Source organism: Natator depressus, chromosome 9 (assembly GCF_965152275.1).
Source record: "Natator depressus isolate rNatDep1 chromosome 9, rNatDep2.hap1, whole genome shotgun sequence".
In the NCBI taxonomy this organism is placed as follows: Eukaryota; Metazoa; Chordata; order Testudines; family Cheloniidae; genus Natator; species Natator depressus.
The window spans coordinates 29596189-29731788 of NC_134242.1; the positions used below are offsets into that span (position 1 = coordinate 29596189).

General features: G+C 41.6%; 2 protein-coding genes across 2 annotated transcripts; both read left to right on the plus strand.

Annotated features, from left to right (window-relative positions):
- The first annotated feature begins 11419 nt into the window (after positions 1–11419).
- Positions 11420–29072, plus strand: PLSCR5 (phospholipid scramblase family member 5). Its single transcript, XM_074962963.1, has 9 exons — positions 11420–11486; positions 12107–12264; positions 15274–15425; positions 19672–19714; positions 20725–20945; positions 22375–22536; positions 25778–25939; positions 27125–27207; positions 28917–29072. Exons 2-8 carry the CDS (start codon positions 12252–12254, stop codon positions 27161–27163), a joined length of 792 nt encoding a protein of 263 aa, XP_074819064.1. The 5' UTR covers positions 11420–11486; positions 12107–12251; the 3' UTR covers positions 27164–27207; positions 28917–29072.
- A 26460-nt stretch (positions 29073–55532) lies between these two features.
- On the plus strand, positions 55533–102890 carry LOC141993421 (phospholipid scramblase 1-like). The gene is made up of 9 exons (XM_074962964.1): positions 55533–55617; positions 74967–74996; positions 75831–75932; positions 80487–80656; positions 81585–81627; positions 83094–83314; positions 90088–90249; positions 91478–91639; positions 102390–102890. Exons 2-9 carry the CDS (start codon positions 74987–74989, stop codon positions 102447–102449), a joined length of 930 nt encoding a protein of 309 aa, XP_074819065.1. The 5' UTR covers positions 55533–55617; positions 74967–74986; the 3' UTR covers positions 102450–102890.
- Positions 102891–135600: the final 32710 nt, after the last annotated feature.

Below are 135600 nucleotides of genomic sequence, written 5' to 3' on the forward strand. Positions count from 1 at the left end.
TTAATTGTTACTTTAAAGGTTTTCTTCCTCTTTATTTAAACAAATGCACAGCATTTAGCTTCAAAGAATAGCAGTGCTAAACTAGAGGCACCAGGGCCAAAGGCTGACTCCTGAAAACTGCTGCACAGTGCAGAGGGACATGGGTTTGCTGTCAGTTTATTGAAGAGAGCTGCTCCTCTGGTGCTGCAGATGCAGGTGTGGTTGTTGCAGTATGTCAGCATGACTGCAGGCATGTTCAGTGGGGTGGAGTTGCTGTAGACCCACGCAGAAGCTAGACCCCTCAGAAACCAATGTCCAAGGTGAGACCCATCTGAGATGATCACAGATTTAAGCAATTGATTTTTCCAGTTCAGAAAACCAAGACTGATAGGGATAGAAAGGGTGAAAATCTGGAACTTGAAAATGAAGCTCTTCATTACACAGCCACAGTCTGAGTCTTACTTTAGTGCTCATCGGCTTTCCCTATCCTTGGAAAGGGAGAGAAGTTACATAGGATCCTATGAACAAGAGAGGAGAACGTTGTGAAATGCTCCTAAGGATGGTGATGGTAATAACTAGACTGATATGTTAAGAAAATAGAACATAAAATGGCAATGAGGCTTATTTGATCATCCTCCTCTAGCTGCATGTTATCCAGGGTACTGCTGCTCTCCTCTGCTTCTTACAGTTAGGCTTGGCAGAATTCAATTTTTATTTGTTTATAATTTTGATTAATAATATCAATATTTATTTTAAGCATCTTTAAACATTTTTATTGATTTAAATGTTCATAGTTGTAGGAAATTATGGGGGGTCAGACAATAGGAGCATCAGACAATCATTATTCAATGACAGTAGGCATTGAGATTCAAAAAGTTAAAGCTTTAAAATAGTTTAAACCAAAATTGTCAACATTGTGTCAAAATATACAAAGTATATAGCTTTAAACCTAACTCTAGTAAGTTTGAAGACAGTATTTCTTTCTTTGCCTAGCTGTAAATTTTGATTATTATTGGTAGAAATATTTTTGTTGGTTTATGTGTGTACCAGTGAAATCAACATTTACCAGTAAAAATCTAATCCTTGCAAACCTGATTATAATCTGCTTGGTGAGGATCCAGTTGTGTTTCACAGCACTTACTTGAAATAACCTACTGTTTTCAAGGGTCCTTTGGCTGGCACATCACAACATGTCATGTGTGAGCCACTGTATGGGCCTGTGCAGGGGAATACAGGGGCAACAGCATACTCCCTTACATCAGGTACTCTTATTACAGATCACAGGGTAAAGGGGAGAGCAGCTTCTGTGGGGCTGCTACCTTCCACTCTCATGCATGTAGTCAGTCAGTGGGCAATCAGGGGTGGGGAAAATCAGGAGCCTTGACTCTCCCCCGTGAATCCAGCACAGAGGGGCAAAATACCCTGCACCAGGTATGGGATGGTGCATATTACTCCCCTTCCCCTCCACAGAACAAGGGGGGAGACCCAAAAAACAGACTTTGGCTCTCACAATTACAGTCTAGTCCCTACTCTTCTGCTAGGTCAGGGCAGCTAAGTACAGGGCAGGCACAAAGGCACCATCTAGCCCTTAGGGTCCAGGTCTTTAAGGCATTGAGTTTCTTCAGCTCCTGTTGACTTGAACGGTAACTAAGGGCACCCAAAACATCACAGGTTTGATCCCTTACTTTGTGGTTTGTAGGTACATTAGGTTGTGGGAGGAGAGATGGTAGCAGAAAAGTCACAGTTTTTGTTTTGTTTCTCTAACATTTCTTTCTTTGACTTTTAAATAATATTGAGATCAGTAGGCCAGATGAGTAGCTCTCTGCAGTTACATGAGCCACCAGGGGCAGCAGAACTGGTGAGGGGCCAATGGTCATGTTATGGGGGCTGCTATATGTTTTCACCCTTGGGTGGCATTTTTAAGCAAGTTGTTTCAGATGGCTCAGGCCAGGCAGGGCTCCATGGATCCTGGGAGCAGACGCGAGAGCAGGACCTGGATGGGCTGGAGTGGCCACTGAGGTACTTTGGGTCAGGCTGGGGAGCTAATAGGAACTGGGGTGATTGGGCCAAGTCACCCCATGCAAAGCATCCATCCTGATTCCCCTTCCTATCCCTGACACTACAATCTCCCCCACTGGCCTTGACTCCCTCCACTCCCCAAGCAGAGCACTCACCCCACCTTCCTCCCACTTCCCCTGACTCCCTGCTCCCCACACTTAGTGTAGTGCTTAGCATGTTTGGGTTTCACTGTGCACCTCTGTCTTCTCCCCCATCCACCCATTCAAAGTGAGCTTCTGTTGCCTCTGCTAGCCAGTACAAAAATGATAAAGGTTGTTGGACTTCATGCTTCAGTTCATACACTGATTAACAGATTGGATCAGGAAAAACTCTACCTCTTTGAAACCAAATTGGGTAATTGACCAAATGCATTATGGATGGGTGGCTGGTCTCTAATTAATGTGTGTAAGGACATTAATAGTACTCAGCCTTTCTGACAGGGCCCATTGAGCCCTTCCATTCTTGTGTACCTGTGCTGAGACAGGGCCCAACCTGGCCTTATAAACTGAACCACAAACCTTTTGAAGTTCATCCATCATTAACAGTGTAGAAAATATGCTGCATACATATCCTGGTTTTGTATGCATTAGATCAGCTAAACCTCTTGTCCTCCATTTGATATAGCTGGATTTGTTTTCCTCATTCACTTAGCTATAAAAGAGTCTGTGATGTTTTCTTATTTCATGTAAGATGGCTAATGGTAAGCTTATCACTGCCAAAGATTTCTTCAAGCAATACTGCATGTACTGTGTAATAGTACATGGGGTTAGTCAGTGTGATCATGTCTCCCTCAAGTGCCTGGCCGCAGCAATGGTAATAGTTTACTACTTTTCTCATATCTAAAGGAGTTACTCCTTTATCTCAGTTGGAAAAACTTGTGCTTTTGGGATGCTTTCTTTGACAGGGTAACAAGCCTTGTAGATAGGGGGGAAGTGGTAGATTTGATCTTGACTTTAGTAAGGCTTTTGATACTGTCTCGCATGACCTTCTCATAAACAAACTAGGAAAATACAACCTAGATGGAGCTACTATAAGCTGGGTGCATAACTGGTTGGAAAAGCACTCCCAGAGAGTTGTTATCAGTCATGCTGGAAGGGCGTAATGAGTGGGGTCCCACAGGGATCAATTCTGGGTCCAGTTCTGTTCAATATCTTCATCAATGATTTAGATAATGGCATAGAGAGTACACTTATAAAGTTTGCGGACAATACCAAGCTGGGCGGGGTTGCCAGTGCTTTGGAGGATAGGATTAAAATTCAAAATGATCTGGACAAACTGGAGAAATGGTCTGAAGTAAATAGGATGAAATTCAATAAGGACAAATGCAAAGTACTTAAGTACTCCACTTAGGAAAGAACAATCAGTTGCATACATACAAAATGGGAAATGACTGCCTAGGAAGGAGTACTGCGGAAAGAGATCTGGGGATCATAGTGGATCACAAGCTAAATATGAGTCAACAGTGTAATGTTATTGCAAATAAAGCAAACATAATTCTGGGATGTATTAGCAGGAGTATTGTAAGCAAGACACAAGAAGTAATTCTTCCACTCTACTCCGCTCTGATTAGGCCTCAACTGGAGTATTGTGTCGAGTTCTGGGTGCCACGTTTCAGGAAAGATGTGAACAAATTGGAGAAAGTCCAGAGAAGAGCAACAAAAATGATTAAAGGTCTAGAAAATATGACCTATGAGGGAAGATTGAAAAAAATTGGGTTTGTTTAGTCTGGAGAAGAGAAGACTGAGTGGGGACATGATAACAGTTTTCAAGTACATATAAGGTGGTTACAAGGAGGAAGGAGAAAAATTGTTCTCCTTAACCTCTAAGGACAGGACAAGAAGCAATGGGCTTAAATTGCAGCAAGGGCAGTTTAGGCTGGACCTTAGGAAAAACTTCCTAACTGTCAGAGTGGTTAAGCACTGGAATAAATTGCCTAGGGAAGTTGTGTAATCTCCATCATTGGGGATTTTTAAGAGCAGGTTGGACAAACACCTGTCAGGGATGGTCTAGATAATACTTAGTCCTGCCTTGAGTGCAGGGCACTGGACTAGATGACCTCTCAAGATCTCTTCCAGTTCTATGATTCTATGCTTTTTTCCAGCATCCATAATCCCTTCGTCCCTCAACTTCAACAAATAAGGAGATCAGCTAGTTTCTTATAGGGTCATATAAGCTTTTTATAGCTCATGTTTTAATGTGTATTACTGTGGATTTTTTAAATTTAGGTTTGATTTGTTATTGACATCTTGGGGATTAGAGCAGGACAGGGTGTCACAATAAACAAACACAAGATATAATTCCTTACAGAATTAATAATTTTAAAAAATCTTTTCTGTAGATTTTAACATATTAACATGGTTGTACTTTGAACATGAGTAATTCCAGGCAGGAATGTGGTAAGAAGACATGGCTGTGATTCTAAACGATACTGTGGACTGTGTTGGTGTTTCTAAGCAAGGGAATTTCGTCATAGCTGTCTACAATTTACCCAGACCTGCACTTGCTAGTCAGATAAACTCCCTGTGTGGTTAATGAGACTTGTGCTTACATCAGGAGTGTGGGATCATGTTCAGAGACCATAATTTTTCAAACAAAGCCTGTGTATCAGCTGATCTGATCTATACAAGCTGTGTATATTTGTCATGGTTTTATCATTATTGTATTCCCTTGAAGGGGAGCAATGTAAGGTGGAGCACAGAAAGTGACTGCTCTAAGTTCTTGTTAAATGTCTGATGCCAAAACATTCTTCCTTCATAGAAAACAACAACAACAAAGAAGTCCTAGCTCCACAAAGCTGCTTCTGGCCTGCAGCTTCAAACCTTCATATCCCACTGATAACAGGGCCTGATTTTTCAAAAGAAACAATTTTTTCAGACATTTAGTCTAAGCAAAATTTCACTTTGTAAGTAAAATTACAATTAGGACAGTGAGAGACACTGAAACAAATCAGTTTTATGTTTTACTTTCCTATAAACAGCATCCCCCTGTATCAGAGAATATGAATCTGCCAGAATTCCACCACAGGCTTCTGTTGCAGAACCTTTGCATGTTCACATGTAATCTACTGGTGAATGCAGTACGAGTTCCCTTCTGTGACCGATTCTCAGAGGACATGAGTTAGGTACAGCCTCAGTTAGGAAGCCTTGGCATTTTAGCTCAAGTTGTAGCAACTCATGCTTTTAGCTCTGAAGGTGCCTGGTTGAATCCCTGGTGTGTCAGCCAACAAGGCAGCCATCACATGTGCACAATGAAGATCTGGATCTTTTAATGCACTGTCTAGCTGTAGGTGAAGACTGTGACAAGTAGTTAGTAGAAGACTTTGTCTTTGCACGTTGGAGATAGTTGTACAGTGAGTTGTACAGTTTTTGATTAGAATACAGATAATCAGTGCCCTTGGACAAAGAAAACTGGGTGAAATTTAGTAGAAATATTCAAGCTATAAGTAGGCTCTCATGGGGAGATTTTTTGTAGCCATAATGCCCTTTGCTGTTCAAACCATATAACATTATAGTCACTCTTTTCCCATGCTCCAGCCAAAAATATGCGTCACTGAGGCATGTGGATGTGGAACAGAAAAATGATGATGTAGAAAGAATAGATATGTGACTCTGACACCTTCCTCCATAAAAATGAGTACAAAACAATCAAAGGTTAAAAAAGTGAAAAAAATTAAGTACTTTAAAATCTGCTTAGCTTCCAGCCTAGATTTCAATTTTACATTATTTTCCATTTTAAAAGGAAAAGCGAGTGACAGTTCTAAACAATTAACTTATCTGATCAAGCACTAACCACCATGATAGCAAATTATATTGACACTGTAGCAAATACTTCAATAGCAAATCACTCTAATGGCAAAATATTTCAACTGCAAAGCCCTCAAATATCAAAATGCTCTGTCAGCAAAACTCTTCGATAACCGAACTGCTGCAATACAAGAAATACCCCAACAGCAAAGCTTACCAATCTCAGTGACAGTCTGCAAAATATAATCAGGGCCAGAGCCTTATGAACTTGACTCAAAGCTCATCTAAGTTAAAGTAGAGTAGACCCCTGTTGACTTCAGTAGGCTTTGGATCAGGGCCCTAGTATAAATTAGCCTAGCTTCACTGATTTAAATTGAAACTGTGGTGATTGATACCACTTGAGGATCTGGTCCTCAATTTTTATAAACTCTACAGTATGGGGAGCTAGCAGTATAAAATATACTTTGCATAGAGTACCTGAAATGTGCTAGCCACTTTCCAGAGGGCAAAATTCACCCCCTGCAGAGGACCAGCAGAAACCTTTTGCACCACTTGAGAACTTACGTGGAACTTAAACGGTGCACAGGCTTCATGCTGGCTGTTTGAACAATGGTGAGTTTGACCCACAGTTAGTAATAGATTCATCCTCTTCCCAAAATATCTTGTGGTCTAAGAACAGAAAAGAGGGAATGAGCCCAGGAGAGTAGGAAGAAGAGACAGCAAGGATGGCATCAATTCTTTTGAGATTGTAATAATAATTTATATAATACCTGCCATCCAGAAGGATTTCAAAATGTAGAGGGATGAAAAGTGTACTTCGTAGGGACCACTTGCCCACAACTGAAATACAGCCACCTCTAGTATGAAACATAGTGGTCATTATGCACCAGCAGCATGAAATATTAGCCGGTTGAGCTTTGGGATAAGGGAATGGGAAGAGTAATTTCTCTAATCTACACTGCAAGGAGATTGTAGGTAGGCAGAAAGTGGTATTGGAGATATTATCTTTTTAGGTGAGATATAAAACCAAACACCTGACCTGCTATGTCCACTAAAGATTCAATGGCAGCTTCCACAAAATGTAGAGGTATTAACTTTAGTGTCCTGGCAAAATTCCATTTTGGATTATTACATTCTGATTGCCTAAATTCCCCTATAAATTAAATTTAAATGCTGGTGTGACAGGTTTGGTCACAGAGGCCCCCTTGGGACTGTCACCTGATGTGCTGAAACTACCTCTGAGCCCATTTTCCCTGGCAGCTTGGGACTTCAGAACCCTGCCTTGTTGAGCCAGACATGCTAGCCTGCAGCAAACACAGACCCAGGTCTGAACCACGTCCCGCAAACCTGCAGGCTTTAACTGAAAACCACTTAGCAGGTATTCCTGTCTCCAGCACCCAGATACCCAGTTCCCAATGGGATCCAAACCCCAAATAAATCCGTTTTACTCTGTATAAAACTTATACAGGGTAAACTCAAATTGTTTGCCCTCTATAGCACTGACAGAGATATGCACAGCTGTTTGCTCCCCCAGGTACTAATTACTTACTCTGGGCTCAATTATAAACAAAAGTGATTTTATTAAGTATTAAAAGTAGGATTTAAGTGGTTTGAAGTAATAAGAGACAGAACAAAGTAAGTTACCATGCAAAATAAAGCAAAATGCGCAAGTCTAAGCCTAAAACATTAAGAAACTGATTTCAGATAAAATCCCACCCTCAGAGATGTTCCAGTAAGCTTCTTTCACAGACTGGACTCCTTCCTAGTCTGGATCCAGCAATCACTCACACCCCCATAGTTACTGTCCTTTGTTTCAGTTTCTTTCAGGCATCTATTGGGGATGGAGAGGCCATCTCTCAAACCAGCTGAAGACAAAATGGAGAGGCTTCGAGGGCCTTTTATATTCTCTCTCTTGTGGGCAGAAACCCCTTTGTTCATTTGTGCAAAGTCACAGCAACAAGATGGAGTTTGTAGCCACCTGGGCAAGTCACATGTCTATGAATGATTCAGCTTTTTGCAGGCCGATACCATTATTTACATATTAGTTTGAACATTCCCAGGAAAGCTCAGATGTGGATTGGCATCTCCCAAAGTCCATTGTCAGTTAAGTGTTTCTTGATTGGGCACTTATTGAGAATAGTCCCTTCTCAAGAAGCTGACCAAATACTTCACTGAGGCTACTTAGAATCAAACACATTGAGATACAAGTACATAGCCAATATTCATAACTTCAGATACAAAAATGATACGCACATACAGACAGCATAATCATAATCAGCAAACTACAACCTTTCCATAGACAACCCACTTGACCTCCACTGTACAAGACCTGATGCAACCATAGGACCTGGGTTGCAACAATGATCTATACGGTCACAGTTCATGTCAATAATGTCACAGCTGGTATTTGTCACTCTTTGTCCTACATTCTTGAGTAGTTCTGCTGTGAGCTGTTAAATAGTTGCCTCGTTCCACCCAGAAATGGCTGCATTTCATGGCTGGGTAAAACAGCTCCTATATACATATGGAAGGGGGTTTCAAAAGCACTTAGCATTGCCTTCAGTTTGCTGCTACTGAAGTTAATAGTAAAAATCTTATTATCTTCAGTAGGAGCAGATTCAGACCAATACCTGAGTGCTTTTGAAAATCCCACCTAGCGTCTGGAAAAAAATTAACATTCTTTGGGATGAAAGGAACTATGTAAACAAAAAAAACCCTATGTGAATGCAAGATTTTTCAGAAAATAAGTAGCCAAATTTACTAGAATGCTGGCAGCAGAATAAAACAACAGGAAACAAAACAGGACAAAGGGTGGGCATAGAAAATGGGTAAATCTGTGAAAGAAAAGAGCAAACAAATAAGATCTACTTTAAACCAACAAAGCACCCAGTTTTTGAACTTTTAGAAAATGCTAAGAGGTAAATATTTAGGAATTATGCCAGAAGCAGAAGTGTGGATTGCAAGCTCTTTGTGGCAAGGACATATCATTTTATGACTCTTTAAGGCACCATCCACACCACCAGTACTTTAGAAACAACAGTAATGAAAACAACTCCTCCCTTATGATGTCTGTAGATTGTATGCGTGCAACTGAACCATTTTTAATGCAAGTCAAGACCATTATTGCCTGATAGTGTCTATACTTCTTATTTCTTGGCTCCACTTCTGGAAGAGATGCAGAACAGATAAAGACTATTGGTTCCATAAATAACCATTGAGGAGGGCACTAGTTTAGCTAATCCTCATTCAAAATGATTGAAAGAGAAATAAATACATAGTGATCCAGAGACCTGTTGCTATAAACACAGGAGTAAATCATTGCACTTGGAGTTAATGAGCTGGATTCTGGGCTCCACCTGCACAAAACTTGAAGTACCAGGCAGAGTGGGGAATACAGGCAAAGGTGACTTTACACCACCTTTGTGCTGGTTGGATTTTGGGCTGCCTCAGGTGTTGAAACAGCCTTCAGCACAAGTTAGAGGAACTCCTGGGGAGCTCCAACTAATGACAGCCTTCACAGTTCTGCCTGTGGGCTGCACAGCAGCCCAGACTCTCCGGAGAATCTAGCAGAGAACTACAAGCATGTCCCCTAGTCTTCTGCCCCCAGCTTCCTCCTGGCATGTCTCCTTCAAGGCCTTGCAGAGGAGGAGGTGGTGGGGAGAATCTAGGAAACATACATTGGCTCCAGGATGCTCCTGCACCAAGTAATTCTCTCACAGACCCTCAGAGCTCCTGAATGGCCGCCTATACACTGCCACAATGTCATATGGATGATTGGGCAGGGAGTAAAATTGGCCCAGTTGGACTATTTGTGCACACTACAGAGTTTCACTGTGACATGCCCATGTGTTGTATGTCGTTGTAGGCACGTCTGTCCCAGAATATTAGAGAGACAAACTGGGCGAGGTAGTATCTTTTATTGGACCAACTTCTGTTCATGAGAGAGAGAAACTTTCAAGTCACACACAGCTTAGAATATGTGCTAAAAACTTATGCTAAACAATTGTTCCACCTTGCATTTAACTGGGACGTTCAGAATTCCTTTTCCAGATCTGAAGAAGAGCTCTCTGTAGCGCAAAAACTTGCCTCTCTCACCAACAGAAGTTGGTCCAATAAAAGATATTACATCACCCACCCATCACCGTCTTTCTGATGTCCATGTGTTGCAGACAGAAACAATCACTGCAAAAAGCACATATGGAGAGCTGATCCTCAAGCTCTTAAAACACTGGTCTCAAGCTGAAAAGTTTCTTTAGCTAGTAGTGCTAACAGTCCCATATCCACTCTGGGAGCCAGCCGCTGGAGAGCATCATCACTCACTCATACACCCAAGCAGATAAGTTACAGTGAGATTCCAGAGCACATTACAGGCATGCTGTACCTGGGTTAGGTACTGCTGTGGCTGCAAAGTGAGCTGTTCTGACAGCTCATGTTTCTTCATTGTAGTTCTAGCTGCTACTTCAGTTCCCAGTCAGCTTTCCCTTTGACCACATTGTGGATTACATTTTAATAGAGACTGTTTTGTTAACATTTTAATCCAAAAACATTGGATATTTTTACTTCTTCTTAAATGCATTTTAGCTGCTTGAAACAAATGTCCATGCCATTTCTTTCCTCTTGCTTTAGATTCAAGGTTTTTGTTTTTTCATTTGGGGTGGGAGGAGGGAGTTTAAGGAAATCTTCTCTTTCTTTACTAGGTGAGTTTCCAAAAGCTTTTGTAGAAAAAAAAATCCTAATAGATTTATGCACATTTGGTTCATGAAATAAATCTGGTTTTGCATACAGGCAAAAGCGATTTTTATTGGGTGTGAATTAACCCTTTTTAACCATTTTTAAAGGTGTCAGTGGGAGTTGGGCAGCCAACTCCTTGAAGTGAGGTTGCCCATCTCTGTTTATTTCAGGTTGTTTCCTAAGTTTTATTTGTGTTTTACTCCTTGGGTCAGATCCTTGGGCCTCTACATTCTGCACTGGACCAACTTGGGTGGGAGGGGGAAAGGGACGGAAGTCATAATGTGGCTTTAAGCAATGTTTGTCTCCTATCCAACCCCTGATTCTGGATGGGCAAGGCTTTGAGCCATTTTCAAGGCAGAATTTATATAGCCTTGTCAGTCTCAGCAACCCAGAATTTCTGGGGTGCAGGAATGCCCTGGCCACACCCTCTTCTCCCCTACTTCCCACCATAGTTAGAGGGAGGCTGGGGGGGGCATCATAGGAGCCCCTACAATAACTCTGTGTTATAGAGATTCCCCCACACTGGGTAAGTAAGCTCCAAGACAGTTTCACAAAGCCCAGATCTGCCACATTACAGTGGAGGATTGGGGTCTTTGTGTGTAGTACTCTGATTAGAATTCCTGCCAGTAAAAATCAGCTTGAGCTTATTAATTTTTTAAAAGAGGCTTCTCAGAAACTTGCATGAATTGTAAACAGTGGACCAAATTCTGCTTATTTACACCTGAGCAAACCCTCTCAAATCAGTGGGATTTGAATGAGTGTATATGAGAGTAGAATTTGGCCCAAAATACTTTACTCTAATTCTTCTGACACTACGTATAGTCTCCACCATTTCAGCAGTCATGAATCGTATCTGTCTACAGATCACATGGGTATGATCTCCATGGTGACTTGGTCACTAGAGGTAGAAATATGAGCTGGCAAGTCAAGGTTACTGTGTCTCCCTCTCTCCCTTTCTCTGTCAGTGCAATGCAGGTAATTATTAGCATGACATTCTGACTTAAAGTAGGCTTCATCTGGAGCAAAATTTGCCATTTTTTAACTGCATAAATGTAGTTTGAACAATGCACTGTGAACTACAGATCCTAGATCCAGACACGGAGAGCAGGTGGTATCCTTTTCTGGACCTCATTTAGTAGAAAAGCCAGCATCCTTGGTTAGAGGAAGTTGATGCTACAAGAAAAATAAATAAAATGAAAAATCCTATGTAGGTCTTCCTTCTCTGAACTGTAGAAACTTTCATTGTGAGGAAACGACCAGCTCCTTTGTCCTTAGTAGATGTCCTGGGAAAATGGAAACATTAATACAGAATTACAAAGACAGAATTTGCCGAGTCTTAGAATACAAATACCTAAACAGACACAGTACAGTATAAGAGAGAATCTTAGGTCTTATCCATGTGTTTAAATTAACCAGCAGGCACTTAAAGTTTACTTCTTTGTACTGGTGATGCCCCTTTCCTGTTTTCATTGATGCAAAATGACTTTAAAATGAGTAATATTTTTTCTTGTTTGCTAGCACCATCTCCCCCTGTTGTCCATCCACATAAAATGCATAGTCCTGGAACATAAGAAAGGTGATATGTTTCCTTCCAGCTCTTTTGTAAGCTGACATGAAGTAGACAGGCCCTTCTGAAGTTTTGTGCATGCTGTGCTTCTTCCCCCACACCTCCCTTGCTGCAGCAAGAAAAGCCTTTTCTTTTAACCGGGCTTCCTTTGAAGAAGTGACTCAGGCAGCCTCATGGCCTCTCAAGGTAAATGCATATATAGCCTGTATTTTTATATCATGTTTACAGAAAACTACAGTCTTTTCAATTTCCAGCAATTTAATTAAATGTGACTAAAGCCACATCATCCACAGCATGGTTATTTGACCTTTTTTGTTTTTCAGAATATGAGATGCTCCTAAGGAGAGTAAATCGATAATAAAATGTTAATTGCATAAAATATATTAAATAAAAAGTAGCATTTGCATTTAACCTGCGAGGTGTTTGTTCATATTTCTATGTGTACCATTGCCTGTATAGTTGGCACTGAATATGTGGAAAGGGTATGCACTGATCCAAGGTTAATGTATTTTGCTCACACTTCTTCCATAGTCTACTGTGAAAATAGTGTGTCAGCAGATGATGCTCATTTTCAAGATGTGTCACAATCCTGCTACCAAGTAACAAAGGAAATCTTTGAAGATTACTTGCATTTAGTCAGATTAGCTATATTTGGGTTCATTCTTGACATGTATTGTCTTTAGCTGGAGCCAGCTGTCTCCTCAGAACTGCAAGTGAAAGTTGCAGTCAGTCAATCGTTAAATCCTTCTAAGTTCATTGGCACATGCTATCAAATGATATAACTGAACAGAAAGAGCCAAGATTCAGATTTCCTTTATGTAGATACAACTCCACTGACAATACCCCATTGAGTTGTACAGGTGCAGTGGGAGCAGAATTTGGGGGTCTAGCAGCGTTCCAACAGTTTGCTATATAGGATTGCTAGTTGACATCTCTCTTTTTGCTAGAACTTTGTAAATGCAATGCTGCTTGACACTAAGGATGTTCTTGAGTACCAGGTAGTTTTTATAGCATTATTGCTGCATGCTTTGAAATATCCTTCTTTTGGAGTATGAAGACTTGCCTATTTCTATTGACGTTATCATGGGGAATTTGTCATGTATATTTTTACTGTACAGTAGTTAGCAGAAACAGCTGAATAATGTAGCCTTCTAGCATAGAGTTTCCACAGTAAAGAAACATGGTAATACACGTCTAGACAGTGGCTCATAATTCTACAAATTATGATTATACTGTCCAATCTATTTGTTTATCTTAAATGTTCACTTACCATAAGTGAAATAGAAAAACACCTTCACAAAATATGCACAAAAATAGACAAAGCTTCAAAGTGTCTTAGATTGCCATCAATATTTAGTGTATTTGCTGTTTGATTTTTTGATAAATGCGATGGACAAAACTGCAGTTTGTCATTTTATTTCTTATTACTATTCAAGAATGACACTAGCACTTGGCCAGTAAGACTTCATGGCATTTCATGTAATGAGTTAGAGCGACAACAGTATCCTGCGAGGTGAAATGATGCAGAAGCACCTATAAAATATTCATAACCCAGTTATACATTTTTAAAAGCCAGATAGTAATTCAAAGGGCTTTCTTCTTTTTCCTGTGGTCTCAGAGTTTGAAAGAAAGCAGTAGCTGCAAAGATAAATTAAAATCAAAATATGATTAAATGATGAATGAGCCACACTATGTTCAAATAATGCTAAAGGATCTCATTTAAACCCATAACACCAAAGGAAAACTTTAAAGCCACAGCTCCTTCTGGTGCTAAAACCCCATTCTGCCTAAGTATTGTAGCACACTTGATAGAAACAATCTGTTTGGGGACACTCACAGTATCTAAGTGTGGAGGCTCAGTTTAATAAAACACTTTGTTATTTAAACACAATGCGCCTAGCGTTGCTTTCATTTATGCCAGTATAATTAATTTAGCTGCACTGAAATCAGTGGTGAAATCAGTGGTAAAACCAGTGTGAGATCAGAATTGGGCTCATAAGATGATTTTTCTTTCTGTTATCTACATGCACCCATATTGACTTTGGTGGTGTTTGGTGGTGTAAGATAGGGCCCAATCGTACAACCACTTACAAGTATAAGCAGTCTCATTACCTTAAATAGGACTACCCAAGGTAACAAACACTGTGTCTAATAGTGAGTGTTTTCAGGATCAAGCCCTAAGTACACAGACTGATAAAGCCTGATCTTCTAATACCCTAATTTCACGCTGGTGTAACACCATTTAAATCAATGGCATTACATTGGTTAAAACCATTTTGTCAGTGTGGAGAATCAGGCCCAATCATGGTAGCCGGATTGCAGCCATTGATATCCTTTCACAAAAAGCCAGCTTTGGGAACCTCAGATCCCAGAAAAGTCATTTACTTTCTAGAGAAGGTTTCTCTCAGATTAAGCCTATCATGCACTAATGAAACCGTAAAGAGGATCTGCACAGGCACTCTCAGTATATAAACGGCTACCCCATTTGACCCAAGCAGTCTTGTGCGGTTGTTTCCATTAGGAGGAGAAATTAATGCTAGAGTTAGGTATTTCTTTGATGCAATCCTGTTTGTTTACAGAAAAAATGACTATGAAGTTCAGATTCCCTGCACACAGGAATCAAAGATCAGGAGACAGTTTCTCTGCTCACAGTTCCAAGCCCCTTTCCAACCAGCACTATACCCAAAAGTGCTCTCTCATATCTTTCTCACAATGTCACATGACAAGCACTTCTCAGACTGTCTCTGATGCTGTCTTCTTTGGCTTTGGTGTTTCTGCTCCTCTCTCTGACACACAGCTCTCTCAAACAGTAGCCATCTCCCTGTCTTTGCATTCAGCCCTCAGTGAAACTCTTCTGCCCACATAGCTCAGATTTCTGACCAGTTGTGTGTGTGTGTTACATTTATCCAGAATGAGGGGCAGCTATTGCCCCACCAGTGAGGTATCACTCCACTCCCAGCATAATACAATGTACATGCGCATGTTCTTGCTCTCTTTGTGTCTCTGTGTACGGTGTCCACATTCTACCACAAAGTTGATAGAAATCCCATTCCTGCAAAATTCTGACACACTCATTGATAGATACAGCTACATAAAAATGATAGAAAAAGTAAGCAGTTAAGTTACCTAGGCAACAATATCATATCCTAATTGTATAAGCTAAATCTTAATTAAGTCTTTTTTTCCTTGCTGCAGATACTCAAGGACAAATAAACAAAATCTTTCAGGATTATCTCCCGGGTTCTCCAGATCTTCCCAGTCAAAGTAAACCTGTTGAACCTACAAAAGCCTGGAAACATGCACCACCTCCTCACAGCTTGCCTCCTGGTCTGGAATACCTGAGCCAGGTCCTGTTGTCTCTCAACTTTAATAGCATTTTGTTTCCTCAATAGCTTATGTTTGTGTTGAAATGAAACAAAACTTTGAAATTAATTTAGACTTGCATGAGGGACAGGATGATTACTTCTGCCTTCGCTTTCATTCCTCCATGACTCAATAAAGTGGGTCTCTTTCCCGTCCCCTTGTCATGCCTTACCTCTCTTTTCTTTTCCCCAATCTCCCTCCAGCTCATTAGGAGCTCGGGCCCACTCCCATGGAAATATGGAGCCCACATTTTGAGGAGCATGAAGGTCTTTTAGCCAGATGACTTCTGCCCATAGTTGTACTTCTCTCAGGACCATAGGTATCCCTGTATCATGCCATCTTAGATGGCCACCTATACAGACTGTGTCCAAAGCCATCCTTGCCTCTAGCAAATTGTGGTTTGTAAAATGATTGGTATAATAGACTTCAATGAATTGTTTTTTATCTTTTAAGCTTCATAACCAAGAGGCAACTTCAAACTAAAGAGTCTATATGACAAAAAAACATTCTCAGCTGTGTTCCCATGAACACTTGAAACTATTCAGAATGAAAACATTTTAAAGTCTGATCACCTTGCCACATATGCTGTTGAGTCCTGTCTGCACTTCACTTAACGCCTGCTTTTGCCACCATTATTCAAACTGTGTAGTACTTTACTTCACAGTTACTCCCACTGATCAGCATGTGGGAGGGGGAAAGAACCAGGCCCTCTGTTTTGACACTGAAACTTGTCTGATAGTTTAGAATGTGTAGCTCTGATTCTCATGCACTAGACAGATGTTGAGTTTGGCTCCCAACATTCTAACACGGTTAAGGAATGTTTCAATCCATAAAGGCTTTAGCTGAAATAAATACATGAGAATATTTCTATCCACATTAGGATTTGATAGGAAAAATGATGTATTTTACATTTGCAGCCTAAATTACCATGTTGTGTCTATTTGTTACTGAAAACACTGTCAGTATTAGATAGCTAATGAAACTGGGCTCTTAAAGGGAATAGTAATTTTTTCTCACCCCATTCAGAAACTGTTCTTTACTTCAGAGCCATGATGGTGAGTCCATGGTACACATGCCTGAAATGACATACACTGCCAATTCCATGAGCATTAGTTCAGGGATGGTGGAGCAAGCAGTTTCAGTCAAGGACTAAAAGTGATGGTAATAATAAATACTTAGCATATTACGTGTTTAGATTTCTGTACAAACATTAACTAATTATTCCTTAACTTACCCAGTGAGGTAAGACAGTAAATTATATGATCCCCATTTTAAAGAAATTTTCAATCTGACACATGGCCAAACAGCAAATCACTGTTAGAACCATTATTAGAGCTCTGAGCTTCCTGGACTTCATGCCCAGGCTTAGTCCAATAATCAGGCTGCATCTCTGACTGATGACCATCATGGCCTCCTCAGATAATGGGTATATCACCTCTCTGATTATTCTTAAGTTTCTCCCCAGTCTAGAGAAATAAAAGAGAAGACCTTCTCTACCTCTCTGGAACAATTGTGCACCTGCCACTGAACAACTGTAGGTTTTCTATTAGCCACTTTCACTGTACATTTGGAAGCATTTGATCAGATCTGATGTTCTAAGGCAGAACCCTTAGATCCAAGTGCGCTGAAGGTGTGCAGGAGTTTTAAGGAGTCATCATTTAGGTTTGATTTCACCAGTATTAGGTCCAGCTATAAATCAAAGTTTTGCTTTTGAGAGCATCTCAAAGCTTGTTTCTTTAAATCTTCAAATCTGTTCCAGTAGCAGGAAATTAAATGAAGTAGCTGCTTCTATTAAAGGATAACAAAGAAATACCTATTAACTTTTGTTCTGTTAAATTAAGGATCCCTGCTCCCCAGAACACTTGCTTGCCATTGAAGAGAATCAAACTGAACCCAGTGACTGAAATAAGAGAGGTTCTAGAATGACCCCCAGATCCTCTACAGTCTTCACTGCATTCCTTACCTGTGGTGTTGTGTTCATGGAAAGAGGCTGGCAGACTTTTACCCAGTGCAACCTTTCCCATTCAGGGGAACTGCTGAGGAGCTGCTGCCTCCAAAATCCTTGTAGTCTTCTATTAAGAGATACCTCTGTTCTAGTGGTTGGTTTCTTCTAGCACTTTACTTTCCTACAATGTAGTTGGGTAATCACCTTTTGGGAGTAGCTCAATTCCCTGCATTGATACCATGGGATCTATTTACATATCCACTTAATCCATCTGATTTGCAGATTAGAATTACTGGAGTTTACACACCACAGTGTTCTGCAATGATTTGAAATCCCTGCTTCCCCCACTTCTTGCAAGATTAACAACACAAACATGATAAGTGGTGGAGCAAGTGGAATTCAGAATGTGACCTAATTGGATGTGGGAGAGCTATCTTCCCAGAAGAAGAGGCCCTCACGTCTGCAGAGAGAGTAGGCCCTATATCTTTTCCTGATGTACAAGATTTGTAGCAAGCTGACATTTTCTCCTGGGAGGTAGGCAAAATATAGAGTTCACTGGGGGTATTGAATAGAGATAGCTATTCAGCATATTGAGTGGGGGGGTGGTTTGTGGGAGAAGGTGGAAGGCTACAAGGGCAGGTTTGGCATGCCAGTTTCGCAGGTTATTTGGATAAACTTCAGAGAGGTGTCCAAACATTGCATTGCTTATTCTGACCATGCTGAGTCTTTCAGATGTCTCCTCTCATCAGTGTATTTATCACCTGCTTCTATTCTTTTGTACAATGAGGACATGTGACTTCAGGAAGCCAATGCAATGTAGAATATGAACTATGCTGGATCACTTCAGGTTACAGTCTGTCCAATGGCATATTTGTGGTGAGGGCAACCCAGCCTTCTTTAAGGGAGTCCCAAATCCCAAGCCATGTGCCTGAGAAAACCCCACTTGCGTCTGACTAGGCCCCAATCCTTTGGTTCACTCCCAGACCTTCTGAGGATCAGGAACTAACTCCAGAAACAAGTGCTGCATTCAGCAACAAAATCATACTTTTCTATGAGCAGAGACAAATCCTCCATCAGTTCCAGGGACAATTCAGGGAAGACCCTTTGAGGAGTCACACATATTAGCTATTGTACATTGTATGCAATCCTGATGCCGAGCTATACAAGCTAATACTCTATAAGGCAATTGAATCCAAACAGCACCCAGTTCCATCACCTCAGACCCAAACAGGGCATCTTCTGCCCCATATGCTGGTCACTGGTGCTTGGCCTGGTGCGAGCTCAGAATGCTGAGCCCTGATTTCTTCTTCATTGCTTGTCATCCATCCCCATGGTGGTCATACTAATCAGAACTCCTCTGCCATGCCCTAGGCTTGCTCCCTCGGCTGATCCCCTAGCTCTAGGTTTGGCCTGCAATTGGGCCTGCTCCTTCCAGCTTCAGCAGCAGTAGCAGCAAATGGCAATGTGTGCTCAGGCCTCTGTATGTGTTCCTTTTCTAGCCACAGCCCTGTGCCAGCCAGTTGGCCCAGAGCCAATCAGATGCCCTGCACCCAATCACTGGGTTTATAATCTATCAATCATATGATAATTTCTCCTTGGTCAACAAGTTGGCTTTATAGAGAAGTCTATTTTTTTATTTTTATTTTGTGTGTGTGCTCATTTTGGCATCCTAGAATGCCATGTGATGGCCACCATTTCTGAATCTCCAGATTTTTTACAGCATAACCTTAAACCCAGTGTGCACTGGCCATGCCTCCTCCCTGTCACCAACAAGTCCTTGTCTGTGCCTTCTGGGGACTCTCTCATATCAGGTGAATCTTCAACAGGGGAGAAAGGGCCAGATACCTTTTCATAATCAGAACAGCACAAAGGAGACAGAGTGGGAGAGAGAATCAGGTTCTGCATCTTTTGTACATTTCCCTCAATTACACCTGGCCTCATCATGATCCCAGTGGAACTCATTTGGTCACTGCTTTCAAATGGATGTATACAATACATAACCATCACACCTTATATCATGTCCCTCCAGCTGGCATAGAGTAGAACCAGCTCCTTCTTGAGCAGGTCAGGACCCTTCTCAATTAACAAGAAGATGACTACTGTGACACAGGATGCTCCCCAGTGTATCCAGCCCCTGCTGGCCTGGGAGCAAAGAAATGTAGGTCTGCTGGAACATATGGTATCCTTGACAGGTATATGAGAATAATTACTGTGGCAACTCCAAATCTCTTTAAAATTATTAGAGTGCCACCATGTACTTTCATTTATTTTCATTTTTTTAACAGCTGGACCAGATAATCATTCACCAGCAGGTGGAGCTTCTTGAAGGTACCATATGTATGAGTTTCATCTTTACAATGCCAGCATGTAGATATCTTTGTAAATGTAACATAAATTATGCCCTAACCTTCGCCTGTTGAAGTCCATGAAAACACTTCCATTGACCTTAATGGGCATTTGATGAGGTCCTCCATGCACTGATAGGTTTAATGCTGAAAGTTCATTTTGTTTACGGCAGTTCTATCGCAATAAAAGGAGAGGAAAAAGTCAATAATGAGTCTCTACTCCAACCGTAAACATTTCTTCATCAATGAGTTCAGTGGGATTGCTCATATGCCTAAAGCTACTTATGTTTATAAGTGTTTCCAGAATTGGGAAAATGTTGTTTTCTTTAGCAATTATTCACATGCTACTAAATAATGTAATGCTCTCTGATCAGATGAGTTAAAGAAACAAAAGGTATCTGTAAGTGATACAATAATGCATAATAGTTTGCATGTATATAGTGCTTTAATATTGCAAAGCACTCTAGAAACATTACCTGCTGCAAATGAAATGTCATGTTTCTTGATTTTTTTTTTCACTGCAGATTGGCATAGAGCCTGATCCTGCTTCATTGATATGAATAGGAGTTTTGCCACTGAGCAAAACTGAACAGGATCATGTCATTACTTTTCACCTATTTAAGTTAGTGATGAGTCCAAACCACAACTCTGGATATCAAGTCGGGATCCAGATCTGAACTTCATAATTCTATAGTGGGTCAAACCAAAGTCTGATCTGAGCACTCTCTAATTTGGTTTAAAATATAGATCTGAATTTTTCCAGATTCCATGGTGTTCAGATTCAATCCAATGTCTGATTATTGTTGCATAATTGCATAGTTTCATTACATTAAAGGAATTTTAAATGGTCCCTGTTCCAAAGAGCTTATAATATATATTAGCGAGAGAGGTTGGACTGTGAACTTGGATCCAAACTTGGATCAGGTGTTTTTGGACCACCTTTAATTCTAATTTATTATACTAAATAACTTGCTAACTGTTTTACTTTATTAGTCATACTTGGTACGGAGACCCGCAGCAAATATGAGATAAAAAACCATTTGGGACAAAGAGTTTACTTTGCAATGGAAGAAAATGGTTGCTTTGATCGTAACTTCTGTTCACCTATACGGTCTTTCACCATAAGGATAACTGATAACACTGGTCAAGAGGTGATCACAGTGAATAGACCCTTGAGATGTAACAGCTGCTGGTTCCCTTGCTACATGCAAGAGGTCAGTGAATAATAACAACAGCACCTTTCATTTATGTATCTCAAATTATTTACCAATTTTCAATAAGGCTCACGAGACCAGATGGGTAAAATGCACAGAAAGGACTATGTGTTTTGCCCATCTTCATGGGGTGAGACATAGAGACCAGAAGGGTAGGCTCTGGCTGCTAGACCATATTTCCTCTTTTTTAAAAAAAAATCCGTAAAAATAATAATTGTCAAGACACATAACTGGCAAGGAACATACTTCCTTAATGATGAATGAAACCATTAATTACAGGTAGCCTATGGCAGGCAAGGAAGGTCTGACTTTGGCCTTCATTCAGATTACGGGTATGATGCAGACTAGCTGCATGTCTAGTTCCATAGGGTTTTTGCCATGTTAATACAGAGGGTTTGAGTGATATGACTGGAGTCTGAAAGTCCAGACCCACAAATGGTTACAGAACTTGCATTCAGCACTGCTCAGATAAGCCCCAATGCTGCAATGAAGCCCATGTAGAGGTCAGTCCTCAGTGGAGGATTGGGGCGATAATTTATATGACTGCAGCACATGAGTTCTGCTTTATTTGACATGTATGTGTTTTTGCAGTATGTTTCAGTTTCCACTCTTCAGTTTGATGCAAGACATTGTATCATAATTTCAAGCTGAATAGTAAAAGTACTGTCGTTTCTTACAGATTACATAACACTCATTTTGATATTTATGAGAAATTAAACATCATGGGTGAAATCAATGGCAATAAGTGACTTCAAATAGGGTCAAGATTTCACCCCTGTTTGGTGGCAGTTTGCTTGCTATTTGCTATGTTTAGTACAAAAATGTCCGCATTAGTCCTGATAAGTCCTATGAGCTACATGTGCCACAGATAGTCCTAATACCGCCCCTATACAGTTTCATAGTATCCACAGTCTTGTGTTAAGAGCGTGCTCTGCTGTTAGAAATACTCTCTCTGAATGAGAACACAGATACTTTCTTTCTGTATTGCACCACTCATTACTATAAAGCACTCTCACTCTGAGATGCATTGACTATGAAAGGTGAATATTCTAGTCCAGCATGTTGATTTCATCATTTTATTCAAGTGCTTTATATACTCGCCCATGTACTTTCCAAGTGGTGCAGTACGATTTGCATTAGAGATGCAGATCAATGTACAGAAGTATCAACATCTCTATATAAATAGACCTTTGTATATTAACTAATTACTCTAAATATATTAGCTTCTGTATACATATGGTTTTTCATGTTATACAAAACTTTATTCTTTAGCAGCAGTTATTAAGTTAATATTATTCAATGTATTTAAAACTATCCTATGAAGTCTTTTCATACTATGTTTATGGTTCAAAATTTTGCATTTAAAAATAGGACAATTAATCTTGTAAATTTACACGTGTTATTATTGTATACCACTTTTGTCTAATAGTTAGAAGTTCAGTCCCCTCCCGGTACAATAGTCGGCTACGTTGTCCAGAACTGGGACCCTCTGCAGCCTAAATTCACTATACTGAATGAGAGCAAAGAAGATGTATTGAAAATAATTGGCCCCTATGCAACGTGCAGCTGTTTTGGAGATGTAGACTTTGAGGTATGTTTCATACACTAGAGAATACCCATTGTTTAAAGTTAATATAATATTTTGACTGACACATTCAATGAAGGTTTGAAACTTAAAAAAACAATGAACTACTGTAATTTAGGAACCAGATGTCAACAGTGCACAGAGTGACAAATCAAAGTTCATGGTTCTAACCTTAGACCTTAGGCTGGAAGTTGAGTCTACCACATGCATTTCCTGGATAGGAGTGACAATAGATGCAGGAAAAAACATTGTCCTGGGGCGAAATCGTGGAATCCCCTGAAATCAATGAGAGTGTTGCCATCTACTTCAATAGGGCCAGGATCACATCCAAGTCTCCTTCAGTAAAATTCTGATCCAAAGTCTACTAAATTCAGTGGGACTCTTTCCACTGACTTCAATACCCTTAGACCAATTCTAAGAGTAGTATTGCCATTGAACAGCCACTTAACTGCTGCTTCTACAGGACAGTTAAGTCTGAGAAGAGTAGATTTGGGGGGGGGGGAGGAGGGAGAGCAAAACATGCACAAAATTTGCTATGACAATCACAATCTTGCTAAAACAGAGAGAAAGTGAGAAATCCAAAGCACTGAGGGATCATAGCAATCTTCTACACTGGCTACCTCCTAAACAGCCACACCAAAAGACTTCAGTGAGATTCTGCCCACAAATGTAGATTAAATTTAGCAAATAACTGGAATGACCAAGGAATCAGGGACACATTTGTCTGAGCTAGAAGTTAGGGGTGCATTGGATGCTACTACTATTTAGAGCTAGTCAAAGAAGGGGAGAATTGTGACATTTCCACCATTTCTTTTCCCTGGTTTCCAACAAGCTCCAGTGCTGCTGCTGATCCCAAATCTCTAGAAGAGTATCTTTCTGGTGTGTCCTTTCACATGGATACAGATAAGCATGATGCCCCGGAGCATATAAGTGATGACAAACATAAGGGTACTGATTAGTGGCAATCCAAAGTCAGTGGCTAGGGGAAGCTGAGAGATAGAAGGGAATCCATCTAATTTCTCAGTATTCTGTGTCTCAGTATTCTGTGTCAGAGCAAGTAACTCCCTTGGTCAGAGGCAGCTGCATCAGCATCATATGCATCTAAGCTATTGTTGCGGAATGTACTGTAGCTGTCTGTCGCTGTCTCTTTTCTTTCCATAGTTTCATCATCGCTGATGACACAATACTTCTCAGCAGCAGCATGGCTGAAGCAAGAGTCCTCTGACTCTTTGTGTACAGAGAATAGGCCAGATTCAATGATCTTGTGAGAATCTGCTTGAGGATAGGGGTATGAAAAGGAGGTGTCTAACTGCTGCCACTGTATCTGATGCTGTGGCAGCAGCTGCTCTGTGTGTGTGCAATTGCACATATATTTTTCAGTTGAATGTTGTCTGCTTTTCTGAGTTTGCGGGTGCTGCAGGTCTTTGTTGTGGTGTGATGCTGCAGATCCGTGTCCAGCATGCCTGCCGTAAACTGAGTTTCAGCACATGCCCTGCAAAGCTATTGTTTAATGCCTGTAAGGGACTGCGGAAGACTTTGTTACGGCCTAGCTAGGGAACTTCCGCTTTCTCGAGGCCGCCCGGTCACTGTAGGACACGGAGAACCAACTTCAACCAGTTTTAGGCCAGTTTTGTCTGCCTTGCATGGCCTGTTGCCGGGTAGCGGAAAGCCCCTTTAGGGAAGTACCTAATTATATATTCATGAGCTGTTTCTGTGTACTGCTTATTATGGCTCGCTGGTTGCCCCTTCATCGGACTCTGTCCCAGGCAAAGCTCCGGTGTGCTGGGTTCCCCACCTCCGTGACAGCAACGCTTGGAGTCCTCGTTGCGGGTGTGTCACTAACCTTCAATAAAGCCAATAACTCGCTGCTTAGCTGTGTGTGGGTCTCGTTTTCTCAGAGTACTTCTGCCGGCCTGCGGTGCTTCGAACACCTTGGCCCAGAACAATGCCAAACTGACAAAAATGCTGAGATTCTCATTTGCTGACCATGGGAAAAGACTGGGGAAATAATTTTCCTCCAAACAAAATGAAAGACGAGTCTAAGCCACAAAATTTGAATTCACATCCAACATTTGTGGATGTTCAGATGTGCTGTTTTGCTTTGGCCCCAGCTCTAATCACATGAGGACCTGTGCCAGTTGTCAATTCACTGGAACAATGGAACCAGTCCCATTGAAGTTAATGGGGATTTTGCCCCTGATTACCAATGGGAATGAACCAGCCTGATTGTGAATGGCCATTGGGACAGCTTTTGGGAGGGTCACTTAGATGGAGAGAAGGGTATCCATTCTGCAGAGGCAACATGCTGTGCATGTGCAGTTTCCACAATTAGAAACTGCACAATAGTTCATTGTACAAATGGAGGGAGGTGAGATGACGGGAATGGTTGACCAGCTCCTCTCTCTGTCCTCTGGGATCGTAATCTCAGACAATGGGGCGGCATGTGCTACATGGTGATGATGTTGGCCACGTAGCCTGCTTTTCACATGTCAGAAGCTGATCTTTTTCTGGAATTCCATTTAAAACACCTCAGACAGAACATGGAGCCTCTCTCTGTGACAACTTGAAATTTCATAGGCAGGAAGGGTCAAGGAAAGGTGGCTTTATTCTTTATTTGTTTGTTTATATTGTGATAGCACCATGAGGTCTTCAAAGGCTAGGGGCCATTGTGCTAGGCACTGTGCCAACATAGAAGATGACAGTTCCTGCTCCAAAGAGCTTAAAGTCTGAAAGACAAGACATAACTGCACGAGACAAGCAAGTCGAGGTGAAGATGGGAGAGATGGGGTAACAATAAAAACAATAGGATGGTGTGTTCCATATTCTCCTGCTTTGAATAACCCTTTTCCGGTTAGAGGGAGAGGAGGCTTCCCAAAATTTCCCAGAAAAGTGAAATGCAGAGGCTGTAAAACTATTCAAAATAGCAAACATTTTTGTCTTTTGATTATAATAATACATTCTAGTAAGCATGGACATAAATGGTTCTGGCTATCTACATGGGGGTGAATTTCATTTCACCTTCTGGGCCAAATCCTCAGCTTGTGTAAACTGGAAAAGCACCAATGGAATAAATTAACTATTCTGATTTACACCAACTGAGATCTGGCCCACTAAGAATAGAATACTTTCTTGTCTGTTACAGGGCACTGATTATAACAAATCCAATAAATTATTGTTTTGGGGGAGGGATTGGAGGGGGCTATATGTTAGTGTGGCTATTTTTTAATCCCTCTTTTCTCTTGTGTAGGTAAAAACTGTTAATGAAATGTCAACAATTGGCAAGATTTCCAAATATTGGTCTGGGTTTGTAAACAATGTCTTTACCAATGCTGCTAACTTTGGGATCCAGGTTCCTGTAGATCTTGACGTGAAAATCAAGGCTATAATGATTGGAGCTTGTTTCCTCATAGTAAGTACACAAAACCAGAGGGAAAAATAAAGTGGAGCCAAAGCACCCACAATCTGTGGTAAGACCTCAGTCCTACAACAGGATCCACATGACTGTACCCTTGGGTATGTTCAGATCCTGCTGCAGCATTGGGACCCAACCTAAAATTGTCAATACCTAAAAGATTATTAGCTGGGAAACCTGTAACTTTAATGGGTTTTTCTTTTATCATTTAGTGATATGGAATTTTTTAAAATTTGCTTCATTTTATCATAAAGTTACACCACATCCAACATCCTGTCAGTTTAAATGATATTTTCATGTGTTGTCCTGTGTCACAAAAGATGCGATCAAATATTTTAATCCTCGCAGAACCTAACAGAACCCTGGATAATCTGAGGCAATGAGAAAAACTGTTGAATTTGGACTTGTTACCATGTCTGTGAACCAAGAGAGAAGAGCAATTACACTGATTCTTTATTGGTGTTTCAAGATCCTGGGCCTGATTTGCCCCTTGCAAGATATAAATAACTCCCATTGATTTCACAGGAGAGTTTTATGTGTATCCTGAGGAGCAGAATAGGGCTCTGAAAAGGTGAATCCTTTGCTTTATCTACAGCTCCTCATTTTATTCAGCATTATCTATATTTCTGCCCAATGGGTCATAATGTTTTCCCTAGCCCATATTCTTCCTTCACAGATTCTATTGTAAAACATTGAATCTTAAAACATTCAAGAACGGGGCAAAGAGGGGTGTGCATAGATTTGAGGTGCACAACTATCATGACAAATCAATATCTTTGCCTGTTCTTGCTTGATTTATTTCTCCCTATGCATTATATCTAATACGCTACACATCGGTACAGCAATGATGGCCACATAATGATTTCAAAAAACTGTTTGGATTCTCTGATCAGAGGAGACAGGAAGACAGGCAGAGCTATTTTACTTGTACTTCTGAAAAAAAACCCACAACAGTGATTCTGATATTTTATTCTAGTTTTTGGCTGCAACAAGCTTAGAAATACAATTCTCATGACACTTAAGATTTTCAGATTTCCTCCTACATAACTCTCACTGCTCAGTGGCAGAGAGTCGTTGCCTAATATACTTATTTTATTTAATAAGAGCCTTCAAATCTGGCTTTTGATATTAATTGTTGCCTTTTTGTATCTTCCTTAACATTCACAGTTCATTTATTTGTAGGATTTAATGTTCTTTGAGAACTCATTGGATGGATTATAACAAGCAAGATGACAGAAACAATAAAATATGCAGAATGTGTTTCAGTAAGTAAGAGAGAATATAAATTGATCTTCTTGCTTTCAAGGCTTCTACATTCGACACTTTCTGATTCTTTTTCATTTTCTTCTACAAATCCCTTGAGCTTTGGACATTATATTTTACTGCACAAATCTTTTTTTTTTTTGAGGAAAAAATTAATGATAGTATTTATTAAAATATTTCTTATGTAAATAATAATTTCCCCATTTGAATTGTACGTATTGCTAAACATACAGTTTTCGACAGAGCAATGTTGCTTTGGAAACTGCTATTCTCTTTTTTCTCTTTTGATGTTTTTTCATGTAAAGCATGAAAGATTAGAACTAAGCCTTGCAGCATCACTGATGAAAAGTCTATGTTTAGAGAACCCTTTGAAGTTTTGCAAGTGCTGGTGCTAGTTATTAACCAAATAAGGTGGGACTTCCCATTATTTCTGAAGTAGCTTTCAGATCTACTATTAATTAACAGTAACAAACTGAATATAACAGTAACAATGTACTGGTATTGCCCAATGGGGAAGTTTAAGATGGGTATATATTTGTGTGGGGACAGTGGAGGTGATGAAACTACCTACTTGGGTTTAAGAAATATTTAACACAGCTAAGGTTTATAAATCACGTGATTTTATGGCAAAGATTTTTCAAAAATAGGAGCCCAAGTTAAGTTTCTAAGTCCATAATTAGTCACATAAATAAGTGACCTGTTTTCAAAAGTTTGGAGCATCCAGAGTTTTCACTGAAGTCAGGCAAGCATTTTTGAGTTTCTTGGCCACATTACAGAGAGAAAAAGAGAAAGAGAGAGAGAAAAAAACTAACACTTTCAAGTATGCAATGCCTTAAAGTGCTCAAGAAGTTTACTCCCACCTTGTTGTTGTGGAAAAGATCCTTTGCTTTAATCCACATCATACCCTAATACAGTTAACTTTTTAATTCAAGCCTGCACTTTTCTGAAGCCAACATAAACCAAACACCAACCAACTGAACCAAAGCGTCAGCCTTTTATACCTCCCCTTTGGGAACAGGCAGACTCAGATATTTTCTGTGATATTACTGTGCAATAGAAGCTTTCTAGCTGCACTTCAGACACAGATGTAAATTGCAATATAGAAATATACCTTAAGGCTGGAGGTAGTCACATCCTGCTAAGAGTGTTCACTACCACTTTTTCAGATTTTAATGGCTGTTCATTTGTACCATATTCATATACATTACTACTTACTGTTCATGAACATTCACATTCTCAGGCTTTTGCTTATACGATTGTTTGGGGAATGTCCAGGCTTGCTGAAATACCCATATTTATATATGGGTATATTTATTTATATGTGATCAAGAGTAGTTGTGCAAAAAAAGAAAAAGAACATTCACTGAACATTATTTTCTGTTTGTCAATTGTTATACATAATTCTCTTGCTTAAAAATTTCAGTGATGCATTCAGGTGACAGAAACAATGCCATGTAACATAGGTGACAAATCACACACAAAGAATAACAGAGTGCTCAGTCTGAGTGAACCGTTTACAAAACATCCATTGGCTGAGATTTGTTTGCATGAAATGGGCAGTGAATGCTGGCAAATAGCTAACACATCTTTTAGATTATCTAGTAAGGTGACTAGTTTCACTACCAACCACTATACAAATAGTAAAACTATGTGCTATATATGTTCGGTAGGTGGCAGCAACATTTCATCATTCAATATTTATTTTCCACAGAGCATGATCTTCACCAGAGACAGCTTCAACCTGCAATTGATTTCTAGCCTTTTGAAGGGAACAGTTTTACTTTGTTTGCTGTTTGATATTAAACCTTTGACACAAGATGTTGGGACTGTTTTACTGTTTGCAAGTTGCCACTGAACTCTCAGTAACTGGGGAAGTTCTAACGGAAACCTGTAGCTGCTTGCCTTCACATCCATTAGGGAAAATTCAGCATACCATAGGGTGAGCTTTTCTGATCAAGCCTGGAAATACCTAGCCTGGCCCCTGACTATCAGTACTGATTCCGTAAGTGGAGGGTATCCAGTTCAGATCGAGTCTGAGGGTCTGACTGGCAGGAAAGAGAAAAAGTGCCAGCTCCATGTGCCAGCTCCCACATCTCCCACTCCTGCAGAAATCTATTCATAGTTGCACAGTTTGGGAGCTCAGTCCTGAACTTTGCTTAGCACTCTGGCCCTGAAGCTTAGCTCTTAAACATCTGATTAATTTTAAGCATGTCAGAATTGAGGTTATTCATATGCTTAAAGTTCAGGATGTACATAAGTGTATCAAGGCCAGAGAGCTCAGCAACTTGCAGAATTGAGCCCTGAGCAACCAAGTGATTGAGAAGAGGAGCTAGGCCAACAGGAACTCATCAACTGATCCTGCAAAACCTTAATCAAGTGGACAGTCCTGGCTCACTGAGCAGTCCTATTGCCTTCATGAACACTGCTTACGTGAGATTCCTCACTTGATTAAAGGTTTAAAGATCAGGCTCAATCTGAGGGCGGGGGGAGTACCACAGAAAAATGGGTAATGAGAAATAATCTTAGCATACCACAAGGTGGCATATTGTGAGAATATTACTGTTTTTTTAAACAGTTCAAATAGTAGGTTCATAGCTAGGGCCCTACCAAATTAACAGCCATGAAAAACACGATCTGGACCATGAAATCTGATCTCCCCTGGAAAACCAGGTCTCCCCCATAAAATCTGGCTAGTGTGGGGGAGGGGTGGGGGTGGGTGCTCCTACCATATGCCGGGGTCCAGCTGCTAGTCCCGGCCAGGCTGGAAAGCGATGGGACTTCCTCTTCCTCTGCAGGGGCCACTCCTGGGGCTGGTTCAGACCCACCTCTGGGAACCTTCCCCAGCAGCAGGAAGCTCAGCGACTGCTGGCTGGGAGCCCTGCTCTGAAAGTAGCGCTGCTGCCAGAAACCGCATAGAAGTGAGGGTGGCATGGTATGGCCACCCTCACTTGTGTGCCCCCACCAGTAGCAGTGCACATGTGAGGGTGACAATACCATACCATGCCACCCCCACTTCAGCACTGCTGCTGTCGGTGGCGCTGCCTTTATAGCTGGGTGCCTGGCCAGCAGCCACTGCTCTGCGGCTGCCCCAGCTCTGACAGCAGCACTGCCACCAGCTGCAGATCAGAAGTAAGGGGGAAATACCATGACCCCCCTACAACAGCCTTGCAAATCTTCCCCATGACCCCCTTTTGGGTCAGGACCCGTGGTTCCATCACCATGACATTTCAGATTTAAATATCTGAAACCATGAAATTTATTATTTAAAAAATCCTATGACTGTGAAATTGACCAAAATGGACCGTGAATTTGGTAGGGCCCTAATCATAGCTCTGTTGGTTAAAACACTCTCCCTCACACACACACACACACACACACTTTATGTATAACACAGTGCATCCATCAATGTATCTGAACTTTTTGTCTCTCATCTATGGTATGTATTAGTTCCCAGAACTTAAACAACGGGAAATGCACTGAATGCTTATGTTTTCAAGACAGAATTATGGAAGGCTCTTCCTGATAGTAGTATCTGGCTTCCATATCTTTATTTGTTTAAAAAGGAAATTACTCTAAAGTTATTTTAGTTTCTGTTTAGTTTTACACAAGGGACACTGGCTATGTACCTTGTAGTTGCATTAAATTATTCTCACATTCCTAAATGGACTCTGCGGGTGACTACTGCTCCTTGCTTGTACCAACAAATGATCCTTGGAAATTGTGTTTCACTGTACTTTCAAATTAGCAAATATAGTGGAAATTCCATCTGCAGTATTGATTCCTGAATTTCTTTCTTCCATCATAGGATTTGCTCATGAGCTGCTGGCACAGCTATATGTAAAGAAAGAAAAAAACGAGGTGAATGATTACAATGATTATTATTTTGTTACTGCCATTTGATGCTTATCTCAGACATGAAGAATTACATTGACTTTGCAAACAGATATAAGAAAAACATTGCATCAAATTTTGCACCAAGCAGCCTTGATAATTGTCCTTCTAAATGTCAACTGTACACAAGAATGAGGAAGTCAGCATGGGAAAAAATATCTGAATCCTTAGCATACATGACATAAAGCCTTCACCCATTTATAGACAGAACTCAAACTGAAACTTTTGAAACATTTGGATAAGTTTCTTTCCCCCTGGGTTTAATCTAGAATAGTGGTTTTCAGCCTTAGTCCATGGACCGTTAGGGAGTCCACAGACTATGGCCAAGATTTCCAAAGGGGTCCATGCCTCCATTAAAATATTTTTAGGGGTCTGCAAATGAAAAAATGATTGAAAACCACTGATCCAGAACCAGATGTGCCAAGGTGCTACATGAAAGGCTGGCTGTTCTACATTGCCAGTGGTTCTGTGCATAAACATTGAGGTTACTGGATACTTCTCCAAAGTTAATCAGTTCTTTGAAACTTTTGCCTGTTTCTACACTAGATTCTTTTTTTCTGAAAGATTTCTACTAGTGCAGCAGCTGCTGATATTTTATCTATGGTGTCATCTAAGCCTGCTCAAATCAGGTCTCAGAACTTGGTTAATACACTAGTGGCCAGTCAGGTCTTGTCTATGCTGGCATTCCTGTCATTGCTATCAAGTATCAGAGGGGTAGCAGTGTTAGTCTGTATCCACAAAAACGAGGAGTCTGGTGGCACCTTAAAGACTAACTTACCATGGAAAACGATCCCCGACTCTCACAGGCCTTGGGAGATAGGCCAATCCTAGCTTGCAGACAGCCCCCTAACCTGAAGCAAATACCAGCAACTACACACCACACCACAAAAACACTAACCCAGGAACAAATCCCTGCAACAACCCCGTTGCCTTCTCTGTCCCCATATCTACTCTAGTGACACAATCATAGGACCCACCCACACCAGGCACACCATCAGGGGCTCATTCACCTGCACATCTACCCATGTGATATATGTCATCATGTGCCAGCAATGCCCCTCTGCCATGTACATTGGCCAAACCGGACAGTCTCTACGTAAAAGGATAAATGGACACAAATCAGACATCAGGAATGGTAACATACAAAAACCAGTAGGAGAACACTTCAGTCTCCCTGGACACTCAATAATAGATTTAAAAGTGGCCATTCTTCAACAAAAAAACTTCAAAAACAGACTTCAAAGAGAAACTGCTGAGCTACAATTAATTTGTAAACTTAACACCATCAATTTGGGCTTGAACAGGGCCTGGGAGTGGTTGGCTCACTACAAAACCGATTTTCCCTCTCTTGGTACTGACACAGCCTCATCAATTATTGGGAGTGGACCACATCCACCCTGACCTAATTGGCCTTCAACATTGGTTCTCCACTTGTAAGTTAACTCTCTTTTCTTCATGTGCCAATATATATTTATGCCTGTTTCTGTAATTTTCACTCTATGCATCTGAAGAACTAGGCTTTTTACCCACAAAAGTTTTAAAGTGCCACCAGACTCCTTGTTGTTTTTGTCATTGCTATGCCTAGCGGAGCTCCACAAGTGTTAGGAATTATAGGGAGTTTTTCAGAAATAAGGCTAGTATAGACAAGGCCTTTGAGATTAGTGGTTGTGATCTAGAAATGATCTCAAATTTCATGATAAAAATAAACAAAAAGTGTAGATGTGACCTGACTTTAGATTATATAATTTTAAGGAAACAGCACTTTGTGAATGCATAAGCATAATTTCTTTCATAGTAAAGTCCTGAAGCCCAATTCTCTCCCACTGGATATGACCAACTCCTGTTTAAGTCAAACTGAAGCCTTATATTTTCATTGCAATGTGGACTATTTTACTTGTGATCAAGAAGAGTTACCCTGTGATCACTGGAAGAGGTGGTTATTGAGGAGAGGAGAGGGGTTTTGTGTTTCTTTGGGCCCCAAAAAAAGGGGAGGAGTGGAGAGTAATGATGGGGAGTGACTGCAGAGCCAAGGGGTAATTGTGCTGATAAGAAAAGAGACAGGGCATGGAAATAGGGGTGCTTAAAAGTAGTTGTGAGGGACCAATTTGAAGTTGCCCTTGGTTCCCATGAATGCATTGTTATAGCTGCAGGGAGAGCATATTTCAAAACCCCATTTCAGGGGGGTCTATCCATACCATTCAAGATATTGCCTGGACTGCTCTAGGGAAAGTAAAATCTGCTCAGCACTAAGAGAGCTGACTATAAATGTGGCAGAGAGGCACAATGATTTCTAGTAACTAAAGTTTACAGGGCTCATGGACAAATATGTGCTCAGTGGAATGAAGAGTATTATGAACCTTACATACAGTACAAATTTATTTAGGGATGCCATAGTATTATGAAAACAGTGCCAGTAAATTTAAGCTATACTGCTCCATTAGATTTTGTCTGCTTTATGGGACATTATATTTTTTTAAAAGAAGTAGTTTTAATGGAAAATGAAGGTAAACTAAAAGCATCTGAACAGCACTGACACTATGTATTTAATTGTTGCATGACATGTTTGATTATTTTCATGATGCACTTAGTACTGTAGATCATTCAAGAGTAAAAAAAAAAAAATTGAACTCCCTTGCATGGAAAAGATGTGGAGGTCGGGGGGTGGGGGCGGGAGGTAGTCACAGCTTTCACCCACAAATTTAACTCATGTGCAAAATACACCACATGTGAGTCTTAGCTGTTAAATTTAAATAATTATTTCATCAAAACCTTTTTTGGTGTGAGTCTTTATCTAAATTAGTCAGAGCTTTTGGGGTTCCCCTGTCTCAAATACTAGGTTTCTGAGTTCAATGGCAACCCAAAAGGTATTACTTGTGTTTTGTTGTGTACTTGAGCTCTGAATGGTTGGCTTTTAATGATTATTTTAAGCATCAGTGCAGAATACAGAGGCCATCTTATTGTCTCAGTTGTGTGAGTTAGTGCTACTCCGAAATAATATGTATCGAAGACCTAGATTAGTCTCAAAGACCGTAAAATGATCCTGCTGTACTGCACTGTGTTATGCTGCCGTGCATTTCCTTGGCTATGGTTTTGTTCTTTTCAGGGTCTTCAATTGCATCCATCATCCATGACATCTGAGTGCCACCAGACTCTGATCCTGCAAGCTGACCCTCACAGTCCAAGTGGTACAGCAGTATAATGCAGGATTGAAGCCTTAGGGCCTGATTCAAAGCCCATTGAAGTCAATGGAAGTCTTTCCTTTAACTTTTAATGGGCTTTAAAACAGGCCATTTGTGTTCTTTGGATAGACATATATCTAAAATAATATCAGCAATATAGCTCTCTGGAATAGAATGCTCATGTCTTTGAAGTTTTGTGCCATGCTATTTGTACTCTACATACAAAATGAGTGGCACTCAGGAGGTTAAACAAACAGAGCTGTATTAGAAAAATCAAAACTAACCCACAAGGAAGCAGTAAGGATCAGATGCTGTAATCAGAAAAGGAGTACTTGTGGTACCTTAGAGACTAACACATTTATTTGAGCTTAAGCTTTCGTGAGCTACAGCTCACTTCATCAGATGCATGCAGTAGAAAATACAGTGGGGAGATTTTACATACACAGAGAACATGAAACAATGGGTGTTACCATACACACTGTAACGAGAGCGTGTATGGTGACAGGTAACGTGAGCTATTACCAGCAGGACATGGGGGGGGGGGGGGAACAAAACCTTTTGTAGTGATAATCAAGGTGGGCCATTTCCAGCAGTTGACAAGAACGTGTGAGGAACAGTGGGGGGGAGGGGAGGGAATAAACATGGGGAAATAGTTTTACTTTGTGTAATGACACATCCACTCCCAGTTTTTATTCAAGCCTAAGTTAATTGTGTCCAGTTTGCAAATTAATTCCAATTCAGCAGTCTCTCGTTGGAGTCTGTTTTTGAAGTTTTTTTGTTGAAGAATGGCCACTTTTAGGTCTGTAATTGAGTGACCAAAGAGATTGAAGTGTTCTCCGACTGGTTTTTGAATGTTATAATTCTTGATGTCTGATTTGTGTCCATTTACTCTTTTACGTAGAGACTGTCCGGTTTGGCCAATGTACATGGCAGAGGGGCATTGCTGGCACATGCTGGCATATGTCACATTGGTAGATGTGCAGGTGAACGAGCCTCTGATAGTATGGCTATCGGTATAGGGTGGTGTTTATGTGACCATAGCTTATTAGCACCGTAGTGTCCAGGAAGTGGATCTCTTGTGTGGACTGGTCCAGGCTGAGGTTGATGGTGGGGTGGAAATTGTTGAAATCATGGTGGAATTCCTCAAGGGCTTCTTTTCCATCGGTCCAGATGATGACGATGTCATCAATGTAGTGCAAGTAGAGTAGGGGCATTAGGGGATGAGAGCTGAGGAAGCATTGTTCTAAGTCAACCATAACAATGTTGGCACACTGTGGGGCCATGCGGGTACCCATAGCAGTGCCGCTGATTTGAAGGTATACATTGTTCCCAAATGTGAAATAGTTATGGGTGAGGACAAAGTCACAAAGTTCAGTCACCAGGTTTGCCATGACATTATTGGGGATACTGTTCCTGACATCTTGTAGTCCATCTTTGTAAGGAATGTTGGTGTAGAGGGCTTCTACATCCATAGTGGCCAGGGGTGTTTTCAGGAAGATCACCGATGGATTGTCGTTTCCTCAGGAAGTCAGTGGTGTCTCAAAGATAGCTGGGAGTGCTGGTAACTTAGGGCCTGAGGAGGGAGTCTACATAGCCAGACAATCCTTCTGTCAGGGTGCCAATGCCTGAGATGATGGGGCGTCCAGGATTTCCAGGTTTATGGATCTTGGGTAGCAGATAGAATACCCCTGGTTGGGGCTCCAGGGGTGTGTCTGTGTGGATTTGTTCTTGTGCTTTTTCAGGGAGTTTCTTGAGCAGATGGTGTAGTTTCTTTTGGTAACCCTCAGTGGGATCAGAGGATAATGGCTTGTAGAATGTGGTGTTGGAGAGGTGCCTAGCAGCCTCTTGTTCATATTCCGACCTAGTCATGATGACGACAGCACCTCCTTTGTCAGCCTTTTTGATTATGATGTCAGAGTTGTTTCTGAGGCTGTGGATGGTATTGTGTTCTGCATGGATGAGGTTATGGGGCAAGTGATGCTGCTTTTCCACAATTTCAGCCCGTGCACGTCGGCGGAAGCACTCTATGTAGAAGTCCAGTCTGTTGTTTCGACCTTCAGGAGGAGTCCACCCAGAATCCTTCTTTTTGTAGTGTTGGTAGTCCACACAAGAGATCCACTTCCTGGACACTACGGTGCTAATAAGCGATGGTCACATAAACACCACCCTATACCTACTAATCGCTATGCTTACCTACATGCCTCCAGCTTTCATCCCGACCACATCACACGATCTGTTGTCTACAGCCAAGCTCTACGATACAATCGCATTTGCTCCAACCCCTCAGACAGAGACAAACACCTACTAGATCTCTATCAAGCGTTCTTATAACTACAATACCCACCTGCTGAAGTGAAGAAACAGATTGACAGAGCCAGAAGAGTACCCAGAAGTTACCTACTACAGGACAGGCCCAATAAAGAAAATAACAGAACGCCACTAGCCATCACCTTCAGCCCCCAACTAAAACCTCTCCAATGCATCATCAAGGATCTACAACCTATCCTGAAGGATGACCCATCACTCTCACAGATCTTGGGAGACAAGTCAGTCCTTGCTTACAGCCAGGCCCCCAACCTGAAGCAAATACTCACCAGCAACCACACACCACACAACAAAAACACTAACCCAGGAACCTGTCCTTGCAACAAAGCCCGTTGCCAACTGTGTCCACATATCTGTTCAGGGGCCACCATCATAGGTCCTAATCACATCAGCCACACTATCAGAGGCTCGTTCACCTGCACATCTACCAATGGGATACATGCCAGCATGTGCCAGCAATGCCCCTCTGCCATGTACATTGGCCAAACCGGACAGTCTCTATGCAAAAGAATAAATGGACACAAATCAGACATCAAGAATTATAACATTCAAAAACCAGTCGGAGAACACTTCAATCTCTTTGGTCACTCAATTACAAACCTAAAAGTGGCAATTCTTCAACAAAAAAACTTCAAAAACAGACTCCAACGAGAGACTGCTGAATTGGAATTAATTTGCAAACTGGACACAATTAACTTAGGCTTGAATAAAGACTGGGAGTGGATGTGTCATTACACAAAGTAAAACTATTTCCCCATGTTTATTTCCCACCCCCCTACTGTTCCTCACTCGTTCTTGTCAACAGCTGGAAATGGCCCACCTTGATTATCACTACAAAATGTTCCCCCCCTGCCCCTACTGGTAATAGCTCACCTTACCTGATCACTCTCGTTACAGTGTGTATGGTAACACCCATTGTTTCATGTTCTCTGTGTATGTAAAATCTCCCTACTGTATTTTCTACTGCATGCATCCGATGAAGTGAGCTGTAGCTCACGAAAGCTTATGCTCAAATAAATTTGTTAGTCTCTAAGGTGCCACAAGTACTCCTTTTTTTTTTGCGGATACAGACTAACACAGCTGCTACTCTGAAACATGTTGTAATCAGTTTTGCATAATAGATTATTATATTACACCAGTATAAAAGTTAATAATTTTATCATACCAATGTATACACAGAACCACATGCTAGTACACTTATCTTTCGAGAGCACAAAGCTCATGTTTTAGAGGCACCCATAAAATCTGGTATCGCCCTAAAACAAAGGTTACCATTCTGAAATAAAGATAGCTTAATTTTCATGAATACACATGGAAATAGTTAGATCCGGTTTAAAAAAAAGTTTTGTTAAAAATTTCAAAATTGGTACATGGTCTTCATTTTATGAGGTCCAAACAGACCCCTACATATATTTTTTTCCCCCAAAAAAAGTTTCTTGAAAAAAAATTTCAAAAAAATTCCTTATGCTTTCAAGAAAAGAAAATATGATTTTAGACAAAATACTAGCAAAGAAAAGTAGGATTCTGAAAGAAAAAGGCTTAAGGGCAACAGAAAGGCAGAAAAACTGAAAACTTGAAAACAACAACTAAGCTAAATTGTTTGCTTCAATTTCATAGAGAAACTGAAAAAAATTCAAAGTGAAAAATTGTGAAAAAGTTCTTTTTTTTTCTTTAAAAAAACAAAAACGGTAAGTGCAAAACAATTTGACCAGCACAAGAATTACTGTTGATAGTAGCTGGTATTGGTCTTGCATTTAAAAAAAAAAATCGCTAAAGTATTCTACATTCCCAAAACTGTAGCGCATGTTATAGCATTTGGGACCAGTACTGTAAAATGCTGAAGTGGCTATGCTACTAGAGGTCTATTTTAAGTGACAGAAGACAACCAGTGACATGGATTAGGTTATATAGAGATGGAGGCATTTGAAACTCATAGATACAATGGATGGATAGACTTGTTGCAAGAGTGACTAGTTATTATCAGTGTAAACATGTAATAGAGACAGCATGAAATATAGTGTCAAAAAGAGAGAAAAAGAGTGCTGGGGGCTTGAAGTTTTGCTGCTCCTGAATGAAGAAAAAGATCCCTGCAAGAGTGAGCAATGAAGCAAGAAAGAACAAAAGTAAAGTCTCCACTGGAAAGCAGAGCATGTCTCCCCTTTGTAACATGCTGCATCAGCTCTGCCTCACATAATGGCAGCTCACCCTGCAGACAGACAGACTCTTTGGAAATATAATGGTGCAGTAAGCAGAAAAACAAAGTCATAACGTCAGCTACATACCTACAAGTACCACATTCTGTGTGCCATATTTAAATGGGGTTACATAGCTCCCATGTGAACTCTATCACTGCAGTCAGGGAGTGTGTCTTCAGCAACAGAACTTCCCCCCTTCCTCTGTTATGTGTCACATCATGTCATGTGAGAATGAACAATCTTTTACTGGTAATTCGTGCAGTTTCCAACACAATGGGATCTCAGTCTTGGTCTGGGCTCCTGGGTGAAACAAATAAATAAATAATAAACATGGCATACCAAAAACTCAAGGGCCACATGACAGAATCAGAGCAACGGAACGTACCGTATGTACAGAGTAGCATATATTTGGAAAATCCCAAGGAAGTTGGGCCAGAGTCTCCATTCCTCTGGAGCAATGATTGCCACAGGAACAGAAAGAAGCCGCTCCCAGCAGCATCCTCGTCATACTTCCTTAGTCCCCTATCTGAGGGCTGTGAAGGAGGAAGTACTGTGAAGTTATTCCCACAGCTCTACACCACGCAGCATCCCCCTTACACCAGGGGTATTTCCCAGGGGATATTTCAGTAGGTTTTCCAGTTTCTTTATGCCACCAGTGTAATGTAAAGGGGCAGGAGTATCTGACTTGATGTGTATTGCACTGAGATATGTCATAGGCTATAAGCGTTGTTGGGGTGCTCTTCCTCAGAAAGAGAAAAAGCATCACTGCAGCTACTTTTACTGTTACTTCCTAAGTGTCAGGGTGGTTTAGCACTGGAATAAATTTCCGAGGGAGGTTGTGGAATCTCCATTAGTGGAGATTTTTAAGAGCAAGTTAGACAAACACCTGTCAGGCATGATCTAGATAATACTTAGTCCTGCCTTGAGTGCAGGGGACTGGACTAGAAGACCTCTGGAGATCCCTTCCAGTCCTATGATTCTATCTTACCTAGGAGGTTTTCTCATTTTGATGGTCATAAGGGTAGGAGCAGCTTTCCTGGCAACGTCTCTCTGTTGCTTTCTAATTACATCATACCTGATTATAAATGGACATGTTTTAATGGATAATGGATGGACTGGGGGGTGAGGGGGAGGGGGAGGAATTTTTACATTAGCTGAGCATGTGAATAATGTGGTTATGGCTGAGGTCTCAAGCACATAGTGTTTTCTTTACAGTCATATTGAAACTGGCATATTGCATATTAGATTTGCATTTTATTCCATTTGTCTTAAATAAATTATATTTTAATTAGAGTAGGTTCTGGAAATGTAATAATAGCCTGGATCTTTTTTTAATCTAATAGAATGATTTAAAAATAACTAAATCAGAGGAAAAACAGTAACCTATTATTTGGCAGTTCAGTATGACTGCAAAGAGAATACTGTGCTACTGTATCCTCCTTACATACTCCAGCCCTGTGTTTCTTTCCTTGTGGCTGCCATTTCATCTTCATCAAAACATTGAACTGCCAGTTTGGGAGGTGGGTCATACGTTTTATGATTTGGATGGACTCATTATTAACACTGGGCACTAAGATTCTACCAGAAAAAGTACTGTTTTTGTCAACATTTGTCAAGACACAAACACTCCTTTACAGGAATTTAAGACCAAAAAAACATGTATTATACTAAATGAGTTAACTAAGCTTTATCACACATTCATGACAAAATTGTAGGGTTAGGTTTCAGTTGTCAGGAACTCATATGGGACGGGAAGGGAATTTCACAAGAGATTAAAACCATAAAGGCACTAAAGATACTATAGATTTTGAAACACATACATAGGATGGCAGGTTTATGATGGGCTTCAGAACAGATCAAAACAATGACTCATCAAATTCTGGACTTCCTGCAGAAGAAAGAAAAAGTTGCACTTCAGAAAGGCGCACCGTGCCACCGGGGCTGTGTTGTACTAAGGAAATCAAGTACAAGCCATTCATTACTGCTTTTTTTTTTTTTTTTTTTTTTAAACAGCCAGAATTTCAGTGCTGAAATTTAGACTAACACTCAGATTCTTCAGTCACGTAGGTGGATAGTCCCATTGCCATGAGGAGTTTCTGGAGTAGGCCCCAATCTAACACAATATCATCCTGGAGAAAATAAGGTGAATGAAGCCCATCCCCACTTTAAAGTACCCAGTGTGTTTTTGAAATGTCTCACTTCTTGCTATCCCTCCTTGGCAAGTCTTCCTTTGCAACCATAAGTATGGATCCACATAAAGCTACAGGTAAACCTCTTACGGCTTCCTGCTCCAGGAAAGAAGTCCTGGATTTCCTCAGCCTCTCAGGAGAAGGAATGGTGCAAGCCCAGCTTCAGACTAATTGCAGAAATAAAGGTGTTTATTCAGATATTGCAGAGGGAATGCAGAAGCTGAAGCATGACTCTGACAAGTAGCAATGCCAGCCAAGGGGAAGGAACTGCAGCAGTCGTACCAAAAGGCAAGGGAGGCCTACAGAAAATCTGGAGGCCCCTCATAGCTGCTGCATCTTTGTGGAACTGGATGCCGTACTAGGTAGTGACCCCACAACCATTCTGTGAGTAATTGTGGACACCTCATGTAACCCAGAGGAAGGAACCCCAGAAATGCACATTGACAAAAAGCTCATGGGGAAGGCGACATGGAGGATGCAGACCCTGCAGAGATCCAGGAGTTCATCAAAAGCCAGCCAAACCTGCCACAGATGAACCCAGAGGAGGAACCCACTGAGGAAGAAGGGCGATCAGATATGTGTATTAATGCTTTTTTAATTTTTTTATGGGCCTTGAAACTTCTCCCTCCCTGTCCCTCTTCCACATTTCTCAGAATGGTGCCTGAATGCACATGGGCAGGGAATAAAGGAATTGCCTTTTGAAGTAGCTGATTTATTTGAACAAGGTGCACTGGCAGTCTTAGGCAAAGAAGAAGAGAGAGAATATTATAAGCAACACGAAAACCTTCCCAAATGCATGCTTTTCCCATTGAGGGCAGATAGAATTTCTAGCAACATCAAGAGATGCACTAGAAACAGAAAAAGAAACACAGTGAAACCAAAAGTTAGCATTCAGATAAAATACATAGAAAAATTAAAATAATCATTGCAAGCAATCCAGTAAGTGGTCATTCAGTCTTTGTTATTATATTATGGCTCAAATTGTAATGTAAACAACATGTATTATATAAACACCCAAAAATGCAGTGCTTTGATTTTTCCAGTCCCAGAGCCCAAGTCCAAACCAAATAACTTACATGCTATGCTTGGATTCAGGGGTAGAAAGAGACAGAGATGGTCTGTTGCTGGCTCAGGGGGCTTGGCTTTGAATTAGCTTGCAAAGCTTGGCAGTGGCGAGCAGCCTCCTTCTCTTTCAGAGTTGATCTTGGCACAACGCTCCCATTTGTCATCTGCCACGATCTTGATAAGATCTGTCAGCAGACCTTTCTTTAATTTTTCTTTAATTTCTTTAATTTTTGCCTGAACATTTCTCAGAAGGACTGTTTTGTTTCTTCCGCCATGGCAGGAAACTTTCCCACACCACTCCACAACGAGGTCCGACAGTACTATCACTGTGAAGAGAGTTGCCACATACAGGGAAATGCGGCCTCCAGCCGCATGGAACAGTTACTTTCTCTGGGCCTTTGCCACCCTTATGAATCACCACTGATGTAATAAGTTAGTGCAGGAAACATTGCTAATCATTCCACTTATCTGGGACACAGGGAAAACCACCACCCATTCCTCATGGCTACAGGTTTTGAAAAATGACCCGTATCTATTAACCAGGCTAAGAGCAACTGAACTGTCCAAAAGCAAGCTGCCCTGAAGCAAGTCTAACCCAGTTCATACTTTTATGACTATCCTTATAGTATATTTTTAGGGACTTTTCTCACTTATCTTTTCCTGTCCACCTTTAAATCTAACAATGCCCATCTTATTGTTTGTCAGTGGCCTCAGCTTGGGTAGGCCAACTCATATGCAACTGCTGAAAGACTCACCTTGATCAAGAGGAAGAAGAAACAGACAAGAATATTTTCTCAGCTCTCCTCAGGAGCTCAGAGTCCAGGGCCCATGAAACAAGGGAGTAAGGGCTGAAGGAGAGGTAAAAGGACCAGAAGGTGCATAGGAAAAGCCACCAAGACATTATACAGCTCCTGAGCTGGCAAACATAGATGCAAAACATTGCACCCCGGCAGCCATTGCACTACATGGACAATTCTGTGTTTCTGTGGCTTGGCCCATTCACACTCCAGCCCTCACCCCGCCACATCACCAGAAGAGCGTGCCATTCGATCCCTGCCAATCCCATGGGAAACAAGGAGAATAGCTCTGACTATACTTACACTGAGCTGTGAGTCATGCAGGAACAGTCAACACCTTGTACCTTCTTAATTGGCTTTAAACGTTTTGTAGAAATATTTTTGTTGCTCTTACTCCTCAGTAAAGATTTGTTTTGTGAAAATCAAGATTTATTTATTTTGTCTTGCAAGAAAGCCATGTGACGTCCTATGACGGGGTGTACAAACCCTGCCCTGAACATGTAAGGGTTAAGGAGCTGCTCTGGGCTCAAGCAGTTCCACCCTGCCACAACTGCAAGACATATCAGGCCTGGAGAAAGGACCTTAAACAGGAGAAGCCCAGTTCAGTTAGCAGCAACCCTGCGTGGGGAATAGACCTCATTTCTGGTGGAGGAATGTGGTTCAGGACAGGGACTGGTTGCCTGACCACAGCCAGTCTGAGACCCCAAAGAGGAAGGTGGACAGGACTCTGATCAATTACCTTGGAACCCTTTCTACTGATTTGACAAAGGGCATTGAATGAGACTACAGCCTCCTTCAAGGGACTGCTGTTTCGTTTTGTTTTCCCCCTCCTTTCTGGAGGACCTTTAATAACCTCACAAGGAGTAAACTCATGAGACATCCGTGCTTTGACCTGTACTACTGACCTTCCGTGAGTACAGGGTTGTACTTGTCTCACCCTAAGGTGGGGTGAGTAGAAGGCTGGGTCCATGATACGTCACTAGATTAATAAAATAAATGAACAATTCATTCATACCAAGCCACCTGCAGTTTAATCATGAAGTGACACAAATGAACACAGAGCAGTACATTGACTATTGTATACTGTCACGGTGGGCTCTCAAGATCTCCTACAGCTGTACAGTGCCTGAGCTTCCTTTTATAACTGTTCATGTGTTTGTTTGTTCATAATCAAAAACCAGACTTTCCACTTCCCCCCTCCATCCCGGCAGTAATGTGTTTTGCATATTTGCAAAACAAAGGGAGAAACAACATGCAGAAATAACAGTAGAAATGTCTGGCTCACTGAGATCCAGCCTAGTCATGAGATATCTCCAGCATCATTTCAATCTACCAAATGCACCTTCAACAGTCATCCTGCACCTGGTTAGGTGATAGTTAAATCTCCCCTTGCTACATATCTGGTGTATGGCTTCATGAATCAGAGAAGCAAAGGGTAGGCTGACTCCCCAAGAATCATAATTGGCATTGCATTCTCACTAACATGAATGTACCAGTCAGGAAAAATGTCCCAGCATGAAGCTTTTCAAGAAGTCCTGTTTTCCTAAAAATACAAGCATCATACACCTTCCCATATTCATCCCATCCGTCACCCCACCCCGTGAGGGAAACCCATTTCATTGAATCCATCAACTTGTTCCTGGCAGTGCCCCAGAGTCACAATCTTGTGCAGCAGGATAGGCTTAATGGCCTTGCGCTCCTGTATGATAACCACCTGCACTGTAGATTATCCAACACCAAACTAATTGCCCACTGACTAATAGAAATCTGGGAGTGTAGGCTTCCACAGTGTGATTGTCACTTGTTTCTCCACTCTCAAAGCACCTCTCATTTTGGTGTTTCAGTGCTAGAGGGTAGGGCAAGCTCCACGCACAGATCCCCCATCACTTGGTGCTCATTTCACAGGCCCAGAAACACTGTGGGAACTGGTCAATGAATGCCTGCAGCAGCTGGCAACCATCATTCAGTGTCTGCATCATATTCTCCTCCCCTGTTTCTTCACTGTGGCAGGACCAGGGGCTGTGGTAGTTGGTGAAGTATGGCAAATACAGAAGTTCTGTCCTGTCTCTAACACAGACACAAGCACTCTGTTGATCTGCTTCACATCCATGCTTCTGTCGATGAGACGACAGAGAGATTGAAAACCAGTATCAGGAACTGTGGGAATTTAAAAAAAAAAAAAAACATGTGAAAGGAAAAGATCATGGGATGGAAGAGAGGGAATTGTGGAAAACTGACCCAGGCTCTCTAAATTCCCCAAAAGGAGTGCTAGTATCCCACAATGCATTTTCAAAATATCCCAGAAGGTAGTGCACTGGACAGTGGTGTGGGATACCCTGCTATGCCCACCCATAATGCAGGATGTCCATTACCAATACAACCTCTTGCTGTGAGGACGTGCTGTACCAGCAAAGGCAGTCAAATGTGCACATGCAATAACAAAATTGCATTGTTCGCTGTTAAATGTCAGCAGAAATGCTACTAGTAAAACTTTCTAGCGTAGCCCTAGATTGTAAACTTCTTGGGGCAGGGACCATCTTTTTGTTCTGCATTTGTACAGTGCCAAGCACAATCGGGTCCTGGTCCATAACTAAGGCTCCGAGGCATTACAACAATTAGTAATTCAAACATAAACAAATGTATAAACAATAAAGCTGCCTATTAGGCAGGCCAAAAAAATATTCCTATGGGGAATAGCTGTTTTGACCTATCATCCCTTCTCTTCTGTAATAAATAAAATTTTTAGTTAAGGGCTAAAAGATCACAGTAAATACATCTTCATTTTGACCTGAAATCTGACAACTCAGGCTATGGCTAAGTGCATGAAGGAACCAGTTTCATAGGTGAAGTAGTCCAAGCAACTTCCATCTAAGTTATGGAGGTAAATTGATTACATTGATCTAGAAGACAACTAGACCAATTTTCAAACACACAAGTACCCACTGAGGTACTGAGGATCTGGCCCATTATGCGTATTGTTTATTTGGTTTCTGTCTCTCCATTCTTAATAAGCCTTGTTTTAGTGCAACCATTGTGGTTTTATTGTAAAGTTAGGGAATTTCACAGAGACCAACTCAAAAGGTGAACCAGCTTTCACTCTGGAAGAAGAGATGGTGAAGCATGTCTGTGATTCCTAGTCAAAAAGGTATATAGTAAGGAGTCCTTTAAGCGTGATGTGTATTGCTTTCAGTCCTCCACATGCATGGAAATACATAATGATAATGGGTGGAAAGAGAAGGAAACAAATGCACATTCGTCAGCTAAAGCTTATGCATGCCTAATGTTTTTCCCTTCCTAGCTTCCAAATCTCCTACATGCTCACAGCCGTCACTGTGAGAAGCCCCTAACTGGTACCATATTTTCCTTATTATCACGGTGTGTATTAGTCTTTGAGTTCAAATCCTGAACTCTTGCAGGTCTGTCTGTCGGTGGTGGTTCTTCTCCCTTTATAACATTTTCTCAATATACCCAGCACATTTTTATCTGCTGAGCCTATTGTGAAATACATGAACTTTAACTTTTTGAAGTTTACCAACATCCTGTTCTCCACCTGACCCTTGATGGCTTATATAATATGACATTGTTAGTCATGATAAGGTAAATGAATATTGACTCATGTAATCAAATATATAAAACCAATCCTTTATAAACCATCCCTTGTGCAACTGTAGATCCATCCCTTATTACACCCCTCCAAACCCGCAAGCCTCTAAGGCATCAGTCTGAGAGTAGAGAGTTAAAGGCTGGATAGAGTAGAGAGTTAAAGGCTGTTTTTTCCCCCCAATACCTGTATACTGTATAATCAATATAATTAACAGCATTGAAATAACCCCCAGTGATATTGTAGATAGAAGTAAGGGAGATCAGGTCATGGGACATTGAGACTGTCAGGCTTACAAATAGCTCTTTAGAGTGTATGTATTATACCAAAATGCTCCTAACTATATCCAGGAGTCTACCTGGCTCAAACTGTGCATGCATCAGGCAGAATGGTTGTGCTGGATATTAAGCTACCAGGTCTTTCAACATCTGCAAAAGGGACTAAGGAATGGGCCTGTTTCCTAGGGCAGATCCTTCAATATCATTCCCATCCCCCCGTGCCAGGTGTAGCAGAAAATAAATAATGTTATCACTTCATCTTTTCCATTGGGCTGTTGAAAATCTTCCTCTACTTCTATTGTCCACATATGAAAGAGACGTGGAGATCGGGGCAAGGCAGACTAGAATCCCTTATCGAGACATTCAGTGCTCTCCTTAGAATAACTATTGGATAGAAGGGATCTACATGTGAAGATGATCTTTGCTGGATAGTTGTCCTTGTGGAACCACATCACTAGCTCCTCTGTAGATGCTCAAAAAGGCGGCTTTCTGGAGGCAGATGGGCATGGACATGCCTTGGACATTTGCCCCCTAAATAGCTCACGAATTGGTAGATGGGCCTATTGGATCAGGATATAGAGACCTGTATTTTTCCCTATCTCTCTGTGTGTGCGCACGTGTACGCATGTGGGGAGGAAGTTCTGGGTGAGAAGGATGCAGTGAGGTGTCAGGACATAAATGTAACTCTTTCCCCTCTGACTAAGGCTGCATGTTCACCTTTTCAGTAGACTCCTGACAAACATGGGATAGATGGTTACTAGTATCAACAGATAAGTACGTGTATTTGGGCTGTCACCATTTTTTTAATCTGATATGCTAGAAAAATTTATGTGGGGCAATTTCCCTTTGGAAATTGGATGGCAACTGTGGCTTTGCTGGCAAATAGTAATTTTCCCATTTGTATTTGTGTCATTTTGTACATAGAAAAAGCATATTTGCACCATGGAGACTGGAAATGGTTGCGTCAGCATATCTGATGCCTGCACTGAACCATACGGTACTCATGGAACATTTTAATCTGTCTTTTTTTCCAATACCATACTAAACATTTCCAGTTATAGTTGACACACCCAAAGGAATTATCTGCAATATCAGCGGTGCTAATTAAATGGACCTTAGACTGGTACTTTTATACTTCTGTTTATTTTTAATTTTTTGTCAGCCTGGCTACCAGAGTTGCTGCAGAGAGACACAACTGCATACTATAACAAGGAAGACAGTGAAACTATTTTATCAACTGAAGAAGAATATTGGTAGGGTGATGTACTCCTATTGGTGACTGTCCTGCTATTTTTTATTTTATTTTATTTATTTAGATTTAAAATAAAAGATGCTTATCTAAGACAAACATAATTATATTATAAATACAATTACAATAAATTTCAGCAACATGAAAATCATTATTTTCTCAGGAACACAACCAGCCATCATCTAAGAAGCATACTAAAGACTTTGGGGCTCAGATTGAGCACTGACTCCTCATGACAGCTAAGACATTTGATATTATTAGTAGGGATGTCAAACAATTAAAAATAATCACAGTTAATCACAAGATTTAAAAAAAGGTCATGATTAATCACAGTTTTAATAGTACTGTTAAACAATACCAGAATGCCAATTTAAATTCAGCATGGAAGCATGTCTTCTGGAATGGAAGTTGAAGCATGAAGGAGCATACAAATGTTTAGTACATCTGGCACGTAAAGACCTTGTAACATTGGCCACGACAGTCCCGTGCAAACTCCTGTTCTCACTTTCAGCTAACATTGTAAATAAGAAGCACTATGTGATAGGGTGCTAGGCAAAGGGTTGCTGATTCAGCCCTCTGTCATGCTAGCTCCCATTTAGGGGAATAAATTAGAGCTGGCTGGAGGTAACCTGGCCCTAATTGGGGTGATAAGACTGTGTACTGTGCCTGTGTTTTTCCAGCATTAAGTTTGCAAGTGTGAATCAGCACTAAAGACAGAAGCTATATTTTTCTTTCTTTGCCCTTTTGTGTATGTCTTTTTTTTTTCCTAGGAAACGGGGTAAGATTTTCACAACAGCAGCAACAATAGCAGCTTTAGCCCCTCTGAACTAACTTTTTCTCTTTTCCCACAAAGGACAGTTATTACTATCTTTAATACCATCAAAAAGACTGTAGTCTATCTCCCCCCTGGCTCTCCACAGCTAAGGGGAAAGAAAATAAGGGATATTATTAATAACAACATTGGGGGAGAATTAATGTGCTTTAATTTACATGTATTGACATCATACCTTTAGTTGAGTTGTCTTAGTTTTCCTCAGTGTCCCTCTATAGGCAAACCTGGGACCCAGGTCTTTGGTATCTCTTAACATAATAGAATGGTCCTGTCTTTCCTAGTTATGCTGACAGCTGCATTCTTATCACAAACTCTCCTGTTTCTGATATAAGTTGTGTACATATTGGATAGAAGACAACAGCAAAAAAAAAAAAAAAGCAAAAAATGCTGTCAAAATAAGAAAAGAGGGAAAGGAAATACTTTATTCAAATACTCCAGTACAATAGGTTACCCTTTGCATATTTATTTGTAACATCAATAGCCAGTTAGCAGAAAACTGGATTTGCACAAGCTACATTTTCAAGTCTTGGTGCCAAATATGTGTTAATGCTAAATGCTGTAAATTGTAACGTCCCTTATTATTTATGTTGGGTTGTTCCTCTCCCCTCCCCACCCCTCCAATAAGCAGCTTATTCTGGTTTATTTGCAGTGCTGACATTTTAAAATAGAATCTGATTGGCAGTGGTAACATTCTCTCTCCCCCCCCCCAACACCCCTTTTCAAGTCAAAACTTGAAATCAACTTTGTGCAAAAACTTAGTTGCTGAAAAACATTCAAAGATGCTTTGTTTAGTTGTTTTTCCTTGCCGTTATTCAATGATTCTGTACCTTGAAAAAAGATTGAAGTTGGGTGAGGTTTGCAGCTGTGATTACTTCTCCAATTTAAGTGATTATTTTCAAACCCCCTTTTTGCTGCTAGTTGGTTAGTAGCAGTTTGAGAAGGGGCATTAAAGATCAGTGTATGTTTAAAACTAAGGGCTTCTGTGTTTTGTTGTTTGGAATTCAAAGCTGTACATTTCTATTATCCAGGTGCTTTTACAAAGTGACCTACAAAACTAAACCTCTGCTTCATCTATTTTTTTTTTTCAAAAGAGCATTTTAAAAAATACTTATACCAGGTAATTGATCTGTTGTCTGCAGGCTAGGTGAGTGACTTGACATTGTGAATGAAACAAACCAAGTTAATCCTTGTTACCAGAGATGCAAATGTTTTATAAATATAGAACTGATTAAATACCATGAATAAGTGTTTTGATTATCATAGTGACAAAGACCGGATACCTCTACTGAAAAATGGAAGTTAGTCTTGTGCACTTGACTGTGACTCAGGAGATCTTGGTGATGACACAGATTTCCAGTATGATCACGTCTCTGTTCCTCAGTTTCTCTAATAATAATAAAAGGAATAATTCCTTTTTCATCCTTTGTCTTGTTTATTTAGATTGTCTAAATTTAGATTTAGACAATTTCTTTGGATATGTACAATGATTAGCAAAATGGCAGTGCCCTGATCTTACACAGAATACTTTTCAACAAAAATTCTATTCCACCATTTGCCTACCTGCATTCAAAGCATCCCTCTGCCCTTAGAATCAAATGTTCAGGATACACTGTGCAGTGCAGAGTGAGAATAGGGTATATCCAAGTGGTTCCAATAGGGGTTTCTAAATTCTGAATTATATGGAGTCTTTTAAAACCTGAACTCTTCCAGAAAGTTCTAAGTATTGTCAGCAGCACATCGGTGGGTCCTGTAACTGCCAAGAGCCCCATGGAGTATGCTAGTGGTGTTCATAACATCAGTGAAATTTGAAAAGTGAGCTTCATAGTGATTCCAATGTTTTTAAATCCTGGAGCTTTCTTGAGGCCTCAGATAAGACTCTGTTCACACTGGTAACACCCAGTCCCCCAAGAACCAAAACCATAGATGTTACAAATTCTGTCACCTATTGAGGTCCAGGATTAAGTAAGCTCTGCTTGGCAGCCTCCTCAGTGCACTCCTCATGTCTTATGACACAAACTGAGGGACTCCAATTCAACTAGTGCATCTTCCATCTCTCTGCCTACTCAATTTGGGTCCTGCATGTTGCACAAGCAGTACAGAGTAATTCACTGCCTTCTGACCAGTTTGAATGAGATTTGGAATTACTTCCCAGTGTCTACAGGAAGTCTGTGGCAAAGACCAGAATAGAATCCAGCTCTTCTGAGTTGTAGTGCAGTGCATTGAACTCAAAACTAACAACTTTCTTTCTTTCTTTCTTTCCTTCGAGGCATCTGATGTGGTCTTCAACTTATATGTAGAGATGGAAAGGGGCAAAGTTAAGGTTGGGTTTCTTAACTGCAAATGTCATGAGTTTCTAACATCCAGAATATTTTGTTTGTTTCAAACAGAAGTGTTGTTTATTTTACTGAGGGGTGGAGGCATTGCAGTATAAAAAGGGATATACCTATATGCCTACATTTTTGCAATAAATGATTTCATAAAATCAAAAGAGAGGTTGTGGACACCCAGATAGCCTTTCTGGAAGCCAGCATTATCAGGTTCACTTTCCTGATGATTGTCTTTGGTTTGCTGATAGTGAGATTTCTTTGCATGTTCCTTCCTCCATTAGTCAGGTGCATTAGTGAAATTCACAAACTACTTCAAGTATTTTAGTGTTGGGGGTGGGTTTTTTTTCCTTTTTTTTCCCCCCTAAGAGCTACTATGAGTAGTAATGACCATCCTGCTTCTCCTCCTAACCCTCTCCTCTCCATCTGCACTATATAGTTTTCTAATCTAAATGCCAGATCAATAGACTATATCTTCAGAAAATATATTTACACTTGTTTGCCCTTCTCATCCATCACATGCCAGTAAAATTGCAGTTGTCTACTGTTTAAACAAGGAAAACCTGACTACACAATACTGTTTGTAAGAGGTTTTTCTATTCTTAGCTTTTCTCCCCTTCCCTCTCCTAGCTAGAAGGAATGTTTTAGATTATTTCCCCCACTCTATATTGCTGAAATGACAAAATCCCATACGCATGCTGCTGCTTTGCTTCTGGCTCATGGATATATTCCACACAGGACATTCTCTCCTATCCCTTCATAGAAATATATACGTGTAACCTGGAAAGGACACGAACCATTCAACAACAAAATCTCTTCCTCTTTTTATTAATATAGGGTCTGAGAAAGAAAGCCTTTAGATCCTCATTTTACTGTGTGGGATTCTGACTTTGGTGCAAAGACACTAAGCTTGTCAAGGCTAGCCTTCTGCTTTGTTGGCATTTAAAACGTGCCATACTTCTTCCTCTACTCAAAGTGGAAGATCAAAGGTTTATTTATACAGCACAATTAACAAATTATTCAAACTACCTGCTGTTGCATTAATTTTAAATATCATAGAAAGAAAGAAAATGGGGAAAGTGATAAACTGAAGCTCAGTAGACAACAAGTCTTTCCATCTGGGAATAACAGCTCTTTCTACCAAATGGCTATTAAAATCTAGACAATTTGATTGCAGTGGAAGGGGAGGGACAAAAAAAGATACCTCAAGGGGCAGAGAGAAAAGGGGTCTGTCACTTGTCTCTCCCCACAATATATTTTTACCTTGTTTAGCTCAAGCAAGAGTCTGACAGGGTGCTATCAGCAGCACCCTGATCACTGATATTGCTGCAGCCTGGGGAAGACTGCTGGCTCAGCTGAGGGCAATTATACACTTTCTGTTGGGGGACTGTGAGCATGGGGTGACAATCACTGGGCTAATGAGATAATTGGGAGAATATCAGGGGAGGAAACAAGGAAGCAAGGGCAGCTCAGAGGGTGAGCCTGTGCTGAGGAGAGAGAGCTGTGGGGAAGCCTACCCTTGCTGTAAACCTGCATTGCACAGTATTAGTGCATAAGAGAAGAATCAGTACACACCTTGGTGAAAGATAAATAGCCTGGTGTGTGGTTGTGATTGTGATACCACCTGACTAGGCAGCGTGGTTCACTGGATTACAACGGAGCTGCCCTGTGACAAGGAAAGACCTGTGCTTTTACTGCTATAGATACCACTGTTGATATGTATGCTGCCACAGTACATTTCCCAAGTATAAAAAAGGTTCATGAAAAATTTATAATATAAACAAATAATTGTTTTCAGATAAGTCACTCAAAAAAGTGCTCTGGAAATGAAAGACCTTCTCATCCTTAACTATAGCGGTTTGACATCAAAATGAAATGTTTCTCATATCAGAAAAGCCACTCTGTAAAACAGTCATGTTAGAAATTACTAAATTAAGGAATACTTAGAGATGACAACAGTTTGTAAGAACTTGTTCTTACAAATTGTATTGTGTTCCAACTACAGCGTCACTCTGCAAATAAGATTATGCAACACTTTTACGAGAATAACTGTGCTGACACCTCTGCTATGCTTTTAATTATGCCCAATGAGAATCAGATGTTTTCAGAATCCTGAGCAGTCTCAGTCTGAGGTGCCAGCTCATAAAAATGCTTGAGTCTTCTCCCAAAGACGGCTGATTTATGACCTAGTAAATATTATATGATATCAGAAGTTATAGTTTAAAAAAGGTGGAGCTTTTTTTTATATATTTTTTTCCTGGACTAACACTCCATTGTGCATCAATATCCTGTTTAATGGCTACATCTGCCATTTATATTTAGCTGTATTTTTCAAGGTGAAGAAGTTTGCTGTACAGTGAGTGTATCTACAAGGAGATCTGTTCAAAACCTTGCTGTTCTCCAAGATTAGGTTGGACTTTGTAACTGTACAATATACCTTTGAAAAATGATTTTTCTCTCTTTGTTATTTGATTATATTTCATGGCTCACGTTCACCACCATCCATCCATCAAATAGGAATCTGACTTTCAGAAAGCTTTTTATTTCTGTTTTGATTATGATTGCTATTTCCTTCAGCTGTACTTTTCCCCTTCTGAAATGATGCCTCATGGAATTGCTGCTTGCTGGATCACCTGGAGCCCCTGGCTGTATTTTACTGCCTCTACCAATGTATATGGTTCAGATTAAGGTTAACTCATGCTCTCTGCAGCAGTCAGTGTCTCAATCTGTTAATTTTATTATTCCATATGCTTTTCTGTCTGTTCATTAATGAGTAAAAATGACCCAAATTCACATCTTTGAGCATTGCCAGTCACATATATTTGCCCTTTATTACAAATAACAAAAATCTCTCAAAAGCAATATTTTTCTAGAGATATAGTAAATCTCAATGTTTTCCATAGTCCTTGCAAAATCATATCACCTTCCTCCTCCTGTGTACAAGCATTGTGCACTTGCACTACTAATGGAAGTGACCCATGAAGAAAGTCATTGACAGTATTTTAGGTGCTTTCTCTGAAGCCTTTCTAGCAATGAGAACAGTTATCAACTTGTGGCACCTTAGAGACTAACCAGTTTATTTGAGCATGAGCTTTCGTGAGCTACAGCTCACTTCATCGGATGCATAAAATATCGTGGAAACTGCAGAAGACATTATATACACACAGAGACCATGAAACAAAACTTCCTCCCACCCCACTGTCCTGCTGCTAACAGCTTATCTAAAGTGATCATCAAGTGATCATCAAGGAAGGCCATTTCCAGCACAAATCAAGGTTTTCTCACTCTTCCCCCCCCCCCACACAGACACACATACAAACTCACTCTCCTGCTGGTAATAGCCCATCCCTCTTTGAAACCTCTCTTTATAATGCGCATGATAATCAAGGTGGGTCATTTCCAGCACTAATCCAGGTTTTCTCACCCCCCCCCCCACAGACACCCCCCCTCCAAAAACCACACACACAAACTCACTCAGCTGTAGCTCACGCTCAAATAAACTGGTTAGTCTCTAAGGTGCCACAAGTACTCCTTTTCTTTTTTCTTTTTACGAATACAGACTAACATGGCTGTTACTCTGAAACCAGTTATCAACTTGTTGCTTAAACCGATGAAGTGAGCTGTAGCTCACGAAAGCTCATGCTCAAATAAATTGGTTAGTCTCTAAGGTGCCACAAGTACTCCTTTTCTTTTTGCAAAAACAGACTAACACGGCTGTTACTCTGAAACCTGTAATTATCCAATATATTACAGTACCTATTTTAGAGTTTGTGTTGCTGTCCATCACCATAGTATGCGAGCACATGCCACCCCAAATTCATAGCAATAACAAAATCTCTAGAGGACTTCCTGGATTCACTGGCTCTTTTAAAGATCATAATCAGGACTGCAATCCCAGGGTGTAAGGTGTTGTACAAACACAAAAAGCGGTAGAATGAGAGAGAGAGAGAGAGAGAGTCTTTCCCCCAAGGGCTTATAACTTGAGGCCAGGGCAAATGGTTCGGAAGGCGGTAGGACTCAGGAGCCCACACTGGCCGTCCTGTGGGGCAGGCTCTTGGGGGTCAAGACAGGTGGGAGGCCAAGGGCAGGCAATCCAAGGAGACTGGCTTATACTGGGCCTTCAAGTCCGAGGTCACACAGGCCACAAATGCACGTATTAACATATATTTGCATACCTCTGGGGCAGCTGCAGTGGAGCTGGCTGCTTTATAATAAGTAGGCATGCTCGGCAGGTGTCCCCGGCGCATAGACCCCCCATTCCCTCTTCTCTCTCGGGGCAGAGCCCTGCCCCACGTTTCCCTCTCCGCTTTACCGGCCCCTCTCCAGTCCCCTGCCCACGAGGCGCAGGAGGGGGCGGGTCTCAGCGGCCGCTCTCCGCTCCCTCCCAGACCAGCCCGTCTCGGGGCGGTGCCGCCAGAAGGGAGACGGACACCGGGGTGCCCGCGCTGCGCTGCTCCACGGACCCGGACCCGGACCTGGACCTGAAGGTGAGGGGGTGACAGGGGAGCCGACTGCCCCGCCCCGGCAGTGCCAGAGGGGATTTTCCCGCCCTCAGGGGCAAGTGGGGGGAGCTGCCCCCCATGGTGCTCGGGGCGGGGTCCTGCTCGCCCCAGGGGCGGCTGCAGGGGGCCGGTGCCCCATGCAGGTGATGGCGATGGCGCGGCTTGCCCCCTCCCCGGCAATCGACAGCTTTCACTTTCGTTTCTTCTGCGCCTGAAAGGGGTGACGGCGCCAGCGACCCTTGTCGTCTCTGTAGACCCGGCTTCCTGCTTCCGGACCCGGCTTGTCCGTGGACTGGGGTCTGTGTGTCTGCTTCCCCCCTCTGAATGGATGGGTGCTGCTTCTCTGAGCAAAATGGAACCCTGGAGAGAAAGAGAGAGCGATGCATTGCCACAGACCCCCTCCTTCAGTAACAGAGTTTTTCTTGAAGGAGTGTAGTTAGTGACTAGATGCTTGTGGGACTCCTTTTCTTCCATACACACTGTTAGAGGGATTTCCCTTCACCCTCCCACTTCCCTGGTTCTTGTCACGCAGACAGTAAGCAGCAAGAGACCAGAAGTCCGAAGCGCAGACAATGCCATGTTTATTGGGGTTAGTTTCCAAGCAAGCATATTCCGAAGCCCTTCAAACTAGTCGGGCTTATCTCTGTATTCTGATAGTCTGTTCCCCAGTGTCCCTCTTCCCAGCTCTGACGCCGCAGAGCATTTACCCCATGTCCCCCTTCCCAGCTCTGAGGCTGCAGAGTGTTTACCCAGTGTCCCCTTAGCAAACATGATTCCAACTTCCCTTCCCCCCACTTCCTGTTTGACCCCAGTTTATACAGTAATAGTCTCAGCTATACCTTAACCAATCGTTTTATTGAAATATAACTAACCAGCCCTAACATATTGTAACATAATTCGCTAACCAGTTATATCCCACTACCTTAATTAACTTGCACCTAGCAAAATTCATTATACAGCAGACAGAAACAATTAGAGAACGAGACAGATTTACAATAGAAAATTTGGGGCCGTAAAGAGAAAACAGTACAGAAATGAGGGTTTCACAACCAACCAATGATAAATGATTTCTTGCCAGACAGGATGCCATCAAACTAAGTTTTCTCTAACCATCTTTATCTGGTGATGATAGGCACTATCAGGACAGGATTGTATTCCTAACAGCCCAATACCACCTTATTTCAATGTGACTGGTTTAGAATGTGAGGATGTGACTTTAGGCTTGATCTGTTTGCTTTGCCAGAAAGAAGACTGAGAGGTGAGTCATAATAAGTACCTTTATCAGGGAAAATAGCAGGTACTACAGGGCTCTTTCATTTAGTAAAGAAAGGCATAAATGGAAGCAATCTCTGGATGTTAACAACAAAAACAAAAACTTCAAATGAAAAATGAGGCACATATTTTTAACATTGAGAGAAATTAACTGTTGGAACAAACTACCAAGGGAAGCAGTGGAGTCTCCCCCTCTTGAGGTCTTCAGGATCCTTATCTGAAAGATAGGTTTCAGAGTGGTAGCTGTGTTAGTCTGTATCAGCAAAAAGATCGATGAGTACTTGTGGTATCTCTGAGACTAGCAAATTTATTTGAGCGTAAGCTTTCGTGGGCTAAAGCCTACTTCATCAGATGCATGCAGTGGAAAATACAGTAGGAAGATATATATATACAGAGAATATGAAAAAATGGGGGTTGCCATACCAACTCAAACGAGAATAATCGATTAAGGTGGGCTATTAACAGCAGGAGAAAAAAAACATTTGTAGTGGTAATCAGGATGGCCCATTTCATACTGTTGACAAGAAGATGTGAGTAACAGTAGGGGGGAAATTAGCACGGGGAAATAGTTTTTAGTTTGTGCAAAGACTTATCCACTCCCAGTCTTTATTCAAGTCTAATTTAATGGTGTCCAGTTTGCAAATTAATTCCAGTTCTGCAGTTTCTCATTGGAGTCTGTTTTTGAAGTTTTTTTGTTGAAGAATTGCCACTTTTAGGTCTGTAATTGAGTGTCCAGGGAGGCTGAAGTGTTCTCCGACTCGTTTTTGAATGTTATAATTCTTGACGTCTGATTTGTGTCCATTTATTCTTTTGTGTAGAGACTGTCTGGTTTGGCCAATGTACATGGCAGAGGGGCATTGCTGGCACATGCTGGCATATATCACATTGGTAGATGTGCAGGTGAACGAGCCTCTGATAGTGTGGCTGATGTGATTAAGTCCTATGATGGTGTCCCTTGAATAGATATGTGGACACAGTTAGCAACGGGCTTTGTTGCAAGGATAGGTTCCTGGGTTAGTGGTCCGTGGTTGCTGGTGAGTGTTTGCTTCAGGTTGGGGGGTTGTCTGTAAGCAAGGACTTGCCTGTCTCCCAAGATCTGTGAGAGTGAGGGATTGTCCTTCAGGATAAGTTGTAGATCCTTGATGAAGCGCTGGAGAGGTTTTAGTTGGGGGCTGAAGGCGACGGCTAGTGGCGTTCTGTTACTTTCTTTGTTGGGCCTTATTAACAAGGTTATTTTAGGGGGGGGTCACAGTATTGCCACCCTTACTTTTGCGCTACCTTCAGAGCTGGGGGGGGCTGGAGAGCGACGGCTGTTGGCCAGGTGCCCAGCTCCGAAGGCAGTGCCCCGCCAGCAGCAGTGCAGAAGTAAGGGTGGCAATGCTGTACCATGCCATCTTTCTGTGCTGTTGCTGGCAGCAGCTCTGCCTTCAGAGTTGGGATCCCAGCCAGCTGACACCACGCTCCAGCTGCCCTGCTCTGAAGGCAAGGCCACCAGCAGCAGCGCAGAAGTAAGGGTAGCAGTACCGCAACCCCCACTACAATAACCTTGCAACCCCCTCCCACAACTCCATGTTCGGTCGGGACCCCTACAATTACAACACTGTGAAATTTCAGATTTAAATAGCTGAAATCATGACATTTACAATTTTTAAAATCCTATGACTGTGAAATTGACCAAAGTGGACTGTGAATTTGGTAGGGCCCTAATTATAGGGATAACAGGAACATGGTGGAATAGCAGTCATGACTGGAGTATGAGATTGAAGGGCATGTGCTGTTCAGGAAAAGCAGAAATAAAGATAAAGGTAGTGGAATAGCATTGTATATTAATGATGAGGTAGACTGTAAAGAAATTAGAAGTAATGGAATGGATAAAACAGAGTCTGTCTGGGTCAAAATCACTTTGGGGAAGAAAGCTGCCAGAGTTTCCCCTAGGATAGTGCTTGGTGTACCTTATAGACCCCAGAATCTGATTTGGATATGCACAAAGACCTCTTTAATGTTTTTAATGAAATAAATACTACTGGGAATTGTGTGATTATGGGAGACTTTTTAACTTTCCAGATTTAGACTGGAGGACAAGTGCTGCTAATAACAGTAGGGCCCAGATTTTCCTGGATGAGATAGCTTCCAGATTTCTTCACCAACTAGTTGCTGAACGAACAAGAGGTGATGCCATTCTTAGATTTGGTATTGATGAGTAGTGAGGACCTCATAGAAGAAGTGGTTGTAGGAGAAAACCTTGGTCTGAGTGATTATGAGCTAATTTAGTTTAAACTAAATGGAAAGATAAACAAAAATAGATCTGCAACTCGGTCCTTGATTTCAAAAGGGCAAACTTTAAAAATTAAGGGAATTAGTTAAGGAAGTGGACTGGACTGAAAAACTCAAGAATCTGAATGTGGAGGAGGCTTGGAATCAACTTCAAGTCAAAGTTGAAGAAATTGTCCAAAGCCTGAATCCTAAGCAAGGGGGGGAAAATTGTAGGGAAAGGCTGCAGACCAAGATGGATGAGCAAGCATCTCAAACATATTATTAAGAGAAAGCAGAAAGTCTACAAGGAATGGAAGATGGGGTAGATCAACAAGGAAAGCTACCTCTTGTAGGTCAGAAAGTGTAGGGGGAAAAAATGAGAACTGCCAAAAGCCAAGCAGAGTTGGACCTTGAAAAGGAGATTAAAACCAATAGTAAAGGGTTCTATAGTCATGTTCATTAAAGAAAACAAGAAAAGAAGAAGTGGGACTGCTAAACACTGAGGATGGGGTCAAGATTAAAGATAATCTAGGCATGGCCCAACACCTAAACAAATACTTTGCCTCAGTTTTCAATCAGGACAATGAGGAGCTTAGGTATAGTGGCAGGGTGGCTAATGGAAATGATAATATGGAAGCAGAAATTACCGTATCCAAGGTGAAGGAGGACTTGTGTCACCTTAGAGACTAACAAATTTATTTTGCTTTCGTGAGCTACAGCTCACTTCATCAGATGCATTCAGTGGAAAATCCACTGAATGTATCCGATGAGCTTTCGTGAGCTACAGCTCACTTCATCGGATGCATTCAGTGGAAAATCCACTGAATGCATCCGATGAAGTGAGCTGTAGCTCACGAAAGCTTATGCTCAAATAAATTTGTTAGTCTCTAAGGTGACACAAGTCCTCCTTTTCTTTTTGCGGATACAGACTAACACGGCTGCTACTCTGAAACATATCCAAGGTGGAAATCAAACTCAACCAACTTAATGGCAGTAAATGGGGAGGCCTGATAATCTCCATTCAAGAATATTAAAGGAACTGGCACATGAAATTGCAAACCAATAGCAAGGATTTTTAATGAATCTGTAAACTCAGGGGTTGTACCCTAAGAATGGAAAATTGCTAATATAGTACCTATTTTTAAGAGAGGAAAAAAAGTGATCTGGCAAACTACAGACCTGTTAGTTTGACCTCAATTGTGTGAAAAATCTTGGAACAAATTTTGAAAGAAAAAGTAGGTAAGGACAGAGAGGTAAACAGAAATTGGGGTAAAATATAATATGGCTTTACAAAAGGTAGATCATGTCAGACCAACCGATTTCCTTCTTTGAGAAGATAACTGATTTTTTTAGACAAAAGAAATGCAGTAGATCTAATCTATCTGGATTTCAGTAAGGCATTTGACACAGTTCCAATGGGAAATTATTAGTTAAATTTGACAAGATTGGGACTAATATGAGAATTGAAAGATAGATAAGTTAAAGGGGAGACTGTAGTGGGTCATACGGAAAGGTCAACTGTCAGACTGAAGGGAAATTACTAGTGGAGTTCCTTAGGGACCGGTCTTGGGACCTATCTTATTTAACATTTTTATTAATGATCTTGACACAAAAAGTGGGAATGTGTTAATAAAATTTGCAGGTGACACAAAGTTGGGAGGTATTGCCAATACAGAGGAGGACTGGAATATCATACAAGATTATCTGGATGACCTTGAAAACTGGAGTAATAGAAATGGGATGAAATTTAATAGTGCAAGGACACTGACTTAGGAACTAACCACAAGATTTTTTGCTATAAGATGGGGACTTATCTGTTGGAAGCGACAGAGAAGGAAAAAGACTTTGGGTGTATTGGTTGATCACAGAATGACTATGAGCCACCAATGTGATGTGGTCGTGAAAAAGGCTAATGCAGTCCTGGGATGAATCAGGTGAGGTATTTCCAGTAGAGACAAGGAAGGGTTAGTACCATTATACAAGGCACTGGAGAGACCTCATCTGGAATACTGTATACAGTTTAAGAAAGATGAATTCAAACTGGAACAGGGGCAGAAAAGGGCTACTAGGAAGATCTGAGGAATGGAAAACCTACCTTATGAGAGGAGACTCAGAGTGTGGCTTGTTTAGCCTAACCAAAAGAAGGCTATGGGGAGATGTGATTGCTGTCTACAAATTCATCTGAGGGATAAATACCAGAGAGGGAGAAGAGTTATTTAAGTTAAGCACCAATGTGGACACAAGAACCAGTGGATATAAACTGGCTATCAACAAGTTTAGGCTTGAAATTAGACGAAGGTTTCTAACCATCACAGGAGTAAAGTTCTGGAACAGCCTTCCAAGGGAAGCAGTGGGGGCAAAAAGCCTTATTTGTTTCAAGACTGAGCTTGATAAATGTATGGAGGGGATGATATGATGAGACTGCCTACAATGATATGTAGCCAATATGCAACTGCTAATATCCAACATCTCCAACATCCAGTGATGGGACACTAGCTGACGAGAGCTCTGAGGTACTACAGAGAGTTCTTTCCCATGTGTCTGGCTGCTGGGTCTTGCCCACAAGTTCAGGGTCTAACTGATTGCCATATTTAGGGTCCGGACGAAATTTTCCCCTGGGTCAGATTGGCAGAGACCCTGAGGTTTTTTGCCTTCCTCTGCAGCATAGGGCACTGGTCACTTGCAGGCCTAAACTAGCATAAACGACGGATTTTTCTGTAATTTGACGTGTTTAAATCATGTGAGGCCTTCAGTAACTCAGTCAGAGGTTCTGGGTCTATTAGAGGAGTGGGTGGGTGAGGTTCTGTGGCCTGCAATGTGTAGGAGGTCAGACTAGAAGATCATGATGGTCCCTTTCGTCCTTAAAGCCTATGAGTCTAAGTCATTAGGCTCAATGCAGGGATAACTGGGTGAAACTCTATGGCCTGTGTTATACAGGAGATCTGTCTAGATGATCTAATGGCCCTTTCTGGTCTTAAAATCTGCAAATTCCAAATTTGTTTATTTTCTTTATCTCTAAACCCCCATGTGTTTAATGTACTTCTTTAATCTGTTATCTATCTCTTCTATGGGACATTTTCAATTATTTACTCATCTTAAAGGTTGGAAATGTAAATTCTGTGAAGAAACATATCAAATGCATGCTCTGACCTCGAAGATGTCCCTAGGGTACAATCTTGACTGTTGAATAACCGTGTCCCCTGAACTCTCTAGCTTGGGGTGCCTTTTGCAATGCTTTAGTGGTGAACAACAACCTCTCCCCATTCTGGTCACATGCAGCCTGCAGCATTTAAATTCACTCCCAGCTAAATATATGAATGCTCTCCCAGCCACTCATGAACTACATATAGTGTGATACCTGCAAATTCTTAGTCCCAGCCTTGTTCCGCAGAAATGTGCATCTTATACTGCTTAGTACACTCCTGGACAGTACAAGCTCATGGTACATCTGTAATTTCATCAAAGGAAATAAAATGTGCACCAGCCTTTCTATCTCAAATGGAGTTTCCCACACACTTTAATCCAAACTCATACTAGTTAAGATTAAACAATAAGATAAGTTTATTAACTACAGAAGATAGATTTTAAGTGATTATAAGTATAGATGTATATAAGACAGGATTGGTTACAAAAGAAATAAAAAGATAAAAACACAAGCTAATACTTAATGAACTTAAAAGCAAAATGTCTTTCTCAACATAACCTCACAGTGCAGACTGGGTCTTCTTCAAGCCTGGGACCACTCCAACCTTTGTTCAGTTCTTTTAAAGTTGTTGATGTCATAAGCAGAGAGATGGGTGGTCATGGTCTCTCATTCTCATACCCTCTCCCCTCTTGGAGGATTACACCCCAACGGGGAGTAGGCAACATGTAGTCCCTCGTAGATGTGGAGGTTGAAATGTTCCTGTGATGCAATGTACATTTCTTGTTTACACCTTCCTGGCCCATTAGTACCTTGCTGGCGTGCTAGTGTGTCTTTGTCGCTGAGAAACTGGTTTGTGGGTGTGACCCAGAACTACAGCATATTTCAGTAACAATCATATAGTAAAATCTCACAATTTTACATGCAGTGGTGTTACACACATTTCAACAAGATGATAATATTCAGCAGATTATGAGTTTTCAAATGCTTCTTCAGAAAATATACTTTGTACAACATATATCATAACCATATAAAAGTGAGGAATATGGGGTACAGGGTATCACATGGGATACAAAGTGTCACAATATATATTTACAAAAAATCTGGTCTTAGTTTTACTCTGTAAAGCTGAGACAGGAAGGGTGAGGTAATATCTGTTATTGGACCATATTACTCCACCCACCTTGTTGCCCTAAAGTCCTGGGACCAACATGGCTATAGCTACACTGTAAAGCTGGGCAGTTTGGCATTTCAGCTTTCTCTCGTCACAGGTTTCTATGCAGAGACATTGATGGAGTGATAAGATATTTCCTTTGGATGTTTCACTCTTTTGAGGGTATCTAGATTTTTTTTAATAGTTGTTCGCTTGCTTGTGGAGGGACCAGAGGTTTTTGAGGTGCCCCTCTTGATTATTTAATTATTATGCTTTTGATTTTCATGTTAATTTAGTCCTCCTGAAATGTGCTGGCTTATCAGCAATAGAGGCTGAAGGTTAGGATTTATATAAACAATCTAACATGGGGGTTCTCAAACTGGGGGTCGTGTCCCCTCAGGGAGTCACAAGGTTACTACTTGTGGGGTCACGAGCTGTCAGCCTCCACCCCAAACCCTGCTTCCCCTCCAGCATTTATAATAGTGTTGAATATGAAAAAATGTGTTTTTAATTTATAAGGGGGGTTGTACTCATAGGCTTGCTGTGTGAAAGGGGTCACCAATACAAAAGTTTGAGAACCACTGATCTAACATAATGTGTGTGGAAAAAGAAACAAAAGTCACTCCCAGATATCTAAGATAAAGTTCCTTCTGGATCCCCCAGAGCAGCTTGTCTTTGTAAGTCTGCTTTCTACACTGTAAACTCTCCAAGGAATGGTCTGCTTTAATGCCTGCTTCTTCCATGGGGCTGAGCATAGTGTTACTACTTTTGTGGCCCTAAGCAAATATGCTCATGTCAGTATTTTCTGTGACATAACCAGAAAGAGATAAAGCTGCTTAGACCTCATCATGAAGAGAGATGACAGTTGCCTTAAATTATATTCAAAACAAAATAGAAAAATCCATGGGCGGTGGGTGAACCACAGGCTCAGGGAGGCTAGCCCCCTCCCCAGTCCACTCCTTCTGCCTGAGGCTTCCCCCACCCAAACCCAGACCCCCCCCCCCGGAGCACTGGGCGGGCATGTGCCCCCTCCCCAGTCCCAGAGCGCTGGTCGGGCGCACGTCCCCTATCGTTGGGGCACCAGGCGTGCAGCCATGCCCCAGCCCCGGAGTGGCAGGTGGCGCACAGCTCCCCACCCACCCACCCCCTGCCCTGGAGCACTGGGCAGTACGGTCCCAGTGCCGGGGGTCCCCCCCAGCACTGGGCAGCCCCAACTACCCCAAGTCCCAGCCGCACTAGACCCAGCCCCAGCAGGCTTCCCTTCCTGGAAGAGGAGCAGCCTGCCTGGTGGGCAGGGACCTGGGGCCAACTAGCAGCAAGAGGGGAGGGAGCCTCTGGATGGAGCATGGGTGGGGCCACACAGGGCTGTTTGGGGAGGCACAGCCTTCCCCTACCTCTTAGACACGCTGCCCATGGAAAAATCCTGTAGTGCACCTGACTGCATACATCTAGGGTTAGATTCTGATCCTATGTTTGCTATTGTCAACCTAGAGAGTGCATCTCCTGACTTACACCAGGATAACTGAAATCAGAATCTGTCTACATAATAATCATAAAACAATGTTCTGAGGAAACATATATGAAAATGTTTTGCTGAAAGTTTCCCCCTCCCCCCCCCCCCCCAGTGCAGTTCATGAGTAGGAAATGGGGAAAAGAATGTGGGGGTGTTATTTCCCTGTTTAATAAATTTCATAATACACTAAAAATAATACCATCCCGTTCTTCTGATTTCTCTTAAAGCAGTTGTTTCCTCGACTGTTCTTACAAATGTTTTGAATGTCCCCGAGGCATTTAGGCTAATCTGTCTATTGGAAATATAGTTAAGTACTGGAAGTGTGGATCCCTCCAATGGTAGCAGAACAATATTGGTACTAATTGATACTGACCGTTACATCAATAATGTTTCTGCTTGAGTAAGACAATGGAACTAAACAGGTGCCTTGAGGTTTTAATTTGCAATGGGAAGCAGAAGGGCATGTTGTTGTGCCAGTTCAGCTTGTTAGGCAGGACTTGATTAGAGCCACTCTGTTTCTTAGCAACGGCCCTCCCTAACTACAAACACACTTTAAGGGAGAGGAGGAGATTTGCTAATACCTTTCTGACAAGCTGGATGATGGTAGAAAGCAGAAATTCACAGCTGGAGGCTAACCAGGGAACTTTATTGGACAGTGGGATTTAAACACTTGTACATCAGACTTATCTTGTTTTAATTTTGAATGCTAAGCACACATGAGCCTGAACTAAGAAGATTCGTATCTTTGGACAGAAGAGGGGTCATATCCTAGGTTACTGGCTTCATATTTATCTGTGTCATTCATGTTACAATATTTACTGCACTTCAAATAATTTTTTTTTCAAATATGTATACTAATCTCTCATTCAATATCTAGAAAATAGTATCAGTCCTCTTAGTTGACTCAAAGCAGTATGTTAAGATTCAAAGAAAATGGGATAGTTATTTATGATTAACTCACCTGTTCCAGATTAGTGTTTGCAGGTTCCTTAATAAACTGGTAGTGGCAAAATAAAATCCAAAATCTGACATGTTTAGTAGCCATGAATTGACTTCCTCTAGTCACAAAACAGTTACATCTCTGAAAGTGAACAGCTGTTGATGGAGGCCCTGGATATGGAGAGGGAGATGATATTTTAGGCAGCTAGAGCCGATCCTATGGAGAGATTTGAATATTAAGATGATGGGGAGGACTCTGTTCTGTTGGGAGCCAGTGTAGGAAATAGAGTACCAGGGTCATGTGTTCATGGTGACTAGTTTTTGGGTTTTTTTTGTTTTTTTAAGGAAATGGTCTGTTGCACTTTGTACCCGTTAAAGCTTTTTGAATACTCTTATTTGGTTGGTTGTTTTATTAAAGTTATAAGGCTTCATTCCCAGATTGAATTACAATGTTCAGCCTGGAGGTCACAAACGTGTAGGGTTCTATAGCCAGATTTGTCTGTGATAGGATTGGACATAGTCTTCTAGGCAGCCTCAGGTGGAAGTTGGCGTTTTTCTCAGTCATGGTGCGTAGCCACCCAGTGGAATCTACAAATCCTGAGTTAGGCATCTAGCTCCCTATACAACGCATGGGGAGAGATAGGCATCTAAGAATGAAAGCCACCTAAACTTGCCAATAGTGGATGCTGACTGGAGGGGTATCACCTAAGTCCCACTCCTCTCCCAGAGTTAGGTGCCGAAGTCTAGGTTGAAGGGAGGCATCCTGTCTCTGCTTGGGGTCCACATTCAGGAACCCTCTCCTGGAGTCAGGCACCTAAACAGTTTTCTCACAAGAACAGTGGTGACATGTGCCTAACACTACGCAAAATGGCGTCTTTCTAGCAATACTGTCTTTTTTGCCTGGGTTCAGTTTCATCCAGGTGCAGACTGTCTAGAGATATTTAATTTTTGTAGGAGAAGAAAGAAATGAGCTGTAAAATTCTCAAGATGTACGAGTAGTTCTAAGTTACTACATGGATCTATATCATCTGCTTAAATCGATGGTTCAACGCTAACAGGAACAATAGTATTGTCATTGAAGGAAGTGGTAGTGTGATTAACTACAAAGACCAGAGGAACTTCTGAAATGGGGGGCGGGGGGGGAGAATCATCTAATTATTCATCTGGTGCTTGTCATCACCAGGACTATGGGAAATCTCACTGAGTAGCACTCTGCTTGTTCTGAATCTCTGCCTTCCATGTTGCCTAGTCCTTTACACCTGTGCAAAGTGATAGCACTTTTACACTTGTTTTATACAAGTGTCAAAGACTACACGCTGAGCAAGGCAGTGGGGACTGAAGCCCTCTGCTTGGATTCCAGCTCACACAATAGCACTTGGTGCTTTGTCTGAATGGATGGGTACTGCTTCTCTGAGCAAAATGGAACCCTGGAGAGAAAGAGAGAGCCATGCATTGCCACAGACCCCCTCCTTCAGTAACAGAGTTTTTCTTGAAGGAGTGTAGTTAGTGACTAGATGCTTGTGGGACTCCTTTTCTTCCATACACACTGTTAGAGGGATTTCCCTTCACCCTCCCACTTCCCTGGTTCTTGTCACGCAGACAGTAAGCAGCAAGAGACCAGAAGTCCGAAGCGCAGACAATGCCATGTTTATTGGGGTTAGTTTCCAAGCAAGCATATTCCGAAGCCCTTCAAACCAGTCGGGCTTATCTCTGTATTCTGATAGTCTGTTCCCCAGTGTCCCTCTTCCCAGCTCTGATGCCGCAGCGCATTTACCCCATGTCCCCCTTAGCAAACATGATTCCAACTTCCCTTCCCCCCCACTTCCTGTTTGACCCCAGTTTATACAGTAATAGTCTCAGCTATACCTTAACCAATCGTTTTATTGAAATGTAACTAACCAATCCTAACATATTGTAACATAATTCGCTAACCAGTTATATCCCACTACCTTAATTAACTTGCACCTAGCAAAATTCATTATACAGCAGACAGAAACAATTAGAGAATCAGACAGATTTACAATAGAAAAGTTGGGGCCGTAAAGAGAAAACAGTACAGAAATGAGGGTTTCACAACCAACCAATAATAAATGATTTCTTGCCAGACAGGATGCCATCAAACTAAGTTTTCTCTAGCCATCTTTATCTGGTGGTGATAGGCACTATCAGGACAGGATTGTATTCCTAACAGCCCAATACCACCTTATTTCAATGTGACTGGTTTAGAAATTGAGGATGTGACTTTAGGCTTCCCAGCTTATGGCTGCCTCTGCTGCTTAACCAAAAGCCTTAGCCTAAGAAGAAGGCCTCGGACTATCCTAGTGAGAGAAGGCCCATACACAGGTGGACTGTGATTTTGATTCTTTGTTTTTATACCCCCCATGTAACAGGGTTCTCGACCCACTCCTCTTCCGGGAGCCCGCTGGCTGCTCCCAGTAAGGCTCAGAGAGGCTTCAGGATTGTGCAGCACCCATGCCTTTATTTACTTAAGGTTATCCCACTACCAGTGTCTATCTAGGAGACCTCCAGTTCTCTCCCTGACTGACCTCTCCCTGGCTCCCTCCCAGCCTCTATAGCCCTTGGCTTGTCTGGCCAGCAGGTGTTGCCAATCCTCAGGCCGGCATCAGGCCTTTTCCATCAGCCCCAATCGGCTTCCCCTGATTGGAGCTTACTGGGCAGGGGCTAATTAGGTGCTTTTGCACCAGCACCCTGCTACACACCTCCCCCCCCTTAAGCTGACACCAGGCCTGATCTTCCTTGGCGCCGCTTTTCTTGGCCTGGGGTTTTACTCTGGGGGCGGCCTTCCTGCCCAGCGGGGTGGTCCCCGGGCTCAACCCTGTAGGGTTTTGGTATGCCCCACCCACAAAAGGTGCATTGGGTAGGGGGTGGGCCACCCCACAAGTCCACCTCCACCCAGAGGTTGTCACACCAGTCGGACCCTTGAGCGGGTCGCCCTAGATGTTCTCTTTCCTTCCTTGGTGGGGGAGATGGCTCGGCGTCAACTGCCCCGAGGCTGCTCCGTGTCTCTGGTTTGTGCCCTCTGCCTCTTGGAGTTTGGGCCTCTCCCTTTTGGGTTTCTACATTCTGATCTTTCTTTAGCTTCTCTGCCTTATCACAGAGATTCCTTCCCCTGGGTGGTCCCGTCCTGGGACACTTGTTCCTTCATCAGTCCCTCCTGTAGGGTCCCTATCCTGGCTGTGTTGTCTAGCGTTTGTATCTTTCTCCCCTTGAGGTTGTGGGGACTCCCTCTTCTCAGGGTCTCAGGCCTTGCCCCGACCCTCCAGGGTCCTCCCTCTTGCTTTCTCTGTTGGTCTCTTCCCCATACCGTCTCTCCCTTTTTAGGAAGGGTTCCAGTCCAACCCAAGGACCACAGGGTAGGGCAACCCCTCTATTACCCCCACCTGCTTCCAGGCAAACCTTCCCTGCACCTCCAGGGATACCTGGGCCACAGGACAATACTCCCCATCCCCGTGGATGTGTTCCACCAGCATCCTTTCTCCAGGGTTAAGCCAATGCAGCTTTACCAAGCGCTGCTGTATGAGGGAGCGGGCTGAGGCTGTATCCAGACTAGACCCATCTGGAACTTTCTCCCCACTCACACGGGGATGGTGGCTATTCCACGCCTCTTCTTCGGCCCCCCAACCTTGGTCCAACCACAGAATTCAGCAACCCCACAGTCCATCACTGGGCAGTCACGGCTCTTATGTCCCAGCTGTCCACAGCACCAGCATAAAAGCCGTCCCGGATGGCTATGGGTTCCCTTGTGTTCCTCCCATCGCTTGTCTACCAGCTTCCCAGCGGGGTGCTCATGGTGTTTCTTGCCTCCCTCTGTATCTCACAGGGTCCAATGCTCCCTCAGGGGGAAGTCTGCCTCTGCATATTCCTCTGTCCTTTTGGCAGCGGCTTTTATAGTGCCAGGCTGATGTCACCGCACCCAGACCCGCATGGTATCGGGGAGGCACTGCACAAACTGTTTGAGGATCCCCTGATCCATAATTTGCCCCAGTGTTTGGGCCTCAACCACCACGTCGCCCAGTCCGTCAATCTCTGGACGAAGGCCTGGGGCTGCATACCCCCTGCCCACTGGGCTGCCCAAAACTTTTGCTGGTATTTCCCTGATGAAAGCCCCAGGCAGTCCAAGATGGCTGCCTTCACTGTGTCATAGTCCTTAGCGTGGGCATCCATCAGGGCCATGTATGCCGCTTACACCTCCCCAGCAAGATATGGGGCTAGCTGCAGAGCCCACGTTACCCGGTCCCATCCCATGCCCAGGGCCACCCACTCAAAGGTACCCAAAAAGGCATCAGGGTCATCCATCAGGGCCATCTTACAGAGACTAAGGCCCAGGGGCCAGGTGCTGTCTCCCCCCGCAGGACTTACCAGCCTCTGCAGGAGCTGCTGCCACACTGTCGCCTGATCTTTGATAAAGTCCTGCAAAGTCCATTGTTGCTTGGCCTGCCAAGCCAGTAAAGCTTGCCTCTCCAGCTGGTGGGACTGCTGAAAGGCCTGCAGTGTCTTTTGTGTCTCCCCGTGTTGCTCCATGAGCCACTGCAGAGTGCCCTCCATCTCTGGGTCACCAAACTGTGTCACCGGCAATGTATCCCAGACAAGCCCCCACATGTAACAGGGTTCACGACCCATCCCTCTTCCAGGGGCCCACTTGCTGCCCCCAGTAAGGCTCAGAGAGGCTTCAGGGTTGTGCAACACCCATACCTTTATTTACTTAAGGTTATCCCACCACCAGTGTCTATCTATATACAAGCTTGTCAGGATTAGTCACCTCCTTTATAGGCAGAGTCAGCCTTCAGCTAGGAGACCTCCAGTTCCCTCCCTGGCTGCCCCCAGCCTTCTGGCTCCCTCCCTCCCTGTCAGGCCAGGAGCAACAGGCCTTTTCTATCAATTGGCTTCCCCTGATTGGAGCTGACTGGGCAGGGGCTAATTAGGTGCTTTTGCACCAGCACCCTGCTACACCTGGTAACTAGCTAAGTGATAAAAATACACCTACGTTCTTAAACTATAGGTAGGCCTTAACAGGCAGGCCTGAATATCTATATTCTAATACCCACCCTGCTCCACCAGCCTCCACTTACCTGGGGAACCTCAGTGCAAGATATCAAGATTATATAATGCTCTTTACTATTAGGATCTTGGATACTATGATGATAAGGGATATATAAATACTGGAATAAAGTCGCTGTTACAATTTACATCACAAGTCCAAAGTTCATGAAGTGGCTTATGTAATAGAAAGATTAGTATCAGTACTATTACAAATTGTGAAGTGTTTGTGGGAGCCAGGTTCATTCACTAATGGAATCCTATTTGCTGAAACTTTTTTGTTATATTAATTCTGTTGAAGGAATTCCTTTTTTACAACAAATAATATTTACCTCCCTTTCAAGTTACAGTGGGTGTAATTAAAGTTTCCATTGTCCTTCACAGGAAGGTAAATTATTTCCTGTTTGAGTATGTATTCCCTATACTTATGAAAGGGACTACCATTAAATTCAGTAATATCTTATCTAATAGTAGAAGGGTTTTACAAATTACTTGCAAGTCTCCACCCTTTTTTCTAGAATGGATTCTTTATCTGTGGATTCAACCAGGCAGGAATTTCCTCCTTCATAGTATATTATCTGAAAAAGACAGAATCATAGAAATATAGGCATGCTAGCTGGCTGGAAGGGACCTTCAGAAGATGTTAGGGGGCTTATTCCTTCACCCACTTACTTCCCTGGTTCTTCTCGCATGAACAGAGAGCAACAATACCCGAAGTCCAAAGGTGCAAACAATTCGATGTTTATTGGGGTGAACTTCCAGCAAGCATGATTCCAGTTTCCTTCCTTAGTATCCTCCTTCCCAGCTCTGACACCACAGAGCCTTACACTTGTGTCCCTGTTCCCATTTCTCCCTTTAACCAAACAGGATTCCAGTTTCCTTACTCCCATTCCCTGTTCCCATTTCCCCCTTTAGCAAAACATGGTTCCAATTTCCTTACTCCCATTCCCTGTTCCCATTTCCCCCTTTATATATATATATATATATATATATATATATATATACACACACACACACACTCCCATTCCCTGTTCCCATTTCCCCCTTTATTTATATATATATATATATATATATATATATATATACACACACACACACACACACACACACACACACACACACACACACACACACACACACACACACACACACACACACACACACACACACACACACACACACACACACACACACCAAGGCCCCCTCATTGACTACAGATTATATAGTAAAACTTGAGTTCGGCTTAGCTATACCTTAACCAATCATTTTCCTGAAATTTAACTAACCAATCCTAACATATTGTAACATGATTATGTAACCAATTATATCCCACCACCTTAATTAGTTTACACCCAGCAAAATTAATTATACAGCAGACAGGAACAATCACAGAACCAGACAGAGATTATACAGACAAACAATAGCAAAGTAGGAACTATAATGACAAAACAATACAGAAGTGAGGATTTCACATCCCAGTATTGATAAGTGAGTTCTTGCCAGACAGGATGCTGTTTCCTTTTTACATTTTCTAGGCACTTCCCTTTCTCTGGAGGTGATAGGCATTATCAGGACAGGATTGTATTCCTAACAGCCCAATAGCACCTTCTTTCAATGTGACTAGTTTGGAATGTGAGGATGTGACCTGTCGCTTCCTAGCTTATGGCTGCCTCTGCTGCTTAGCCAAAGGCCTTAGCCTAAGCACAGGGCCTCAGACTGTCACAGTAAGAGAAGGCCCTTACACCAGCAGACAGTGATTTTGATTCTTTCTTTTATACTTCTAGAACTAGCCAAGTGATAAGAATACACCTAAATTCTTAGAGTACAGGCCTTTACAGACAGGCCTGAATATCTATATCCTAACAGAGGTCAACTAGTCCATCCCACTATGCTGAGGCAGGACCAAATATAAATGGGGGTTTTCCCATTTTATTCATACTTCAAACATGTCCACTCATTTCCCAGTCTCTCCTCCTCATTAGCAATTTTATTGAAATTTGGACATAGGAGCAGCAGGGTGATACAGATGTCTGGATTTCTTTCTTTCTTTCTTTCTTCTTCCTCCACCCCAATCCCTCAGAACTGTACATGTTTGTGTTACACTTTGTATCAAAACAAAGGGAGCCTACCTCTGCTCCTTTTAGTGGTATCACTCTGTTCATATTCTAGGAATGGCAGTCAAACTCTGTAAAACGGACACATCCCAGTTAGTTGCTTTTTATTTATTTATTCATTTTTAGTTTTTCTACACTGTGCATCTTACAGTGCTAAGTCACCTCTCAAAACACTGTGTCAGATTCAGCAAGGTGGATGTGGAGTGTGTGCACATGCACTTTACATGCTTCTACACCAGCTAAACTCATGAAGATTAAACTGGGGTTGGCCAGCCGACCAATTGACCACTCAGTTGATTGCCTATTATTTGACTACAGTCAAATATTCCAGCAAGAATTCCCTGATATAGGTGGCAGCCTATTTTTCTGATTGGCTCATGGTGCCATTCTTTCATTTTTTTAGCACTTCATTTCCTTGTGTTTCACATTTTTCTGAGTTATTTTAACTCAGTTAAATAACTTGGTTTTTCTGACTGAGCATAAGTACCTATCTGAGGATTAGCCTTTATGGAGACAATATAGCCTTACTCTTTTTTTTCTTACTGTTCTAATAAATTAGTGCTTTAATATATCTGACCATTTTTGACATTATTTGACAATATTTGACTCATCAATTGACCAGTTATTTTTGGATCAGTCAAATACCCAACCTTACATTAATGATATTTCTGCCTCCACCCTCTCAGGGTATGCCTACACTGCTCTGTAAACACAGGCTCAGACTCAGGTTGGAGCCCAGACCCTCCCCCCCAAATCTGACTTGGGTCAGCAAGCACTCAGGACTGGGTCATAGGACCAACCTGGGTCCTGCTGAAATTCAGATCCAAACCCTGTTATTTTGCAGTGTGGACACAGCTCAACCTAGTTCTGAGTCAGAAGGTTTGCATAGTTCACTATGGATGTATTATCATGGTTGTGTGACTCGACTCTAGCAATTGTAAACCCAGGTTTACAATGCAGTGTGAGTGCTCAAGTGTGGATTTCGACACACACAGTCCACAACTGTGGGTCCCACAGAGCTAGGTTTAGAGTGTAGTGTTGACATTCCCTAACATTCCATAGGGGTCAGCTATAATGAGAAAAGTCCAAAGATAACAAGAAAATACAGCCCAGGTGGAATTGTGGGATAGCACTGGAGAACTAGCAGTGCCTGGGTTTGATTAGGGTGCATTCTCCCTGCAAAGTGTGGGTTGCCAGCCCAGGCTAAAGCAAACATGACCGCAAGCCTCTACCCACATCTGTGCCTGCTAGTTTGAGCGTCAAGCACCCTCAAGCCCAGGTTAGAGGTCTTTCCATGTGAATGGAGAAAGGTTTAGGGGCTATACCCTGGCTAGGCTCAGCTAATTCTGGTAAAAACATGCCTTTTAAGGGCTTGCCTTCACTGCAGGGTTAATCCAAAGTATTGCTCCTAGCTTGAGTCCTGCTCCCTCCCCACACATCCTTCACTCAAGAGTGATGGTGTTTTTAACTCAAGTTGGTTGGCCTGTGGAGGGATGTGGGCTGCAGCTGACAAGTTGTGCTGACTTGAGCTGTTATTTTGCAGTGTCGCAAGGGTAACTTGAGTGAAGGCATTGCATAAGATTCAGGGTGACACATGTGAAGCCATGCTAGCTGGCTGTGTTGTAACTTAGGCTGACTCCTTGCTACAAAATAGCCAGCTAACACTGCTTCAGCCATGTCAGTCTGTGTCTTAACATGATTGAAAAGCCACCTTAATACTTAAATCGATTAAGCTAAGAAAATGGAAAAAATTGTACCCTTTCCCTTTCAATACATAGTCTGAAGGTATTCTTGGCTAATTACTTATAAATAGAAAACCATAAATGTGAGTTTTGTGTAACAGAGGGCTTTTTTTGTTTTCAAAGCATGAAACAAATGTCTTTTTTGCAGACACGCTTGTAAACGGGACCATGGAAATACGTGAGTAAAATATTTCATTAACATTGGTTAAATGTCTTCTAAATGTGGATCACTTACAGGAGTCTAAACTAAACAGCTAAATTAGTGATATATATTGCTACAGTAGAAGTGGGAGGGCTTCTTAGAATAAATGCGCTTCAACACAGATGTTTAAATCGCTCTTAACATCCTTATGACATGTCGCCACATGTCAACTACATTGATCAGTATAAGTAGTTACCAGGCCTAAATTATCTGGATGAGCTAATAGGGATTTAAATGCAGATAATTGGTCCCTTGTGAGTGAAATGATACAACGCAGGAGCAGGAACTATTTAAAAAAAATCTCAAGGATCTTGAACCTGTAAAGCTGTTTGTTAATTAAGTGAGAAAAAATTATACCAAAATTAATTAGGAGAATCATTTAATTCTCCTTCTCTGTGGAGGAGAATGTTGACTTGTGTTCACAAGTAATTATTTGAATTAGAATGGTATCAAGAACTTTCTATTTTGAGTATTACAAGAGAAACAGATAAGGAAGGTGCTGGTATGGAATAAGAATGAACTAACCTCCTATTAGATACAGTTTACAGTACCTGTTTACTTTCAGCACTTTTGGGATTTGAATGCATCTAAATTGTTCTGATTCTTTCATAATGTAAAATTTCCCATTAGCGTTTTTTAAAACAAGCCTTCTGTTTTTAAGGGCATTTCATATTGTTTAAATACAGCAAACTTGTCATAATGTCTAATTTTCATATAGATCTTATCTACAATGAAATAAGTTCATTTCATAGATTTGTTTTTTAATTTGACAAAACAAAAAAAATATTAATATTTGTTTCTTTCTTCCAGCAAATAAAGCTGCTGAATTTCCAAATCCCACTTACCCTCCAGCTTATGCAGGAAATCAAGTTCCTCATGGATATCCTCAGTACGCACCTCAAATTTTCCAAAGTAAGTTATTTGATTATGATATGACGTACAAATTAACTGATCTGTTTTGTCCCCAGAAAAAATAGTTTGGGTTCCAAAATGGCAGCCACCTGTGAACTAATTCCCCTGCTATTAATTTTCCAGGATGAAATCTTTAGACTTGTAGGAAAGATTGGTTGTTCTTTCCTTTATTTGGTATTACTGTGGTAACATGCTACCTATAAAGGAAAATTTAAATAGTCAGAAAATCTCCTGTCTGCAGGAAAACCCTGTAGGGGCGAAGGCAGGGAAGCTGGTGCAGTTGCAGAAGTAGCTCATGCATGGCAGCTCTTTGCTTTTGAACTCTACATCTCAGTCAATAGTGTCTTTTAAAATAAAAATATTTTACTAATTTTCTCTAGCAATTTAGAACTGGAGTTAAAACTGGAGACGGTATAGTCTTCATCTCTGTTACTGTTTCTGTCTTACCTGCCTCCTATCTGAATACCCTCATGATTTTTCCCACTTTGTTGCCCCTTCTTCCACACTGTCACAGAACCTTAAAACTTGTTATCTCTCCCTCTTTGCTGAGTGACCTCCCTCTCTACAGTCAAGCCTTTCCTCCAGAACACACCACTTCAAATAACCCTTTAAGTAATAATTTGCTGAAATATGAATGTTTGACATTTTTATTTAGATTTTTTAAATGTAAGAAAGCCTCTGACTTGAACCTTCACACTCAGTGATATCGTGTATGTCTTAAGTATTGAGTTATATTTGTCCTGTATTGGCTTGTCTTGCTTGTCTTTTGGATTTTATACACTTTGTGGCAGAGCAACCGTACTCTCACATTCTGTTAACAATGTCAGTACTTGGCAAATAATAATGATTATGCATTGTGGAGACTGAAAAAAGTTTGTTCTTTTCAGAACAAGAAAGATTAAATTCTGAGCTCAAGGTAGTTTGCACTTTCACTGTTTGAGCCTGATATTAAGTACAAACACACGTTGTCATAGTCACACTAGCTAAGAATCTTCTCTGTAGACTGTAATTATTTGCTATTCGCTGTAGTGTAATCCAGTTTCACTGGAAAAGATGCCCTTTTCAAGTCCTATAAAAAGCTGTGCAAAACATTTGGGTGGACCAGCCATTACTAAGGCTGTGTTTGTGGTAATATTTCTTGCAAATGCTAGAATGCGTGAATAACTGCATGAACATTCTTTATAGTTTCGGTATAAAGCTTGCTTCATTGTAGAGGAGGAAGCTTAAACTTTTTACTTTCTGTAGGTGGAGAAACTTGTACCAGCTTGATGTTGAATTCATGCTAAATTTGAATCTTCTTTAGTTCTTACATATAACTTCCATGAACATTGTACACATTTGTTCAATTTTATCTTTATAAATAAATTTTATATACTACCAGCACTGCTATAGATAACACATTCCTCTGGTAGTGTAGAATTCATATTACAGATACAGAGAGATCTTAGGTTTCAGAGTAGCAGCCGTGTTAGTCTGTATCCGCAAAAAGAAAAGGAGTACTTGTGGCACCTTAGAGACTAACAAATTTATTTGAGCGTAAGCTTTCGTGAGCTACAGCTCACTTCATCGGATGCCTTCAGTGGAAAATACTCAATGCACTCCCCACTGTATTTTCCACTGAAGGCATCCGATGAAGTGAGCTGTAGCTCACGAAAGCTTATGCTCAAATAAATTTGTTAGTCTCTAAGGTGCCACAAGTCCTCCTCTTTTTTTTAGAGAGATCTTAATCCATGAACATAAATATATACTGTGTGCGCCATCTAGTGGGCCTATCACAATGTTAAGTGTTTAAACAGCATGACTTGAATCTGATTGTATACTGAGTTCTGTGTGGGCAAATAAAGTAAATGGGAGATAGTTCATTTAATATAGCTAAAATCAATATGCAGTTATTTATTTCTGTGTATGCATTTACAGTATGACAAACTTCTTGACACTCTTTATTTAGACAAAATTAATTAAATATATAGAGTATAGTACGTGCTTGAAAGCTGCAGACTGACTTTTCTAGAGACACACTATCTCTAAAATAAGTGAAAATAAGTAACTATAGAAAATCTTTTTCTAAAAGTTCTCAAATTGCTATTCACAACATGGCAGTCTTACAGTCATTTATCAAATACTTTTCCATGTTCAAATATACTCTATTTTCATTTGCTGTATATTACTTTTAAATTGTAATGATGAGATCAAATGAGCAGCTTCATTTTTATTACATTTAATTTGTAGATTATTTATAGGTATCTTACTATATGAAATTTGTATATGTGGGAGAGGGGTTTCTTTTCATATTAGTGTGAAGGGTGTAAAATATCTGGTTCCAGATATTTTGTCTTATTATAATAAAAATATCTATATCTTTTGTAGCACTTTACATCAGTAGATGTCAAACTGTTTTACAAAGAAGGTCAGTATCATCCCCATTTTACTGATGGGGAACCTAAAGCACAGGGAGGTGAAGTGACTTGCCTAAGGTCACCCAGGCAGGCCAGTTGTTGTACCAATAAATTAAAAACCAGCAGGATCTTATTAAAGGGAAAAAGGCAAAATACCAAATTTATTGTGAATACAGAAAGAATCATAGTAAGCAGTTAGTTATAGCTATAACATTCCATTCAATCTCATATTTCTTCACACATTCATTCATATACACACACACACACACACACAGGTTCTGCAAGGTTGTTATCATAGTTACCAGCCTTAGAGTTGCTCATGCCAAGCCACTGGCCAGGTGGCCTGGACATGAGGAGGGAGCAGGGCCTTGTCAGATGCTCATCTGATGCTCCTGGAAGTTGGTTTGCAGAATCAGACCCCAAAGTTCTCACTTTTTTAGAGTCTATTTTTATAGGAATTTCTTCCTATGCCAGTCTATGGGAATTGCTTCATCATGCTGTTGCTGAATTAATCAGCAGATAGCACATTCCTGACGGCTCCGTGCTGCTAGATGTTATCTTGTTCTTTGGTTCTCCCATTCTTGAGGCTGTTGGGTGGATTCCAGTCTGCCCTCCGGGGTCCTCTGGTTATTTCCACTTGACGCCTTCTTCAGCCGATGGACACTGGATTCTTAGGCTGGCACCTCCCTGATCATTCAGTTCTTATCCACACCAAGCATCCATCCACATCCATCCTCTATCTCTATTTTAATCACAGTTGTTAATACAACAAAAGGGCGGGGAGTCTCTGGGTGCTGTGTCTGTTGTTAGAGTATTGCTTTGAGTCTCTCTCTGTGAATTGCTTTGAGAACAGACTCTGTCTTAGAATGTACTAACGCAATTAGCAGCTTGCAAGTTTCACATACAGAGGGAGAGAAACAGTACCAAAAACCAAGAGACCTCTTAATTAGTAATACCCTGGAATTTAAACTATGGGGAATCAAACTCATTTGTGATTTTAATACAGAACTTCTTTAATATGATCCAACACAGTGGCAGAGCTGGGAATAGAAGCTAGGTCTGTTGAGTCCCTGTCAGTGTTCTGTCCTCCGGTGGCTTCCCTGTAAGTCCTGTTTACTCTATGACCTTGTCTACACGTAAGTTATATTGCTTTAAGTATACCAATATAGTTGAAGCCATACAATAACTCTTGTACAGATGTAGTTATACCGATACAGGTTGTTGCTGTGCTGGAAGACAGGGAGAGAGAGAAGCAACTTTTTAGAAAGGAGAGAGAGTAGTGACTTGTCTATGCTGCAGACAGCCAGAAGGAAGACAGGGAGAGGGGAGCTACTGTGTCAGTCAAAGAGCCACAAAAAAATAGTTAAGCAGTGTCTTCGACATTACTGTGAAGTTTGAGCCCTGGAGTTGCAGTGGTAAATAATGACCTGTTGATGTGATTCATTATCATGATGTGAAAGTTACAACAGAGTGATGGCATCAGTTTGCAGCTTTGTGATTCCTGGCTACTCACTTTGCTGTTGTAGTGGCTCTCCAGCTTTCAGAGTTTGAGGATCACTGGACTGAATTATGGGTGAGCTTGGAAGTATTAGATTTGTATTATTAAACATCAATTTTACCCTATGCACACAAACTGATGACAAAATATTTCCATCTATAATAATAGAAATGTGCAGATAGGCAGAATAAGAAAAATGCTCCTTAAGAACTTATTGGAGTTTGATTTAAGGATGTTTACTCTGTATATTTTGACATGAGTTTTTCAATTTATGTTTTAATGGTTATAAAGCTTTAACTTTTGAATCTCAACAATTACTGTCGTTTAACTAAGTGTCTAACCTCCCCATAACTTCCCACAACTGCCAAAAATTTAAATAGATAAAAATAAAAAAAGCTTACAACCCATAATTTTGCACAACTGTGAAAATGTAAATTATTAATAATTGAAAAATGCTTAAAATAAATGTCAATATTGTTGAAATTATAAAATAAGTTGATTTCTGCCAAGCCTAATTATGTAATGTAGTTTCAGTATGAGACTCTCAATAGTTAAAAATGCTAGAACTTCAGAAGTGTATTTGTTGGTGTGTTGAAACTATGTTTTTAATATCTAATTTTTCAGAATTGTGTGTGTTTTGTTTCTCTTCCCACAAACTAGATGCTCCAGAACAAGCTAATTATGCCTTCCAGGGTTACCCAGCAGGAGCTCCATATGGACCTGGGGTCCCTCCAGTCCAAAATCAGCCTTCTGGGACCAGTGGGGCAGCTTGGATGCCAGCACCTCCTCCCACTCTCAACTGTTCACCCGGATTAGAATACCTAAGTCAGGTACCTATATTCTTCTCCGTTTTAAACTTCCATGAAAATACAAAGCTAATAGATACCTGTGCATTTAAGTACCTTTTTATCTACTTTGGGAAATCAAGTGGCTTACATGATTGGTATTGGGGATACAGAGCCATTTACATTTAGGTCAGAGGTTAAAAATCTATCTCAGGACCATCATAATTGAAGCATATTACCATTTTATGGCTGCTCAGTGGCCCATTTTGAAAAAGTACTGTCAGTCCCCGTTTTACAGAGGCAAGGTGGCTGAGATAATATCTTTTATTGGACCGACTTCTATTGGGGAGAGAGAGACAAGCGTTACCTCACCCACCTTGTCTCTCTAATATCCTGGGACCAACACGGCTGCAACAACACTGCATAGTTCCAGTTTTAGCAGACAAGTGTCCACCATTAATTGACACCCAATTTGGCAATTTTAGCCAAGAATTTAAGATTAAATGAGAACGGGTATTGTTCTATTGTACATTGTTGTATCAGAAATAGTGACCCTAGGTAAGGGTAGTATGGTGTGGCAAAAGCTTATATGACCGTATGGTCATCAGTAGCACATCAGACGTCATGACTTTCAATGTGGTGCTCTTTCTGAGCGCTAGTATTCATTCCCCTTCTCCACCTCCAAGTATATTCAATTAGATGTAGTGCACAACAGAGCAGCTCGCAAAATTGGAATGTTAGTGTTTGAATGATCTCTTTGATCATCTATGTGTGTGAGAGAGAGACCATTTCTAAAGCACAATTAATGTAGATGATCTAATGTTAAAATTATGAATTGATCCATAATTTTGTGTCCTGAAATCTAATTTTTGAAAAATAAAAACCGACATAGTTGTAGATTTTATTTTTGAAATTTAATTATAACTTTTATTTATTAACTTCTATTCTAAACTGTTTTTTACCACTGTAACAGATTGACCAGATATTAGTTCATCAGCAGATTGAGCTTCTGGAAGGTGTGTACCTTGCTATACTGCTAAATGGAAGATCATTATGCTGGAGATATTTTAAATGACTTTGGTCCTATATCAAGTAATTATACATGACTGTTAAACACCAGTCATATTTAATGATAGAAATTCTTCATTTATTCATTGCCTTTTAAAGATGGGGTCTTTATTGATTCGTTTTTTGTCTTTTATGTCTTAAATTATATTTTAAGTTTGAGATACTGAAAGTAACCAATATTTTAAGAATCAGTGTCACCCCCTCTCGCCTCTCCAAAATGTACTATGGTAGAGAATTAATTAATGTGAACTTTTAAAAAAATACAAATTGAAATATAAAAAAGCGACAATTTCTAATTTAAAAGTATAACCTTTACATCTAATCTCACTCATTCATGTGATTTCAAACTATCATTTTTACAGATCTCCTTCGCTACATCTGACCTGTCTAATTCAATCTAATCCTATAACTCGGCCTATCTCTCTGACATCTCCTCTTGGAAGTCTTGCTGCTAGCTAACTGATCTTTTCTCCCAAATCCCTTCCACTCTGCTTGTTCTTTGCCATGTTTGGCAACATCATGATCCTGATGTTACTCAGGCCCTTAATATTGATGATGTTGTTGACACCTTCTCTCTTACCCTCTACAACTAGGCTACACCCAAATCTTGCTGCTTTTTCATCCCATAACATTTCTAAGATCCATCTGTTGTTGTTGTTCAGGTCCTCATCATTTCCTATCTCAATTATTGTAACCACCTACTCATTGGCCTCCCTTCCACACACGTTTTCCCCCTCCAGTCCATTCAAATCACATCTGCTAAAATAATCTTGCTGGTTTACACTCTGACAGTATTGTGCTACTTTCCAGATCCCTCCGCTGGCTCCAGCTGTTTCACATCAACTTAAAGCTTCTTTTTCTTATTGTCAGGGCCTTTCACAACTCTACCCCTCCCTAGCTGTCTACTTTTGTTTTTTATTGCATTCCTCCCCACTGCCACATCCACTGTGACAGTGGTGCCTGTTTTGTCTGCTCATTTGTCACTTCTCACACAAACACCTCTGTTGCATCTCACCCATGGAACACCCTTTCTGAACTGATCATAAGGCCTTCTCCATCCTGAGATACCGTAAGTCTCAGCTGTGCTATAATATCTAAAAGAACTCACCGTTCACATTAATTAGTTTTGAAGGGCAAATGGGAATAGTTAGCAACTTATTCATAATGAAAAAACAATACAATAAAATTAATACATTGCAAATATGTATGTATCCCTTATATGATTCCCTCACCGCAATATGTTAGTAATCTTATTAGATTGTAAGATCTTCAGGGAAAGTGACATGTTTTCCTATGTGTTTATGTAGGGATTAGTACAGTGGGTTCCTGACCCTGATTGGGGCCTCTGCTATTTCTATTAATATTTTTATTTAGTGTATCAACTGAATAGCTTTTTAATGTTGTTAATTTTCAGTTCTTACTGGTTTTGAAACTAACAACAAATATGAAATCAAAAACAGCTTGGGGCAAAGAGTATATTTTGCAGCAGAGGAAAATGACTGTTGTACTCGAAATTGTTGTGGACCATCACGACCTTTCACCATTAGGATCATTGACAATATGGGTCAAGAAGTGATAACACTGCAGAGACCTCTCAGATGCTCTGCATGTTGTTGTCCTTGCTGCTTGCAAGAGGTGAGATATTCCTTTCTCTTTCCTGCACCTTTAAAAGTTTTCAGAGATTTTCTTTTGTGTCAAGAGGTCAGGTGGGACAAGGTTAACTTCATCTGTAATTTTGTGGGGATCTGTGATTTTTTTTTTTGTTTGTTTGTTCGTTTTTGTTCTTTGAGGGTTTTTGAAAATTTCTTTCATGACTTTTGTCTCCTGTTTGATGGAATTTCTTGACATTTTGCTATGGGCTTAATGCTGTGTATCCTTCCTTTCGGGAAGTGACATAAATTCCTCAAGACAACAGTGGCTTCCCTGAAAAATGGGTGTTCAACACTTTTTTAGGACTGGACCCTAATGAGGAACCAACTTAATTCAAAATTTTGATTATTATAAGTGAATTTAGCTTTCTGAATATTGATAATAAGTAAAGGAGGACAAAAAGGTACCAGGTTCATGAACCTTTGACCTGACCCTCATTGTAGGAATCTGATACTACTAATTGAATCATGTATAGTTGTTGCCTGATCCTTTTTTAATGATTAATAACAATTGTACTGATTGCCAGTTGATACTGATTTAATGAGCTGGAGATAATAGGGTTCTCATCCCAGAATTAGGCTCCACAGAATTAAAACTAACAAGTTCAGTATCTTGTAGGGAACCCCAGGATGTATGGCAAAGCACACTGAAGGCAAAGCAAAGCCTTAGCCACTTTTATTAAAACAATCCGTAAAGACAAGAAAGCTCCAAACCACATACACAAGTAGTAGTAACACATTATTAGGGATATCTTTGGTATCATTCCCTGCATTTGCTCATGTACATCCTTCATATATAGTCTCATCCTTCCTTGGGAACCTTGTGGTGAGAGACAAAGGATCAGCCCTGTCCCTGGCATGCCAAATGAATTTGATGATCCAGAACCCCAAAGGTTGGTGATTGACCCTTCAGCTCTTCGCTGTTATCGGTGATGGAAAGCTTACCCCAGCTACATGGTGGCTTAGTTATTATATCGTCTGGGCACTGTCATGAATATTCATTCAGATGCCCAGTCTTCCATGTCCAAATCTAACTTCCTTACCGTCCTAATATTGGGGTCCCTAATCATATAGGTTAACATATTAATGCCTTCTAACTCATTATCATATATGTCACCTATTGCTAAAGCAGGTTTGTGGTTAAACATCTACCAATGATTCTATCCTAAAATACCTAATCCCAGTATCAATTCAGTGTTCCTGTGGTTGCCTGGTATCATTATGTACCAGCTCCTTCTCTTGAGCAAGCTATTCCCAGTTCCCCAAAATCTAGGGTAACTGTTGGGCCATTTTATCTATGCTAAGGGTCATGGACCTGTGACCAGGTGCCTGGGATAGACCACAATGAGAGTGCCACACTCAGGGCAGACTGCAAGAAATAGGACAGACAGTCCCCCAAAACTGGTGGTTTATTCTATAATCAAATTCACCAAACCAGTAGCAAAAGAGCTTCTGCCAGTACCACACTGGTTAACCAGAAGCCAAACACAGTCCCCGTTAGGTATTCCAGAACTTGGCTCCCATCCAGACAACCCAATCTAACATAGTGAGAGGTTATCGAAAACTCATTTTACCATATGTGAGGTTCTTTCTAATCCCAAAGGATCAGACACATACCAAGTCAATATGTATCTCAGATCTTGCCCAAATATCACGCTGTCAGTCAATCCTTAATAAACTAACTAAAGATTTAATAATAATAAAAAAGAGAATTATAAATGGTTAATAGATCATATGCATACAAACGATTGCAAAGTCCTTATGTCAGGTCTGTAGCAGTGAATGAATAGACTGCTTGCTTGTAAAGTCTGGTAACTTCCAAAAGATTGGAAGATCCTCAGTCCGTAGTTCAAGATGCTCCTTTTTGTTGTAAATCCACAGTCCAGCGAATTAGAGTAGGAAAGAAGCAAAATGGAGGTGTCTCAGAGGTCTTTTATATCCTTTGCCATGTGCATGGAAATTTACTGTCCCAAACAAAGCCCACAGTCCAGGTGCATGGAAAATTATTGGCCCAAGATCGAGTCCAGGGTCACATGTCCTTATCACAAGTCCTTACATGCTTTGCTGACTCACAAGGGCAGACATTGCCTGTATTCTTTCTGAGGTGTCCACAGGAAAAGCTTACTGGATGGGATGAATTTCTTCAATGGCCCATTATGAGCTGAGTGTCCTTAATGGGCCATCAACACATAGCTGTCTAGTCTAGCTGCCTGATGCAAATCTATCTGCGGGGTGTCCCCCAGAAATACAGCACATGTGTAAGATACAAGTACTCACCCATATTCAGAACTTCAGCCACACAGATGATACATGAATATAAACAAGATAATCATACTTAGCAATTCATAACTTTTCTATTGGTATCTTACATGACATACTTTGTACAAGACTTATGGAAATTCTGGAATAGTGGTAACAGTGATATAAATGGTCACCTTTCTTATACACAGAATCACAAGACCTACTTTACTTATGCTAACTTGCTTAAGCCAGTGTCTTATAGAATACAGGCCTGTAGGTTCCTTGTGTTACTGCTGAGTAAAATAAAAAGCTAAGCTAGCTCTATGGGCTACACAGTAGGATGGTGTCTTCTGTTTAGAGTCACAATCTGCCCTCCATTTCTACTACAAATTTTTATATGTATATGCAAATAAAATGAAACGCTACATGAGTTTGGAATGTAAAATTATTTTATATTAAGCAAAATCTCAGTTTTAATACTGTTGAGATAGATAAAAACAATATTGAAATTCCTATAATTAAAACACTATTAAATCTCTTACTAGGACAAAGTTAAAGCTTACTCTGGCTTAACTTAACTCGCTGCTTTTTGTAGTATTATGGGTCCAGCAACTTTGGGGGTTGGCGGTTTGGGGGGATGGGAACATGTTTTTTTTCTTATTAAACAATGGTAGCATCTGTGACAGTTCTCACAGAATGTTCAGACAAATCTCCTTGAATCGTTTAAGAAACAGTTGTAGTCTTCAAGTGATTTTTTTTCCACACTGATTCCACTCTTGGTGCGCATGAGCATGCGATTAGATTCTTTTGAATAGCAGTGTCTGTTGCGAGATCCCTTGCAATTACTGTAGTTTACAGTATGAGAGGCAAGGTGGTCTCAACCACTTCACTGTTCCTTCAGGCTGGACTATGTGGTTTGCAAGTCTCTTCAACATGTTAGCATACACTTTTTTTTTGTTTGTTTTTCATTTGCAGCGGGGTGGGGATGGGGTAATTTCCCCGGTGGAAACAAGGCATTGATAGTTTCTTCCTCCCAACCTCCATATCTAGGACCCAATGCCCCCCACTTCTCCCTCTGTACACAAGACCAACCTGGTTGAAGGCAAAGCTCCAGGAGTCAAGATCTGTTCCTTCTGAGCCATGGCAATGTCCATCATTAATGGTCATGCTAGATGCCTCCTTTAGTTAGGTGAGGGGTGTATGCCTCAGCATTGCTCGGAGTGCAAGGCTTTTTCAAAGTACATGCAAAAATCCAAAGAGGGCAGACTGAAGTTGAATCTTTTGGAGACTTCAGTGTTATCCAACCCAGGCGAACCAGCTAAGAGGCCACCTCCCACCAGTCAATCTCTTTCCCCAAGTGTTCCTGTAAACTGCTGTGCCAACCTGAGCTCTGGGGACACTCTCTTACATATCCTGTTCCTTTCCTGCTTCAACATTGGTGTGAGACAAAGTCCACAAGGACACTCATACCACAGACTAGGAAAAACTTAGATCTCCCTTGCCACGGGGAAATGGTCCTATCTAAGCCTTGCACATATTGGCCGCCTTGGAGTCATCCCATATGGCAGAAAGCCAGCTGTCCAGACAGTTTCAAATCATCTCTGAGGCAGCATGTACAATAACTCTAGTACAGACTCCCCAACTGTCCGTAGCAAAGGAAAAGGAAAAGTTCAGCAGGGAGGAACTCTCCTCAGAGCACCAGCAACTATTGGCCATATCTTCGTTGCCTCCAGATGAAGCAATCAACCTCTCCATCCATTCCCTCCATAGGTGAGCTCAGGATCTTTCAGGACCTGATGAGGCAGCGGGCAGGTGCTCTTGACAGACTCCTCAAAAACATCCAGGAGAAGCAGCACAAGCTCTCAGGCATTCTTTAGCCCTCCCAGTCGGGCAGTTGCCCATTAATGAAAGGATAAATTGTTTCTAGAGCCTGCTGAGATCATTTGGCTCACTGTCACCTGCTAGCAAGTGGACAGAAAGTATCAGATAACAACAAAGGGGTTTTAGGGTATTCTTTCCAACATCCCACTCTGGGATCTTTGATCATCCAAGTTGCACAAGAATAGTCTAAAGCAGAGGTGGGCAAACTATGGCCTGCGGGCCCCATCCGGACCGCGGGACCGTCCTGCCTGGCCCCTGAGCTCCTGGCCGGGCAGCACGGCAGTGTGGCTGGCTTTGGCATGATAAGGGGGCGGGGAGAGGGGGTTCCAGGGGGCAGTCAAGGGACAGGGAGCAGGAGGCTGTTGGATGGGGCAGTGGTTCTGGGGGGGGGCAGTCAGGGAATGAGGAACGGGGGGGCTGGATAGGTGTGGGAGTCCTGGGGGGCCTGTTAGGGGGCGGGGCAGTCAGGGGACAGGGAGCAGGGAGGTTGGATAGGGGCGGGGGTCCCGGGAGGGGGCAGTCAGGGGACAAGGAGCAGGGGGGGTTGGATAGGTCGGCGGTTCTGAGGGGGCGGGAAGTGGGAGGGGGGATAGGGGTTGGGGTCAGACTGTTTGGGGAAACACAGCCTTCCGTACCCAACCCTCCATATAGTTTTGCAACCCCAATGTGGCCCTCAGGCCAAAAAGTTTGCCCACCCAGTCTAAAGAGCAGATCAGAGGAACTCTGAGAGAAAAGGATCCAAACAAACTGGATCTCCGCAGATGCAAAGTGTATTTATCAGTGAATTTACAAAGTAGAGTTGTGAGCTACCAGGTGCTCCTCTCTAAATACAATTCTCTCTTTTTGGGACTGATTCTGTTAATTGATGAATACGCTTCCCAACAAATATCAGGAAAAACTAACATCTACCTTGGCTGAAGAGTGGCTCATTGTGAGAACAGCACGCCAGGCTGCACTGGATATGTAAGACACAGTAGCAAGAACTATGGTGTCCATGGTCACACAATAAGACACTCCTCCTGTCTGCAGATGTCAAGCATTCCACGAGAAGTCCAAGTGACCACTGAATATCTTCCATTTCAATGGAAAGACATGTTCAGCACTGGTACCAACAAGGCATTGCGCTCATTAAAAAAACAGATAGAGTCCAGGCACAAACAGCATTAGAAACTGAGGCCTCAGTCCTCATTCTGCTACAGATCCCAGCGACAGTTCCCACTGTGTCCATCAGAACCACTGAGGAAAGGCCTACAGTTCCACCAGTGGTGCTCATCAACCTCACTCTGGCTGTCCCCACAGCAGGGACAAGCGTGAAGGAAGTAGCTTTGACAGGTCAGTTAAGAGCCCACCTGGACCATCTCTGAATCAATCCACTTTTCTGTTTGACAACCAGCTTTATTATTTTAAATAAGCTTGGGCTGGGATCACCTCTGATGGGTCCTTGAGACCATAAGGAAGGTTTGGGGCTGTTCTAATTCCCTTCCCACCCCTCTTCAGGTACCCTTCTCACAGGATACTTCTACAACAAGAAGTCAACTCCCTGCTACAGTTGGGAGTGATAGAGGAGATTCTTCAAATTCAGAGCGGGGCTTCTACTCCCATTACTACTTGATCCCAAAGAAGATCAGGGTGGTCATCTTAGCTTTCATCATCCCTGTATTTGATCCCATGAACTGGTTCATGGCTTTCGACCTACACAATGCTTGCTTCCATATCTCAATACTCCCAGCATACAGAAAATTAATGGTGTTTATAATAGAAACATCCTGTTATCAGTACAGGGTCCTATCCTTTGGTTTGTCCACAGCCACAAGGTTTTACTAAGTCCTCGCTGTAGTGGTGACAGTATATCTAAGGAGACAAGAAGTCCTGGTGTATTTGTATTTGGATAATTTGGCTGATACGAGGCTCTTCTCCACAAGTCAGAAACTCTAGGCAGAACACCTTAAACCACTTCGCCTCCCTCTGCCTCATGATTAGGGCTCTGTGTTTGTCACGGAGGTCGTGAAAGTCACGGATTCCATGACTTTCCGTGACCTTTATGACTTCGCAGCAGCCAGTTTTGCTGACCCAAGGGCCGCCCAAGCAGCTGGCTCCAGAGACAGCAGCTCAGGTGGTCCCGGAGACAGCCATACTGGCCGCTGCTAGAGCAGCTCTGCAGCCAGCCAGTGGGGCGGCCCTGCAACCAGTCATACCAGCCGCTGCTCAGGCAGTCCCTGGGGCCAGCCACACTGGCTGTTGCTCAGGCAGCCCATGACTTTTACTAATACCTCTGGCTAAATTATAGCCTTACTCATGATCAACAAGGACAAAGCAACACTGACTCTGAGACAGAGCATAAAATTCATAGGAACAGTGTTACGATTTTGCCAACTTGGAATCTATCTGCCACAATGGACACTGCTATTCAAAAGAATTTGATTTTGTGAACATGTGGGCGCATGCACACCAAGAATGTAATCTGTGTTGACATCTTAAAGTACTACAGTTTCTGTAGGATATATAACCTGTTCTCTGCATTACAGTATTTCTCTATGCTGAAGATTATTTTACAAGCATTTAAAACAAATTGGAATAATTATGCAGATTCTTAACTTTTATCCCACTTCTGTGTTGTGGTTTTTTTTTCTTTCAAAGCTTGAAGTTCAGGCCCCTCCAGGTACACCAGTTGGCTACATAAAACAAAACTGGCATCCCTGTCTGCCTAAATTTACTATTCAAAATGAAGCAAAAATTGATGTATTTAAAATCATTGGCCCATGCGTTGTATGCAGCTGTTGTGAGGATGTTAATTTTGAGGTAGGTAACATTGTTTAAAGTGTTTGTATTCCTCTCTTCTATTTTTAATTAGTTGGTTTTCCTAATAGTTTAATATCTCTAACTGGTCTTATTGTTACTAATGGACCATTTCCCATAAAACTAAGTTGTAATGCATTCAGTAATAACATTTGGTATTTAGATAGTCCAACTGTTTGCATATGAAAATCTTTGAAAACAGTTATCTTAGTAAATAACCCAGGTTTCAAACATTGTCATGATAAATCAACTTTCAGATTACCAAACCATGAGATATTGAATGTTTAGATAATATTTCATCCTTTTTTTCCCCTTTCTTCCTGTTGGAGTGAAGCTTTTAGCGCCAATTAGAGTGTACCTTGCATATATTGCGGTTGTTTTACTGTGGTGGTGTTGAAATCTCTTTAATGTTTAGTGAATTAACAGTGGAAAATATCATTACATTATCTTACTTTAGGTAGTAAAAATAGATTCAGTATACACTTCTGAATAGATTCAATACATAATTTTCCCTTAGTACTGTATTTTTAAGTATATTAATTAAATGACAACTTTCTAGAGCCACTGACTTAATTGTTCAGTACTTGATGTAAATGATCAAAATGGATCAGCATAAGTGGATCGTGTAATTTTATTATACATTATTTAATTCTGTAATTAATTAATTCTTAAACTAATGAAGAGTTAATGAATCCTATTTTCATATTCCAGATACTAGTTTATTCTAAAACAATGTATGGTAATCATAAGCAAGGGTTTGCAAGATCATTCTAAGCAAGCCTAGTAGCCACTATGTTCTTCGGAATAGCCATTTTACATGGCTTTGAACACTGAAACCAGTTTTCAAAAGACATAATGTTGACATATGTCTTCTCCCCTACTTTGGAAAATTATCATGTAATCTTTTAATATCCACGTAGACACCTGACACTGGGTGAAGGAACCTTGATTTACAGCACTTCTAACAGTGTTGCCCTGCAACCTTCTCCATTACTGTGCTGTACTGTGTAGTTAGCACTGATATGAGCCCAAGTTCTAGCCTAGGATTTGCGCCCATGATTTACTGATGTAGAGTCGAGATTACCACAATATTGAATACCACATGCTGTAGTACATAAAACAACCAATATAAATGTGAATATCCTGAAGTTTTTGAATGAGCATTTAAAATGATCATACAAAATCTTTTTAATTATGAGTGGCAGACTTTCTTTGTTTTATTTCAAACTAGGTGAAGTCGATGGATGAAAGTTCTGTAGTCGGAAGAATTTCTAAGCAGTGGAGTGGATTTGTGAGAGAGGCATTTACAGATGCTGATAATTTTGGAATCCAGTTTCCACTGGATCTTGATGTTAAGATGAAAGCTGTCATGATTGGTGCCTGCTTCCTCATTGTAAGTCTGCCAATCCACTAACTTTAAACAATGAATATATATGCTCATCTATATGTTAAAATTGTACTGGGATATGACTTGATCCTGGGCTTATTGAAGTTAACAACAAAGCTCCCATTGACTTTGAGGGTGCAGGATCAGGTTCCTAGGAGGCATGACAAATGAATTATTTCAGATAATGGAATTACATTTGGTGCAATTGGAAGTATAAAATTACATTTAGGAATACACTTATTTATTGCTGATATGCCCGCTCTTGTAAAGTTTCACACCGTTTCTATGCCATAAGGAACCAGTTATCACTGCATGGCTTCTTTGAAGCTGCTGTAGGAGCCATTCCATTAATTAGCTGACATTTACTAAACAAAGAGCAGAGCAACTTGTCCCTTCCCTTGAAGACTACTGTAACCATGACACATCTGGTTTCTGCTAGATGTTTACTGTCAAGCTTGAGTTTTCTGAAAATGGGGAAGAAAACTAGAAGGAAGGAGAGAGGCATATGCATCAGCTCAGGGATGGAAATGTCAACAATCCACCTTGCTCTGTAGCAGCAATCTTTATCAGACCATTATTGATTAACCAGAGCCTTTTCTTACTTGGCCATGTTGTTTTGTGTGACTTTGTCATGCAGATAAAAATACTGGAAACAGCCCTGCTTAGAGACAACAATTTGGCAAAGCACGCAAGCATGTATTTTAAGTCCCATTGATTTTAATGGAACTTAATCAAATGATTGGTACAGGGATGGAATTAATCATATGCTTATGTGTTTTGCTGAATGGGCCCAAAATGCACAAGGCATTATAAAGCACAAATAAATTGTTTGCGTGTGTGTGCTGTGTCTTTTTGTTTTTTGTTGGGTTTTTATGTTTTGCATGTGTGTAGCTAGTCGATTTCTCTGATTGTGGGTGGGCAAAAAAAAAAAAAAGGTTGGTGGAAGTTAAAGAATGGGAATCAATGTTTAAATTCCAGGCCATGTCAAAGAACGAGGTTTCAGATTTCTGTGAAGTGAGGGAAAGTTAAGGAAGTGCCCACTCCATACCTCATCCACATGCTTCTTAGAGTTGTTGCTCAGCTATTGTTTAGCTACTAAATTCCCCTCCAACACAGACACTGACCTTCCCCCCCTCCAATAAAAAAAGCTATTTTTCTTCATTATGGGCACTTTAGTTTGCGGGCAAAATGACAGCTGTGATGTCCTGTCCCTGTAGTTCCTCCAATTTTCTCTATCTCCTCAGCGACAGGCAAGATTAACTAGATTTCCTTCCTGGAGAAAATGGCAACAACATTTTATTTCAAATTTCTGCTTAACAATTCACTTGAATTCCAAGCTATGTCCTAGGACTGTTCTATCTTTTGGTGAATTTTCCCCCTCAGCTTCACTTCCCCTTCTGAGATGCTACATTGATTGGTGCCCCTGCAGGCTCCAGAGAGAAAACTAGACCAAGGAATCTTAAAGGCAAAAAAGAAAAAGAAAAAAGTCAGTCTGGTGCTTTAACCCACAGTCTCTTCTCTCCCAGTGCCTCCTTTATCAAGTTTCTCTTTGGGAAGTTTAGCCACATCTGTGGCCAGAAGTGAATTTTCCCCTTAGCCCCATTATATGTGGGGTCACAGTGCAACTTACCGGGGCAGGAGAGGAGCCAGGAAGGATTAGGGAACCTGGTTATGCTGGACATAATGAAGGCACTGGTCTCAGCTGCCCACTCTGGCTGAAGACCCCTCTGCTTCTATCCCCCAGGCTAAAGAGAGAGGCAAGATTGAAAAAGCTGACAAAGGTACAAAAACGCTCAGGCCTGTGGATACCCAGAGTAGTACTTTAGAGCTGCAGCTGCCCCTCCCTTCCGCTTTAGAACTCAAAGTATCAGGGGTCGGACAAATCAGCAGGCCCAAGACAAATAAAAGGGATGATCTCTAGAACTTGCTCCAGCAGCCACACCCCTGTCTGTGGAGTTCAGCCACTTTCTCCCGCTCCACCTCTCCTTGGACCACAGATGGAGGGCTTTGTACACAACATAGATGCTGCTGATGCTGGATTGTGATAAGGAGACTTCAAGCCTAGACCCCTTCCAACGCTATCAGCTCTATAACAAGCCTCTGAAGATTTTCCAATGGATATCCTAAGCTGGCACCTCCAAGAGAAATGCAGACTCTTCTGATTGCTTTGCAGAAGAGAAGTGTGAAATTTCTGACTTCTGGGAAATCTGTTCTCAAATCTCACTCCCTCCGGAGAGACTGAGAAAGTGCCCCAGTGCTCGAGGGCTGACAGTGTCTCCCTTTGATGGTAGGGAGAGCCCTAATCATCTGAAATGTTTTTGGGACAATCTGAAATCTTTCTTAGCACAATTTCACTCTTCCTTCTGAAGCAGAATCATAGGGACAATCTTCCAAAGGGGAAATAAATAAAATCTACATCTGGTACCCCTGCTTACCTTAGGAGTACAGAATGGCAGATTAAACCCAATAAAGACCAAGCCGCAGACCTGAGCAGATTCCTCTATACACACTAAAAATGATCAAAGTAATAAAACATATATGTTAAATAATCCTAACAGCCTTTGAGGAACAGTGCTGTGAAACTGTGCTCAGGAGGTCTGTGGCTACTCTAAACAAATGATAGCTGTATCTTTCTTCTTGTACTTCCTGGGACGATATCATAAGAATGTGAGAAGTGCTTTCAGCCACACCTAGAAGTTTAGGAAAGTGTTGAGCTGTCATTCCCAACTGTCACTGAGTTACCATACCCTACCACAGCTGCCATTTCCGCTTCCCCTGCGGCTGATGGTGGAGTGACAAAAGAAAGAACAGTCCAGATGTGAACAAATGGTTGGCCCACCGTTAACTTATTTCTAGCCTCCCTGGCCTCAACTTTAAGGCCATAGAGTTGCTCAGGCAGTCATACAAGCCTAGACCAATAGCACAACAGTTTTACAACCAACAATCTTATGAACTAACCTGTAAAAAGCAAAAGGTTCAGAAGTCCCATCTCCCTAGACCTTCTGAGGCAACAACATCGGTCCCATGCCAGCCTCCATTGAAAAGATATTTTTGATGGGAGTTCGAGAGCTGCAAACCAGTGATGCCAACACCTGCCAATTCCCCCACACTCTGGGAATTTTCTAGGACTCTTTCCACATCTGGATTGCAAAAACAACAGGCAAGTGGGGGTATTAAACATTATCCATTCTGGCTATACTATCGAATTTACCTCCCTGCCTCCTCCAAACCCCCCATCCCCATCCCTTTTCAGGGGCCATTTTCATAAGGAGATTCTCAAGCAAGAAGTAGAATCCCTCTTGCAAGCGTGGCTTCAAACTGTACTCACCAAACAAACAGTCCATGAATGCCATATAACTGCGTCCACCAAGGTTTTTATTTCATAGATATTTAGGTCAGAAGGGACTATTATGATCATCTAGTCTGACCTCCTGCACAACGCAGGCCTCAGAATTTCATCCACCACTCCTGCAAAAAACCTCTCACCTATGTCTGTGCTATTGAAGTCCTCAAATTGTGGTTTAAAGACTTCAAGGAGCAGCGAATCCTCCAGCAAGTGACCCGTGCCCCATGCTACAGAGGAAGGCGAAAAACCTCCACGGCCTCTTCCAATCTGCCCTGGAGGAAAATTCCTTCCCGACCCCAAATATGGCGATCAGCTAAACCCTGAGCATATGGGCAAGATTCACCAGCCAGATACTACAGAAAATTCTTTCCTGGGTAACTCAGATCCCACCCCATCTAATATCCCATCACAGGCCATTGGGCCTATTTACCATGAATATTTAATTACCAAAACCATGTTATCCCATCATACCATCTCCTCCATAAACTTATTGAGTTTAATCTTAAAGCCAGATAGATCTTTCGCCCCCACTGCTTCCCTTGGAAGGCTGTTCCAGAACTTCACTCCTCTGATGGTTCGAAACCTTCGTCTAATTTCTAGTTGAAATTTCCTGGTGGCCAGTTTATATCCATTTGTTCTTGTGTCCACATTGGTACTGAGCTTAAATAATTCCTCTCCCTCTCCGGTATTTATCCCTCTGATATATTTATAGAGAGCAATCATATCTCCCCTCAACCTTCTTTTAGTTAGGCTAAACAAGCCAAGCTCCTTGAGTCTCCTTTCATAAGACAAGTTTTCCATTCCTCGGATCATCCTAGTAGCCCTTCTCTATACCTGTTCCAGTTTGAATTCATCCTTCTTAAACATGGGAGACCAGAACTGCACACAGTATTCCAGGTGAGGTCTCACCAGTGCCTTGTATAACGGTACTAAAACCTCCTTATCCCTACTGGAAATACCTCTCCTGATGCGTCCCAAGACCGCATTAGCTTTTTTCATGGCCATATCACATTGGCGGCTCATAGTCATCCTATGATCAACCAATACTCCAAGGTCCTTCTTCTCCTCCGTTACTTCTAATTGATGCATCCCCAGCTTATAACTAAAATTCTTGTTATTAATCCCTAAATGCATGACCTTACACTTCTCACTATTAAATTTCATCCTATTACTATTACTCCAGTTTACAAGGTCATCCAGATCCTCCTGTAGGATATCCCTGTCCTTCTCTAAATTGGCAATACCTCCCAGCTTTGTATCATCCGCAGACTTTATTAGCACACTCCCACTTTTTGTGCCGAGGTCAGTAATAAAAAGATTAAATAAGCTTGGTCCCAAAACCGATCTTTGAGGAACTCTACTGGTAACCTCCCTCCAGCCTGACAGTTCACCTTTCAGTAGGACCTGTTGTAGTCTCCCCTTTAACCAATTCCTTATCCAGCTTTCAATTTTCCTATTGATCCCCAATTACCCAATTTAACTAATAATTCCCCATGTGGCACGGTATCAAACGCCTTACTGAAATCTAGGTAAATTAGATCCACTGCCTTTCCTTTGTCTAAAAAATCTGTTACTTTCTCAAAGAAGGAGATCAGGTTGGTTTGGCACGATCTACCTTTTGTAAAACCAAGTTGTATTTTGTCCCATTTACCATTGACTTCAATGTCCTTAACTACCTTCTCCTTCAAAATTTTTTCCAAGACCTTGCGTACTACAGATGTCAAACTAACAGGCCTATAGTTACCCGGATCACTTTTTTTCCCTTTCTTAAAAATAGGAACTATGTTAGCAATTCTCCAATCATACAGTACAACCCCTGAGTTTACAGATTCATTACAAATTCTTGCTAATGGGCTTGCAATTTCGTGTGCCAATTCCTTTAATATTCTTGGATGAAGATTATCTGGGCCCCCCGATTTAGTCCCATTAAGCTGTTTGAGTTTCTCTTCTACCTCAGATATGGTAATGTCTACCTCCATATCCTCATTCCCATTTGTCATGCTACCATTATCCCTAAGATCCTCTTTAGTCTTATTAAAGACTGAGGCAAAGTATTTGTTTAGATATTGGGCCATGCCTAGATTATCCTTGACCTCCACTCCATCCTCAGTGTTTAGCGGTCCCACTTCTTCTTTCTTTGTTTTCTTCTTATTTATATGGCTATAGAACCTTTTACTATTGGTTTTAATTCCCTTTGCAAGGTCCAACTCTACTTGCCATTTAGCCTGTCTCACTTTATCCCTACGTGTTCTGACCTCAATAAGGTAGCTTTCCTTGCTGATCCCTCCCATCTTCCACTCCCTGTATGCTTTCTGCTTTTTCTTAATCACCTCTCTGAGATGCTTGCTCCTCCAGCTTGGTCTACAACTCCTGCCTATGAATTTTTTCCCCTTTCTTGGGACGCAGGCTTCCGATAGCTTCTGCAGCTTTGATTTAAAATAATCCCAGGCCTCCTCTACCTTTAGATCCATAAATTCTTCAGTCCAATCCACTTCCCTAACTAATTCCCTTAATTTTTGAAAGTCAGCCCTTTTGAAATCAAAAACCCTAGTTGCAGATTTATTTTTGCTAATCCTTCCGTTCAGTTTGAACTGAATTAGCTCATGATCGCTTGAGCCAAGATTATCCCCTACAACCATTTCTTCTATGAGGTCCTCACTACTCACCAAAACTAAATCTAAAATGGCATCCCTCTAGTTGGTTCAGCAACTACTTGATGAAGGAATCCATCAGCTATCGCATCTAGGAAAATCTGAGCCCTATTATTATTATTAGCACTCGTCCTCCAGTCTATATCTGGGAATTAAAGTCTCCCATGATCACACATTTTCCATTAGTATTTACTTTATTAAAAACATTAAAAAGGACTCTATCCATATCCAAATTAGATCCCGGGGGTCTATAGCACACCCCAAGCACTATCCCAGGGGAGGCTCTAATAGTTTTCTTCCCCAATGTAATTTTTGCCCAGACAGACTCTGTCGTATCCATTTCATCGCTTCTTATTTCTTTACATCATCTCTGCTATGATGGAGGAATCCCCAGCAGGTATGCATGAGTGTGCCATTCCTTTCCCCCTCACTAGATGGGATATCATTATGGATGCATCTCTTTTAGGCTGGGGGGCTTGCAGCGCAGGGCACTTGGACTTCACAAGAGACCAGGATTCACATCAGCAATCTGAAAGTGAGAGTCCAGGAAGCTTGCAAAGCCTTTTTCCCGTTCATTCAAGATATCCATATCCTCATCATGTCGGACAATATGACAACTGATTTTTACATCAACAAGAAGGGACAAGTGAGATCCTTTCCCCTATGTGCAGAAGCAGTCACCCTATGGAAATATCACAACAGCAATCAAATCACCCTGTTGGCAACTTACCTTCCAGGGGATCAGAATGCGCCGGTGGACTCCCTCAACAGACACTTTGCTATCAACCACAAATGAGAGTTACATGACTCCATGGTAGACAGTATTTTTGCTCTGTGGGGAACCCCTGCAAGGGACCTGTTTGCCTCTCAAATGAACAAATTGCAACATACTGCTCCAGAGAAGCCATAGTCATCTTCTCTCAGGGCAACAATCTCCTCTTTCCATGGTCAAACCATCTATGCCTTCCCTCCCTTACCACTCCTACCTCAGGTCTTATGGAATATTTTGTCAAGACAAGGCACAAGTCATCATCATCAGCCTCCAGTGACCCAGACTGTTTTGGTTCCCAAGTCTCTGATGCATGTTGTCTCTGTCGCTGATCAACATTCAGTCTTCTTCCAATCTCCTGTCCCGGGGAAAGGCAACATCAAGCATCCCATCTCCCAAGCACTCCATCTCAGGGCTTGGTTTTTGGATAGGTGTAAATAATACAGCATTTGTGTTCTGAAGCTATGCAAAGCATTCTTATTACCAGTAAAAAAGATTGCAGTAGAAAATGCTACACTGACAAATGGAAGCATTTCTCTTGTGGGAGCAACAAAAACGTATATCCCCAGAGATTACAGGTATTCCCCTTATTTTGGACTCCCCCCCCCCCCTTCAAAACAGTGGGTCTTTCCATCAACTCTTTACCAACCACCTGGCAGCAATCACTGTGTACCACCCACCTTCACATGGTTACTCAATTTTTACTCCTGCATTGACTACCAGTTTTTGGAAGGGTCTGCTCAGAGTCTTTCTGCCAATAAGGAAACTTACTCCTCAATGGACTTTAAATCTTGTTCTTTCAGTGCTCGCTATCCCTTTGAACCACTAGATATGTGTTCCATGTCTCATGGATAGAAGAAGATGGCATTTGTGGTAGCCATCACTTCAGCCAGGAGGGTGGCTGAGCTCAGAGCACTGATAGCAGATCTGCCTTACACTATATTCCCTAAAGACAAAGTCCCATTGCATTTACATCCCAGGTTCACCCCCAGAGTAGTTTCAGAGTTTCATCTGAACTAGTCAGTTCGCTTACCTGTGGTTTGTTTTTTTTCCCCCCAAAACCACATGCTTCTGAAGAAGAGAAGAGACTTCATTCCCTCAATACGTGATGAGCCTTAGGGTATGTCTAGGCTTAAAATGCTACAGTGCGCCTATGTAGCACTTCAGCATAGACACTCACTGTAGCAACGGGAAGGGTTCACCCATTGCTGTAGTTGATCCACCTCCCCGAGAAGCAGTGGCTAGATTGACAGAAGAATTCTTCTGTCGACTTAGCGCTGTCTACGCCGGGGGTTAGGTTGGTATAACTGTGTCTCTTAAGGGTGTGAATTTTTTACACCTCTGAGAGAAGTGGTTGTGCTGATGTAAACTCTCAGTGTAGACCAGTCCTTGTCCTTTTACCTACAAGAGACAAAACCAATCAGAATATCTCCCAGATTGTTTATTGCTGTAGCAGAAAGAGTTCAAGGTCAAGCTATGTCTTCTCAGAGGATATTTAAATGGATCCTGGTCTATTTCTTACCCTGCTATAAGCTGTCTAATATTCATCCTTCTCATGTGGTGTGGGCTTATTCTACAAGAGCACAAGCAACATCGGTGCTGTTGCTTCTAGAAGTACCTCTGCGTCACATTTGCAGAGCAGCTACTTGGATTTCCAGCCACACATTTGTGAGGTGATATGCTTTAGTACAGGACTCCTCCACTGATGCATCTTTTGGGATGATGGGGATTCAGACAGCTCTGCCACCTGCAACCTTGCACCCTCCTCCTACGTGAGTACTGCTTGTCTGTCACCCACAGTGGAGTACACATAGGGACCAACACTCAAAGACAAAGAGAGGTTCTTCACGATGTGAGATCCCTATATGTATTTCACTACCCACCCTCCTTCCCTTTTGCTTTAGATTGTTCTTGGATTGTAGTAGAGAAGGAAATGTCACCTGGGCAAGGATGAGACAACCTACCTTTCATACGCTTTAGGAAAAGGCGAAGTGCAACCCTTGATCAATAAGATCCCAGCCCTCCAGACATGCCCTATGCCTTCCTCGAGGAAACAGGTGTGCCGTCTTTTAGGACTGGCTGATACCACTGATTTTATTCCTGAGTTCTCAACCATTGTGGCCCCTCTTACCGATCTTCTCAAGAATGGTAGTCCAAAGAAGAACCAAAGGTTGTGAGGAGGCCTCTCAAACCCTGAAAGCCCAGCTCTGCTGAAAACCCGTCTTCTACAGCCTCGACTTCACCAAGTTGTTCCTGCTGCAGACCAATGCTTCGGATGTGGGCATAGGGACCATTTTATCCCAAGTAATGGAAGGTGATGAGCACCCCATCCTATATATCTGCTGGAAGCAGTTCCCAAGAGAGAGGGCTTACTCCATGATTGGAAAGGAAGCATTAGCAGTAAAATGGGCTATCAACTAGCTCTGCTACTACCTTCGGGGTGCTCACATCATGCTAGTCGCTGACCATTCCCCTCTCCAATGACTACAGGCCATGAAGGATAATATCCCTGAATTATGCATTAGTACCTCTCCTTCCAGCCCTTTTCTTTCCACATCCAACACCAGGCTAGCAGAGCACACCTGAATGCTGACTTCTTTTCACAAGGTGGAGGAGACCAGATGGGGGAGGTCAGATTCCAAATGAGGTTATGGGGATGGGGGAATGTGTGACCATGTAGAGAAACTGCCTGCCAGCACAGCAGGAGCTAAGGAGAACCTTTGAGCCCTGCTAGCCCTGCCCTATTATACCTGCAGCTAATGCCAGGCCTGGAGCGGGTAAAAAAGGAGAGTCTAGCCTAGTTCAGGACTGACTGGCAAAGACAGGAAGGAGCAGTAGCCTGCCGGCCAAGGCAGCCAACAGGGAGCATGTTCTGACTCCCAGCCAAGAGAGACAGCGGAGGAGACCTAGGAGCCTTTAGTAACTGTAATGGCAACTGAAGTATCTGTCTGACTGCAGCCCAGAGACATTGTGGAGTTTGGCAAATTGATGGCTGCCCCTCTTGAAAGAAAGAGCTTGGAACTGCAGTAGGGCACCACCCAAGATCCGCAAGAGGGCGACCTGGGCGGCAAGCCACCTTAGCATATTGGACTATAGGGGCCATGCCCCAAACTAAATGGACTCTGGTAGGAAGTAGCCCAGAGCAGTGGATTTAGAATCCCTCCTCAAAGAACCCCCTGTTCAGTGGTCCGCTCACACAGGGCCCTGGGCTGGGACTCGGTGGAAATGGGGGTGCCCAGGTCCTCCTAGCCGTCCTGCCTGAAAGACTGAGGCACCTTAACCAAGGAAATAAGGGGCCTGACATCAGGCGCTCCAACAACTAGGCCGCCTGGCTCTCTACACACCTTGTTACAAGGAGAAACTCACCACCACCACACAGAGAATATAATTAAAGCATCTGTAATTTAGGAAAGAAAGATGGAATTATCCTTGTGTAAAAGTTGTCTCAACAAGAAAGAAATTAAGAGGTGGGGCATTCCCGTCCCCTCCTCCCCCACCTCCCCCAACTCCGCTAATGACTGACAGGTCTGGCTCTGTTCCCAACCTGCAAGCAGGTTGGAGTATGTAAATAACAGATATATGGATATTACCTAAAAATAAAGTACACTTTCAGGTAAGCTCAGATCATTTTTCCTATTCTTAGTACAAAAAAATCGTCAAATTTCACTTTTTAAATGGTAAACTAAAAATAAACTTTTTTATGTTTGGCTACTTTTATTTGGCACACAGCAACTATGTTTGTTCAGAAATCCTTATTCGTACTTTTATCACTGACACGGCATGTGTTCTTAAGAAAGTAAACTTTGAAGGTTGTATCAAATGACCCAAGGGGAAGAAAGCATTATTTTGTATTTTCTGCAAAAGAGAATTTAAAACCCCCATGAAGTTTTAGTTCTCAGAATAATCTCTAAAAGCATTAAGATGACTCTGATCTACATACCTGGCCTCTTAGAACTATCTAATTCTATGTTCATTTTCTTTGCTGTTTAGGATTTCATGTTTTTTGAACAAACTGGGAATAAGAACCAGCGAGCAGGAGTGTGGCAGTAGAATCTATTGTTGGGCTTAAAACGTGCTTACAGAGAAAAGTTTCACACGGCTTTGTGCTCTTTTTCTAAAATATATTTCAAAAATCCAGTGTATATATAGAACATGTCTGGATCTTTTGCTTATTGCTAGTTTCTTTTGTAACTTAGGGTATCTATTGCCCTATTTTATTGTTTTGATATTGCAAATACAATTCTATACCTCTGATATAATATAGATTAGATCTGTATAAATAATGTGAAATGTTTGTGAATCTTCCCTGACTAGAATATGAACTGCAAAAATGATTTCTTTATTCTTGTGAGCACTTTGTAGAAGATCTTTTATGGTACTGGAAGACTGGGAGTAATCCTCTGTCACTTGCACAAAACTACAGTTGATCCTACAACAAGGGCAGATTTTTTAATACTTTGTCAATGTTTTATTTTAAAATATATATATATACACACATATACATATAAAAAATTCAGTTCTCTCTGTAATATCTATATATTGTATATTAAACACTGTAATCCTATATTTTGTTTAATTATGATAAAATAGATATTAGCATTCATATTTTGATGTTTATAATCTATTGCAACTATATATATATATATATATATATATATATTAAAAGAAAATAACATTATATGAGAGCAGAGGTGTAAATGAAAGGTCTGTTTCTTCCACTATCTTCATCCGCATCTCACAATCCAGATGCAAATTTGCCCAACAGAAGTAGAGTGCCTCACTGTAATGTAACTGTGTGCTAACTGATACTGGCAAAAGTGATTCCTAAAGACATTGTATACAGCTGGTAGTCTTTCAGAATTAACAGTTTACCCAAGCAAGATTAAAGCAGACCTAAACCCTTTTTAAAAATAGACTTGTCCCACTTACCTAGAACATGAGGGAGATTTTGGTGTTCTGGGTTAAAATTTGTTACAGTTATTGATAGGCCACTTTTAAACTCTTTTAAAAGCTGGATCATATAGTGGCCTTTAAACTCATCTTATTTTGATGAACTTTTGATTCTTTGTAGTATGATGGAAACATAATTGTATGGCGGCTTGTACCTTAGAGTGAATCGTCTTTCACTTGCTCAATAATTACAGTTGATCGTAGAACCAAGGCAGTTAGGTAAACATATTTAGAGAGAAAAGAAAAAAGTCGGAACAGTTAATGATTTCCCTCTCTCTTTGCTCTGGTAATATCACTCCTCCTCCCGGCCACTGGTCTAGGCACTAGCTATCAGAGGTATTTAAGAAGACTTGGTAAGTTAATTTATTTGTAAACTCAGCAAATTAGTATGGAAATAGGGAGAAACAGACATAAGACCCCATGACGCTATTTTTATATAATCAGTTTTCAACTGTTTTGTCTTCTCCTTTTGATTATGGTTTATAAGCATATTTATTTGAACTGGGTAAACAAATGAATACATTTGTCAGTTCCCAGCCCCTATTCTCACAAGCACACACTTGCTTCTCAGTCCCAGATGTTTATTACATGCTAAGGGCGGCATTTTTGTGTGAGTGCCTCCGTCTGTGTGATATTGTTGACAAGCCTATTCTAATGACTTGTTCACTTTTCTCAAAATACATTCCTTTTGTTTAGTTATTCAACCTTTTTAAACGTGCCAATGACTCCGCTGAAATAACAAAAGACCGATGAGCCATAGGACTCCTCTGCATAATGCCCATATTATTATTTTTTACTATTTGTATTACCGTTGTGCCTTGGAGTCTCAGTCATGGACCAGGATGCCAGTGTGCTGGGTCCTATACAAACAGAAAACAAAAAGACAGTCCCTACCCCAAAGAGCTGACAATCTACATATAAGACAAGGCACAGAGGATGCAGACAGACTGAGGTGGGAGTACAAGGAAACCATGAGAATGCACTTGTCAGCATGATAGGTTGTGATCTCAGCACATCCGTAACCTAGCCATTCTTTGTAGGCTTCATGGTAAATAAGAGTTTCAAGAAGGATTTTGAAGTAGGATGAAAAGGTCTGAAGTAGTTTTGCAGATGTTTACATCTGATGAGTGTATATTTGTTTTAACTCCTGCATGAGAGACAGAATATATACTTATAAAAATATTCCCTGCAATCATTACTGATTAACACAGCCAACAGGTAGCCACACCTAACTTGCCCCGGTGCCTTTTCCTCTTTGAGTGAAGATGCTGCACAAGCATCACTTCAAACATCGTCACATTAAAAATGTGTAATAACCTCTTTCAGCATTGCTGTTGATGTTGCCAAAACAAAGCATGACTGCTATATTATCCAAGGTAATATATATTCTGATGCTTAAATCATAGGACCAGATACCTGGGTCCAGCCAACCCACAGAGGTTTGGGGGAAATGTGGCTTTAAGCTTTCTAAATTCCGGAGTTAGCTGGAGGACAAAATGTTCCCCTTCATAATTTTTAGCAGCCTAGGGCTGTTCTAAATCACTCCATATGGAGTGTTCCCCTTGGGATCATTCTGCTGTGTGAGGATTGCCTGAGTGGACTGCTTTGCATCTCAATTCATTTCTTCCCAGGAGTGAAGGAACCACCAGCTTTACATCTGTCATAAATATAAAAGGAAGGGTAACAACCTTTATGTAAAAAGAAAAGGAGTACTTGTGGCACCTTAGAGACTAACCAATTTATTTGAGCATGAGCTTTCATGAGCTACAGCTCACTTCATCGGCTGCATCCAATTACAGGAATAGTAAGTAATAGCAAGGAAATGCGTTAGAGTATCTTTTGATTTAGCTTGTGAATTATCCTTATGCTTAGAGGGAGGTTTATCCCTGTTTTTTTGTAACTTTAAAGTTCTGCCTAGAGGGGACTCCTCTGTGTTTTGAATCTGATTACCCTGTAAAATTACCTTCCATCCTGATTTTACAGAGGTGCTTCTTTTACTTTCTTTTCTTTATAATAAAGTTCTGGGTTTTTTTAAGAATCTGATTGGTTTTAGTGTCCTAAAAACCCAGGGATTTGGTCTGTGCTCACCTGTACCAATTCATGAGGATATTATTCTCAAGCCTCCCCAGGAAAGGGGGTGAAGGGGTTTGGGGGGAATATTTTGGGGAACAGAAACTCCAAGTAGTTCTTTTCCTTGAATCTTTGTCTAACTCACTTGATGGTGGCAGCAAATACCGTCCAAGGACAAGAAGGGATTTGTGCCTTGGGGAAGTTTTAACCTAAGCTGGTAGAAATAAGCTTAGGGGATCTTTCATGCGGGTCCCCACATCTGTACCCCAGAGTTCAGAGTGGGGAGGGAACCCTGACAACATCACTTGGGAATTTTCTCTACATCAAAGCATCCCCAGCTGTCCTTGAAATGTAACTCTCCATCCACAGAGGATATAGAGGCAAGATCCAGGTTCCTGGCTTGTATTATGTACAATTGTTCTTATTCGTTATTCAGTAGTAACAGACATGGGCAACAGGATTTAGATCCTGCTGGATTTCTCCTCCTTTTAGAAAAAATAATGATTTTGCTTATCTCAGGAGAAGGAGGGAGAGAGGAAAACAAACTGGAAAAAAACCTAATGTATCTCTGATTTAGTGCCAGTATCGGTGTGGCAAATTTTCTTTTAAATATCTTTTTAAAAATTAACTAGCTATTTGGCAAGCCCTGAGAGGTGGTTTTACAGTGTGATAGTTCTGTAATCATGCCTGTATTGCATATTCACTAGTAGGACTATTCATAATATTCTTCTGTAGCTCATCCATTTTTGTTACATTCTTCTGTTAACTGCAGCATTTTTTTCTCTTGATTGTGACTTCTATTATCTATAATATTGAAAAGAATGTTTACTGAATGCAGTATTGTTTTCCCTCCACTTGTTCTCTGAATTAACAGGGTATTTATTTCCTTTTTATTTAACTAAGGGTATGATACTTGCTCCCATAAAATAAAGTGGAGAAGCACCAGTTGAGTGCACCTCCAAAGCAAATAATTTTACAATTTTATCATATTCATAAATATTTGTTTTATGTTAAATGAAAGTCAAACTCCAGTTAATTGTTTTCAATTTCAATCTGAATTACATCTTTATTGAGCTCTGCCAGCTGTCATCCCAATATAATTGACTTGTTTTTACAGCCTTTACGCTTCAGTTTTTTTTACCTTAGCAGTGTTAGTCCCTTTTAAATAACCCTTTCATGATTCCCAACTTTTCTATTTCTGTTTGGCTTTAAACTTAAAAATAAAACAAAAAACAACCAAGGAAACAACTCCCCCCCCCCCCATGATGCTCTGTACCTCGGGGGAACACCCTACACCTCCATGTTCATCTTTATAAAATGATTATGTGGTATCCAATGCAAAGTTTGTCATGTTGGGTGTCTTCGGAAGGCTCATAATGCACCGAGCGTGGTGGTTGTTATAGTAATGTTATAGGTTATAATTTCATGTATATAGTTATGAGGCTGAAAAATGTATCCTCATGGCTTACAGCAAGCCCATGCAAAAACTCTCCAAGAACAGAGAGGCAATTTACACCTCGTCAGGGCATGGATAGGACAAACCCAGCCCAGCTTCACAGGAACAATGGACACTGGCTTAGGCAGCAACAAAAGAATCTGTTAGACCTTCCAGGGAGTCACCCCCTTCCTTTGGGCAGTTTGGGACTGTGATGAGGTAATGTTCACCTGACTCTGAAGGGTGGGGGTGGGGGCAAAGCCAAGAGGAAAGAAAGGACATGATAAAAGGGAGAGACATTTTGCCATGCTCTCTCTCTTTCACCTACACCTACAGACACCACCACCACCAAGCGACTGAACCACTGATCAAAGGGGAGAGCCTGGCTGAAAAGCCAGCCTCTGGTGAGAAGCGTCTAAGTTTGTAAGGACATTCAAAGTGTTAAGATCAGCTTAGAATGTGTTTTGCTTTTATTTCATGTGACCAAATCTTACTTGTTATGCTTTGACTTTTAATCACTTAAATCTACCTTTATAGTTAATAAATCTGTTTGTTTATTCTACCTGAAGCAGTGTATTTGGTTTGCAGCGTGTCAGAAACTCCCCTTGGGAGAACAAGCCTGGTACATATCAATTTCTTTGCTAAATTGATGAATTTATATAATCTTGCAGCATCCAGTGGGCATAACTGGACATTGAAAGACGGAAGTTCGTAGGGTTGTTTCTGGGACCGGAGATATTGGTTAGTGTCATTCGCTTGCAAGTAGCTGGGAGCAGCTTACATGCCAGAGGCTGTGCGTGAACACCCAGGAGTGGGGGTTCTCGCGGCAGAGCAGGGTAAGGCTGGCTCCCAGAGTCAAGGATTGGAGTGGCCTAGCAGATCATGTTACACGAATAAAAATGATAGCAACAGGATCTTGTAAGAGGGACAAGGCAAATTGCCACGTTTATTGTAAATACAACAAAATATTCCTATATGCAATTTCTATATAGATCCATTCACACACACATTCACACACAGGTTCTACATAAAGGTTGTTATAGTTACCAGCCTAGATGTTGCTCGTGCCAAGACACTGGCCAGGTGGCCTGGACACGAGAGTGGAGCTGAGTCGTTGTCAGATGCACATCCGATGCTCCTGGAGGGTGGTTGTAGAACCAGACTCAAAGAACACAGTCCCTGGACCCAATTTTTATAGGTCTCTGGTTTAATACAAGTCTATGGAAGTTGCTTCATCATGCTGAATTTACAATTGACATGACCATTCATCAGCTCAATCAGCAGGTGGTACATCCATGACGGCTCCATGATGGCTAGGTGTTATCTTCTTGTTCTTCCTTGATGCGTTTTGGGTGGATTCCGGTTAGCCCTCCGGGGGTCATCCGGTTATCTCCACTTTGCATATTCTTCGGCCCATTGATATCAAGGTTGAAATTCTTAGCATTAGGCTGGCACCATTTACTAACCAATTTATTTTCCTGCTTCAGACTCTCAATTCCATGCATCATTCATTCTTTTACTTAACAACGCAATCTATGACTCTTGATTCATTTAACAAGTTTTATCCCACTATCTATTTTTCCCTCTTTGGATACCAAGATTTACAGAGGCATGACAAGGGGCCCCCGCGGGGGAAGAGCATCAGGGTGTTGTTTTAAAGAACAGCATTGTTTCCTCAAAGTTCTTATCACTTTCCAGCACAGACTCTTTGTCCTGAAATAATTAGCACTTTGGCCTTGCATTTGTTACAGAGTGAAATTCAACAGCATGGAACTGATGTTCATATCTTTTTACAATACCTATATACTCTTTTGTCTATCTTTATTTCTACCACTACATAATTATAATTCTATCATACTTATATAACTTTGAGGGCGACCCAACAATCACTGGTCCAGACAACACCAGAGGGGAATGTCACCCCCCCCACACACACTCAAAACAACAGAGCTCAATGCTGAAGTGTGTCTAAGCTGCGTAGAGGGCCATGGGTTGTGTATGCAAAAGTGGCTTTAAGCCTACCTTTGCATTGCCTGGCCCTGTCCACTACATCACTTTATGCTGGCTGCAAGAGCCACAGGAACCAAAACACCAGTGAGTTTCAGTGTAGCACAGGGAGTGCCAGCCTTTCTCCTCTTTCCCTGCTATGCCAGTAGTAGCAAAATTGAGAGGTATATGAAGCTCTGTGTTGGCTCTTACAGTGGGGTGATTGTCCCTGGGTTGGTTAAGCTGGTGTCAGGGCTGGTTTATGTTGTCAGTGCAATACAAATGACTCCATTACATCAGAAAATTCACCCTAATAATTATCTCCCATTATTATTTATTTATATATTTGTAGTGCCTCAGAATGCCAGTTGTGCATCGGGGCACCAATATGCTAGGAACTATACAAACACATCACAGAAGGCAGTCCCTGCCCCAAAAATCTTACAATCTGAACTCAGTCATTTAATAAAGGTTTCAGATGCTATGTTGGTTCTGCCTTTCCAATCTTGGGACATATATTGCCCTCCATGGTGTAAAATATCTGAATGTAGGATCAACCACTTTAGTATCTCCACTAGCCTGTGCTGCAATCACAAACTTGTGCAAAATTGTGCCCTGCATGAGAGTTCAGAATGCCACTGCCACTTACTTATGGTGGCTAATAGCAGTACAAACATTATGTAATAACTACGATCACTACAAATACACATACCAACAATGGCCAATCAAACTGGGAGTAGCACCATGTGGCAATGGCTAAAATGATAATATAACTGTTCAGGGAAAGGACCTATAGTGTATATCTAAACACATCTAATGGCATCTTTCTAATGTATGTTTCCTTCTAGGACGTGATGTTTTTTGAACATTCTTGAGACTGGTAATAATACAGCTATCCTGTACAGTCACCAAATGCTGGGAGCTATCTACCCCAAGATGGTGATAAAATAACAAAATCTTCTATTTTGATAAAGTAACATTATGGCACAAAGGATGTGATGTTGAATTTTATAATAGGTTACATTTTCAAAGCAATGCACAGAGATGTAGTGGTACGACTATCAGCGAAAGTTACCGAGTTACACATACTCCCTATGCACTACCATGAAAACTTAGGGTCTCATTTTATGGGCAAGTGTCTCTTGCCGAGTATCTTGTGTAGCTTGAACTTTAAATCCTGAGAAGTATATCTTCTAAAGTTAGTTACTTTTTTGGTGGGAGGCAAATTCAGGTGTGATACTATAATACTGTAGTTTTATCTGTACATAATATTGTGGGAGATATATTTTCACTCTGTTGTAAGTTACTGGTTTTAGGGGATGTTATATTTTGTAAGTATTACGTGAATTGGCAACAGGAAATTAAAAGGACATTAAAGGTTCAATCTTGTTTGCATTGAAGTTAATGGCAAAAATTCCAGTTCCTTCAGTGGAAGTAGGCACAATCCCTATGACAGCCGGAACAAGGACATGTACATACAGACAGACTTATGGGGATTCATGTGCTAAATACATCAGTGTTGTCCCACAGATGCTCACATCCAACTGCTTCAGTTCCTTTTATAGCCCAAGAAAGTAGTCAAGGGCTAGGATTTTCAGAGGAACCAAGGATTGGTACCTAACTCCCATAGGCTCCTTTGAAAATCCTCTCCATTATCTAATTAAATCCTTTACTGTCTTCTAAATTTGTTCTGATGCTATATTCTTAGTTCCATTCACCTGAATTCTCTCTGTTTATGCCTGCTAGATCATTGGCTAAATAACAGTTTGCTAAGGATCAGACTGTGATAGTCAACACAAGAAAGGGTAACACCTTACCTCATAACTAGCCCTACTGGACTACTTGTGGAGTGAAGTGCTACTCCATATAAATAAGGGCATTACAATCAGACCCTAAATAACAGCAAACTAAGGACCCTATTCTGCAGCCCTCCTTCTTCTGAGAAACACTTGCTCAGGGTGCTTATGTTGTTAGAATATTCCTTATTCTATATGGCGGATGCAGCGGGCAGCAGAATATCCTCTCACACAGAAGGTAGGCAATGGCTTTTCCATATAAGTAGAATAAAGGGCCCAAATATCCAAGTTCCTAGCTAGACCGCTGTATCTATATTAGACTAATATCAAGAACGTTTATTGAACTCATAAATATATGGACAGGAATACATTTATGCATACTATTATAATACAAATGATCCCCAACATTCCTGGAAGATATCAGAGGTAAAAGTTATCTCTGGTGTAACTCTCTTGACTTCAACTGGATTATAGTAGCCATGGCTTTGAAGCCTATGTGTAAGCGCTAGTGGCATAATCAAAGCTGTTCTAAGAGACTACTAAATTACCTAAGAAATGAGTCTCTACTTATTTCCTGTATATCACAAATAGACAAAGAACAGTTCTTTAGCCAAATGACAAATCAGTATTTGGGTTTTCCCTGTGTGAAGACTCTCAGAGGCAGAAATGACAGTTCTCCACAATGCTTATTTCTTAATCACCCTTTGGTCTCCAATAATTTTGTTAAAACATACTCATTCCTTAAATTCTTCCAGAACCTTTTGGTAGCAAAAAGGGCCAAATTCATCCTTGACATAACTCCAGTGAAAGTAATAGGTCAAATTCATCCCAGGGATCACACTATCATGCTTTACAAACTTAATTTGGAGGGAAAACCCTTAACCACATCCAACTTTAATATATCACCAGCAAATCTAGAGCTCTTCTCTTTCTTATCAGCCAGACCATAAAGCAATCTATTTTATCTCCCCGTTCATAAATCCAGGCTTTGGAAAGCATTATAAGATTTTCAACTTGCAATGTGTTATTCAATTTCATCTTGGTTAGATAAATCTGTTACATAAAACCTTTATAGAGTGAGAGTCACAGATGGATTTCTCTAGATCTTTTAATGACCTCTCCAGCTGTATCATGAGTGTAAACTTTTATCTCCCGCTGTATAGGCCAAAATACAATCATTTAATGGAACCACAGTCTCTGTAAAGTACATGGAAAGACATAGCTGATGTAGGGGAGGGATAGCTCACGGGGGTTTGAGCATTGGCCTGCTAAACCCAGGGTTGTGAGTTCAATCCTTGAGGAGGCCACTGAGGGATCTGGGGCAAAAATTGGGGATTGGTCCTGCTTTGAGCAGGGGGTTAGACTAGATGACCTCCTGAGGTCCCTTCCAACCCTGATATTCTATGAATCATTGGAGTTATCAAGAAATGAATGCTCAGCCCAAGGGAAGAGGAAGTATCTGAGAGAAGAATCCTGCTGTCAGTGGTAGACAAATATCTAGAACATGCAGTGTTGCCAATACTTGTGATTTTATTGTGACTACTGTAACATTGGGTGTGTTTCTTAAAGCCTCAGCTCTTGGAATTATAAGCATCTCAACTCTCAAATTTTAAAAGTATGAAGAAAAACTTCAAAATGTGACATGTGTGTGACCGAAAGGTGCAAAACCCAAGTGGTAAATATACCACAGAACCCAAAATGTATCTTAAAAAAAACCACACTATTTTTAAGCCAGTCATGATTTGTGTGTGTGCAGGGGGAGGGAAGGTGTCTCATTATTTTTGATTGCTTGGGATTGGAAAACTGAACTTATTTCTGTTTTCTTTTGATTAGCCAACTGAAAGGCTTAAGGTGACTGTGAAGTTCAGGATTCTGACAAATGAGGTTTGATTTTGTTGATCCCTAAACAATAAAGGCCCGATTTTCAAATAGATTGAGCACCTGAAACTCCCATTGATTTCAAGGGGAGTGATTGGTACACAGCAACTCTGAATATGAGGGTGTATGAGGGAAGGCCTCTTAAAGAAGGCTACCCTGAGGCTAGGACTGGTATGATTTGTGTGGGCCTGGCTGCACAAAAGGGGGGGAAATGGTCTGACGCCTTCAACCCCCACATCAGACTTGAAGCTTTTCTCTGTTAAGATGAGGAGAGGAAGGATCCAAATGAGCACCAATTGCAAAAGTAAAGCCCCTCACCTACACCCTTAGTACAATATGCACAATACAGAGAGTCAAATCTGAGTTCCTTACTTAATTTGTAACCAATCTTTAACTCAGACAAAATCCCAATTGAGTTTAATGGCATATACATAGAATAAGATCCTCAAATTTTGAACATATACAACAAGAGCACCTGCATGTAAAATGCACACCTGTAAACTCCACCACTAAATTTATCTTTACCTTTATCTTGTATGGCAGAAATTCAAAACGTTCACAGGGCATGTAGAGCTAGTACCATTAGTAGCCCAGTTGATTTCTATGGACTAGTCACAGTAGTAAACTCTAATGCCAGTAGCTTTTGCAGGATCAAGCCCTCAAGGGGAGCTGTTGGTACTCAGTATCTTCCAGGATGTGGTTCATATATAGTAAAATGCAGGTTTAAACAGCAAACTTGGAGGCAGTTGGATCCCTGTTAGACAAATATGAGTTAATAGTGGAAGATGGAAAAATTTAAATCTCAGTCTATGTAAAAGGGTAAAACTTTAAATGATTTTTGCTCAGCAATTTAATTTCCTAATATACTTGCTCCCCTAAATATTTTCTAAAGATCCCTTCTCCAGAATGGGAAAAAAGATATGGTTTCGTTCCATTTTTCTGGAGGCTTCTAAAGATCATAAAGTTGCACATAAATCTGGCTCTACTCAGAAAGACTAATATGGTCCCCAGAGCGAGGGGCTAGGTAGGGGAACGGGGGGGGTGTCGGTCCTTGGAGCTAGGGGCTGGAGAAAATCAGGGTCTAGCGGGGCGGTGTGGGGCAGGTAGGTGGCACACAACCGGAGCCGGGCCCGGGAGCCAGCCAGTTCTCAGTCAGGCTGTGGGGCAGGAAGAGCAGCAGCTGCTAAGCAGAGCCGTTTCTCCAGGCTCTAGCAGCTGCTCTTTCCCGCCCCCTAGTGGTGGGGACTGGTCACTGCATGTAACCGGACTTTTGGCATCGGACGCTGCCAGTTTCCCTTTTGACTTGATGTTCACCTGGCAACCCTAGATGGTGTAGCGCTCCTACATCATGCCTGCACATGGGGAATTCTCCCCCAGCCAGCTGCAGTGGAGGGGAGAAACCCTGCCTCCCACCACTTAATTTTGTCGTAAAAGATCTAAAATAATGACTGGTGCAGTTGAGAAGGCTAACTGCTCCTGGAAATACCTTTTGCTTTATAGAAGCTTCACCCTGCCTCTAACCCCAGTTTAAAAACAACAACAAAACACATAGCTAACAGCATAACGCCAATCACCAGGTTCATTGATTTGCATGTTATTCTCTGTTCCCTAGCTGGGAAGTTTTTCACAAAACTTGTCAGAAAATGCCAGTTCATTGACACCAAAACTTTTTTGGGAATGTGCCAGTTTCAACAAAACTCTGGTCAAGAAAGGTTTCCTCAGCTCAAGAATGGAACAGGGGGGCTTGGCAAGAGGAGAGAGGGACTGCTGAATACCCACTGGTCAAGATACTCAGCAGGGATGTGGGAGACACAGTTTCAGGTTTCTGCTCTGAATTGGGCATAGTAGGGACTTGAACCTTGCTTTCCTAGCTGTGCGTTCTACCTACCAGGCTATTGAGTCCATTTTCACCTTAAGGTGTCCTGTTGGAGCTGTTACACTGTATAAATAATTAACTATGCACTGGGCCAGAGAGAGACTGACTTTATATCCCAATGGTTAGGGCACTCACCTGGCAGGCCGAGGCCCAGGCTGAAGTTCCTGCTCCAATGAATGTTTAATTTTACAAGTGGAACAGCTTCAACAGGCAAGCTTGAGAGACCCAGCCCAGCATAGCCTATTGCCTGGTGGTTGGGGCATTCACCTGGGAGAATGGCAGAGTAGGGACTTGAACCTGGGTCTCCCAAGTGAGTGTTCTAACCAATTAGCTGTTCTGGAATGGGTCTTTTTCTCCCTAGTTTAAAAAAATTAAAAGGTGTCTGTTTTGTCCCAGTGCAGAACAGGAAAATTTTTGGAGTCTTACATAGTTTTGTGGGACAGGAAACTCATTTGCTCCCCAGCTGTCTTCACAGCCTTTTGTCTGTGTTTTGTCTTTTTGTCCCCAGTTCTGCAAAATCTTATCCAGGTGCTCAGCTCAATGGGACTACTTGTGTGGTTAAGGCTGAGTAAGTGTAAGTGTTTGCAGTATTGAGGTCTTAATTGTAAAATGACCACAGCAGGGACTATTATCTATCTTTGTACAGCACCTAATACTATGGAGTCCCAGCCTCACTAGGACCCACGGGCACTAATGTAATGGAAATGTTTAACAGAGAGCACTTAATGAAATTAGACAACAAATGTATGAGAGGTAAAGTTAAATATATTTTAATATACCATATTGCAAGACTGTATGATTTGCTGCTTGAAGATACTGAAGCAAATAGACTAATAAGATTTGGAAATGACTAGGCATTTTTATAAACAAGAATAGCATCTGCACATATACTGGCAGGATAAAATTTCCAGTGTGATCAGTTCTTGTGTTTCCGTACATAAACTGCCCACCAGCAGTGGTGAAGAAAAAATTCTTACACCAGGCTGTGTAATGCTACATCGGTGGATCTCGCTTTTTATATGATTCCATTATCAGGCACAAGATACCAGAACAGATGGAGCATTGGGCTATTCCAGTCTTACAGTGCTGATGTTCTAGTATAACTGAGAAAAGGCCAGACTGTAGCGAAAGCTCTGTTAAAAGCTACATCCAGGCAGATTCTATTTTAGGACAAAAGTATTACAGATTAAGGTCTAAATGCCCTTATTTTTAGAGAATCATGAAATAAGTTACTTGTCTTTTTAATCTGCACTTTTTAGAACTACTAAGACACATTAATACCATTATAGAATAAATTACGTGAAAATAAAATTCCCATTAATGGTATTTGATCAGTTTTTTTGCATTTGGCTTTTGTCTCCCCAAATCAATATAAGATACAACTTGCATACAAAACCTTCTCCCAGGCATCAAAGCAGCAGGTGCTATAACGTCACCATTTATTTTTTCCTTTTGATTTGACAGTGGTTGCTCCGAGTTTGTTATGCTACTGTTAACTTCAAACGGGTTCTGCACAACCTAGTGATGAGATGAAACTAATACTTACCACAACTCATTATGATGTAATAAAAAAGGTTGTTTGGAAGAGATACAACCAGAAAAAATAATAAATTAGTGGAGTTTTAGGAAAAGCATTTAACGATAGTATGCACTGAGGTCTTCTTTTGTTTGAAGATTATTTTGTCGTTAACCTTTAACTAACTTCTAAATGACTCCAAGTATGAAATCCATCCCAGTGCAGAGGGCCTGCACCAGGGTACCTTAGAATATCACTAAAATCTTTCATAAAAACCTTCAGTGATGCACTTATTTAGGCTGTCTGGATTAGAGGGAGAATTTCACTTCATTTGCATATAGCCTGAATACCCAGGTTTTATGTGGGTGCAGAACAGAGGAGAGGATTGGAGATGGGGAAATCCATCCACCCATCGCAGAGCTGGGGCATATGTCTGCAGCACAGTTCCCCTGTCTGATATTGATAATTTCAGTCTTTGGGCTGCAAAAACAATTGAGGCACCTTTGTATGACTTGTACATGGGCTAGGGCTACTGGATATATGTAAATGAAGATCCCATTGGGCTTTCCTGGGCTTGTTCCCGTCCTGGATTGCTGAGACTGCTATGGGAAGCTCTTCCCTGTCATGTAGGCAATACAGAGGTCACATTTTTACAGCTGTCTTCTGCCACCCCTCTCCCCCAAATACATATAGCCCCAAAACATGGCTTAACTGTTTGAAAGCCTTGGTCTTTATTCCACAAGTGACTTTTATCCTAATCCCAATTACACTTATTTTTCTTCCAGCATTCTATACTAAAGCAAAGAGAAATGCACAGAAACAAGGCTAAACCATAATGGGAAGAGAGACCAAAGCAATTAGTGACTAATAATGATAGTGTCTATAAAGCCTCTTCAGGCAGCATTTTCATTCATTTGAAGTCAAACTGTGTCTGTACATTCAATGTACAATAGGGGGCAGTGTTATCATAGTTTACTTCAACTTGTAAAAGCTGTTCATAATTCACATGAGCCACTGCATTCCACTAGTCACTAGAGGATTGCCCTGTACCCCCTTATTCTTGGTCCAGGAAGGCTGTAGGGCAGAGACATAGGGGAAGGGGCAACAAAAAAGGCATATTTCATAGGTAAGTGGGCAAATGCTGTTAAACTGCCATAGCATGGTGTATAAAAATGAGAGGATGTTAGGCACAAAAACTATAACATCCATGCAAATGTTCATTACAGGACTGCAGCAAGCAGTGGGTGGCAAATGCCGTACATGGAAACTCCCAAACAAACTATAGAAGCTGAGGTTTATGGTTTAAAGCTACAATTAAAACTGTCCTTGAGAACTAGGAAAAAAACAAAGCAGTGCACAAATTTAAATGACCTAAATATAATTTCCTGACCCACTGGTGCCATTGGCAGAGACTAACTACTTTAGGGCCCTAAGGCGTGGCCCTACATCAGTATTTTACTGGTATCATGAGGGTATATATATCTGTCTATCATGTAGACAGCAGATTGCAATTCAGCCTCTGATGTACATACTGCTGCACTACATAGCTATGATTATTTAGAGAGAGACAAGTTGGGAACTGTAATATCTTTTATTGGACCAACAAAGATAATACCTCACCCACCCTGTCTCCTTCACATCCTGGGACCAACATGGCTACAGCAACATTGCATATAGTGACTATTTACAGTTTGAATGGTTTACCAACCTTTCATATGCCTTATAACTTGTATTACCTTGCACTACTACTTATGAATCTAGCCTATTTTCTGGCTCATTTACGCCCAAATATGGAAACTGCATACTGACTATATCACTGCTGAAATTGGCCCACTTTCTTGACATCTTTTTGTATTTTCTTCAGTTATCTGTGACAAATCCCAGTCCCACTGAAATGCTGTTCACTTCAATCGGACAGATTTCAGCTCAGAATCTGTACTCTGTTTCCACTTCATTTATCTCAGTTTTTCAGGTCAAACTCTGGCATCAGTGACACTTGTGTAAATGTGGAATAGCTAATTTGATTTCAACTGGGATATTCTGGATTTACACCAGCGTAGATAATAGCAGCACTTTGCCTATAGAGTTTGAACAAGTGAATTCTAAATGCTTTAAATTTGATGAAAACTCACAACAGAACTGCAAGCTAATAGCTAAAGTCAGCTCTGGCCTCTGTTAACGCATGCAACCAGCTCCATTTCTAAGAACTGATTATAAATGGAGTTGTACAAGAATAACAGGGAAGACTTTACCTCATTGCCTTTCTCTTATTGTAATAAACACAGGAATGCTATGTAATAAGTAAGATGCAACATTTTCCTGCTTCACCAAGAGGTATTGTCCCACTCTTCAGCATCCAGGATTAGTGGATACATGGAAGTGTGAGCCTTACAGTAGACTGAAGCTCAGCCTACAATCATTGAGTTTATGTTCATATTCTGCAGACTGCCAAATCAGAGAGGAGGGGATGCAGGAAAGCAAGTCTAGCAAAGTTGTTGAACACAGACAAGGGCTCACTGTGTCCAATCCTCCTTTTCCAGTAAACAACCTGTAGAAAGACAGAGAGCAGCGGTGAACTAACACAAAAATGTATAAGTACTGGAACTGGAATCCAGCAGCTGAAATAAACAAGAGCTCACTTTTTAGATTTCTGTTTTTTATTTTTCCATGAAGAGATGAGTTGATCAAATAGCTAAATTTTTTGGAAGGGGCGGGAGGTGAGTGGGGAGAGAGAATATTCCTTGATATAAATCCACTAAATTTGTTTGTACTGTATATGCTCCATTTTAGCATTCACCTTCCAATTATATACTTATCAATAAGTTTAACGGAGGAATGTTTACACAATAAGCAAATATTGGAGAAAACGAATGAAAAGCAAATTTCGAAACCCTAAATGTACACATTCACTCAGTAATGTGCTTATAAGAGTTATGATGTTTCACTCCAAGAGCAGAACAGTGCTATGTAACCAAAATGTGCAATCAAAATTAATCAATTGTTAATATCTAATTCTTCCAACAAGCTACTTGCACAGGAAGCTACAACTCAGTAACTATTTAAAAAATAAGTTTATTCACCAATGATTTTGAATACCACCAAGTAGAGTTGAGAAAAATAATAATTTGTTAATGGACAAGTTTCAAACCGAAAACAAGTTAAATTGGTCAAATCTTTCACTAAAATTATTTGTCTAGCTCTGTCAGAAGGGTGAAAATAAAGTTAAGGTTTATGAAATATATAATTGACCCAGAGTCTGACCCAAAGCCCACTGAAGTCAGGGGGAATTGGGTTAAGGCTTTTAAAACAATGCTTTTGTTCTGAACCCTGTTCCCAGGAAAACTGTTGTTTGGGGCGGGGAGGTGGGGAAGAAGAGGGAGGAATGAATGAACACTGTTATTGTAGGCCCAATTCTGCAATGGGCTGAGCACCTCCTGTAAGATGCAGAATGGTGGTTTAGCACCATTGAGACTTAGCACCTTGCAGGTGGCGTTCAACGCCTCACAGAATTGGGTCTTACCTGCTAAAGTCTCCAGCTACCAATTTCATATATCTATGGGTATGGCCTTATATTTTAAAACCAACTATGTTTAAGCATCAAGATAAGAAGGGTTAAAATGTACATCACAAAAGCAATCCGATTACACCAGTTTTGCAAAATTTTCATAAATTTATCATCTTTGGCACAAAATCTACTGGCCCCTCTTCCACCATAATGATAATTTAAAATTAACTTGCCCATTTAAAAAAAATTACCTGCCCCAGGTGAGTAGAGTTTTGTAAGATTGGATTACATGATACTCATGCTTCTCACGTGGTTGCAGGCAACCTGCATTGGGGATCATATATCTCACAATGCACCCAAGGCATATGGATATGTGTCATAACCACATCCTTTGTTACGTTTTATTGATTATCCAATACACTGGTCAAAATTCATTGGCACATTATGTTTTAGAGGATAATTTAAGCTAAGGAAACGGAAGGGAAAAAAACAAGTTGTGAAGATGTTAAATTTGTATAAAATCAAAAACTTTTAGAGCTTTATCTGTGAAAGTGTTTTTTTCCTTTTCTTGATTTATCATACAATATATAAACAACATACCTGAATTAACTGAGGTAGTTTATTAATTTAAAATAGAAATTTTGTTCTCATGGAGATTCCTGTTTGTGGGAAGCTGAAGCTAATGCTGGTTTTGATGAGCTTCTGTTAGCAACTGTCAGAAAACAGACAAATATCAAGAACAACAAAATACTTTCTCTAGTTTGCAGATCAGTGTACATATGGGGCACTATCACTTTTCAGATTTGAGGAGCATGCAATGGAAGAGCCAAATCATATGCTCCAAACTAGAAAAAGCCTGTGGAAGGGCAAGGAAACTCCAAATGTTTCTTGGAATCATCCATCAAAGGCAGAATATACTTACCCTGTCAACTATGGAGTGGACAAAACGTAGCCCTCCTAACTCATGGAAGTCCCAACATCCATCATCTGCTGAAGGCCAGGATGGTTGTGCAGAAGTTGTTGCCTTCACAAGACTTCCAGAGCCCTCTATGCCAGCATGGCTTTTCCACCAAGTGGTGCGTCACAAGCTCCCACTTCAGTGAGTGTTTGCATATATGGAGGAGCAGTCCGAGCTTATTAATGTTGGCAGGGTCAGCACTAATTCCAACAGTATTCCCCTCTGGGTTTGGAGGAGAAGGATGCCATGAGGAATGGCCATCCCCAGCCTCTGTCCCCACCCTTGCATCCATCTAATTATTATCTACCCATTCATCTTTATATTACCAACATTAGTTGTTTCAAAGCTGCTTACCACCCATGTACCAAAGCCCTCTTTCTTACCCAGCCATGGCATTCCAAACCTCTGGAGATCACAGACTGCGGCTTGTGTGGAGCTGGAGGGAGGGCGATTGACCTACACTCAATCCCCCTCCTATAAACAAACTGACAATTCACATGGGGCTTCATCCACTTGGTGGGGAAAAACAAGGAGGGGATGATCCAATGTAGTCATCCAGACATATGCTGTGACTCTAGAGGCTTAGTAGAAGCATAAACAAAATCAGAATCTGTCTTCCCTGAAAGTGACTGAGCGACAAGTGTTTCATGTGACCCTTCTCTAGAGAAATTCCACAGGACAAAGCTTGGGTTTCTCTGGGGCTGAAAGAAAAAAGGAAAAACAACTTGAAAGGTAATTGTAAAGCAAATTCATGCCTACACCACATCAAAAGCAATCTGCTAAAGAGAACCAGTAAAATTACTAGGGCAGCAAAAAGTTCACTTTCTTCAAGAGATGAAGAGAATGCACATTCTTATTTAAAAAAGAACCCTACTCAGAAGGCTAAACAAGAAGTACAGATTCTTTTTTAAAAAATGAACATGCCCTTTTGAGATACCTGGAATCCTGGCTGAAAATAAGTTTGCTTCTTAACCAGCAGTTTTTTCATCACTCTGAGACTGAAAATTTAAGTAATGTAAACTGAGTCTGGTCCAGAATGACAACCCCAGCTGGCTGCAGGGGGAAGCAGCTGAAATGGAAAAATGTGTCTGGATGGCCTACATGCAGTAGGGTTCAGATGAATAGCATTTGTTTATGGTAGTTTTATATTCAACTCTACAGACAAATGTTTAACCCTATGGCATTGGAAGATCAACAACTCGTTCTTTGTATTTGTAATTTATTTTTCTGGTTGCCTGGACTGATTTATTTATTTACTTATTCTAATTAGCCACAAAAAATCCTGCCTCCTTACTTGCCATAGGCACGTGATTTACCACGTCTTCCATCCTGGTGCCAAAGAAGACAGGATGACCGCCCCTAATTGCTCAACAGAAAGGGCTTATTTTGGTACACTGCAATGCAAGTGGTTCCACCATTGGATAGTTTGAACACCATGTAATGGGATTGGCATGAGGAAAGGAGATGAAAGAATGAAGAGTAGCACTCATCAGCTTCACCTTGTTAGACCAATAAGAATCTTCCCATTCTCCCACCCTAACTTGTAAGAGCACCCATCAACAAGTTTTGGGTTTGCCACCTGGACATGAAATGGGCCCATAGGCTGTGGTTCGGCATTTGTGGAGTGTTGGCTTGGATTGTGTATGACTTTTGTTTGGTTGCACAGGGTTCTATTGATCATCATATTTAGGATTCAGGACAGAATTTTCTCCTGTGGTAGATTGGTTTTATCTTCAGAGGGATTATTATCTTCCTCTGGAAATCACAAAACTGCGCTGAGATTGGATTTCATAATTACTTGAGACATAGCCCAATTAGGGGTTTGTGAGGGGTGGACTAGTCCCAGAGGCCCCTGCCACACTTGCCCAAGAAAGGAGCAATGGAGAGATCCTCAATGAGGCTAGAATGGCTACAAGGGAAGCAGCCAATCAGAGAGACTGCAGGGAGCAGCCAATCAGGGCCCAGGAGATGGCCTATAAAAAGGAGCTGCAAAGCCAGAGACAGGCAGTTCATTGTTGGAGTTAAAAGAGTGTAGCTGGTGTTCTTGGCTGGCTGAAGGGAATTGCAGCATAATGGGCAAGTCAGTGCTAGTAAGGACTGGGGGAGTGAGGAGGAGCTCCTGACTGGCTGCTGGGCCTCACCTTAGAAGAGCCCTGAGCTAAGGGTAAGGTATCAGTGAAGGTTGGGGCTGTGGGGAAGTGGACCAGGGAACTGAAGGCAGTTTTTCTAAGTGGACACAGCAGTTCATGTCTGTTCTTCTTGGGGTTCCTGGTCCCACCCACCATAGGCCACTGGGGAAGGGCCTACAGCTGGACAACAGTAAATCCTCCACCCCTAGAAGGGGACTGAACTATCAGGAGGCCCAGCTGGAGTCAGAACAGACTAAGAATGTGAAACCATTGCCTCCAGGGAGGAAGCTATGGGGGTATGGCTGAATAGCAGGGTGGGTTTAAAGAATGCAGACACACCTGACCAGAAAGGGGTGTTTGTGAGAGGTGGGTGCCATGCCATTAGGGGGTTCTGTTGTGTTGTAACTTTGGGTCTATTGGTTTCACTCCTTTCAAATTCCTGCCTTGAGCTGGTAAAATAGGGAAGGGTTGTTGACAACAGGAGTAGGAACTGGCCTTATGAGGGAGTACAGATTTAAAGCTGTCCCTTCACACAGACAGGAAGGGGTAAAATATTTGCAGTTCAGGATGCTTTACTCCAGAGCACAGGGCCCTGAGGTATAGGTTGGCCTTTTGGAACTCCATTGACTACTGAATTGCTGCTAAAATGTCATTGCTATAATGAGTGACCTGTGACAAATTTAAGTTCCAATATTTTATGACTGCTTTATATCACTGTAATTCTGGGATCCCTGGTAGCTCAGACTATATCTTACATTAGAATTTCATAATTCAGATTATCATTTTACTTTCTATATCTATTTTTAGGATCTCATTCCATGGTGGTGTGCATGATGAATTAAAATATACTACTATTATTGATGTGCTACATGGTGTTTTGCACAACAAGGTCAGAGAGTTGTGGTTTGGGACTAGGAAGTGTTGATGTCCTTGGTATTTCCTTGTTTCTCCCACATATTATGAGTCCAAAATGACTTTAGTGGCCACAATTTCTAGAACTGGAAACCATTACTCTTACCTTATCTGAAGGCTTGAAATCTTTCAGTAGGCATTAATCTCAAGGGCCCAGATCCGACAACGCATTTAAACATATGTCTAAGTATGTTCAATTGCCTGGTATGTAAATTTAATTAAGCATTAAAGTATTTAAGTGATTAACTGCTTTGCAGGATTGGGACCCTATTCTAGTGGTTCATGAAATAACAAGCTTTCAAAATTATCTTAAAACTGAAGGGAGAATCGGGGGAAAATATCAAGAGTATAATTCAAGACTTAGCTGATTTTTGTCTTTCGTTTTTAAGGTTGGCTGTCCCATGACCTATCAGGGCTAGAAATACTTTAGAGGAAATCTTTTAAGGACTAAGAAACCTTTCTAAGCACTAGTAGAGAACCAATATACAACATACATATTTATCCTTGCTCTAGTCTCAGGGAACTTTTTTCCCCTTTAAACTGGGATATGTAACTTCTACTTCGGGAGCCAAAATTATAGCAAAAAAATAAATTTCCTTCTAAATGGAGAAGAATTACAGAACCACCATATTGGTCGCTACCATGAATACACAATGGAATACAGCAAGAGAATTCTGATTTCAGGGATATTGTCCTTTAAAATTAGGATATAACTACTTACTGTGAACCAATGTAATAAAGAGACATTCCCATAATTGAGGGATTTACAGAAGTGATGATGTACTAAGCCACTGCATGCCAGAGTCAGATAAGAGCTAAAGAATTTTCCCCCTAATTTATTTCCATGTATATTGGAGAACTCCATTAAAATGTAATGCTGGTGTAGTGTTACCCCTTTTTGACCAAAACAGGTGGCCAGAATTAGGTGTCTAGAACAGAGGTGGGAAAACTATGGCCCAGAGGCCACATCTGGCCCTTGAGCTCCCAGCTGGGGAGGCTAGCTCCCAGCCCCTCCCCTGCTGTCCCCCACCCCTGCAGCCTCAGCTTGCCGTACCACCAGCGCTCTGGGCAGTGTGGCTGCAAGAGCTGCCTGCTTGCCCCGGTGCTCTAGACTGTGCGGCGACAGCATGGCTGGCTTTGGCTGGGCAGCATGGCTGCCAGTCCTGGCGCTCTGAGTGGCATGGTAAGGGGGTGGGGAGCAGGGGGGTTGGATAAGGGGCATCCCAGGGGGCAGTCAGGGGACAGGGACCAGGGGGTGGTTGTATGGGGTGTGGGTTCTGGAGGGCCTGTCAGGGGGCGGGGGTATGGATAGGGGGCAGGACAGTCAGGGAGCAGGAGGAATTGGAGAGAGGGTGGGGTCCCAGGGCAGTGATTAGGGGCGGGGAGTCCCAGGAGGGGGGCGGTCAGGGGACAAGGAGCAATGGAGGTTGGATGGGTCGGTGGTTCTGAGGGGAGCAGTCGGGGGTGGGAAGTGGGAGAGGGCAGATGGGGGTGGGAGCCAGGCTGTTTGGGGAGGCACAGCCTTCCCTACCCAGCCCTCCATACAGTTTTGGAACCCTGATTTGGCCCTCAGGTCAAAAAGTTTGCCCACCCCTGGTCTGGAAGGTTGTTTTGGTTAGGAGGAGAAACTGATATTGGAGTCAGGTATTTCTTTGACACAGTCCAGTTTATTTACAAAGAATGTACAAAGTTCTCTTTCCCTGAACACTGCAGAAATCAAACAGAAGAAGACAATTTCTTTGCTCAGAGTTCCAACTTCCAAGCCCCTTTCCAGCCAGTACTTAGCCTAAAAGCTCCCTCTGTAGGCTTTTACCTAAGGGCCATGTTCCTTGTGCTTGTTCTGGTTATGTTCTTGGCTTTCTGTCATTTCTCTCTCAGTCCTTCTGTGGTGTTTCTGCTGCTTCTGACACCCAACAGACACACAGCTCCATCAGTCTGCAGGCAGAGGGTTTTCACTAGCCGATAAGTTCAGATTCCTGAGCAGCCTCTCATGTGCTTTTTTTGGACCATGACATGTACCTGTGTTTTGGGTGAAGCTACTACTAGCTACCTGGTTCCACAAAGGAACTTAAATGTAAATAACAATTATCTTGTGCGAAGGGCAGCTGTTATACCCACCATCTTTAATAAGGTTTAACCAAGTCATAACACTGTTTAGGGCAAGATTAATCCTTATGTTGGCTCAGGTACTGAGGCATGTGGATTGTGTCTTTATTCCTTGGCTACTGGGAACAGTTATGCACAGGCAAGGGGGCTACCTTAATTTGCCCGCTACTGAGGCATAAAATTGCCCAGTAATGCCTTCTCCTGCCCCTAACAAATTTTTCCTCTGCTTTAATTGGCCAATAGTAGGGACCCTTACTCTAGGGTTATTCTCCACGGATACTTATGTGAGGATCCTTTTGTGCCAGCCTAGTTGGCATAAAGTGGTCACTAGGCATACATTTTGTTTTTCAGAAGAAAAAAGTAAATGACTTTGAGTATCCCCATCCTGAGTATATCCTCTTGACCACATAAGAAACTGAGAATCAGGGGAACAGGAGAAATACCCTGCAACTTCCACCCTGTGACCCAAGTTTACCAACACTGGAGTACCACGAATGCCATAATTTTGGCCATGTACTTCAGTCTGCTTTTGATCTCGCAAGTACGTGCTTGTGGCTTGGGAATTCTGGATGGGTTGGCTGCAATTCCACTATGGTCTGCTATTCTCTCTACTGGAACTGATTGCTGCCCTGCAGTTCCTGTGTGCCACCAGTAATTGCAGCTTGGGAGAGTCTTGGAAAAAGCACCATGAAGGGAGAATGCCAAGGATGGCAACAATGGTTTCAATTCCCCTGAAAGGAGGAGAGTGTGAGAAGAGAGGCTATCCAAGTAGGATCTTAGGAAATAAGGGAGCAAGGGAAAGATACCTCCTCCCCCCATTCAGCTACAGAAGATTGCTTGGTGGGAGGACAAGGGGAAAGGAATGTGACTTAAGAGCTAACACCAGTCTGAATGTGGGTGAAAGCATAAGGGCTTCTTGTTTGTAAAATCCTCTATTTTCTGTGCTAGGGAAAAGGGAGCATGAGACTGCTGGAGAAGATGAGGAAAGGCTATCACAAACAGGGTTAGGAGATGGAAATAGCTGTCTGTCTCTGTCTTGTTTCAGGATGAATTTTCAACCTGAAATGCTCACATATGCAAATGGGAGTCAGCAAACACTTCTGCTCAGAGTTCTAAAATCAAAAGTCAGACCCAGGGAGCTTGGGATTGATACATATTTTTAAATCTCACGTTGATTTTAAAATCCTAATAGATTCATTGAAACAATCTCATGAGACTGGCAATACTCATGATGACTTATCCCACTGAATGAGGCTTAGGGCTCAAATTTGCCATGACAGGTGACAGAAACCAGCCCTTTCTCCCACCCCTTTATTTAATCTTCTAATTTATTTAATAAGAAACCCAAGGAAATTGCATATCTGTATTTGATAGGTTCTGAAGGTGAGCACAAATCTTTCTGCTAAGAGAATGGAAGAGAGCTTCTAAAATTACACAATCTCCTTAATCACAGATCTATATTGGCTATCAGCCAATATAATATAATGGGAAGGCTCTAGCTCCGTCTTAAACTCCAGTTTCCTATGCTTCATAATCTTAAAATAGAGCATCATGAGAGAGATCTCAGAGGGGTAGTGAGGATCCCTGACTACATACCTCCAGTCCAGAAAATGTTTTTGTTGAATTTGGTATACGTAGAAATCTAAAGGAAGGCATTCACTTCAAGCCTGGACAATGTGACAGAATTCTGGTATCTGACAACTTTGGCTTACTTTTCTCCGTGTTGGGCTGTCTGGGATAGCACCAAGCAATTATTGTTTGGCACTCTCAGCTCACATTCCAAAGCCCTTTTGTCTAGATATCAGAGGGAAAGGTCACCAGTAATGGGCATGCTGCTAAACTGGCCTAGACACTTCAGTTGGCAGAACTGGAAAAGCCCATCCGAGTTATCTACCCTGGAGACCTCCTCTTCCTGAAAAGGTGAAGTGAAAGAGGGAGCAGATTACTGAAGTCTGTGGCTGAGACCTTCAATTTCAAGCTGAAAAGCAGATTCCTACTGTCTGTGTAGTTATCGCTCTCTCATCTCGCCTACTTCCCTGCTTTGGTGTCCTGGCAAAGGTAAAGCACACTTTGATGCTGGGTGACTTTAAAAAAACAAAACAAAACAACCTCCAACTGTTCCAACCCTCTGAAAGCAGCCACTTTGCAGGCATTTGTGGCACCTTAGAGACTAACCAATTTATTTGAGCATAAGCTTTCGTGAGCTACAGCTCACTTCATCGGATGCATACTGTGGAAAGTGTAGAAGATCTTTTCATACACACAAAGCATGAAAAAATACCTCCCCTCCCCCACCCCACTCTCCTGCTGGTAATAGCTTATCTAAAGTGATCACTCTCCTTACAATGTGTATGATAATCAAGTTGGACCATTTCCAGCACAAATCCAGGTTTTCTCTCCCCCCTCCCCCCCCCGCCCCCACACATAAACCCATTCTCCTGCTGGTAAAGCTATCACTTTAGATAAGCTATTACCAACGGAGTGGGTTTGTGTGTGTGTGTGTGGGGGGGGAGACCTGGATTTGTGCTGGAAATGGCCCAACTTGATTATCATACACATTGTAAGGAGAGTGATCACTTTAGATAAGCTATTACCAGCAGGAGAGTGGGGTGGGGGGAGGTATTTTTTCATGCTTTGTGTGTATAAAAAGATCTTCTACACTTTCCACAGTATGCATCCGATGAAGTGAGCTGTAGCTCACGAAAGCTTATGCTCAAATAAATTGGTTAGTCTCTAAGGTGCCACAAGTACTCCTCCTTTTTCTTTTTGCGAATACAGACTAACACGGCTGTTACTCTGAAACCTTTGCAGGCATTTGTTGCAGTTCTCAGTCTTCCCCCTCATGTACTGCAGCAGCTGGCAGGCTCAGTTACTGTCTGGGAAGCACTAAAATGCTCCCTTCCTGTCCTGACTTAGGTGGGCATCAGCATGATTGGAACTAGGGTTCTGTTCAAACCCTGCACCATCTGTACCCCCTCCCAAATAAGCAGAGTTCAAGCTACCTACCTGGTCCTGAATGAGGAAATATTTTTCATATTTTTTTTTTATTCACCAGCTTTAGAAGTGGGACTGAAAAACATTCAGGATATCTGAACAAACTCCACTTGTACAGTCTCCAGATGTGCTGAAGCTACTGCCCAATCTAAAACCATTACAATGGTTTAGAACTCCCTGTCCAGGCCATATCACATGGTTGGTATCAAAGATGTAAAAGTTATGAGGCTTGATTCTGCTCTCATCCCACTCCTACACTGAAGTTTCTCCACTGTAGTTTCTCCTGTACTATTGATTTACATGATCTAAGAGGGCTGGTTTGCAAAGGAGACTTCCTACCTAAAATGGATCTGAGTATAGTTCTGAGCATTCACATATGCCCAAGTGAAAAATACCTTTTTTAAAGTTCTCTCCCCATGATAGTAACCTAGTGGTGGTTGCTTCATGTATGTTTTTTACCATGGTAACAAAAGGAGCAGTTCAACTCTAAAGTCCCTAAGGGTAAAAAATGTTCTCTGACTGATTCAGTCATAAAAACCACTGACTGAATCTCAGTCATAGTCCCCTTTACTAAGATTCGTATTGCCTTGAGCAAACATAATTAAAAATCTATTTTAACTCCATTTCCCTCCCTAGTTTAGACTCTCTGTGATTGGCTTTGCATGCCAAATCCCACACTGTAAACGCTTCCTTGTGGAAAAACAGGCTGGTCAGGATGTAATATTGGCCCCCAGGTCAGAGACTGAGACAGAGTGCTGAGCAACAGTAGTTGATCCAGCACTCTTGTCACTGCAACTTTAATTAGAGTAGACCTGGTTCAGAAGAGCTGTGCCTACCTGATAGCTCTCCTCAGCCCATCCCCACTTAAGGGGCTAATTAGACCATCAGGCAGAAGGTAGGAAAGAAATGCAAAAGTTCAGAGTCAGAGCCTAGCCTTACAGAGATCTCGCAGGGGAAAGCTCCCTTCCCTTTCCCTCATTGGCTAAGGATTGTGTCCTAGTGTAAATAAGGAGTTGCACAAGTCTGTAAAGGTGTGTGGGGAAGGACAATGTGAAATAAACCACATGAGGTGCTTACCAGAAAATAGCCTCTGAGCTGTTTGTAACTTGAAAAGACAGGAGCAGGACTCTGTCCTGTCACACAGGCATCAAACTAGACTACTAGTGGCTCTTGTCGCTCTTCCTCACCTTTCCCATGGTCATCTTCTGTTACAGAGATCCAAAATGCTTGCTGGAGGCCTGGAGAAAAGTGTATTCAAATTACCTTGCTGGACTTCGTGTGGTAGAGAAGAAACCTTCTTACAATGTCTCACTTTTGTCTAGGTTTACTTGCTCTATTAATGCTGGAAACAGATGGTTCAAAGGCAAACTGGGATGCCTCTTTAGGTAACAGGGTAAATAGGCAGTGGGACTGGTGTGAGCTCCCCCTCACTGAGAACAAGTTGGAGCTTCTCATGCTCTAGCAAGAACCAGCTAGCACATTCCCTAATTGTCAGACAGCAGCCCAGATGTGTTTTGTCTAAATAAGCTGGAGGGAATGAGGTCATCATGGATGAGCAATCTGGCTATAAAAATTTTAGAGCTGGGGCAGGGAAAGAAATTTAGTCTGGGAGTGACATTCCACGGCTAGAGAATGTGAAAGAAGATGCCTTGTCCTGGGGCAAGGCCTGTGGGAGGAAGGTTCCCTATTCTCAGTGGTTTTCCTCCAACTCTGCCAGCTTTCTGGGATGACTAAGAAGTAGGCATTATCTCTTGCTTGAGCTTGAACAGCTGTAAAATCACATTTACCCAGTGTTGCCCAGAGGATTCAGGGGGCCTGGGGCAAAGCAGTTTTGGGGGCCCCTTCCATTTAAAAAAAGTGCAATACTAGAGTATTCTGTGGGGCCCGGGGGCCTGGGACAAATTGCCCCACTTGCTGCCCCCCACCCCCCAGATGGCCCTGTATTTACCCACTCCTCTCCATCGGTTAAAAATATGAGACATTTCTGTCTGCTTAGTAACATGCATTATGTCAGAGGAACATTTTTTGTTAGGATGGTTTATTGACAGACATACAAAACCAAACCGACTCCTAGATTCAGACTGCTAGGTAAACAGCTTTGCCCACAAGCTCCTATTAATTCCCCAGTAAGAGTCCAGGAAACCTGGGTTTTTAATCCACTTCTCTGAATCTGCTCATTTTCCACTATACTCCTTTCTGCCATCCCTAAACTATGCAGAGGAAAAGCTTTGAATTAATAATAATCTGCTTTAACACCTTGTATTTGAGGATCTCAAAACCTCTTACAGCACAGTGGAGTTGAAAGTATTCAGCACTTTCCAGGAGCAGGCCCCCACAGTTTAATTATCAGCTGTCTACACATATGTAAATCCCAATAGAATGTTTCTTATGGGCACAAAACAAGGAGCTCAGGCTTTTGTGTTGAACAGATGTGGGTAAGGAAGGTTATTTGGATCTGGATTTAGCTTAGGAAAGAGGTAAGGGGTTCTGACTTCAGGCCAAAACAGCACTGTGGGCAATAGAATTTGTCCTTTTCAGGCTTGATCCTTCACTCTTTGACGTTACTGGCAAACCTTTCCTATGACTTTAGTGTTACAGGTCTGGGGCTATAGATGAGACATCATGTGTTTCATACCCAGGGGAGGACCATCAAGGAAAACCTAAAATTACGCTTACGGCCACCAACATCCTACTCCATTCTGGAGCCTGTGGAGTAAGGGAAAATCTCTCTCCTTGTAATTTTGGAAGCCATTCTTTTGAGTAATTATGGGTAATATAGCTGATTATACCCTGGTACTGCTTGCCAACACCATCAATCTTTTGTTGCTAGAGACTGGATGTTATAACTATGATTACAAATAATAATGAGAAACAAAGTAAATACTTATAAGGAGGTTTGCAGAGAAGCTATAAACGTAGTCCAAGAAGTACACTGAGATCCAGATCCTGTGAGTTCCCACGGACCTCCACCTTCAATGAGACTTGACTTCAGTAGCGGATGAGGATGCTCAGCACCTCTTGGGAGATGCTCAGCACCTGGCAGGATCATATCTGGCAACAATTAGGAGAAATTCTGATTGAGGTTAAAGATAAAATTGAAGGGAGGTAACCAAAGAAATTATATTCAGAAACCAGAGTACAATTATGGCAGTGGGTTAAAGTGACTCCTTTAAAATGAGATGTTTGGCGCACAATTTACTGTTAGGACTGAAATATCAAATACTTATTTGATATGTACCATTGAGCCTCTAATTCTCGGTTACTGAGGCATGCAAATATGCTATGTCTTCTAATGCTGTGTTCTGTTTGCTGTGCCTTTGAAATCATATTGGCACTATTTTTAGTTTTTTTGCCAAATAAATGCTTTCCGTTTCTTTAATACAGCCATAATGTGTTTCACAGGCTTATGGAGAAATTGGCTAAAAATGTCAGCACCTGAATGAAATATTTTTTGAAAAACATTTATTTTTCCTTTTGGACTGAAGAAGGATTTTTTAAACTTTCCATTATATCAGACCATTACTCTTTTTATTTGCTTTTTTTTTTTTAAACAACATACTTGGTAGTTTCAGCTCTTACTGCACTTCTTCTGGCCCATCTAAGTCTTAAGATGCACCAATTAATATATAATTTAAAATGAGCTTGTCTTATTTTCAGGTATTACACAGGGAAAGCGATTTGTAAACTGGGAGAACAGACATGACTTTAACTCCAAGTAGCATTACTAATAAAATATCCAAAAATAAATGCATACTAAGTTGTAACATTTCTGTAATAAACTAGATCAAGTATGTAGCTGGCTGTGGACAAAATTCAGCCATAATTCTAGACTTTCAGTGACTTGGAGCCAGCCAGTGATTTTCATAGGACCATAATATTAATAACATTCAAAATGCTCTTCTCTCATGTGGAGAAGAAACTGAAGGGGTGTGGAAGGGGAGAAGAATGATTGGTCATCTATAAAGCCACTATGATTGCTGCTGAAGGTGCATGAGGAATGATTCACACACCCGCAGACAAAACAGACCTATTGACTTCTGCCAAACATGACAAATTTGCCATCTGCTAGAAGAATCTTCCTAGCACTTGGGTGATGTGTAGGTTTTAAAGTAGCTTGTCATCATGAGATGTTTTCTGTTCTTTCGACAATGCTGTTGGTGAACTGATGATGACACTTTATAACTCTGTTTTCTACAAGTTTATTATTTCCCCCTCCTCCTGTGCTTTATTACTGTGTAAGGGGGTGCATCAGTCCTTCACGGCTAGTGAGGGAAGCCTCTGGGGCCAGCACTATCCCATTTCAGGGGTTTCTGGAAAAGATGCATCTGTGGGACGTGGGCTTTGTTAGTACAAGAGGTTTTTGAGGTGGTAATTGAAGATTTGCAGGAGACATGCAGACTGACGGTTAGGGCCCTGTAGACTTCAATCACAATGTAAGATGAGCTGTAACTCTCCTCCACTTCCTTCAGTGTGATGGAGTTTCTGGTAACAGTAGTGCTCTGGCAGCCAAGTGCAGTCCCAAGGTAGGCAAGGCATTCTGGCAGAAGGGACTGTATAAATTCTGTCACCCCTCCCAAAGAGGTAGAGGGAAGCTGCAGGAACTGAGAAGCCTCTCCTGCCAAAAAGGAGCAACCAGCCCCCACACACTGTTGTCTAGTTCCTTTCCCTGTAGGAAAGGACTGAGACGGACCTCTGAGTGAGTATGAGTGGGAGAACCATGCTAACTACAGAACATACATTGAAAAGAGAGGCTTTGCATCAGCCCTCTCTGATATTAGCACAGCCCCTCCCCGGAAACACCAAGGAAAGTCTTTGATGGGGATTTGTGTGGGGGGAAAAAAAAAAAAAGGCCTTACACCTGCGATCCTGGGAACTGGCACTCTGTTTGAGTGGAAGGCTTTGCACTGCTAAGAGAAATTCTTTCACCCAACTGCACAGTTACTCTTACGACAGTTGCAAAGACCTGCCCTTGCTGCCTTTGCCCCACATATCCCTGGAGGACAATTGCAGGAGGATCCTCATAATGACTGGTTCTCACATTGCATCCTCTCTTTTGCTATTGTCCTAAACCCTCTCGTGTGTGGCTGCTTGTGGCATCCTATAGAACAAGGCTTGATGTGATAAGGTAGTCTGCATCCCTGGCATTGCCCCTCTCCAGTCTGATGCCTTTGCACAGCAGAACGGCATTGGTTCTGATGTATGAAAGACTCTCCACAGTGCAGAGGAAGGGGAGGAATTTCCCTCTAAAAGGAAGAGGGGAAAGGGAATGTTTTAAGTATAAAAGCTTCTTTAAGGGTCAATAAAATGTCAAGGGAGGGGTACCATGTAATTTTATACTAAAATTGTGTAGTCTAGAAAAAACAAGAAATGGTCATTGGCAGGGCCAAATCTCAACAACAGTCTCTGTTAATGCCAATTCAGGGACATGGCTCCCATTATTTTTGTCTTTTGGGGTTCTTTGCCATGCCTTAAGGGACACCACAACTAAAAACAAGCAAAATAATCACAATTAACTTTCTTTTTTTATTAAGTAAAATAAAACATTAAACAGAACACAAGCAAACAATAGGGACTTCAGTTACAATCTTTGAGAGCTTTTAATAGAGGCTATTCTCCCATTGCTGTAGTAAATCTACCTCCCCGAGATGTGGTACCTAGGTCTGACCTAATGTTTAATTACATTCAAAAATTCATATGCTTGTTTTGTTAATATGTTTGCTGTTGAAGGAAAAAAATCCAGAATACATAGCATTGTTTTATTTAACTAAAAAAAGAATTTAAATGTCTGTCTGGTGACGTTCTCTTCCTAGTACAGCATGGCAAGAAAATCCTCCAAATATTGATTAACCTGTTGAATTGGAGATAGTTCACTACCCAATGACTTCATAAATATCTGCTTCAATTACCTTTGGTAAATGAAATAACAAAACAATCATTCATTTTCTGATACAGCTGTAAGACTAATCTGAAAAGTTTTCAAAATAAATCACTTAAAAAATGTATAGTGTATACCTTTCAAAAATGAAACCCACATCTATCTCTGCGTTGTGAAGAATATGTATTAAGGTTATAGCAACCAACAAGAATTCACTTTTATGTAGAAATCCATGATTAAATCGAGTCTTCCTGACTAGTGATTTAAATCAAATCCACCCTGGCTCAAAAAGAAAAAATGAGTCTTAAGTCCCTTTGTAAATCCCACCCTTAAGTGCTGCAATGCTCAGCATCGCAGCACCTAACTTTTAGGTCCTTTACTGCCTAGCAGCATTCACACCCCTCAGTGATGTGTCAGCCCCCCCCCCCCCCATACAATGCAGGGGAAGAGTTAGGTGTGTAAGAATGGAATTAATAAAAGGCAGCACACTGAGTTGAGAGCCACCCAAATTAGATAGTACGAAAGGGTGTGGCATATCTGCTCTCTAGTTCTACCACCACCATGAACCTTCTGGCCGTAGGCACCTAAACCAATTCAGTCCTTGTTAATGAAGGGTGGAGGAGGAAGTAGTGCCACCATTCTCTCTCTTTTAGCTCAGCAGTTAGGGCACTCACCCAGGATGTGGGAAACCTGTGATCAATTTCCCGCAACTGATGTGGAGAAGGGATTTGTAGGGTCTCCCAGGAGGGCCCTAGCTCTGGGATATTCTGGGACAGGTCTCTCCTGTTCCACTGTGTATAAACAGTTAAATATTCAGGGGGCCAGAGCAAGTGAAGTTGAGGCTATAGCTCAAGGAGTAGGGCACTTTGCTGGGAGACCCACGTTCCATTTCCCCTGCTCCTGAGAAGTGGCAGTTAGGTGCCTAAAATCCCCTGGTAACCCCTGTGCTATCGGTACTCCAGAGGGCAGCTGAAAGCAAGATGATGATTCTACTCCGGCTTTACTACCAAATATCAGTCCATCAATGCATGTTCGTTCCATCAGAAAAGATGGACAACGTCGATTATTCTAAATAGCAGCTATAAAATGATGCTTGTCAGATAACAACCCTTTGTGATTATGGCACTGCTTTTCATTTTTATATATAATCTATCTGTATCAGGCAAGAAATTCCTAGAGGGATGATTGCATCAGCATTGTCTTCTTCAAAGAAAT

Excerpts from the sequence above, each read along its gene's own strand:
- PLSCR5 (XM_074962963.1), top strand. Across the intron at positions 22,537-25,777 it reads TTGGAGATGTAGACTTTGAG|GTAAAAACTGTTAATGAAAT; the intron begins GTATGTTTCATA and ends TCTCTTGTGTAG. Across the intron at positions 25,940-27,124 it reads TTGGAGCTTGTTTCCTCATA|GATTTAATGTTCTTTGAGAA; the intron begins GTAAGTACACAA and ends ATTTATTTGTAG.
- LOC141993421 (XM_074962964.1), top strand. Across the intron at positions 81,628-83,093 it reads GCAGATTGAGCTTCTGGAAG|TTCTTACTGGTTTTGAAACT; the intron begins GTGTGTACCTTG and ends GTTAATTTTCAG. Across the intron at positions 90,250-91,477 it reads GTGAGGATGTTAATTTTGAG|GTGAAGTCGATGGATGAAAG; the intron begins GTAGGTAACATT and ends ATTTCAAACTAG.